The 121,556-nt window shown below is 44.3% G+C and overlaps 4 protein-coding genes and 1 long non-coding RNA gene across 9 annotated transcripts; 2 read left to right on the top strand and 3 right to left on the bottom strand.

The window, feature by feature from the left end:
• Window positions 1-5,575: 5,575 nt before the first annotated feature.
• LOC137603943 (inactive pancreatic lipase-related protein 1-like) lies at window positions 5,576-12,828 on the bottom strand. Its single transcript, XM_068327822.1, has 12 exons — window positions 12,783-12,828; window positions 11,492-11,657; window positions 11,222-11,345; window positions 10,956-11,090; window positions 10,707-10,815; window positions 10,294-10,413; window positions 10,007-10,123; window positions 8,683-8,801; window positions 7,556-7,685; window positions 7,297-7,411; window positions 6,378-6,539; window positions 5,576-5,693 (listed from the first exon to the last, which is right to left on the bottom strand). The coding sequence occupies exons 1-12, from the start codon at window positions 12,826-12,828 to the stop codon at window positions 5,624-5,626; spliced, it is 1,413 nt and encodes a 470-aa protein (XP_068183923.1). The 3' UTR covers window positions 5,576-5,623.
• Window positions 12,829-16,290: 3,462 nt separating this feature from the next.
• On the bottom strand, window positions 16,291-34,275 carry pitx3 (paired-like homeodomain 3). The gene is made up of 4 exons (XM_068328298.1): window positions 34,006-34,275; window positions 28,358-28,475; window positions 24,071-24,276; window positions 16,291-18,913 (listed from the first exon to the last, which is right to left on the bottom strand). Exons 2-4 carry the CDS (start codon window positions 28,464-28,466, stop codon window positions 18,344-18,346), a joined length of 885 nt encoding a protein of 294 aa, XP_068184399.1. The 5' UTR covers window positions 28,467-28,475; window positions 34,006-34,275; the 3' UTR covers window positions 16,291-18,343.
• A 5,213-nt stretch (window positions 34,276-39,488) lies between these two features.
• gbf1 (golgi brefeldin A resistant guanine nucleotide exchange factor 1) lies at window positions 39,489-83,296 on the top strand. Of its 5 annotated transcripts, none has more exons than XM_068327125.1 (40): window positions 39,489-39,748; window positions 41,755-41,854; window positions 43,400-43,466; window positions 61,790-61,921; window positions 66,504-66,622; window positions 66,917-67,025; window positions 67,099-67,159; window positions 68,771-68,825; window positions 70,208-70,355; window positions 70,436-70,671; window positions 70,776-70,944; window positions 71,041-71,252; window positions 71,332-71,430; window positions 71,513-71,707; window positions 71,806-71,998; window positions 72,215-72,352; window positions 72,430-72,518; window positions 72,625-72,827; window positions 72,909-73,032; window positions 73,449-73,574; window positions 74,705-74,787; window positions 75,514-75,750; window positions 75,871-75,964; window positions 76,073-76,249; window positions 76,359-76,423; window positions 76,507-76,630; window positions 76,724-76,795; window positions 76,913-77,007; window positions 77,097-77,250; window positions 77,337-77,562; window positions 77,652-77,809; window positions 77,909-78,146; window positions 79,048-79,265; window positions 80,181-80,331; window positions 80,588-80,718; window positions 80,830-80,931; window positions 81,022-81,135; window positions 81,210-81,387; window positions 81,466-81,654; window positions 81,745-83,296. In XM_068327125.1, exons 2-40 carry the CDS (start codon window positions 41,759-41,761, stop codon window positions 81,996-81,998), a joined length of 5,631 nt encoding a protein of 1,876 aa, XP_068183226.1. In that variant the 5' UTR covers window positions 39,489-39,748; window positions 41,755-41,758; the 3' UTR covers window positions 81,999-83,296. The 5 variants fall into 5 exon arrangements, with proteins under 5 accessions (XP_068183226.1, XP_068183228.1, XP_068183227.1 ...); XM_068327127.1 differs by having other exon boundaries at window positions 41,752-41,854; window positions 79,048-79,253; XM_068327126.1 differs by having other exon boundaries at window positions 41,752-41,854; window positions 81,213-81,387.
• Window positions 83,297-83,418: 122 nt separating this feature from the next.
• macroh2a2 (macroH2A.2 histone) lies at window positions 83,419-86,101 on the bottom strand. Its single transcript, XM_068327400.1, has 8 exons — window positions 85,930-86,101; window positions 85,436-85,542; window positions 85,169-85,366; window positions 84,981-85,079; window positions 84,793-84,892; window positions 84,621-84,710; window positions 84,069-84,243; window positions 83,419-83,990 (listed from the first exon to the last, which is right to left on the bottom strand). Exons 1-8 carry the CDS (start codon window positions 86,099-86,101, stop codon window positions 83,825-83,827), a joined length of 1,107 nt encoding a protein of 368 aa, XP_068183501.1. The 3' UTR covers window positions 83,419-83,824.
• A 2-nt stretch (window positions 86,102-86,103) lies between these two features.
• On the top strand, window positions 86,104-91,033 carry LOC137603699 (uncharacterized). Its single transcript, XR_011037309.1, has 3 exons — window positions 86,104-86,839; window positions 88,492-88,684; window positions 88,815-91,033. It is a non-coding gene; the product is annotated as an uncharacterized lncRNA (long non-coding RNA).
• The last annotated feature ends 30,523 nt before the right edge of the window (window positions 91,034-121,556 follow it).

Raw genomic sequence — 121,556 nt, 5'->3', positions numbered from 1 at the left:
TGACAGGGTGCCCAGAGAGGAACTGTGGTATTGTATGAGGAAGTCTGGAGTGGCAGAGAAGTATGTTAGAACGGTGCAGGACATGTATAAAGACTGTAAGACAGTGGTGAGGTGTGCTGTAGGTGTGACAGAGGAGTTCAAGGTGGAGGTGGGACTGCATCAGGGATCAGCTCTGAGCCCCTTCTTGTTTGCCATGGTGATGGACAGGCTGACAGACGAGGTTAGACAGGAATCTCCATGGACTATGATGTTTGCAGATGACATTGTGATCTGCAGTGAGAGCAGGGAACAGGTGGAGGAGAAGCTAGAGAAGTGGAGGTTTGTCCTGGAAAGGAGAGGAATGAAGGTTAGCCGCAGTAAGACAGAGTACATGTGTGTGAATGAGAGGAACCCAAGTGGAAGAGTGAGGCTAGAGGGAGAAGAGATCAAGAAGGTGGAGGATTTTAAGTACTTAGGCTCAACAGTCCAGAGCAATGGAGAGTGTGGAAAAGAGGTGAAGAAGCGTGTCCAGGCAGGATGGAACGGGTGGAGGAAAGTGTCAGGTGTGATGTGTGATAGAAGAGTTTCAGCTAAAATGAAGGGAAAGGTGTACAAAACTGTGGTGAGACCGGCGATGTTGTTTGGTCTAGAGACAGTGTCACTGAAGAAAAGACAGGAGACAGAGCTAGAGGTAGCAGAGATGAAGATGCTGAGGTTCTCTCTGGGAGTGACCAGGAAGGATAGGATCAGGAATGAGTACATCAGAGGGACAGCACATGTTAGAGGTCTTGGAGATAAAGTCAGAGAGGCCAGACTGAGATGGTTTGGACATGTCCAGAGGAGGGATAGTGAATATATTGGTAAAAGGATGCTGAGTTTTGAACTGCCAGGCAGGAGGCCTAGAGGAAGACCAAAGAGGAGGTTTATGGATGTAATGAAAGAGGACATGAAGGTAGTTGGTGTGAGAGAAGAGGATTCAAAGGACAGGGCTAGATGGAGGAAATTGATTCGCTGTGGCGACCCCTGAAGGGAAAAGCCGAAAGGAAAAGAAGAAGATATATATATATATATATATATATATATATATATATATATATATTCTATTCTGCCTGGTGTTTTTATGTTCAAACCGCAATTTTGTTGATTTATACACAAGACTGACCACAACAAACCTAATTTACACTTTTCTTATCTAATGTCACTAAGTGCTTCTCTAAAAGAAGCAAAGCAAGGCAGATGAAAAGGAGATGAGGACAAAGAAATGGACGTATGTATTACTGGATGGTGGACTGTAGGATGTACGTGTGAGACAACACTGCCACAAAGTGGATTGGAAGGGGACCGATTCTTAAAAGCATTCCAGAGAGTAAAAATAATAAACTGAATTGTCCTGTGGAGGTTCTGACCAACAGATGAACAAACAGCTGAAACAACACAACCTCATGAGCATAACTGGTTAATCCTGGGTGGACTGTCGTAGCCCACTATGAACCCTTACTACAGATGATCGATGAAGTGTGTGTGCATAGGGAGTCATAATGCATCATACATCCGTCAGTTGAGAAGTAGCCCAGGTTATCCATTATACACTTGAACTTAGACGTGATTGTAAGCCTCAACGATGATGTTTGGAGACGTTACGCGTGTTTATGAGTGCTTTATAAATTGCTATGAATGCTCTATGACGCTCTATGGAAGGCGTCTTGTCGTTTCCCCTTAAAGTTTTCATTTAGTCCCAGTGGAACATGACACTAAACACAGGAACATGTTCAGTAACCAGAATACATTTACACAGAGTGTATTATTCTTACCAAAGTGGTGGTGGAGAGTCACTCAACCCTTTACTAAAAGGTTGTGTTTAGCTGGTGTGTGTGTGTGCGTGTGTGTGTGTGTGTGTGTGTGTGTGTGTGTGCGTGTGCGTGTGTGTGTGTTGGGGGAAGGGGGGGATTGTGGAGACCGGGTAAGAGGGTTGGATAGGTGTGGCTGATTTCCCTCAAATAGCTATGATGTAGAGTAGTTGCCACGGCAATCTGGAGGGACCCAAACACTCCAAGTGGCCCTTCAGTCGCCGGCTCAGCTGCCCTCCCACATGCCCGCCCTCTTTTCGTTAATGGCAGGGTTCAGAGCTGCAGGACGGACCAATGAAATTGGGGGATGATAACAGGGGGCTTGACACACTTTGTGGTTATTAAAGCTTCACTCGGCTGAAAACAGACAGAATGGAAGTTCATTTAGAAGATGTTTGTTTGAATTGAATATTTGTGTAACCTTCTTAAGTGTTTCGGTGTAAAGGTACGCTTGGGCACTTAACATGCACACATCACCCGCCCGCCCACACAAAAAACACACTCATGCAGGAGCTGACTGACTGCATGATGATGCATTATGTGACAAACGCTCACTACGACGGCATGTTGAACGGTGCTCGTTCTCTCCAGTGATACTTGCTGGTCACAAAAATACTAAATGAGGATGAAACTGTACTGAACAGGCACAGATGGGTTTTAAAAACTGGAAAAACAAATTTCGTTCGTAAGTGTTCCAGGCCTGAACAACCTCCTAAGTCCTGTTGGGATCCCAGAAATCAAGTCCAATGCTAGTTTAGAAACTAACATTCCCTTAACATTAGCCATCAATTATCCACCTTAAGCTCAACATCAGCAAATCTTCTATTCACACAAATAGAAAGAAATACATTTAAAATGTTAGAATTTGTTGATAATGACAAACTTGCTGTTCAGTGGATTGTACCAGTGCGCCCCCTAGTGGCTGTTACCTTCAAGACACATCACAGTGTTCGCAAACCTGTATGCATGTAGAGCCTCTTCCGGATACAGGTGATGCATGATGTATCTTCCTGATACATCATTCTCCACTCATGATGTCATGCAGAAAGAGATGACATCATGAGTGCACCTCCCTAAAGGAAGCCACGAAAGGTAGAGGTGTCACGAAAGACCTCCAGGAATTATCTAGGGGTATTTCATATTCCATCTGACCCGGGGGAGGCCTCCGGATGTCGGGAATACCCGGCATTAACCCGCTCCCACAAACAGTTGTTGACCATCTGTTGCGTTTAGAGCTTTACGGTACAACATGTAACATCTTGGAGAGATGTTCTCCGTAGGTACAGCCTTGTACGTTTGTTGAAATGGTACATAGGACTTGAATGTGAGCAGTCACTATGGTGATACAGAAGATCTGGCAGCAATGATTGGGCAAAATATATCACAAAGTAGAGCACAACAATTACCTGGTGAAACCATGGCGTACTCGTGCAAAACATTCGCTTTAAAAAAGACTATGCTGACCCGTCTGACCCGTATGCAACTTCCATCCAACTCGCAGTAATAGAGTCTTTTGTGTGGTCTCATGTCTCTGCCAGAATCTTTTCATTATAAAGGTAAAAAATATACAAAACATTTCGGTGGAGGTCAAACCAACTCACCTTTCCTCCATGCGATGGATTCAGGAAGGCGCTGGACAATGGAAGTCCTTAGAAGCCTTCATTGGTTCCTCCTTCTAGCATTGTCTGTCAAGGCACCGTGCTGTGTTACGTCCTTGTTGTTGGACACACTGCGATAAGTATGTGGAATCTATACATCGGTGCACATGCAAGTTGTTCGTACACAATATAGCTAACGGCCAGGGGTTAAGTTTGTTGTGCAAGCATTCCCCAGGGGAGCTATTATTCTCTTACCGCCTACATCTATACCTCACTGATTCATGACCTGTCTGTAAACGCTTTGTTGCTAACAATGCCACCCCCGAAGCAACTGGCTCGAAGATCAGAAAAAGAAGCGCTGTCATCTGCATATTTCCTGTGACAAACACACATAATTACAGGAATTAGCCCGCTATTTTGTCATTAGCCTTCACTTTCAATGAGCCAATAATCAAAAGAGAAACAAGAGTCGGAGACAAAGACGGATGTCTTTAGAAGATTTCAAGACACTTTCTCCCCCCACACATTCAATTTGCTGTTTTATTAATATTATTAATGTAGTCAGCTTGAAGCTTTGAGGCTGATTCTGATTGGTATTGTGTTGAGCGCCGATGGCTCAGCTCAGGGGAAGTCAGAGTGATTTCAAATGCACTTTGTTGGTGCCATGATGAAAATGGCAGCTCGCCTTTTCAAAGCTTGTAGATTTGCCAACGTGATTACAGGGTGTGCATTCAAATAAATGAAGCCAAAACAATGACACACAATCAGGACTTCATAAGCCAGCAAAAAGGCCACGGACAGATTAATGAGTGCTTTGCAGACGTGCGCACAAGAGCGTGCATGCTCCTTTTGGAATTACAGATATATGTGACACATTAGACAAGATTTCCCTGGTGACCATTCTGTACCCAAATGAGCAGGAGAAAGCAGTGATCTCACCATGTAATTTACTGTTGATTTGTGTTTGTACAAATGGAGCCTGATGTCGTTCAGCAATAATAAGGGTAATATTTACCCTCTCCTCCTTGTCCTGACAGGCGATGAGGGACAGCTAAGACTGCGAAGAGCGAGAAAGACGATGGACGCCAGCAATTGGACGTGAAGCGTCCCTCAGACACACTGCTCTTAACAACGCTGCAGTAATGGACTGTAAATAGTAATAAAGTTGGGACGGTTTAATGTGTGTTCTCAGTCTGGAGACATAAATAATGGATGGAGGATGGTTGTAAAGTTACAGTCAAAGATTTACTGTGGGTTTTGGAGACTTGACAGTGTCTGGAAATTGAAGAGATAGCTTTCAGTGAGGGAGAGATAATGCCTGAGATGTCCATTATCAGGAATTAAAAAAGTCTCTTTGTAGTGGTTGTGTATTTATTTAGAGTGGTTTCACATCTCTTGACGAGGTTTTCTGATGCCTCTTTGTAGTACTTTGCCTCAATTTAAGTTATTTTCTGTCTTTTCTTAGTGTTTTTTCTATAGTTGGGTGAGGTTTAATGGTATTATTGCATTCTTTGGGTCAGTTTATCTATCTTTAAATGGTTTTATTTCTGTAGGTGAGTTGTTTTTTACATTCCCATGTGATGTTTTTGCATTTGTTAGGGCTATTTTTCATCATTTTAGCTATTTACCGTCTCCCGGTGGTTTGTTTTTGCGTCATTGTACTTCCTTTCTTGACTTTTTTTTGCGTCATTATACGGTTTTCTATCATTTCGGTTTTTCTCTTTATCTTTGCGGTCATTTACATCTTTATTACAGTGATTTATTATACTTGTTTTCTGTGTATGTGGGGTTTTCATTTTAGTCTTTCTAGTATTTTTGCATCATTTTGCTAAATTCATTAAGTCTCTTTGTTTTGATGTCTGGTTTTGTGTTTCTTTGTAGTCACTTTCAAAACCACACAATTTATCTAATGCTATTTGCCGACGCTACACACAGTAATTTCAAAGTCATTATTAAATATCTCACCTGGTTTTATTTAATCAACATAGTTAATTTATTCTTTACATGCATGAATTTGTTACCAGATGTGTCCAGTTAGAGATGTCCAGTTCTGAGTGGATCAATAACATCCTGTCTCTGATCTATCAATGTGATAATTGATGCTACTTCTTCCTCAAAGGGAAGAGCAATGAATTGAGAGCTGATGAGAGGTGGCTGTTAAATCTTTATTGAAACATCTACTGTGCTGCTTGTGGCTGGTCACATGGGGCATGGAAGCACAGACTGGACGGCGTTCTCCACTACGTTCCCTGTTCCACAGAAGAACATTCTGCAGAGGAAGAAAGGATGGAAACTGTATTAAACTGGTTTAGAGTATGAGATATTTATGACAGTGTCAGTAAATACCACAGAAACAAATCCCATACCCCACTGGGGCAGGCCTACACTGTCCTCTGGTGGCCATCATCATGAATGAGTATAGAGAGCAGCTGGGTTGGGTTTGTGAATGCAACGTCAGGAGGAGGTGTCAGTGTTATATTTCAGTCGATGAAAATTAATAACTATCAAATTAATAATGATACTGTGATTCTAGAAGGGGCAGGAGTCACGTGACGAGGGTCAGCCTATCACGTGTCCGCTGGTTTTACCTGACAGAATGGGGAAACCACCTTCATCAAGGTTTGTGCTGCAAGTTTCATAATTGTTAATCAGTCTCCATAGACGTCAGTGATGTACAAAATGAAGTAAAGATGTCCTATAAATAAAGTTTAATTGAATTGAACCATTCAGATGTAGAAGAGGTAGAGTAAGGAGACCTAGTCACATGTCTACTTCAGCAAAAGTATGAGTAGTACGACAGTATCTGTCACAGTTTGGGGTTTCAGTTTTGTCACTTTTTTGTTTTATGGTCAATCTTTTACTTTAAATTTCCAGATTTTCCACCTCTGTAACATTTTTTTTTGTCCTGGTTGAAAATTTATCTCTCATGCACGCTCATATTTTCCAAACGTACGTCGTATCTCTTCCTATCAGCTCCACCCTGGATGCACCATACTTGGGTCTCAAGGGATTGAAGATATGGTTGTTCCATCTAAAGTTCACTGCCTTCACGTCACCGACGTCCTCCTTGGCGTCAATCACAAGCTCGTAGGTCTTTCCAGGTATCAGCACGCCCCTGAAGAAACGTCACATCAGAACACACTCCGAACAAATGTCGTGAAATGCACCGATAGTTACATCTGAGCACCATTGCTGGTATATGCAGCGACATTATAAGAATAGTTGTTTTAATGCACACATCAGTCGTGACATGAAGTCTTTTACTATTTAGAGAAAATGTACCTTCTTATTTTTGTTTCCATGGTCACAAAGTTTAAACAAATCCCATAAATGAGCGGGTTTTTTGTAAAATGAAGATTTTGGTGGAGTAAAAACATGAAAACGTGTTCAATTTATCTTCAAAATGTTTCCTAAGCCTTTTTAAAAAAAGTTTCTTTTGTTCAAATATAGAAAACAAAAACTGCAACTGGACGGGGAAGACTTCTTTATTTAAGTTAGCTTTCTATAATCCTTTAGAAGGGATAGTCTGTGCTTGTATTCTAGTAGGATCTAATTTTTTCATACTATAATACTTCATTAAAAGTACTATTTCTAGTACTAGTAGGTCACTTTCTGCAGGAGGGTCCAGCCACATGGGATCATAGCAGTGATCTTGAGGATTTCATGACTGACACATGTTGAGAGTTGTTCAACAAACTGAGAATAAAGGCTAATTTATGCTCTACGATAGACGTATAAAGAAATGTCCGTTAGTTTTTGCATCTGACCAGATCTGCTGTTTAGTCACATGACCGGATGAGTCAAAACCCTCTGCTAAACACCATGACAATGGCGGTGTTGTGTCCAACAGAACAGTGTTGTAACGTCCTTACATATGAAGCTGGAACTCCTTGGTCTCGCCACGTGATCCAGTCAGGGCCACGAACATAAGACCTAGGTTGGGCCAGCTGGGACCATCCAAGCTAAGCACAATGCTGTAACTGTAACCTAGAAATGGTAAGCATTTATATTAGCATTACAGCATTACACACTCTACCTGCTAACTTCATATGGGCAGCAGGTAGAGTACCTAAAAGTGGGTTCTCACAATATGTTTTATTTTGGACAGGGCAGGAGGATTGGGATGCTTACGGCCGAAAGGTTTCGAACTGCCCGTGTTGAGGAAGTACTTGGTCTTTGAAACTCCATCAATCACGGCGAACTTGTCAGCGGAGTGGCCCATCAAAGGACACTGGTTGTCTGCACAAAAGAAACACTTTCCCTGGGAGGAAGAGGCCACAGTGAGGTGAGACCAACAAGCTGGAAAAGACTCTTTAAAACACTGCAGATTGCCACCTCCTAAATTTGAAGGTGCAGAATGGTGTTCGTTACACGGTAAGTTACTGTGAAGCGGCCGACTTTGCTTTCGCTGCAGGAGTAACACCAGGCAGCGTTTATGAGGTGAGCGACAAGGAGGTGCTGTCATGCATCGACGAGGACAAAGTCATATGAGGTCACGCTCGGCTTCCTTTGATCGGGGACATGTGTCCAAAGCGGGGATAAACTGTCATTAACGCCAACAGCTGCAGACACAAGTACCCACCCACCCCACCCACGGAAAACATGAGGGAAGCCCATCTACACCCCGTGTTGCTATAAAAACCTCAATCTAACTCAATCCACTTCTGAAAGCAAAGAAATTGTTCACAGCCGTATCGCTGACACGCAGCAACAGGTGGGAGTCCGATTCCCATGCTGGGTCTCTGGAATCTGGGCCTGTTTGACTTTAAATTGAGGATGTAAGATGCCTTCAGTATCCCACATATGTGGCCCCCACCGCTAACAGCTCCACTGAATGGTTTTAAGTCAGTCATGACGAAACATTTGCTTCAATTACCTCCCTCAAATACACAGTATGGAGCTTCTGCCACTAGGGGTCTCTGCAGGGTCAGAGGTACAAACACGATGACCCTCCTACAACTCTTACACAACTTGCATGAGGGAAAGCAGCTGTACCTTTACTTTATTTATTCAATATAACATAAATAAAAGGATTTCAAACATCGTAAATGAATGAAGTTGAAGGGAGATGCAAAAGAGAAACCAACCAAAAAATAATTCCCCCCATAATAAAAGTTAATCCTTCTTCTCTTCTTTGATGAGGACGTCAACCCAAGAATCTAAATCTTCTTGTTACATTTAGGTTATTTAGCCTCAGCTAATGATGACTTTAATTTCTGTGAAAAAGAACTGCTTTTTTAGACAAGCTAAAGACTTACAGCGGCAAAGCTGTCCTTGTCAGAGCAGGGGAATCCCATGAAGCCTTGGGGTTTGGTAATGCTCTCAGTGTAGTACTGGTATGCCCGCACATGGTTGCAGGGATCAAACTTCTTGGTACCTGGTAAAACATTTGAAGAGATCACAAGGTACCAAGACTTTTTCACTGCATCACAGACGTTCCCCGTCTCACACCGGTTTCGGTTTAAACCCACTTTGTGGGCAATCTCGTCTTGCTTTTATTGGATTTTTAGATGTGGATAAAGGTACAAATAGTTTAAACTTTTCGAGGCAGGAGTCGTAACTCTTTTCTACGACTCATATTTCATTGCCTGCTTGCTCACAAGACCATGTCCCCTGACAGGCTAGAGGCAGCATCTTCAGAGATGAGTCGTCTTGTTGTGGTTGGAGTCTTATTACATCAAGTTTATGAAACCACGACCAAAATAATCACTCAGTCAGTCACTGTGCTATTTATGGATGGAATTGTAATGAAAGTCCACCGGTCCCTTTTTAAAATTAGGAGGCAGTTTTAAAAGGTGGCGCCAGTTCGACAATAATGACAGTCTTAGGGTAAGAATGTTAGACGTTGACAGGGATGGATGAACATAGAAAAATGTCATGGCTGCTGTTGTTTTCTCAAGGCAGACATCAGACGCTCCAAGACCTCCAGCTATGCAGTGCTGGCTCCTCTCCCTGTCTTATCTATACCATTGGTAGATTCAGCTGTGCCAGCTCCCAGTCTCCGCCCTGCAGACCCGGGCATGGCACCAACGCCGTCACTTGAGCCTTGCTGCTAAGCGGCGCATTTCAAAAGGAGGCATCCATATTTTTAAAAAAATTGTTTGCTCAGATCGGTCCAGCAGGAATACTTTGTTTACGATTGTTTCACTGGGACAATTCCAGTATTCCACAGAGACTGTGCATTAAAAGTGTTTAGTATGTACAGGTATATATAGGGCGTATGAGTCATTGAGTTATGTATGGAAGCACGCCTCTGAAGACTTGAACACTGAATGTATAGTTTTCAGAGCTGTCCAAGGTCGCCAATGACAACACACAGGGATTCTGACCAATCAGAGAACAGACATAAACACACAATGCTTCCCAGCCATGAACCATTATAAATGTGATTATAATGATTTTAATGTCTTATGAATAAATTAGTTTTGATGATCAACATTAACAACTGGAGACAACAGAAACAAAATACTTGACATGAAAGAGTGTGAAGGAGTCTGATCTACGATTTAATAGCAGCAAAGATGTCAAATCATTTTGTGGTCATTGAATTACCACAAAAATATGTTTGTGTGTGTGTCTTACCCTCCCAGATGGCATCCAGGTCATCAGGTTTACCTCTGTTGGTGGAGCAGCCGGGCATCAGCTCTCCTCCGTTGGGGTAGAAGTCGATGTGGCCCATAGACTGCGACATCCCCAGACCTGACAGGAAGGACTCCCTTTAGCTATAGTCATGGGTTTTTTCAAAGCACTGACTGCGATCACTTTTACTAATTACAGATATTTGGAGTACAGGTTTAGAAAAAACATCAAAAACACTGAGTAAAAACCTCACGTTCATCTGTTTCACACAGGTCCACAGCGATGCGTACCGAGTTTGGTGTTGAAAGGAAGTCCATCGGTATGAATGACATCCACAAAGGCGGCGTCGCTGGTGTCCAAACGCACAGAGACATCTGTGTCCTGGAAGTAAGGTTCAGTCGGGTCCAGTCCTGACATAGAAACATTTCTGTTTGATGGTGTTGCCGTAGCTACGTTCATACAAATACTCAAAAGTTAAAAATGAGGAAAACGGAAGCAAATACAGCGGTCATTTTCACACTTTATTGAAGGACCTCTAATGGTGGTGAATGTCTTAAAAAAAAGTACGGCCAGGTGAACCAGTGTTCACTACCATCAGCTCTGACATCATTGTCTATAACTAGAGCTCTCTGACTCCTCTGGGTGGACATTTCAAACATTCCGAACCATTTCACTGTATGAACCAATGTAGTATTAGTACTACCAGAGATTCGTGCGAGGCCTTGGATTCTGGAGCCAACATCTCCGGCGGCATGAGCTCCAATGCTGTGTCCAATGACATGGAACCTAGTAGTCACCTGGTTGAAGGTGCCCTGGAACATGTACGTTCAAGTTAAACCAATGACTGATAGGAAATATTTTTCCACGAGCTTCAACTTGTCTGAACTGAACTGTGTTTGTAGTTGTCAGCTATGATTAGCGAGTCTGACAGTTAATGAAATGGCATCATTACCATGAGGAACGTGATCATGGACGCCACCTGGGCCGCCACCACCCTGGCGTTATTGGCTGCCTGGGCATAATGAGTCTTCACACCTTTCTTCCACTCCACAGCAACGCAATTCACGCCAAACTTCTTCACCAGAGCCTAGGTAACGTTATAAAGTTAAGAACGAGTGAAAAAACTGCTGGTACTTTTATTTTTAGCTCCAAGGTGCTCCATCTGTGTAGAAGATCTACCCCCGCAGAGAACATCCATGAAGTAATCTGCTTTCTTACTTTACACATATTCTGTGGCCAGTCCTCGTCTCCCGTCTCCAGGTAACCAGGAATGATGAATTTAGTGGCTCTCAATCTGTTGTAGTTGGACACATGGATGGTTTCATCAGCTTTGATCTCCTGTGGGCGTCAATAGACGAACAACCAAGAATTTAAAGTGAAGATTAAGACTTTTATGTAATCCTTCAAACATGTAAATACAAATCTCGAAATACAAAAGATATTAAGAAAACATATTCCTGGATCCCTGGTACCAAGCAAAATAAAATAAAACCTCTTCTTGCCTGGTAGTAGCTGTTCTTATGTGTGAAGAGGAGGAAGCGGGTGCCGATGTGCTCGTAGTGCCAGGGCAGGATGGTGGCCGGTCGCTGGGGGGTGCCCCCCCAGGGAGGAAGATCATTAAAGCAGCCCAGTTCATCGTAACAGACCTCAGCCGCTGTGAATATGGGGCATGCACTGATCGTCACAATGATACCCAGTTTTAAAGGTAAAATACCGTTGAGATGTTTCTATTTGTTAACCTTAAATTTACAATCATAATTACAATGACCTTCAACGCAATTCCATGTTTTTGGGGCATTCATTCTCACCTTCAAACAGGTTAAATCTTGGAACACATCTGGATCCAGGGGCTGGTGCACAATTTTCTTTCATTTCAACATTTGGTCTTCTATATTTCCATTCTCAAGGAAGACTTCAGATTGATCGGAAATAACACAAAGATATTTGGGAGCTGCTAATCTAATCTAATCTAATCTAATCTAATCTAATCTAATATAATATAATATAATATAATATAATATAATATAATATAATATAATATAATATAATATAATATAATATAATCTTGTCTGTATTTTAAACTAAAAGTTGGCGTGGCTTTCAACAGACCGCCTAGGTTACAGACTTTATTGTCATGCTATTTCATTTCTCCGCCTGTAGGTGGCGATAAATTCCATTAGAATTGAATGGTAGAACGTTCCAGTACGTAGTTTATAAATGTATGCATACACATGTCGATGTATTCAACTATTTACAGGTTAGTAGGAACACATACTTTCCTGAATCATCACAAAAACTCATGTTAACTGTGGTACAACTGGATTAAAACTAGATAGAATGTGCTTTAAAAAAGTTTAATGACTTCACCTATCTGCTGGTAATGTCTGATGACATTTTTCATTCAACTTGAAATTCTGGGAAATGTTCGCGCTGTTTTTTTTAAATGTTGATTGTGATTTTATGAATCTTTAGTTACCTGAAACTAATTAAGACTAATAGTTAAAGTTACTTCTGTTTTACAGAGTGTTTAATTGTTGAAAATTGCTCTAAGGTTGCTCTTTGAGTTTAAAGCTAAGAACTCACTAGCTAGCATGTTCTGGTTAGCAGCTGTTTTACAACTTCATGAACTGCAAACTGATTTCTGAGTGTATTTAGATACTTTAAGTCATTTAAGGCAGAAACATGTTGGTTTGAGGACTTAAACAAAGCATTTTTACAGTCTTTGCGAACACAATCTGCCACACAGGAACCTCACCAGGGACCAGAAACACCAACTTACCAAACGACGCGCCGATGACGCAGCAGATCAGACCCAAACTCCACATCGGTGCCATCTGATGGAGACAGTCCAGGGTCAGGTTTTACCTCTTGATGGGTCAAACGAAGATGTGAACGGGATGGTGCGCTGTACTCACCTCCAGTCCGGAAAAGAAGGTCAGTGGCCTGTCCCTGCATACCTTTAAATACTCTGGGCAGGTATCTTTGTGCCCACGTATGCGTGGGAAACACACAGGTGACACACGGAATGATAAGGAGGAGTGTGGACCCAAGCAGTTTGTGCTTTATACTCAGTCTAACACACTTGGTGACAGTAAAAACAACTGAAAATACTGTAATTGAATGTCATGTGCAGGCTGTGTTTTTTGATAGCTTTCCACACTCCAACCAATCAGGACTGAGTACCGATAGCTTAAAGCTGTCCAACATGCAGGGATGCATTAATAAAAAAGGAATTTTGCTAACAGCCAGATAGCAAGAGACTGAATCAAGGCCCCTAACCACTGATATTGATGACTTGATACTTGGATAGACTGTAGATCGGTTGACCTGTTTAGGGAGTACAGGTCTAGGTGGTTGGAGGGGTCTTACAGTTCCTCCAGTGGCCACAGGGGGGCAACAGAAGGCAATATTTCCTGGGTTACTACCGCTACTACTATAACATGATCTACAGTTATACACACAGTTCACCAGACCCACAGGGTTGGACTTACAGGTGATTTCTGTCAAAGGTAAAAGGAAAATACCTTTGACAAAACTGGGATAGTAATTTGATGCTATCATGGCTCTTATTGCGTGCTAAGCAAACGAGAGAACAACCTGGGGGAATACTTCCTGATGTTCTGTGAGACCAGGCATTGTTTTGGATCCCAGGAGACCCCACAAAACTGATGAAGACCCCTCTGAACAAGCAAAACAGGAATGAGTTGCACAACTGTGATGACCGTGGTAGCAAAAGGCACTGATTGTGTGACGCCATCAGCCTCAAATTGAACGTGCCGTGATGTTGTGACCACCCAGAACTTGATTTTGGAACTGAAAATCAAAAGATCATTAGAACATCATTGGTCTTTCAGCCCAGAAGACTCCACTGGTTTCATGAGGTTGAGGATGATGACCTTAAAACATTATCAAGAGGGGAAGTGGACCAGAGAGTTTAACCTTTAATAAATGGAGACAACCAAAGAGTTGACAGCTGTGTTGGATGATAAAGGACTGGAGCATCAACATATTGAATGCACCTTGGAGTTCCTGACTGAGCCAAATGCACCTTAGTCTCCTCAGATGTTTAATTCACCCCACCATAATTGTCCATCTTTCTCAGCTGATGTTTAACCACTTGTTGCTGACCCAAAAATTTTTTTATTATACTTATAGAAATATATTTATTCCATTTGATTTGAAAAAGAACATTTTTAAACCACATGGGAAAAAAATCACATCTTAACCAGGCACAGTTGCTGGTTTCCTTTTTTTTTAATGATTTTTTTTAGATACAGATTAATACAAACGTTATGTTTTAATTTTTCATGCCTTATGACAACATGCCAACAATTAAAATGAGCATCATCAAGTAACATGTAAGAAATTCAAAAATAAGTAACAAAAATTTACTGTGAATCTTATATTTTTGGGTTGTTGTTAGCCTTAAAATCTAATGAAAACAACGAGAAATGTTAAATTTAAATTTAGTATTCACATCTTGTGCATTTCTTATTCCCGGCAGTAGACTCAAACTTCCCTCTTTGTGCGTGACATGCATGTTGGAGTCCGTTATGAGGATGGTGGGGGAGTTCTAAGGCAAACAGGAAATTACATGCAAGACAGCACAGGCTGGAGGGGTTGCAGAAGAGGACAGAAAAGCTCGCTAGGTTGGGTTTGTGCTGCAGCGGCTTACTGCAGGAATGTTAATCCTTCTAATGTATTACAGTTGGAGGAAGAGCAGGACCACAGGCTGAACCAGGGCTTCAGGGCACGAGGAGGAGAGGAAAACTAAAAGGGGAAAAGCAAAGTGTTGGAAGGAGCAGGAGTGAAGTAGAACGATGGAGAAAAGAGATGGAGAAAGAGGGCATTGGCAGTGATTTTCCAACACCTGCCATAGGAACAATACATTTCCCCAATCCCACAAAGAAGCGTCTTTTGAAAGACTTCAGGTCGTGTTTCGCTTAAGTCTAAATTAAGAGTATTGAATGTTGTTAACTAGTAAAGCGTGATGGTGGATGACATTTTGTAATTTTGACATTGAAACACAAGATTATTTTTCTCATTCAACCTTCGATTTGGAAATATTGTTTTTCTGATTTAAATAAAGGGCTTTGTTTGGGGGAAAAACCCTAACAAGGTGTGCTCCTCACCTCCAGACAGGTGTGCTATTAGCAGCTGTTAGCTGCAGGGAAGAGCTCATTGTGGAGTGACTCACACCTGCTGTGAGGTGAAGGCCATTGTGTGACTTATGGTTAGACTGATATAAAGAGAGAAACCTTGTTCAGCTAAAGTCTCTGAAATGTCTTTTAGTCATTGTTGCTTCAGTTCTGGAAACAAATGATGAACTTACCAAGTTAAACGTTGATATATTACATAGCCTAGCTGTAATTACAGGTTAGGGCTGTGTACACGATCAGAATAATTAGCATCATCATCAGTAGTAGTCAATATAAATACTACAAATTGTCATTTTTATATAATAATATCTGATTTATCTTTCTTGTTCACCCCAACCAGTCAAAGTAGAGTGCCGTTTACCTTGAATTTGGATCTGCTTGAGGTTTCTGCCTGTTAAATATGACTGAAAATAATTTGGATTTTAATGAGAAGGATTTCAATTCTGACTATGAAGGACAACCTTCCATTGATAGTTTACAGTAGTTCAGAAAAGAATAATTTGTTTGTTGCAGACCAGTCCGACTTTGCTCCATTACCCCGATTGGGGTCGTTGCTGCTGGCCTGAGATGGAGGCTGAGTCAGTTGAGGTAGAACCATGGGACACGTGGAACACCGTGTCCTCGCTGATTTGTACGCCGTGTCGGTGAAGGTGTTAAGTCATGTTAGTCATGCATCCTCCCTTGCAGAAAATAAGTTTGGCAAAGGTGTTTATTTGTGCTGACCTGGCGTTTTCCAGGACAACGTAAAGCCACACATTTGAGCGCTGCTTGTTTTGTAAACGACTGAAGCTGAACTGATGGATAAGCAGAATCGAAATGAAAGCTTTTCTTTGGAATCCAAATTTTGGAATCACTTCTTGATGCCCCCACCCTTGCCAAAAGACAGTTTTTCCTGCTCATAGGGATTTGTCAGGTCTCTAGAACAAAGAATAGCTACTTTCTGTGGACCACGATCAGTTATATATTTAAGATCATATCTGAAACACTATGCAGGGTTATGAATACTTTATTACTTCAGACAAACCTGCAGCAAACACAAAGGTTTCTGCTAATATTTGATGTTTCAGGTCCACAATGGACGATTCGGTTGCTTATTTTCCCAAACCTGTGCCTGTAAAATCTGCAAGAGTTTCCCTATTCGTCATTGCTATGGTAGATTAATGTCTCGCAGAAGGTGGACTAAATGAAAGTGATAAATATAATTAGGACTCGAGCAGATAATGCCTTCATGGCAATTACTGGCGAAAAAGTGAAAAGTAATTCAGCAGACTCGTCTTTCTGTCTGTTCCTCGTAGGGGATTAGAAAAAATTAGAACTGGCTTACAGCGGCTTTTCAAAGTTATTAACTAAACAAAGTGAATACTTTTTATGAGCTGTTTGCTCAACGTATTTAAAGGGGGATAAATCTCAGGATTTAATTGCAAGCGCTGGAAGTTGGAAGTTTCACAGTTGTGGAGATGAGCCGAACAAATTCATTGGATGTTTATTCCAGGTGTTTTTGGTGACTGCAGTGAAGAAAACATCACGTTAAATGTGACGGGTTGAACAACACACACACACACACACACAAGCACACACACACGTTGTGTGTGTGCAATTAAATCAGGATTTAATTGCAAGTGCTGGAAGTTGGAAGTTTCATAGTTGTGGAGATGAGCCGAACAAATTCATTGGCTGTTTATTCCAGGTGTTTTGGGTGACTGCGGTGAAGAAAATGTCACGTTAAATGTGACGGGTTGAACAACACACACACACACGCACACACACACACACACACACCATCTGCCATAAACATCTCAATCGTGATTGGTCAGACTGAATAATGGATCAGTCATGAGATGTAGATACTGAATGTCAGAGTGGAGCGGTTCACTGTTCACGCATCTTCAACCTCAAGACAAAGTTGACTTAAAATTTGACTAGAGTTGTTCCAGAAATAAGCGTTTTAAAAACAGGAAATGTCCAAGACGTGATCACTGGCAGGGGTCGACGGGGCTCCTTGAGGCTGTTGCGTACTCCTGGCGCCGCTTCAGCGTCAGCCTCTTTGAATTCCTGCTGTGTTAGGGGATAGCTTGCGGTTGCTGGTCACCCTGTAGGTCAAACATATCAGTGAGCAGCCAGCGGGAACATCTATATCTCCCAACACCTCTCCTCTTCCAGGTGCTACTAACTTTCAGCAAGTGTTTCTGTGGAAGTGGGTTTCCATCAGTTTCAGCTCGTCGTCTTGCGAAACAGTGAGTTAAAGATTCGAGATGTGGATGGATACACACTTTTTCGCTGGATTCCATTTGTAGTTCATAAAAACTGATCCTTTAATTGGTTCTTTAATGAGATAAAGCAGGTTACACCGGGGAAAAAAAAGCTTGTTTTTTTTGTAATGACAACTGCACTCTTACATACATTTTTTTTACAGTCATGGACTCCCTTTGTATAACACCACACAAATCTATATACTGAATGGCTTTTTAGTGTTTTGCTTGAAGAATCTTGCTGATATTCTCGTATATGTGTGAGTAAATTGTTGAATTTGTGTTTGACATTGTGCTCACTTTACAAGACTTCCCCCCCTTCTGCCAAAAGCTGACCTTTGACCCACGACCTTCCAAGGTAAGAAGAATTCACAACAAAGGATAAAGTTCCTAAAGGATCTGCTTACAGTACATCAACCTTGGGTCTGCTTTTGAAGAACATGCTTTTCTCATCTTTAAAGTACTATATCATATTTTTTTCTCACATACAAAACAGAAAAAAGTCCATTATATACATCTCTATTTCTCCCGCACTGCAAGCACAGGTCCTTTTCCCTGCGATAAAGCGAAGATCGCATTCGATGAATTTTTTTTAGGCCAAGATGTTGACCACCAGTCCAGTTGAAGCTTCCACAGTTTATTTACCCTTGGTTTCTACATTTACTCTAATCATGCAGTTCAAAAGAAGGAAAAAATGATAATGGATAATAATCTGGAGAAATCCTTTTTAAACGCAAGTGGCGGCAAAGAATTCCTTTGAAACGCCGTGGTCCATCTGGGCATGTCTGCTGAGGATTTTTCTTGAGTACCATCGAGACGATCCGCGGCACATTTGGCAGCTCTGAGAAGGAACTGAGGAGATGTGAAGTGAGGGGGGGGGGGGGGGAATTGTGGGCTTTAATGGGTCAGGGGTCGTCATCTGAGTTTTGTCTTCATACCGGTCGATCCACGGCGTATTGGCAGGGGCTCAGGTTGGACACGGGGTTCTGCACCGCTGGATAAGCGAAGTTGGCGTGCTGCTTGGCCTTGAGCCGCAGGCTGGCCAGACTGGAGTTACAGGTGTCTCTGTACATGTAGGGGCTGGCAGTGGTGGCGTACGGGCAGGTGGCCGCGGTCACCGCTACCGTGTTGAGCGCCGTGGGGCTGTTGAGGTTGTTGAGGTTGCCTAGGTTGTTGAGCCCCGTGGTAGGAACACCGGCCACCGCTGAGGGCACCATGCTAGATGCCATGTTCATAGAGGGGATGGAACTCGGGGGGGAGAACATCGGCTGGGAGGACAGGGGACTTACATTCATTGAGTTAAAGAACGGGAAGCTCTTGGCGGAGAGCGGGCTGCTAGCTAAGCTCTTGGTGGCCCAGTTGTTGTAGGAGTAGCCCGTGTACATGTCATCGTAGGGCTGCATGAGTCCATTGAATTGAGCACCGAAACCATTTTTGCACAACTCTGCTTGTTGGTTCCTTTCCCGCTTTCTCCACTTGGCGCGCCGATTCTTGAACCACACCTGAGGAGGGCAAAAGAAGAAAAGTAATTGAAGTGTGCAGCTGATCCTCTCTGAACTCTTTGTTTTGTGTAGTCTTGGTGTCTAGTGACCTACACTAGATGTTAGATCTTGTCGGTTTGTTGGTTTATTGACTATTTTCTACAAAAACTACAGATTTCCATGAAACTTTGTAAGAGAATGGATCTCATCCCAGAATGAATCCCATAAAAAAATTTCTGTGGATCTCTTTAAAGGGGCAAAATCATTTTTTTATTTCACATTTTTCTTTAACATCGTAAGATTAGGCATTATTGACACTTTCTCAGCTGATAATTTTTATGAATAAAGTTATAAATTCAGACACATCTGTTCAAAATGTAAATTATATTAGGACTTACATGAAGCAGCTGGTTATTGTTTCTCCTGCTTTGTATTCCTGCTTGCAATTTCATGAGAAAATTTATATTCAGAAAACATTTGTTACTCAAAATGTCGATGACAGACAGCAACTAAAGCACAAGATGTTTTTAAACCTATTTTATTTTAATATTTTTCCTCACAGAACCAAAATTAAAAAGCATGAGGAAGCTGTTTCTAAATGACTTTTTCCCTCTCATAAAGTTTCAGGAGTTAATCAAGTCTAATTCTAAACCATGAAGTCAGACTATTCTAACCCAACTCAAATATTTTCAGTAATATTATGCGCATATGTATCCAGAATTTTTGAAAGACGTAATGATCCCAGAGAGTGACTTGAAGTGTATCATCAAACAGTCATATTAGGCAAAGCTTATTAAAACTAATTATTGACTTATTTGAATAGTGAGATCTCAAAGAAAGAAATGTCAGGGAAGAGCAATCTTCACATTTGTCGTTTTATGGTCCTATATTTGGAGGATATGAATTGGATTAGAGCTTTAGTGGAAAATCAAAATTACGATGTTTAAAATTTAAATGCGACTCCAAGTTCATAGGAGTTTAAAGTTGCCAGTAAAGTTTCGCCAGACAAAAATCTTTCCTTCGCAGATATCGAAAGGAAAATGCAGTATGTGACTGACGCCCGGTCGTCTGTTAACGCACGTGTATTTGTTTTACATTAAAATAATTTGGCATCGAGTGTTTTATCTCTTTAATCCTCGTAAAACTTTTACAGGCCTTTCCTGTGTTGATACTCAACCGGCTCTCTGCTGCCCTGGCATGCATGCTGTGTATCATCCAATCCTCTGTTATTATAGTAACAGAATGCTGTTGACCATTAATATGTTGAGTACAAAGTGCATGACTGAGTTTTCCACCCCACTCAGTGACAGCAGGGGAAGCCCCGCGTCCGGGAACAGAAGCTATCCAATCTTTTCTGTGACTCGGAGGCAATGCTGTTTGTGGAAAAGGCTGAATGTCAAGGTTATCAGTGGCTCATCTGCATCCATATTCATACGTCTTCTGTAAAATGATCAAATGAGCGCATGAAGGGAGATCAAAATACTGCCTTGAAAAAATCTTGATGTAAATTTGATGCAAGATTAGACTGTCAGCAGTGTGTCTGTTTGCCCTCATCCTTCTGCAAAGTGTCACGGACATTGAAGCATCTTCAGGAAAATTGAAAAAGCCAGTTTCGAATGAAGTCTCAGAGTTCTTGGATCCACATGAAAATTTAATGGTTTCTTTCTCACGTCTCACCCCAACACAATACGTATGGGAATGTATGGAAAACTCTCAAAATGTTAAATAGAATGAGAAAAATCGCGACATCCGCCTTATTGTCCTGGAGTGGACAAAATTCTGTACGTTATTTCCTGGACTTTGGTTCCACCAATTGTTGTGGAGATCCATCCAGACGATTTTGTGTAATCCGTCACAAACGTGGGTGAAAGTAGACGTACTTGAGAGAAACAATTGAACATTATGTTTTGCAGTAGATCACTGGGCCGTAAATCACTATGATGAAGAAAGTAAAAAGAGATTCCATATCTTCATTTGGACCCAAATATGCCTCAGAGTTTAATTAACATTTATTGCCACAATTTTCACCCTGTCCCCAAAATACATTCATGGCTTTTTGACTATTCCCACTAACAGAAAAACCAAGGCAGACGAAAACCTTAGTGCACTTTTAACCGTATCAGCTAATTACACCCGTAGAATTATACCATGCTTGACTTCTTCTTGCCTAAATCTTTACTACCCATCATGTATTGATTTAAACTAAAATACACTTGTGTTCTGGTTAGCTGTCACTAATTTAAATCTACTTGTGCAATGTAAAGTTCAATAACTCATTGCTGAAAGTGCAGCACCAGTCAAAAGGCTCCCATTCAAGTGGACAGGACAGTGACGGTACTGTACATTCCATTTCCATTAGCCAGTTCTGATGGCGACGCTCCAGGGACAGTCTGTTTGGTGCGAGCTTGAATGTGTAGCCTACATATATAAGCCCACTCTTTGTTTGAACCACACCCTCCACCTTGTTCTAGCAAATGGCACCGAAATTGAATTCCTTTTTGCTGGACCACATGCTATGAGGCAAACATTCCTACGCTAGCTGTGTATGTGATTGTGCTGTAGCTAAATATAGGAAGTGATTCCATCGAGATTTAATTCAAAGCCATCTCTCAATATAACAGAGGACTCCGATGCTAACTTTAGCCCCTTCTAAATTGATCATCAGGCTGATAGTGCTGCAGGCTCAATGCTAATGACGTTAGACTCCATTGCCCCTCTGAAGACCAAGACTATAAAGCACAGATTAGCTCCATGGTATGACCCTCAAAGTAAAGAAAACAACGTAAAAACTGGAACTTAATCTCAAATAATCTCATTTAGTCTATCTTGAAATAATGAGCAAGGTCTTCCGCCTGCTATTCTTCATCAGTAGAGGAAATAAAGATGAGCCAGGCTCACCTTGTTTACCTGAAATGACTCCTAAGAGTCCATCTACAGTCAGCTAACACTGTTCAGGCTGGTAAAACCAACAAAATGTGAACCTTCACATCAGAAACATTGAACTCGAGTTTGGTTTTCTGATGATGACGTAGGAGGATAATGGCTGAAACTGTCCAATCGGGAGGTTACCTGTCAATTCGAATGACTTCCTGTTTAAAGCAGGAAGAGGACAAGAACTAAAAAAAAAAAATTGTAAAATCTAGATTTTTCCTGTTCATACAGGATACAATACCAAAACTAACATTATGAATGATGCATTAACAGCTTTTTATTATACAACCAAGAGATTTAAAGTGCAGCTCCTAGCAGTTAGCGGCTAACTCAGTGAAGTACCAGGTCCGTGATACTGAACAAACACCGCCCTCTATCCCCCCCCCCCCTGTTGAATGTTAATATGTTCATGCTGGAACTTTGATGATTAACAACAGCTCTCTGACAAATCGCATGAATCAAGCTGACAGGTGAAGTATTTTTGGCATGTACCAATCTGCCTGCGCGGAGGCTTTAGAAAGGCCACCGATCGGCATTAAGGACGTGACAATATGTAGTCTGTTGTACTTTCAAAATAACAACCAAGAATGCGCGCTATGTGACCTTTCAACCAGCCAACATTAATTTGATCCATTACTTGTCAGGCAGGCCGGTGATTGTATTGTTGTCCATCAGAATGTGTGTCCTCTTGCTCCATATAGCTGCCATGACCAAACCACTGGGTATGGGTACACTCCACTGGACCTTTGACATTTAGCTTCAGTGGCTCATCTGAAGCTCCATTAGACCAAAATAAAATACACAATTCATGAAATCATCAACGTGAATTCCAACATCAATGGGTGATTGATTACCATTAATTGCATGTTTAATATATTTGTATTTACTAGAACTTTTAGGAGATGTTCGAACAAATGTACTACAAATTGTTTGATTGGATTTCAGTCGTTTTTACTTTCTAAAACCTCAACATCCGTAACAAATTGCAGAATTAATTAGACAACCCTCAAAAAGAAGACTTGTTGGCTGATACCGGAACGTAAGCAGTTTGTCACTCAATTTTCCTGCTGTTCCTCTGTTGCTATGACGAGAAGATCTAGGTAAGACCTTGATGCACCTGGTATTTAAAAATGTTAGCCAGCCTTCAGTTCAATGCGATTTTATTTGCCCCCTTTGCCGCCACATTCTGTTTTTGTGAAAATAAATTTATCATTCAACACAACAAAGGACGTCTCCTCAGTCATTATGTTTCCTGCATTTGCCACAGATGTGTAATTTGCAACAAACAAAAATAACCAAATGAATGAGTCCAGATGAATCCTGATTCTTCATGCGATTGCATCGAAAGAACCCGTTTAAGAATTTAGACGTATTTTTATAATTAAAAATTTATTTAGATAATCTGTAAAAAGGCCTCAAACTTAGTTCGCACAGTATGAGTCAGATTTTAATGTTAGTTTTGCTAAGCTCACTGTTAGCTTAGCTCTTGAAGCCCCAGAAACTCGAACGTTTTTCCACCTGCATGGATATTTTACTTTCTAGAGACCCGTTCTTCTGATATTACACTGATTTTAATGAATTTAGATCCAAAACTTCATGATTGAACAATTCTAAAAAGGCTTGTTTAGCTTGTCTTCCGCATGTGCTAACATGTATTTAGAGAAAACATGGGAACATCCTGCAATATTCCAACCCATTATCCAACTCCGCACCAAAATTTAATGATCTCCTTTCTGGCCTGGGGGAAAGTTTGTGGGAATCTGTATCGTACTTTGTGTAACAAATGTGCAAACTGACAGAAGTGAGCAGTTGTACACATGTGAAAGCCGAGGTATCTGTTGAGGAACATGTGCTCCATACATTTCGTGTCAGTCCCTGCAGTGTTCTTGTTGTCTGTCGGATACAACTGGAAAATTTGTCCCCATGATGGAGCTAGAGGGACGGAAATAAAGCTCATCTGGAGTCAGGATCTGGGCAATGTCCCAAATGTTATGGCAATCTGGCCAGCAGTTGTCGCGCTGACCCAACGTGCCGACTGACGTGCAACAGACTGACTTAACTTTTTCGAGTTATCTGGACTGGATCAGGCTGTTGTTCTGCGGCCGTTTGTGACCAATGGGGTGAAACTTCACGAATTAACAAACCCTCAACCGCAGAGGAGGACCTCAACACTCACAAGCTGGTGTAACAGAAACATTTGAGGGTTTGCTGGTCCGTTGGGACCTTGGTAGAGTCATGTGTACCCACCCTGACCCGTGCCTCAGTGAGGTTGGTCCACACCGCTATCTCCTCTCTGGTGCTCATGTCGGGGTAGCGGTTCCTCTGGAAGGTGGCCTCCAGCTCCTGGAGCTGCTGGCTGGTGAAGTGAGTCCTCTGCCGCCGCTGCTTCTTCTTCAGCGATCCGTCCTCGGCGCTGGACTCATCCAGCTGGTTCTGGTGGGATTTCTCTGTGTCTGTGGACGCATAGGCAGAAACAACTTCGTGAGAACGGAGGAACGAGCGTGACGACGCGAGAAAACAAAACCGGATCATTCATTCACGTGCTCCTCAGATGGGCCCCGGTTCCCAGGCTGGGAAGTCGATCTTCCGACTTCCATATGTTTGCGAGCTTTCAAGTCGTATTGTGGGAACAACACGGACGCCGTGGTGAAGACGCCTTGAGCAACATGTTGTTTAAATTGCTCAGAGCATTTAAACAACATGTTGATAGCTGGTCTGAAGTTTGAATCTCTATATTCACAGCCATTTGTTCCCATCAGTGGAAGAGAGTCTCAGAGGATGTGACCTTACAACAGTTCATCGAGATTGACTCTGAAGCCAGAGTCCAAAAACTCACATTTAACACCACTAGTTAAAAGTTTCTAACCATCAACCAAACATTTGTTTCCACGTCTTTGTTTCAGTTTGACCACCAAAATGAGATTTAACGAAATCCGTCCACATGAAAACTCGACCACGCCTCATGGTGAGTCCACACCCAACAGGTGACTCCTAAACGAGTCACTGCGCAAACCAAAAAAAGAGCTGCAAATGTTCTAAAGCTGAAAAAATAGACAAACATATACAAAAATCGCAAAGATTCCGTCGAAGAAAGAGCCATAAATGTATTTCGGAAACATCTGAGGCGTTTTATCGTCATACCTGCTTCATGATCAGGAGACACACTGCAAAATCATGTTAGAAATCAATAATTGATTTGAGGAGAAACCAACTCAAAGCCTTCAGGGAACAGGACACTTTGCCCTGGGAGATTTTAACAAAAAGTTGTCACATAATCGCTGTTTTCTTTTTGTACCTCAGTAATAATTAAAGTGTTTCCGCCTCCTAGAAATTAGACTTAACACAACTAATCTGCTAAAGCAAATATGTCTGTAAGAGAATCCCAGGATTGTGTTGACTGAAGAAAACTCAACGTTGGTGTGGAAGGGAGGCGGTTTGAGGGCAGGAGGTGGACGCCGGTCATCCTGGTTGGAGTCCAGAGCCCGGTTTGTGGTTGGGTTTAGGCCCCAGATGTCCTGAAGTTCAGGGTTCGGGTTAGGGAACGCCTCGCAGGAGCGGTTTAAACCTTACTTGAGTGGATTAGATGACAATCTGAGACACAACTGCTTCGTCCAAGCCGGAATTTCTTATTTCAAGCATTTGATCCTTCATCTGAACAGAACTGAACCGCTGGGGTCCATTCCTTTATTTGATTGGCACGTTCCGCGTTTCTCTAAAGCCTGAAGACATTCAGTCCTTCATGCAGGGAGATATCAGGTTCTTGTAGAGGACTGTAAGGACTCTATGATGTCTGTAAGCGATGAATACATTAGCTGCTAATGAAGCTTCATAACACACGCCGTGTTTACGGATCAGACACAACAGAGCTGGACATTTGAACCCCCGATGAGCCGTGTGGATTCAAACACCAGGGTTAAAACAGCACATTATTCTGACACCCTTCACCCCACGTTGCGTCAGCGCCACCCCATCGCTGGAAACCGTCAAATCAAACATCATCTGAAATCCCTCCGTTCTGAAGTCTGGAGAACGACAAGCCAGAAGAAGAGGAGAGCGATTCCAAACACTGCATTAGCTTCAAAGATGTGCAGGAGCACTGAGTGATCGCATTTGGCCCCCAGCGCAGAGATTTTAAAGGACCACACATCCATGTTATGTCTGCCGGGGCTCCCTTTCTGCCAGATCTCACCCCCTTTCCACCCCACCCCCGAATCTGAAGACCTCACAGAAAGAAGTGAAATTAGCTGGCCAGCTAATCCCGCGGATCAGGCTTTTGTGACTGGGGCAAGTTGGGCTCTGTTTGGCGAAGGCTTAGCTCTTGGAGCCGTTGGAAATGATCAGCAGGGTTTAAAAAGAGGCTCCGCAGGGCCACCGGCAAAACCAATAAGAGCCAGGCTGAGGCTGTTATCTGGCAGTAAACTGACACTGGGTAAGCTGTCACTTAAGGCCGGAGTCTATAATACAATACAGACGAAAGGGCAACCCTTTTTAGAGCGACGCGCTGACCAACAATAGCAGCAATCTGACCGATAATGTGCCAACACGACAGGTCGGCCTCTCGGCTCGATTTAATCTGGAAAACAAGCTTTTAGGAAAATCACTTTCCTGGGAAAATATTGAAAACATATTCCCGGAAATAAAAAGGCTGTCTTGTTCCGATAGCAAGAGCAACAAGTCATCGGATACAAAGAGAGAAGAGACGGATGGTTCTGGAGTTTAAGTAAACATGGATGGAAGTATCATGAAAAGATCCCGGCTATAAACTGGATACACGTTTTAATCATTTACCGCTAAACCTCTGCTGGATCACACGGTCCAATAAATCTCTGTTTGGTTTAATGAAATGTGATTTCTGGTAATGATAATCAAGACAAGGATGGGATGTTTATTTTTGTAATAAAATAATACATAAATAATAACGTTTCCTTCTGTGTAGATGTTTGGAGATGACGTGCATCTGTTTATTTAGATATTTATCATTTTCTACCTCGAGTTTCTGGACATAAATCAGTTTAATGACTGAATCTGTTTTTATCTCAGATAAGAAACCTCAGTCTGCCATATCCAGACCAGGACCAGGATCTGGATCTGATAGTTCATATAGTTTTCATGCTGTAAAAGTAAATTGTATAGATTTCGATTGAAGGATCACCGTCATTCAGGAAACGCTTAACAACACAAGGGTTAAAATCCGACTGACTCTGTCTGTAAAATAAAAGGATGGGTGTCATGGCGATGAGATGGATGAGCTTGTCCATACTTGTTTAGTGAGAGGTGAGGTGTGGCAGTCGCATTGAGGCCTGTGTTCATCGAAAGGGAGGAATAAACTGGAAGAAAAGCGGCGATCCAAAGGATCCGTATTTGACTATATGCTGGAGCAATGATTCTCACAGCAGCTAAAACTGAGAGTCACTTTCATTTTAAATTTTATTTTCCCTCATGCCCTGCATCAAAACTCTGCAGGGGACAGTTTTTATTTATTCTCTGCCATTCGCCGCTGAGCTTGTAAATAATTAAAGGAGAGTTTTTTTGTGATGTGGGATTTAAAACGAATGTAGTTTCAAACGGTGAATTGACTGGGATATTTTTTGGCAGCATCATGGTTTACATAGTGGATCACAAACAAATAATATGAAGAATCAGATGTTTTCACAATCAAATTGTGAAAAACATAAATTATAAATTAACAAAAAGAAGAAGAAGAACAATTAGGTTTGTTCTCTCACTGCCAGGATGGGACTATTTGCTGGATTCTCCAACTGATGAAGATGAATCAATCCAGAAATCAAAAATTAAAATCTCTGTAACAGGAAAATTTTTATATAAAATTTATATATAATATAGAGAAGGAAAAAAACAGGGATTAATATTTTCTCCAAAAATAAATGATAACAAATGAATTGTGTAGTTGAGAATTAGTTACACAATAAAAATAAAAATAAGTTTCCAATGCAGTTATCCTGGTTTTACTTCATTTATTCATAATAAGGTATTTATATCATATCTAGTTCTCCTTCTCAGGGTCTCATAAACGCATCAGATCATTAAAGAAACGTTTTACAGGCAGAAGCAGAATTATAATGAAGCAGCAGGAGGCGCAACACCTGCTGACGTTGACATTTTGATGGGAATTAAGGGACAGTTCGGTTTATAGTTAAAGGGATTAGTTAAAGGTGATGGATTTTTAGATCACCTGAGATGTAATCTGAAATCATCCGTCAGCATTTAGAAGAAGGTGGACCTGCAGTCATTCTGTTTCCTTTAAATATATTCCAGATTTATTTTAGACGATTATTACATAAATTACATTTTTGTAATATGCTGAATTAAATCAGAAAAATAGTTAATTTCCATATTCAGAGTGATTTTTCCGGACTCCTCAGGTAATTCCTCGTTATAATCCTGTTTAGTCTTGAAATTCAGAATGATGAAATAACGAGACGACATATTCAAACTAAAAAAAAATTATTAAATCCCAGAATTCATGGTGGGGTTGTGAGGGGGGGGGGGGGCACACGGACGCTCCGCACTAACCGCTGGTGTCCTGGCCCTTGCAGCCCGGGTCGTGCTGCGGGGTCCCGGAGTCGGAGAGCGACAGCGCGGGGCTGCGCGGTTCACTGTCCGTCAGCAGGTTGAAGTCCATAACCAGGCTCTGCAGGCAGACAGACAGGCAGAGAGACAGACAGGTGTCAGGCTTCATCATCATTATCATCAACAGCAGCAGCAGGACCGATGTGACGTCATCACTTTATGCACATTTCATTAGTTGTGACGTAAAGCCTGCAGTCGCCACTAGAATAATGTTAATATTCTAATTTTATTAAAACCAGCTGTCTCCTGGGGCTCCAGTTACACGCACGCACACACACACACAGACACACACACAAACACACACTTTTTTTTTTTTTTGAAAAATTCCGTGGTTGTCTCTTTCTTAATTTATTCCAAATTAAAGGTCATTTAAACACAGATTTATTTATTTTTTAGTTTGTGTGGATCTTCCTCATTGGCTAAAATCTGCATCTGCTTTTGGAGGTTAAAGGAAATAAACAACTAGATAAATAAACAAACCACTGTTTATGAGTTTCTTAATAGTTTAGGTTTTATATTCTACACAAAGAGAATTCATTCTATAATAAAGCTTTTGGTCTTTTGGAAACAAATTTAGCCATCATTTCTGGTTAATGGTTGTTGATTTACTTATCATCGTTACCAAGGAAACACATTTAGAGAATTTCATCTCCATTCTTTTGTCTTTTAGAGGTATTTATCAAATATGACCCCAAAACAGAAAGATTTAAGATTAATATACATTAATGCAAATTCTTTAATTTTAGATATGTATTTTTTTAATATTATTTACATAATTCAATAATAACATAATTAAATGTATATGCATCCATCCGTCCACGCCCCCCCCCCCCCCATTTAGAGCTGTGACGTCAGCAGCCATAACAGGACCTGGCCTGAAACGACTCTATTTTGAGCTGCATGAGGACGGTTTGACAGTTTGATTCTTCTTATTATTAATAATATCATAATGTAGAATAGACTCCTAATATTTGTCTTACACCTCCTGTGTTTGTCGGGTGGGGATGTGTCCTAATCCGTGTTGACAGAGGCGCACAAAGACTCCAACAGCCCAAACTTTGGTCCCATTATAAACGTCACCTTCAGCCGGCGAAGTTCGATTCATGGCAGATAATAAAAGCAGAGCTGAACAAATGTCACATATCAAAACCGTGTATTTACACACACAGGGGTGGGGGGGTGGGGGGTGGTAAAGCGGGTGCAAAGTGACGTCACGGCCTCCCCTCCTTTATCAAGTAAAAACGAGATGAACGTTAGTTCTAAAGGTTTGTCCAGAAGTTTCAAACACCTTCATCCTCCATCCTCCTCCTCCTCCTCCTCCTCCATCCATACCAGTCTTTTCTGTGCCAGTCACGTGACTTCAGCATGAGGACCCAACAACAACAACAACAACAACAACAGCAGCAGCAGCAGCAGCGCATTGTCCGGCCGGGCAGAGACCCTGAAGCTGGACGTGGAGCTGCTGAGAGGCCTTCCCCCCCCTCGGCGCTCTGTGAACATCATCACCGCCTCATGTCAGCGTCTATTCCTGGAGATGACAACTCTTTAACACGTCGAGGGACGGAGGAGGGAAATACTAACGTCACGTATTTTTACTTCTGGCAGACGTGAGCGCCGTTTCTTCTGTTCAATTCCAAAGGACGAGGTTTTGTTTTTATTTATTTATTTTTTTTAATAAAGATGAGATAATGAACCCAAACAGACAGTTTGATGATGTCGATGTTGATTTGTTTGTTTGTTTGTTTTTACTATTACCTACAGATATACCTGAAAACTAATGTTTTTGCGTTGTAATCTTTTAAAACTGAAATTCAAAACGCTTGTTTTTGATCCTGCTTCTAATTTGGACACATGTTACCTTTCATTTTGAGTTTATGCAATAGCTTTTTTAAAAAAAAAAAAAAAAAATTTATATATAGTTTTTATTTATTATTTTATAATAAATAGTTGGGACTCAGGCGCGTTAAAAACGTACTGTTGCGACAATGATTAAAAATTCATCCGCGTTCTGATTCGGTTTCTGATGAAAACGACCTGATTCTGATTTTCTGGACTTTGAATCTGATAAAAATCGAAGGCAGGAGGGTTTTTTAATTATTTTTTATTTTTTTTTAAAGATTTTAAATAATGTTCTACAGACATGTCGCTGGTTTCATTGGTCCGAACCTCCTGACATCCGGTGAGCGCTTAGGACAGGTGAGCCCTCCTCTTCCTCACCTGCGGCCTCCTCATTAGAACCAGCCGACGGACTTCAAAGTCAAACCTCGCATCTGTTTCGCGTTGAGTCTCCGTGAGAACCAATCAGAACAGATTAGGACCGGAAGACGCGCGCCGGCCGGAGGCCTCGGTGTATGATGGGAAAAAAAAAAGAAGAAGAAGAAAAAGATGCAAGACAAGAAAAAGGTCACATCTCCCAGCGGAGAGATTACCTCGGTAAGCACCCCCCCCCGTGTTGTGGCTGTGGATTAATGAGACTCTGATTCGGATTTGGGTGTTAAAGTTCAGCCGCGGGTTAGAAGGATCGGGTTCCTCCTTCAGAACTGGACAAATATTGTTCTTGGTTTTGGAACAGCGGAGGATTTGTGGGTTCGGGTGTGAGGGAAACGGTTCGCGTTGAATCTCACCTGTCCGTGAGAGGGGGGGGGGGTGCAATAATAATAATTAAAAAAAGAAAAAGAAAAGGTATTTGTTGCGGCTAAAATGAGCCTGGAAAAAAAAATAATTACACTTGGTTTTTATTTCCTTTTGCTGCCTCGAATCCCTTTTATTGTGTTTTAAAAGAAACAAAATAAAAGAAATAATAAAGAAATAATAAAGAAATAAAACATCCACGAACCGCCACCAGTGGCCGGACAGACCCACAGCTGTCCCTGGTCTCAGCGGGGTCCGGTATTTCAGTCAGAAATATGAACGTGAGCCAGTCCGGTGGGGGTGAGGGGGTGGGGGGTGAAGTTGGGGTAGGGGGTGGGGTGGGGTGGGGTGACTAAATCCTGCGTGGCAGTGATGGATGGACGGCCGGCCTGGTGCTGAGAGGCCGGCTGGCGTGTGGGTGATGCAAGCCACTTATTTGGTCCAGAACAAGGTGTCACCTCCTCCCCCCTTGCCACCCGTCTCTGCCACCCACGGGAGGGGGGCATCACATGATTATATTTCCAAAATCAAGACCCCCACCCCCCTCTTTGAGCTCAATTTGGCCAACAAGCCATCACTGATAACGAGCGCGCTTGGACCTCTCTTTCTCTCTATCTCTTCCCGGGCAGGGCACCGTCTATTTCCTGGAGTGACTCCACCTGAAACTTCGTTATAGCATGGGCCTGTTTGTTTTAATGCCTCCCCCCCCACCCCACCTTTCCCGCGGGTTGAGATGAGGGTTTGCATAAGATGGGGCGCTTTGCATAAGAGAGCGATCTCATTAAAACACATATATATCTGGAGATGATAATAATAAAACAATAATAAAGGAAGCCCACCCCCCCCTAAAAAAAAAATCCTCTCATTTTTATTTTTTTTCCGGGAGATTGCCGGGTCCATCTGGTGGACGCCTCTCGGCAGACTGCTTCCATTTTCCACGGACTGCGGGGAATTATTCATAAACGCGTCGAGAATTAATTCCCCGGATTAAGAGTTGATTAAGATGTGTGTCACTTTGCTGTCTGAGAACTTATTAAGGGCCTCCTCGAAGAGGCGGCAGATGGAATTTCAGTCCAATGTTTGTAGATGTTAATTTCTGCCCTCCCATAACAGCCATTTGCATATGATTGAGTCCTGCAGCATAATCACTACCTCCTCGCAAAGAGAAGCCGCCAATAATTGGCTGTGCGAGCCGTCAGAAGTCCACAGAGCATTTCTCCATCAACTATTTATTAGGGACAGAAATAGTTCACAACTCTGAGCGCAAAAATCCACTCAAAAAATGTCCCTCTTATTTATGAGGAGTTCTTTAAATTAGTACATTTAGCGGCTTCATGAACAGAGATCATCACCCAGAATGTGAATTTAGGTGCATTCATTGGATTTATTTGATTTTTTAAAATTAAATCCGTTTATTTTTGTGTGATTTTGATTCGTTCTGTCAGATAAGATTAAAGGTGACGTCACAGAACAGGCCTTTTTTTTTTTTTTTTTTTTTTTTTTTAACCAGTTTTATTGAGTTATAGTCGGCGCGTCGGCCTCCAGATCCTCCGACTGGCCTCTGTTGCTGGGCGATAGGCCAACCATTAAAATAAATATTTACATGGCACCCAAGGGCCAAACGTGAACTTCGATTATACAAATCTTATTTTCATACGTCCTGACGCGGCATCAGATGCAAAGGAGGCCACAAACTGAAGGCCTCGGGCATAAAATCAAATCCTGAAAAGAAAATTTGCCTGGTTTTGATTTGTTAGAAGAAAAAACAACAACAACAACAAGCTTCAAAATGTTCAATCAAATAAACGAAACATTGGAAAACGGATAAATCTTTAATGTATTTTAAAAAAAGAAGAATTCCGACTCTTTAATCTACACTCTTTATATTAGTGTTATTGATTTTACACGTAATTAATGGAATAAACTCCTCTGGAGGAGTTTATTCCATTAAACACAAGCTTATGTTTAACAAAATAATTTCGGACCCGAGATGATAATAAAATAATTTAAGGAAATTAATAAATCCATCCGTAGAGGAAAAAAAATAATGATTGTGCCTTAATTTTATATTATTATTATTATTATTATTATTATTATTATTATTATTATTATTATTATTATTATTATTATTATTATTATTATTATTATTATTAGTCTAGTATTTAAATTCATGCGTAACACAACTCGGTAGTCATAACGTTTTGTAACAGAGACGTGTAATAGATATGAGAGTTTATGAAGTGATGGGGTGAGTGTTTGTGTGATGGTTGGAGGTGGTGGTGGTGGTGATGGTGGGGGTGGTGGTGGGGGGTATATAACCACCTGCCAGCTATCAGTTTCTTCCATATCTCCGAATATATTAAACGTCTAAAATATTTTTACGACCGGGGCAAAAGGATTTAATGTGAATACTAAAAAACCCCCCACAAAAACCGAGCTGCACCACCAGAAACGCGTCGGGCTGCAGATGCGCGTCTGGGGCGTGGAAGCGCTGCGTTAACATTTTCTCTCAACCTTTTTTTTTTTTTCACCGCAGGCCTCGATCTGTTTCATCCCAACGCAGAGCTTCATGTTTGGGAATAAAAACCCAGAAAGGTCCGGGTGGACCGGGGCGGGATTTAATCTCTGAATTAAACTCTTGGAATCAACTGTAATCCCGTTCCCTGATGGATCTCCTCTCATCAGCATCACAATCTGCCCTGAGGACGCACGACTGAACGTAAACGTTAAATATCCTTCTTTTCCTGCGTTCTTCAAGTATTTTCCAGTCTATTTTTTATTTTTATTTTTAATATATCGTCGGGACAAATCCCGGACACTAAAACTAAAAACTGAAACTACTCTGTTGTAACCCCGCGGATCACTTCTTGCTTTTTTTAAAAAAACTTTTACGCATGACTAAAAATCCGCTGAAATGGAAAAATAAAAAGTGAGAATAAAGGTCGGATATTTACACTTACATGGAATCCCGGTCTGGTTAAATTAATCCGTGGAAAAGGCAAAGAGCTCTGCTGCAGGCTGATGCGCGTCCTGGACTCAGGTTTACTGGTGACATGGACAAAAGTTCCCCGGAGAGTCAGAAAGTCCTAAAAAAAAAAAGCGTCAGTCGGTCCTTCTTCCTCCCCTTTCTCCTTCACTTCTTCTACTCCTTCTTCTTCTTCTTCTTCTTCTCCTTCCCTCCGTCAGACATGAAGGCTGTGGAGAAGTGAGGCTTGATCCCCACGCAGAGAATAGGGTGGAAGGGAGGCGAGGCAGGGGGAGGGGGGTGACTTCATGCTAAATATTGTGTGTGACAGGTCCAGTGTGGAAAGGACGGCCCCCTCCCCTCTCTCTCTCTCTCTCTCTCTCTCTCTCTCTCTCTCTGCTCCTGTCTTTTTTTTTTTTTTTTTTTTTGCAAACACACACCTCCCTCTGTCTCCCATTGGCTTTTCTTCCTACAAACTCCATCACCTTCCTGCAGCCTCCACATTTACCAGCGCTGGTGTCAGTTGGTTTACAAAGACCTGCTAAACAACAACACTAACAACAACAACAACAGCAACAACAACAACAACAATAATATTTCCTAGAGCAAGTCATGCTTCACAACATGTGTAAACACAAAGCTAACATATCCAGCATGAATAAAAAGAGATCAACCGTCAAACTACGGATGATTAAAAGTTCGAAGATGAGTATAAAAGGTCAGTTCTGAGAAAACTTTTTAAATTAACTTATAATTAAGGAACTGGTTCCGGCCAGAGGGTCTGAGAACGGGTCCCAGAAGGAACAGAACTACTGATTCTGCTCCCAGAAGGCCTTTAAAATTATAAACTCCCTGCTGTGACAAATGATCAGCTGTATGGTGGTTTTAAAAACTGGAAAAATGTGTTTCCTTCTCTGGTTTGCGTCCGAAACGGAGCTGCGTTTTGTACCGTTTAGGGTCTGTTGATTGAACTCAGATTTATAACGACTAAAACAGTTCCAGTAGTGAAGTTAGAAAAGCGTGAATGATACTTTCTCAGCTGGAAGAAACACGACTGGGTGATGGTTTAAGTGTGTTTGTCACTGCTTATCGTAGCATCATAGCAAAATCAAATCATGTGGGGAAGAATGCAGAATAAAAGTAGACCCAGAATGGGACCCCTGGGGTGTGCCATAAATCAATAGGCTCACAAAGTTTATGACACATGGATCAGCTCAGACGTCATTTGAATCCACAGGTTAAAAAAAAAATGGAAAGAATTTGCTTGAAGATGAAAGAAGTCAGGACTGGAGTGGTGCCTTTTGATGTTGAGGAACATTTATCAGTTGTATTTCTTCAGGTTTTGTTGGAATCACTTCGGTTGGTGGTTTCATTTGCAGGACGGTCTCAGTTAGTGTAAATATTCTCGGTCAGCCGGCTTCTTAGAGACGGGGTCTGGCCTGAGGGTTCTGCCTGTTACAGGCAGTTTTTCTCCACATTGTCTCCACACTTTGTTGAGTTTGCTGGACAACCAAGACTTTTGTCGGATCTTCATGATTTCACATGGTTGCTGACAAAATCACATCTTTTATTTACTGAATGTGAAATTTTAAAAACAGCCTATTTCTTGCATTTTTAACGTTTTTTTAAATAGTTTTAACCAAAAACAAAACTCACCTCAGACATTTAGCATCAATCCTGAGTTACACAGATTCAAAGAAGGCCATGAATCATACGTGAATACACATTGTTTAAGCTCTGTGTGCATTGAGATACGACATCGGTGTACACAACATGAACGGTTTCCATCTATCCATGAACTCTGGTTGCGATGCTGAACTCTCAGGTGAAATCACAGGTCGGGTATGAAAATGACCAAAACAGGACTGCAGGTGTATTTGTTCTTCCTAACACCTGGTGTGTGAAGTAAGCCCCTCCCACGCATGCCAGCACTGATAAACTACTTTTTATACTGTTTTCTGCAGGTCAGCGATACCGAACAATACTGTTACTGATGAAGTTCATTAGGAAGCGGTCAAAGAAGTAGAGCAACTGTTTCCATCTGTTTTATTGACATTAAATTAAATATTAAAATTCTGAATAAAGTTCTGAAATTCTATCTATCTATCTATATTTATATATTATTTATATATAAATTCCATATTGCATCAGCTGATGCTGATGAACCCCCTCTCCCTTTTGCTTCCTGGTCCACTAGAAACCTGCAGCCTGTGAGGGTCTGATGGGTTCCATCAAGGATCAGGTGATCCTAGAGGAAAACTTCTCCGTGAGGAAGATGAGGCTTTGGAGATGGTGGACGTTCCAAAAGGTTGTAGATCCTAAGCTGACCTCAGAGTCCACTGAGGCCTGGTTCCAGGAGAAGTCCTGGATCCGTCTGGAGGTCGTCACAGTCATCTGACTGGAATCCATGGAAAACCTCTGGAGGTATTTGAAGGAGGCGGCTACAGCAGGTAATTTTCCCAGAACTGAAGGCCTTTGTCCATGAGGAATGGGTTAAGATTCCTAAGGAACACTGCCAGGATTTGCAGCAGGTCACAGCAGTTAAAGCATCTCCACAAAGACCTGGAGGCGCTGGTCAGTAAAGGTTAGTAGATACTGTTTCAGCAGTAAGCATGGCTGGAAAATCTCTCCAGGAATGCCGGAGGAGCCGGTGATGAACGAGACTCAATTTTTCATCTTCCACATCTTTCAAACAAGAACACGGCGGCCAAATATGACAAAAACATTTTGCAATATTTACATCATCTGAGTTTATGTTTGTGTGTTTCTAAAACGATTCTTTGTCTTCTGACCAGAAAACGGGACGGATTGTAAACTTACACTTCAAGACAGAGAAGCACAATTTGCGTATCCCGTCACCTGGAGCCTCACAGAACAGAAACTACTGAGGTCAATGGAGGTGTATTTCACGAGTTTTTGTGATAAAGCGTCATAAAAATGTGGTTTGAATGTCGTCCCGTCTCTCACAGCGACCTATAGGATGTTCCATCAGTGGGATTTTTTGATTCCATGAATATTTGATTTGAGAAAACAAACCAAATCTGACATTTTAAAAATGTGCTCACACACCATGAAGCTCCAACTTTACCTTTAATATTGGATGAAAGTGGAGAGACAAATACTGTGAACCAAAATATAATGTTGTTTTAGACATTTATTACTTGTTTATTATCTGTTTTATTTGTATATTCCTAAACTAAACATGTTCTGTCTCTAGAGGTTTGAAGACAGAAAAAAAAAAGAAGCTTTTTGGCTGTTCGTGATTTGGGCCAAATTGCTTCTGGAGAAATGGGAACCTTGTATTCCAGAAATCTCAGACTTTGCTTCTTTTTGGTGTAACATTGCATGCACTCACCTTAAAAAGGTAAATTTGAAGATTTATATACAAACAAGGAAACGTCTGCAGACCGCAGAGGACTAAGAAGTTTGGATGAATTAAAAAAATGAAAGGAATTACTGTTCTTTTTCTCGTGTCAGTAATTAATGATGAACAGACCGGCGTCCAAGACACGAGCTTACATAAATATTTTCAGTGAGAATGAAGGAATTGTAATCAAGAAGGATCCAGCTGTTTCATATGCAGATGAACAGCGAAGGGACGGAGATGTCATGGATCAAATGAGGATATGCAGCGTCGCATCGTTGCGACTATCGCTGAGTCTTCATTACGACTGTTTGTGACCACGTTGAGATGCATGCACGACAGAAGCCAACGTTTTCTACACCCTCAGTGGTGCGTACGTATCTGCCACTGTTGGAAACGACATGCTTATATTTGCAGATGAAATGTGACAATTACAAATCCCACAGGTGATCAAACACTTTGCAGAGAGCAAACAGAGGTCTGACACCAGGAGATTTGACGTGCTTTAAACACGGAGCGATACTTTGAGTGGAGGTGTTGAACAAATGGTTGCACCTGACTGCACACAGATAAGAGACAGTAGAGCAAACACGCCACACGTCACTTTGTGATTGATCGCCGGGTCACTGAGTTAGATTGCTGCATTTTTTAAGTCCTTCGGACACTTGGAATATGACAATTATTATTTTATTTGACACATTTGTTGAAGCAATGCACAGAATTGATTGAGGCTACTTCAAATCACAAAGTTGAAATGACTCACTTTTATGTTTTTGGGGCCTAAATGTAACACAGATTTGATTTCTCAGGGTCGTGTGAACTCAAAAAAGCCAATTTTTGATTCCTCGCCATGTGACACGAATAAAAACAGATCGGAATGCATGTATTTTTTCTTTCATTATAAACATTTGCTGGGTGCTGTCCTCATCATCCGGCTTCAACGTCTAACGGAACAATCATAGAGGAGAAATGACAACAATAATGGTCAGCTGTTCGCCATCTGCTTGTGAACTGCCTGATAAAGTGTTCGACGTCCTCCAGAGATGAATGGCACGCATGCATTCATACCAGAGTCTCCATTTCACGAGTGGCCTCAAAAATATTTTTATTGTTGCTGTTGATGCAGAAGACTCCTGAAAAAACATGTCATTGTGTGCAGATCAGACTGATGTGTTCATAATAGAGCTAAATATAAGGTCATGCAATTTAGAACATCATCAAATCTTATTTCTTTGATGATGCTTGTAATGTGGACTGGTGTCTTAACCAATATATAATGCTGGTGAGATGTCCAACCAATAAGAGGTGCCCTAGCTTATCTGTAGTATATGAAATGTCTTATAAATTAGGAAACTCACTCCCATCTAATAATTATTTTTGGGGTTCCAAATCATCTTGCAAAAGGCCAGTTTGGTTTTAGTATGTATTCTGCAACTCTGAAGCAATCATACTCTGAATAGTGCCCAATGGAATGCCATTCCAATTTACTAAATTAGACGAGTAAATTCTGTTGGAGTGTAGTATGTGACATCCTGATACTTTAAACGTTCAGTGATATTCCTCCTGCAAATGATAACCAGGTGGATTTTGTGCATCAATATAATGTTAACTGCATTAAATCAAAGTTGCAAAGGTCAGCCTGAGGGTCAGTGTACATTATGGATTCAATTCACTTCAAAAACATGCATTTAATCAAACACGTAAACAAACTGAAATAACTTTTTAGATGTAATTTGTACATAGTAAAAGAAAAACACAAAAACTGACGTTCTCAAATTGACGTTTTGACAGATACTGCCTTTTGGCTTTGTAGGAATAGACTTCCCACGTCATTGAAATAGCGGGACGTGCTTACGTCATCAACCGGTCTCAACCAACCTCGACGATTTTGTCCCGCCCACAAGATAAATGATATTTTCTTTTCAGAGAGTCTTTATGATGCTGTATGCTTGAAACAAATAACTATTAAAACTTATAGTAATTAAATGCTAAAGTGTGAGGTTGTGCTTTGATATGAAACGTTACGCTCAAAATAAATAGTTTTAATTGTCTTGTCAATCAATACCATGCTATCACTCTAGGTTGAGAGTGCAGAGCTTTTCCACGTCAGTGTGTTTACCAAGACCAGATTGACAGCTGCAGGAAAGTGTTCAATTTATTCACTCATGGAGTCAAACGATAATTAATAAGCGGTGTTTTAAAAATAATACGCTATCGCACACCGGAGTGTCAGAATATTTCAGTTCATCTTTTTGTCGCAGTGAACTGAACTTTGATCTTCATTCAGTGTTGGTTTGCTAGCTTGCTAGCTCAACGAGCTAGACTAGCTTTAGCTGCAGCAGGACTCCATCTTTGAAGTATCAGCCAACCAGAGGTGATATATGTAATATTTTTATAGATAACAAGTATATCGTGTTTACATGTGTGCCTGGAGGATTTTTGTGGAATTTAATGAAGAAAATCAGTCGTTTTTGTATGAGAGTACACGCTGACATGTCCCACCTCTGCCGGTTGACATGCTAAGCTTAGCCTGATTAGCTAGCTAGTTAGCTGCTGGTTTACGGGCGAATTATTGATCGTTTTTGTGCAACAATTGTGTTAACTCGTTTGCAGGCATTGCGCAGACATTAATTATTCATGCTTTCATTGTGTCATTGAGGTTATGATCGTTTCAAGCGCTGTCAACACTTTAGTGTGGCGCAGAGCTAGCATGTTAGCTTTGTCTTGGACACCTTCATACCTAGCTAATCTAGTTAGATACGGAGCTCTGTCCCAGCTCACCTGACAGAAGGTTACCTGGCTTGACTCACCTTTTCATTTATGACTGTATTATCTAACAGTCACATGGGTAAACATGACTACCGGTTCCATGGGTTTTGGATGCTGGAGGCTTTTATATAGTTCACTGTCTGTATTACTGATGGGTGTCAGGTAGAGATGTGGTTTTATTAAATCCATCAGGTTACAGTCATAAAACAACCATTAGTGAACAATATGCAATGTTTTATAACCAGCCTGACCATCAGCATTGATAGAAACACTTACATCACGACATAAGTATGAAAACAGCATGTTTTGAAATAATAATACACTTTAGTCTGGATATCTTCTATCCCAAAGCCCTTTTAATGCATGAGTTTTCATTTTAATGCAGTGGATGTTATTGATCTTTTGTGAAGATGTTTTGAAACACGTTGTTGTACTTTGCTTGACACTATGATACAGTATAAATAAAAGTAATGTGAAAAATTGTCACTAAATAACGTTTAGATTCAGAAATCAAAGGAAAGTGAAGGACATAACTCCCTAATCTAATTTTTTTTTAAACATGTTGAAAGAGTTGAGATTCATTAAAATAAAGAGCAGACAACTTCTCTTTACTCTTGACAGGACCATCCTCCATTAGCTGTTCAGACTCAGTGTGGAAGGAATATGTTCAGGAAAACCCTCCAGAACAAAGTCCGTTGCTATGGCAATGTGACCATCATCCACAACCCTTAAGTGGATGGTTAGGTGTACAGTACTGTGATTTAATGGTTCTAACTGTCGCCTCACACTGATGATGTTCCGAGCTCTGTTGACCCGCTCCCGCTGAGGGTTTCCTGTCGGACATGTTGGCTTGTGAGCTCACTTCAGACTCATTCCCATGAATTTCAGGTTGGCGGTGCCGCTTCGCTGCTTTGATATTGCTGTGTTAACTTATGCTACTGTATGCTGAACATGCTCTGGAGCGGATGTTTATGCTCTTAGATATTGAATGAAATCGTCTCAACATAAACTGTTTTTATTTCATGCAGAGCTCTTCAGCTGTCAAACATTTACCTTACACTGACTCACACTTTTTAACGTACCTGCTATGTGCTCAAAATCTTTGATTCGGATTAGAATTGGTTTAAAAAACTAAATCTCTTATGAAGGCTCATTTATATGACGGTCTTACCAGTTATAAGCCTGTTCACCTGTCCTTACATCCTAGCCTCTACCGATGATCCTTGAAAAGGTTTCGTATTGTGAATTCATAAGAAGGTGGCCTCATCCACCCGGTGTCTGCACTCATGAATCTTCCTGTAATGTAAGAGTATTATCTGGTGTGGCTTTCATGACACGAGGAAACAGGTTAATCCGACCATTTTGAGGTATCCTGCTTGTCAAATATGATCAACATATCATCTTATTCTGTTTGGTTTTAGGTTTTATATACTGGTTCTGACATTCTTCAGTCATCTGAGACCTCATACATTGCCTTTTCCAAGAAAAGTGCTCAGACTATTTCGAAAATGTAATGAAAAAATGGATTGCAATCCATTTCAACTCCATATGATAAAAAGGAATTCATATTTTTAAGCCTTAGATCTTATCTATATTTTTCTCTTCAAGAAGCAAAATGGTGGACAAGAAAATCTACATCATCCAGGGTGAAATTAGTGCTGTTGTTGGAGCCATCAAGAGGAACTCCAGATGGAATACTCACACTCCGCTGGTGAGGAGACGGAATAATTTGTTGTTGTCTTTTTGGGATATGCTGTCTTTCGGATGAGTCTCGTACAGTTGAGGTTCATCAGATTTCTTTTTGAGTCACAACAATTTAAATTAAGACAATTTGTGGGCATCTTTATTAGTGTTTGCAGTAATTTAAATAAAATTGACAAAATTAACCCTTAAAATAGAGAACCTAGCTGAAAATGGAAAAAAATGATATGAGTTTATTGTTGGTGCACCAAAATGAAGACGGGGAGCCAGTGCTAGTGTTACCATGGTTACAAATTGATTTTTCAGAGATGTATGTATAGTTTCCTATAAATTGATTTATTTATGGTGGCCTGCCACAATATCAACATTCCCCTCCACTTGCTGTATTAATTTTCTACATTTGGAGCGACTCCTCTTCCCCTCAAAAACATGGAATTTCTTTCCCCACACATTGGCTTTCTTTAGCAGGCTAGCCAGGTGAATTCCGTCATTAACATCAAATCGGAGACAACCGATCGAGAATAGATCGTCTCTCCTTCTGTTGATTTAATCACCATCAAGATTCCATTGTGAGGTTTGACTACAGCCAGTCTGAACTGGAATAACCACACCCAAATCACTGCAATAGACGCAAACGCGTCCTGTGTGAAAGCAGTCTTCTGCTTTTCTACGACTTGAAACTACATTCATTCTGTGGTCATCTGACAAATGTACTCTGTGATTTGAGTTGTTAAATACCTGACTGAATATTGACATAAAAAAACTACACCCTAAATCAGAACAGAACACCTTAGCTAAGCACTGATGATACCCTTACTGGTGGTATCATCTGGTCCGTCACCAAAATTCCTCACTGAGGTGAGGAGAGAGGGAAAGTTCATAGCTTTTCACCACCTAGTGGTAGGTGTTGTTGCAGTGATATGAAATTACATATATCGTCACAGAAGAATGATTTAATGGGGTCTGCCTTGGCCATCCTCCCATGATTCATGGAAATTCATTCCAAGTTTCATGGAAGCCTATTCAGTGGCTTTAAGGTGACCCAGCTAACAAACCATGTAGGTCCTTGGTGGACATAATAATAGCTAGTCTGTCCTCAAAGAGCCCAAAGCTCATATTCTCTGTCATTGTCCATTATTGTCATTATGTGTGGTTTTAACCTCATAATTTGACTCTGGTACCATGAAAAATTGCCTCTATAATCTAGAATTGTTGCTTTCATGATTAGTTTGATAGTTATTCAAGCAACTCAGTCAATCTGAGCACTGCCAAGGCGTCCTTGAGCAAGGCACCGTCCCCCTTACAAGTTGCCCATTTGGGGCGCACCAAGCAGGAGCTGCCCGCCACTCTACCTCCTCTGCATGAGTACAGGCCCCCTGTGTGTGTGTGTGTGTGTGTGTGTGTTCAGGGCCTGTACACACTAACATGCATGTGATTTGATTTGGACTAACTCGAGTGTGCCACTAATTTCCTTCCGGGGATTGCTCGAGTATATAAAATTCAAGAAAAATAAAAAAAATTAAAAAAAAGCTTTTTGATGTTTGTCTTTGCTTAGGATGAAGAACAGGACCCTTTACTCAACAGCTTCGGTTACCTCAAAGAAGTGCTCAACAACATTAAAGGTATGCGACTCTGTGGCGACGACCATGTGTGATCCATGTCTTATTTTCAGTGGCCTTGAATCCTCATCCATCAAATTTTAATGAACCATTCTTCGCCCCTTCACACAGTTCATCAAGATCAGCTTTACTAGACATCTAAACAACCATGGCTGATCAAATGATCTGGTCTATGTCTTGTTGTTAGAGGTAATTAGGAAAAGTTTGATGGCTTCACTCAAATTCAGACTGCACTGAAAGTACATAAATGATCTCAAGAAGCTGTCTTGTCATAATGGGGAAAACTACGACTGAGTATTTTTTTTAATTTTTGGTTAAAATTGTGCAATTGTTTCAGCAAATATTCCGAACATTTCCTGCTTCCATTTCCTCAGTCAAGTGGATTTGCAGCTGTTTTCTGTGCCACATGATGGTAATCAGAAACTCTTTGGGTTCGGGTCCATTGATTGTCCGTTCTGTTCGATTCCAATCACACTATCGATGAACATGGTGACGGATTATTCACGCATCAAATGCATCGGTGCCTGTTTGGACAACACCGACAACTATCCTGCATGCTGTAATTCCTTGACCAAGTACTGACGGCTCCCACAGCTCTGCAGCTCCAGTTGTAGACTTCATAAGCAAAGGGAGAGATGTAACACATGGAGCTGTGGAGTCTGAGCCCCCACCGCTGCCTCCTTCCTCCAGGGAATGGTCCTGCCACAGCGAGATGGACAGGCGCTGCTGGCTGAGGAGGAATCCACCGCTCTGCTTAACCCTCCTCTCTCTCTCTATAACCCTTTCTTCTCAGCCTTCAAATCACCAAAAGCCCATGTTCCTCTGCTACCCTCGCTTAAACTGATTCCATTACAGTTACTCCGTAGAGTTCGAATCCAAAAGTATTTTTTCGGGCATTTGCATTGAGTAATGAGTCCGTATCAAGGATGTTTGAAAGCCTTGTTACACCCTTAAGCCCGAGTCCCCAGTGCCCCCAGTCACTCAAATGCTACATCTACGCCCTGATGAGAGACAAACCGGAGATCAAGTAGCCGCAGTAGAGCTGAATTATGTGTTTGACAGACTGATCAATTTGTTTTGATTTCGCCGCAGCATAACAACCTGAAACATCTCTAGTTCAGAAACACGGCGGTACTTTTTCTACCAAATCTTGCGGGTGGGCCGCTTTGCCGCCGCTTTGAGGTTTGGTGGTGGCTCAGCTGTCTGCTTAATGAAATCCCAGTAATTCCGTTCACTCAGCTGCGTATCTCCGCTCTCTCTAACAACAAAGGCCGACCACGCAGAAGGAAATACGAATTTTAGTTTGTCAACCCCTTTCCCTGGCGCTTTCTGATTCTCATTCCCTCCATCTTTTTTTTTGCTGTTTTCTCCGTCTGGCTCGGGGTTTCTCTCTGCTGGCAGTCCTATTGTAACCGGCGTGATTGACAGGACCATGTGCCATCGAGCTGCAGAGTAGTGCAGCTGGAAGTATATCATCTGCAATTTTAGTTGGGTAAATATAGCAGGGAGTCTTGTCAGGCAGAGAGATAAATTGTTCTGGGAAAGGAAGTGTTGTCTCTCTTTTCTGAAAGACAGAAAAAAAAAGTTTCCTTCAACTCCCGGGAAAATGTGCTCCTCTCTCGGCTCCCGAACAATGAGAGCACAGACGGAGGAGCTGGGCCAACGTGGACCATATGTTGGGATGTCTCAGCTCCACCTTGCTCCGTCAGCCAGGCAAAATCAGTCACAGGAAGCGAGACTCTCCCTCTGATTCAGATGGGATGGTTTGGATTTAGTCTAATATCTCATGCCCCATCCCTAACCTTGTTAGACCCATATCATCGCATGCTTTCGGACTTTAAATGTATGCTGGACTCTTAAGTTTTACATTCTCATAAGGGGTTTGGCCTGTAATTTTTATCATTTCAAGCAAAGTAAGACTGACTTTTATTGATCCAGGAAAGAAGTTCTATCAACACATCTAAACATAACATATTTAGTCTGTTTGTCTCTTTTGATTCTAACTTAAAGACAGTCTCTGGGAACATATAGACTCTAGAAGGTGGACAGACAGTGTTTGTTGCCTTCTTTTAGGCTGCAGATTGAGTCTTTGTGTCTCTCTTGAACAAGACTGTCATCACACAGACAAATCTGTCGCTGTCGCCCGTTGAATAATTCCATAGATGTATTTTTTTTCCGGACTCTACCTCAGAGATTGGAGGACAAGCCTTTCATTCTGACATACATTTGATTTCATCTCTTGCTCACCTTCTTGTTTCACTTAGACCTTCTTTTATGCAGGAGTCACTGAGCCCCAGCTTCTCAAATCTTCAATTCTTTCCTTCCGCTGCCTTCAACCCCCTCCGCTGCGGCGAAGGTCAGATTTTTTGACAAGTCTGTAGAAGAAACAGTCCGCTCCTAAATCCCTTCATTTTTATTCATACAAATACAGGTTTAGAGCCCCTTGCAGCCCCCCAGATACAAAGGCAGAGTGGCCTTTTGACTGACAGCTTTCTCCTCTTCATCCAAACACTAACGAAATTCACAAGCACACCTCTAATTGACTCGAATCACCAACACGGCGCCAGAGGTAGATATCAGGGGGCATGGCGGCGGATTTTACTCTCCAGCTAACCTTTACAATAATTATCCTGGAAAGTAGGGGTAGCTCAGCTCGAAATAATAGAATGAAGATAAGGAAATATTTTTAATCAGTTGGGTTGTGACGCTCATCGAGGTAAACTGAAGGTGCTCAGTGGTGTTGGAGTAAAGACACGAGTGTTTTCAGTTGTTGTCTCTTTGTTAATCCGTTGTGTTAAAGACAACCTCGCTAATTCATCACGTTTTACCGTCTCATCCGTCATCGGGGGGGAATGCTTGCGTCTTTCTCAGCTTTATTTCAAGGTCGAGGCTGAGCGTGTCGCCCCCGTCCCCAGCTGTGGTCAGACTGGCACTGGAGGGGCCCCTTGGGGTCAAAGCCCGAGCACTTGGGAAGTGGTTGTTGGTCTTTTACTCCCCTCCTCCACCCCCCAACCTCTTCCACCCTCTCACCCCTCCCTTCATTTTGCCTGCCACCTGATCTTCTCACATATATCACTCCCAATTGAAGCAGCAGGAGGCAGCTGGCAAATGCCGGAGCAGGAGAACCGTAATTCATGTCGCTCAGCCACTTATGCAAATATGTTTACTCACGAAGGCATTCTGAGAAAGGAGAATCTGCCTCATGCAGATTCTTTACATGTCTGCCACGTGGCCGCGGGTGTCCTGTAGCTTTTAAGCATGAGGTCACGGGTCGCTTTCTTCGCCCCTGCTCCTGTCACTGTTATTTTTATGATGTGATCAAACGACAGCAAACTGAACGGCTGGACATGTTGCTTCAATTAAAGTCTTGCCAGATTGAATTGATCGCCTAATATTTGCATCATTTTCATGGGAAAATAAAAAAAACTAGGCTGTAACAAATCATCTATTGTGTCATTTATTGGTCTGCGTGACTTATTCTGGAGTTATATTTCTGGTTTGTTTGTTGGTGGATTTTTCGCTGGATTAGTCACAGACTAGCAGATGAATTTTAGGTGGTAGAAGGAAGGAACACGGGACATGGCAAGCACAACATGTTGGTCTGGATCCACAAAGTTTTTTGATTATTTTTTCAACAACGTCATATTTTGACACCGTATTTTGACTTAACTTCATTATTCATTGGTTTATTCCCATGTCTCCTAGCACATACAGGTGGAAAGAAGTCATACTTGTTCATGTTAGCTTGTTGGCATCAAATTACTTTTGCTTCACTCGTTTCCAGTCATTTTTGCGTCTCCTAATCCGCAAGACCCGATCAGACTAAATGTCGAAGCGCCACAGAGATGATGCTGTAGATGCTAACGGCTTCCACGAGTCGTTGTGATTGACTGTTAATGGGGGGCACCGTGGATTATGCTAGTGTTATCTAGTGGTAATCCTTTGGCCTAAGGGTTGTAAAAGACCCATCCAAGCAACTATGATTAATGATAGCAGCTCCCCCTCCCCAGACAAGCTGCCACCTAGTGCTGGTTAGTAGCTGTAAATCTGGCCAGTTAACATGGCCCTAACCGGGGACTGACAGGCAGGGCTTAGTCCCAGTGTGAAGCGGGGATGCAACTGTTGTCCTGTTTCAGAGGCTCTCAACAATGTGCTGAGTGGATGTAGAGTCCCAGTAGAGTGCTATTAATCATGCCGACCACGGGTGTCTGTTGGTTTGGGAGGGGGTCTGGCTCAGGCGTAGCCGGAGCTAAGGGTTAGATGGAAGGAGAGGCTTTAGGGTGCTGCAGAGGATCTGGATGTGCTGACAGGAACAGTAGGCAAGATGTGAGCAAAACAAACTAGGCCCCATGAGCCCCCAAACAGAAGAGGAGGTGTGTTGGGGGGGTGGTCTGGGCCAGATCAGCTTTGAGATCATTCTAAAACCTCTGGCATACGTTTTTTTTGAGGAGTCCCCACAAATTCCAGTGTGGTATTTTTAATTCCTCTTCATCATCAGCACGTCTCGTCACCGCCTGAACAAAATCTCAATCCTGATGAATAGAAACTCATTATTTACACAGCTTTGAGCTACCATAACCAAAATGGACTTATCCCAATCTGTACGGTAATAAAAGCCAACTACAGTTGCCCCTATGGGGGTAATTACCTCCTACATGTCTGATTACCTTAGCTTGGTCTTTGTCTCATCTTGTCATAAAGTTTCTTTGAATTCAATTCATGAGTTTTTGACTTTTTGAGGAATGAATGAGAATGAGCACAAATTTTATATTGATGGTTTTGAATGGTATTTTCCTCCGGTGGGGGTCTGAACAACGCTGACCATCATCTTCTCCGGGATTAGCCCCCGAGTCCAGACTGGATCAGTTGAAGTCCAGACCTTCTTTATGCTGTCAGTCGGGGCTGGATGGTGAGGATTTAGTGTTTTCCTCCCACCCCACACTGTGTTTTAATGTTCTGTTAATCACCGTCTTATGAGGTGGTAATTGGGGTTCTTCTCAAGACTGATAGCTCGACACCTCTTGTTAACTCCTGAGCGTGGTGGGGGCTTTGAGTTCCTCCTAGTTTTAACTACTCTGCACTGATCTGGGAGCAGGAATAAATGAAGGTCTGAGCCGTTTCATCACCTTTGAATCTAGTCGGGTCTAAAAACACACTGGTGGTCTTCAGGTGGCGACACGTCGACTGACCCAGTCGGATTCGTAAAGCTTTACCCCCCGAGCCGGTATTGACAATTTCTCAAGCTGTCAGGTGTATTTTTTCGACATGTAAATGAGCGAGTCTCCGAGTTTAGCCGTCGGGTGAGGCGAAAAGTCGGCGTGTGAGTCGTGTTGACGTGACCTGCTGCGCACCGCTTGTGTATTTTTGGTAAGTTTCCATCAACAGTCAATCATTTGTAATTCACATAATGCACAAAGTTCTGTCGTGACCTTGGACGAGAATCCTGCACCCATACCTGCTTTTAAGAGAAGTTCTGTCTTGTGCTTAAATGGCACAATATGTAGATCAATGTGTGAATTGTTAAAATTAAATGCAAATACAAACTTTTAACATGTATGGATTTATTTTCTATTTATTTCTCACCTGTAGTTCTGGTTTGGCTTCCTGATAAGTTTTGAAGCTAAATGTCATTATTTGAAAGTACAAAAAAAAGTAAAAATAGATTTCTCTAATTCTTTTATTTCGATCATTTTACATTTTATTTGGGTACCTTTTCAATATCAATGTTTGCATCTTGATCTTACAATAAACATAATAATTATTGGAAAAAAAAATCAAGAAAAATTACATTTAAAATGTAATTTTTCTTGATTTTTTTTTTCTGCAATATTTTTACCATTCGTTATTATTGGAAAACACAAAGATAAATAAGGATATAAACGCATGCCAGTGTTGTAGCACTGTCGTCTGACTTGACTGTTGTGATGGTGCATAAGTCATCGCTGGTTATCGCCATCGCCACCTCTCTGGTGTCTGCTATGTTGCCATGCCAATGGCTGTAAAATGTGTTTGTGAGAATGTGAGCTAAAATAGGGGCGTTAGAATCTGCTGCACCTTTGGCAGAGCCCTGTAATTCCACATTGACAGTTATATAGGGTGAGGTCTTGTAAACTAGCCCTCACTTTGTGTTATTGATTATCGTAAACGCACAACGTTCTGCAGCGGTGGATTCAGGTTGTTCTTGATAAAATGTTCTTTGTCGGACGTTGGAGTTGTTTGACTCCTACCCGGCCGGCCGCTCGCTCTGGCGCCGGTTTGGAGGTGTCGGGCGTGGAGCGGGGGTGTTGTGGTAGAAAATAAGGGCCTGTATTAGTATTTCAGAGAGGCACCGTCTTGCTGTCTTGCTTGTGTGGTGCTCACATCCTTAAGCCTTTGGTGTCTCAGTGTGAATCCACACCGCCTTGATGGACTGGGTTAATAAACCTCTCAGCAGCCGTCCGTCCACACACACACACACACACACACACACACACACACACACACACGGACACACACACGGACAGACAAACCCAGCACACACACACACACGTCAAGTCTCTTAACACACACAGCTGCTTGTTATTTCATGCTCCATAAGGATGCTGTGACCACGGACATTGTAATACACATATCCAATTAGCTAAGCATTGCATCGTGCGTCGGTCTCAAGCCGGGATTCTCACAGTTTGGTACAAAAATGTGTTTTATTGTTCGTCTCTCACATCAGGTCGACTGTAGAGGAAGTAAACGCATTGTATTTGTTTCAGTTGGTGCAGAAATCAAAAGCTTTGAGGTGAATCAAAGACCGGACAGCGAGCGCACGTCAATGTCAACGTCACAGTTTAACCATGAAACCGGGCTAGTAGCATAATGAAGATAAAATATGCATTAATGTGTGAATAAAACCAGCTGACATAAGGAAAAGGGCTGATTCACCCTGTGTATAAAGTGAGATCACCCCCAGTCGGGGACGGGACGGTGGCACGAGGCCCCTCGCCTCTGGGCGGACACCCTCATTTAAAAAAAGCCGTCCTATTTCTGGGCTGCAGCTGAAGGCATGAAGGAGTGTTTGCTGTAAAGGTGACATGGGTCAAAAATTTATTGTCAGGGGATGATGGGAGGGCAGAGGGGGGGTGGAGGAGGCCAGGCGTGCTGGTGGGCTTGTAAAAAAAACAAAAAAAACTGGCTACATTTCGTAGCACAAATATTGAATCAGAAAGAGGTGACACATGCAGCAGGAGTGCTTTAAACCTGTTGACACACCCCGTCTTAAATAGTGTGGGATCAGCGCCCCCGATAACAAATTTTAACAAAAGTCGCCCCGCTGACAGGGGAGGGAGCCGAGCAGGCCGACACGGCGCTGCGCGGGGGCAGCTGACGGCGAGACATGCTAACAACCTGGGAGAACAAGAAGGTGTTGATTGGCCTGATGGGGAAAATAGACCTGCCGATGCGTTCGACCGCGTTTGCCCCCCCCCCCCCCCCCCCGCACGCTCTCTGACTCAGGACCACAGAGATGGAATGGAAAGACTGGAGCAGCAATTGTTCTCACACACAATTAAAAAAAAAAAGGGTTTTTATTTAAACTAATAAGCTCAAATGAGCCCAAAACAGCAGAGGTTCTATTCTCCAGGTGGAAATTGCCCCGAGTCCTGATCCATTTGTTTTGTGTTTCAGAATCTGCCGTTCTTTGCATCGTTTAAAGTATTGTTTTGTGAACCAACATGAAGTTAACGTGAGGTTTTAAATCAGTCGGTTTAGAATTTACGCCGTGTTTATTCTACTGCTGAACATCTGACCAGGAATGAGTTCTGCTGTAGCAGTGCTGATGTGATGACCTACCAAATTCATACGTTTTGATTGACAAAAGTTTTAAAATGGCAAACTAGAAACATTTTTTGTTCGTGATTACGCTTGACGGTGCGTCTTTAATCTGCAAAGGCCGTTATGCAGGGGGGTCGTCTACCGCTTATAGCCTTTAGCGCTTCATAATCCCTGCTAGAGAGCAGCCACAGTCTCTCCCACCCCCTAATCTGTGCAGCGCCTGCATTCACAGGGCGGCTAGCAGTCATCCTAGCAATGCTGTCATGTTTACGCTGCTTTTAAACTGTAAAAATTCCTGCTGAACTGACAGCAGCTCAGATGATCCTGTGCTGCGTGGTCACGGGTTGTCGTCTGGGCATGTGTGAGGACCTAGAAGACTTGTGGCGGTGGTGGTTGGGGGGGTGGGGGCAGACGCAGAGGTCAGGGGGACTGAACTGAGCTAGTTGGCATCGTCGCTACTCCTGATGTCAAGTATAGTTCAAACTAAACCAGGGCTCAAAGCACAGATTCCCCTCAACTCAGCACCAGTGATGAATTGGTCTGGGCTTTTGTGTGCGCTGGAAAAAAACAAAAAAACAGGCCACACAAATGCAGCACGTCTTACAGGCACGGAGGCGTTTTAAAGATATGTGTGCATGAAATTTAGCTTCATCTGATCTACTTTCAACTCGACATGCAAATCGCTGGAGGCCTAGAAAGTATTCATGATTAGTTTTGTCTGGTATTGATCCGTTAAATTCATAAAGAGGCCCCTGACGCCCTTTTAAGACCGAAAAATCTAAAGTAAATTCATTGATCTCAGGGTTTTTTAGTTGAGAAAAAAATAAACCTTTGTAAAATCCGTGTTTGTGTTGTTAATTTACATGTAAGTGAATATCTGCAAGGTAGCATAAAAATTTGACAAGCATGCTACACAAAGTTGTCTTTACACAGAAAGTGACATTCTGACTGTAGAGCTGCCACACTGGAACTGAGTAGATCACATTATTTGTGATAGATTTGGCAGTTTTGGTGCAGTTTTTTTTAGTGATTCATAAAGAATACAGTCACATATTTAAAGTTGTGAATGTAAAATAGGTATATCTATGCGACACCTTTATCCTACATCCCTTTGTTGCTGTTTAGCCAGACAGCATTTGTCACTTACCCCCACAGACAACCTACCCATGCCATTTTCTTTAAAGGTGACAAAAGGGGTAACCAATTGTTTTTCTGTTTATCAGAGGTGACATGATCAGTGGCGCAAGGGGGCGAGGAGGCCCTGTGTTGCCATAGCTAAATATACATCCCTGACAGCTCCATAATAGGTTCCAGGAAGTTCAGTCGAAAATAAAAACAAAGCAACATTTCTAGCTGATTGGCTTTGAAAGGCCGCTTTTCCTTGCTGAATGGGAAAAATGTGGACTTCAGCATTCCATGGCCGTGATGCCAGTCGGATTGGATAGGCGCAGCCTTGCGTGTGCAGAACGAGCTCGGTGCGAGGGGAGACACGCCGCGCTGCAGAAACCCACTTTATGGGAAAGAATTTGTCTGCATGTTTGGAAGCGTTAATGTTGAAAATAAATAAATGACCCCTCAAGTACGATGATATTTTAAGGCGTGCGCATCTGCCAGGCTTTTACGGGTCATTGATGGAGTTACTGTGCTTTTAACTCAATACTGTGTCATTTTCAGACACTTTTTCACTATTTTTTTTATAGCGTAAAGATGTCGAGGCCGTCCGTTTCGAGGTATGGAAATAATCTTTACGAAGGCCGTTGTGGAAGCTGAAGTAACTGGAAACCACAAACACGTTTTACATAGAATACGCTCACAGTTTGATGCACGGGTTTCAGGATTGCCAGGCCCTCTTTTATTAAGAGGAGGGGTGATATTTGCAAGTCCGACTTGAAAGCGAGAGACGTCTTTTCTGCTCTCCTCTGTACATTTTTGTTCTTCGCGATCTTTGGTGAGAGCAGGAAAAGAGACAGCGTGTTTACAAACACCTACAGCCGCTGTCATTTCTACGACAAAAATGTAGTCATGAATTCATAAAGATAATGCACTCCCTGGATGCCGTCCCATTCGCTCAGCTGTCTGACATTACCCCACAGTATCTTTTGAGCAGCCACTTACTGCAGCGTGGTTTAGAGTTACTGCGCTCTTGGCAAACAACCTCAGTATTAGACTCCAACACCCCTTTTTGTAAATTATATTTGTTTTCCAGTTTTTTACCCCCCCCCCCTTTCGTTTTTACCCTCTCGAGTTTGGTTAAATTATGTGCTGAGAGATGTTTTATGACAAACAGCAAGCCCCAGGGAAGTGCACTTTATACGTCTGTGGAAGCGAACTGCAGCGGCGATGAAGTGGCTCATTTTTCTCTCCTCTTCAACCTCTCAGCCCCCCTCCTCCAGTTGACATGCTAAGAAGGAGGACGCTTATGTAGGCGGAAGACCACGGTGTTCAAAATCTGCTTTTAAAATGATTTATTACTTGTATTATAATCGTTCCTTTATTGTAAATGTATATTAATTCATATAAAGGTGTTATAAATTAAAAAAGCAGTCTGTTAAACCCATGTTTCCTGTGAATTCTGCTGCTTTCTTCGTATATTGGTGAGGATTTGATGCAACAGGCTATCGTAAGCTCTGTGTTACTAGTGTGGCAGACATTCAGGTCCACTGGGGAATAATTTGGGACAGTTGTCGCCTTGGTTTGCTAAGCCGGCCCGGGGCATCCTCAGCCACTCTGAGCGGTGCAGTTCAGCTCTCCTCTGGGGTTAAACTCGATAGGTTTTAATGTTTCCCTGTCATGGAGCCTGCGTGGCATCAGTGGATAGAAATGTCCCTTTTAAGCCTGTGTTCAAAAGTCACCGCGTGTTGCCATGGAGAGGACGGCCTGCTGTATGTGAAAACCTGACGTGATACCGCTGCAGCGTCATGAAGAACCTCTTGGTGTATTGACCCTTTATTGTAAATTGATTTCACAGAAAGATGAATTGATCTGTCCTCAAAGGAACAGTTCAGTCGTCACCTGGTTTGGTCTCCTGAATTCAGACATCGACCCGCTTCGAACGGCTCAGTCCTTCAGAAGTACTCTGCTGCCAAATTAATTTTGGAAGTCCTTTTTCTTTTCTTTTTTTGTTAGAATAAATCTTTGCATTTGACCTCCAAGCTGAAAGCGTCGCGACAGAGCTGTCGGAGGGGGGTGCAGCTTCGTAGGAGGTGAATACTAAGGTAGACGGAGGCTATTCAGTCAATGTTCCTCCTTCCTTCCTTCCTTCCTTCCTTAGCCACGGTGACGTCTCCTCTTCTATTCCTTTTATAATTTCTACCTTTCAGATTCTGCACACCAGCTGTTAGACGGAGGCCGACCTCCATCAGAGATCTCGTCCAGGCTCGGGGTTTTCTTTCTTCGTCTCGTCCCGTAGAGACTGTAGTGTGATGTCCTGGATGTATGGGAAGCTGTTTTAATGTGCAAAGCTAAACAGCATGTCATGCTGGAGATCGATCATCCTCCGGGCTTGTTCTTTGGCAGTGATGAGCGTGAACTAGCCCAGTAATGCACTTTGGCTTCGGTTTAGGGACTTGCGGACTAGCTGCGCCCCCCCCCCCGAAACCACCCATCCCCTTCAGCCTAGGGTAAACTGAAACAGCCAAGATTAGTATTAATCCCTCTTAATGCCGTGGCTCATAATATAGTCATTAGGTGACTTGAGACTAAGCCATCCTACCTAACTGCCGCGATTTATTAAACACACACAGAGGATTTGCTGTCAATGCTGGGTGGGTATAAAGCGAGCATCGCGTCTAAATACGTCGCTATTGGACTATTAATACTGATGGGATGTGATGTGGATGCTTACATTCAAATGAGGGGTTCACACGCTGAGGTGGGATAAAGCTGGATGACTCTCCTCTGAATGCAGCTGTCCTGTGTGTTGCTGGAAAGCATCTACAACCGCATGTAAAATTAATAACCAATCAGCTTCATCTACATATCCAAACATCCTTAGATCGTCCAAGATGTTAGCTCGAGCTAAACTTAGCTTGACAACTAATTGCTTGCGCGATTGTGCAGCTGGTTATTGGTTCTGGATTCAGCTCTGATTGTTAGCATGCTAATGTTAGCCGTGGGTTTTGTTGCTTTTAGTGCACAAATGTGAAATGTTTCTTAATATTTTTAAAGAAAAACAGTTGTTTCAAACATTAAATACATGTCAGGCGTCATCCATTAAAACCCCTCTGTGGTTGGTTTCCGCCAGAGCTGCTTTGACAGTTGTGTTGACGTCCCCGTAGATGCGATAATGAGTGTAATACATCTCTTAAAAGTCACTTAAAAACCCTGTCAGAGCACTGTTTTGTGTTTTCCTGCAACAGCAGCTCCATCAGTTTGTTGTAGACTTGTTGGCCAACGTTTGGAGTCTCATGTGAACACGCTGGAGTCGGCCTGTACAGTGTGTGGTTTCTGGAATCTCTCCTACCCCATGGGAATGCCATTAGTGGAGAGCTGAAGGAGTGCAGCAGGTGAAACAAATAAGGACGATAACTCCCCTCTCCTCCTCCTCCTCCTCCACACATCCACCCTCGCTCCACAGCTTTGTCTCCGTGTTGGCTGCTTTGTCTCTCATGTCTCACATATTTTTGCCGTTTTCCACACGACCACTCGCTTTCCTTGAATTCATTTCCATCTTGTTTGTTCAGACAAAAGCAGCCGATCCAGTATAGATTTTAAACCCAGCATTTGTATTAATATTCATCTCAAAATATCAGCTGTGAATAGATTTACACAACATAAAAACCGTCTTGATTCAGATGTTTTATAAGTTGTGTCTGTAATATATTTACGCTTGAAAAATCCACTTGAATTTCCCTTCGATTTCTTATCAGCTAACAAATGTTCTGTTAGCAATATGTCTACATATTCTGCTTCAGTTAAAAGTTGTAAATTATTTTGACTGCATCCTTCAGTTTTTCTGCACATTGGTGCTCCTCAAATTCAAAAATAAATCTCCCATTCTACTGGAAATCCGTTTCCATCGAGTGGACGGTGAAATCCACTCCGAGCCCCGAGCCTTTCTGCCGCTTTATCCCACCGAATGCATGCCATCTGCAGCTTAACCCTATACTGCACCCAACCTTGAGCCCTCCAAACCTCATTAACTCAACTGTATGCCCCCTCTCTCCTCAATTCCATCCGCATCTCCCCCCTTTCTCTCTCTCCTTCTTTCCCCGCCCAACATCTTAACCAAGACACACACACTGACATTGGCAAGGGTACGTGGTTAAAGAATGGGATGGAAATTGTGCGTCTTGCTCTCCACTGTTTGTTTTTCTGGAAATAGAAGTGATAATACGAGGCTGCCTCATTTGAAGGGCACCTCACCTCACCTCACTACAAGCAAACACTTACCAATGGAAATGGAAATGGAAGGGTTCGGATTACACGGACGCCTTGTTGGCAAGGCGGGTCATTGGGAGAAATGTACGAGGAGTTGATCTTTTGTCAGCTCCGATGAAGGACAAAGATATTTTGTCGTGAGAGATGGAGTCACTGTTTTACTCCGATGATATCCTGATGAATTACTAAACAAGCAGAACCGAAATGTTCATGTGCAGTCCCTTAGGATTGGATTTAGCATCATAAAACATCCGTTATTTGTAAGCACACTGAGCATTAAGTACGTCCATCCATCACGGAGGCGACAGCAGGCTGTGAAACATATTAAGTGGACATTGGGGCCCGGCCAGCTCTCTGCCTGAATAATGTGGCCTCTGTGCAAAGTATGCAGCATAGAAAATACATTTTATGTACAGGATAACAGGTGCAGAGCAAAAGCAGTGGCTGGTGGGCTCCAGCCCAGGCCAGATTCCGTAATGAAGTCATGGGGTTTGAATGCACCTTCTTTATTTTATTGGCTTGGGGTTTGTTTTTTTTTTTTTGAGGCGAAACCCAATTCTGTAAAAAAATAGTCATCTTTGAACCTAAGAAAACATTCAGGTCAAATTTTAATCAGATCTAGGGAAGGTTTTTTTCAGTATTATTATTCCAAGCGTAATGAAACAAAGCAGGCATTCCTCTCATGGACTATAAGCATCAGCTGTTTGATGCACATCCATATCATATTCACAATAAAAAGCAAAAATAAATATATATGATAATTTGACTCTCAGGCGGTGACTGAGAACTCTTACGCCTCAGCAGCGTTGTGTGCAAGCCCCAAAAACCCACACCAACAAAATTACCTTGAAAATGTTGCACCAGAAGCTGAACTTCTCTACTAAGTCTTGAGCCGATGTTGTCTTTGGAAAGTTTTATTATGTCTATCCTGAATGGTAAATGTCATGCGGACTTCCACACTTTGATTTTGTAGTGTCAGCTTCCATGAGAAACGTGTGTCAGTACTTAACCCTGGTTGTGCTCTGATTATTTTGTCACACGGGCTTCTTATAGTGAAGGTGGTGCAGATGAAGCACTTCAGAAACTGTGTCTGTTTAACACCGACACTGACCTCCAAAACAAGGCATTTATTTCTGGTTTGTGTTCTCAGTGATGGGTTTGAGTATCTGGATCATTTGAGGTTAAAGATTTGCTATCAGCCAGTCCAAATTGATCCTGATTCTCCCCTCTCAGTGATCAACATAGAACTCTGGGTCCTGCCAGGAGTTTCTTCCTCAATGAAGTTTTTCCCCATTGCTGTCTTTTATGCTTGTTCTGTTGGGTTCTGTTGGGTTTCTGTCTGTTAAAGTGCTTTGAAATGACTGCTGATGTGATTAAGTGCTTTATAAATAAAAGTTGATTGATTGATTGTCTGTGGTTGATGCTAACATTTTTTTAGATCCGTTCTTCGCCCAATCTGTTCAGAGATCCATCGCTAGCTAGCACGCTACCTTAAAGAGAACATGAATCTTCATCGTGCAACCAACTTTCATGGAAATCCATCCTGTGGTTTTTTTGTACTCGGCTAGCAAAAAAAACACCCGACTAATAATAAAATGATTGCCGTATAACCTTGTAGTCTTGAGGTAAAACAGAAACTGAGATCATGACATTTTTATCACAGACTGTGGAAGTGGGCTCATGTTTCTCCAAGACAACTTAGCACTCTTTTATCGTTGTTTTTCTCTGAGATAAATGAAGAGGCTTTGTTTAGATCTGAGTGAATGAGAAGACCTGTTTTGATTAGTGGTTGATTAGACTTTAAGAACTAATACCTGCCTGGAAGGCCACCGGGACGCCGCTTCTTCCTCCTTGAATAATGCAGCGAGACTGTTGCCGTAGCTACAAATGCAAACTATATTCCGTGTAGGAAACGCTCTCCTGTAGTAACCATTACAGGCATCCTCTCAAGCATTTTCCAAAACTTTTAATTTCTCCAGGGTGTACAAATTGCCTGTTTAGGTTGCACGGAGGCATTGTTCCAAGCATCTATAAAATACCGCTGTGGCCCCGGTGAAATGTCTATACACTGCTCCATAGCATTGTTCCATCCTAATTGCCCCTCGTACTACAAGTGTCAGTTTCATTGAGGAGAATAAAGGGACTGCAGACGGAAAAAAGAAGAATGAATGAAAGAAGGGTGAAAGGGCCGTGTGGCTAAGGAGAGCTGACATTCATCAAACTTCTCCCGACAGATGTGTGAGAATACTGTCGTGCGAGACTTTGTTGAGCAGATGAACAGCAGAATCCTCTCTGGATTTCATTTAGCCTTGCCGGTCTTGTTAAGGCGTCGCCTCCCCTCCTCGGCACGAGGACCCTGACTCTTAATTTTAGCAGCTGAAGAAGTCCAGATCAATAACCATCAGTGTCTGGTTTTGGGCCGCTGCGTCGGTCAAAGGGGGGGAGGATTCATCTGATGCTCTCCCTCCCCTCGCCTGCGTCGCACCTGAGAGAAGGTGTCGTATTGTTTTGCCCATTTTCACCCAATCTTTTTGAGCTGTGCGTCAAAGAAGAGCTCGTTTTATTCAGCAGATATATTCGTTTTTCCCCAAGAACATCTTTATTTATGATTCGCAGACCGCCCGTCTGGATTCGCATGATGCAGTCGACTGGGTACAAGTTGGAGTTTGTTCTTGTTTCCTGTCGGTGTAGCTGCACATGCTTAGAATCTCAGCTGAATTTGCTTAACATCAGAATAGAAACGGAAAAAACAAGCCTAGTGGTGACACTCTGGGTCAACATCAACTTCACCATGAATACAGACATCAAGCTGACACCAGTCTCTAATCCATCGTCATTCAGCCCAAAGAAAAAGATTGAAACACCCGTTTATTTGGATCAGAGATGTGAATAAAAGTGTTTTTCTACCTGGCTGATGAATAAATAACTAGTTCCCTGCCTAAATATTCAGAGTGACAGCCCTGTAGAGCCTCTGCTTTATCTCCCTGTTATATTTCACGTCTTCGAGCTTTGCGGCGTTCTTGAACCGTTGGGTCAGAATCCGCTGTGATCTTTGTTTAATTTGCTTCTGCGAGACAAAGAGGCCTCTCAACGTCGATGCCAGCGCCATGAGAGTGTAATCCTCCCTTTTTTTTTCTTTTTTTGATGTATCCAACATTAAAAGCACTTGATATTTTGCTTCCAGTGCTCAGCTCGTCTACGCTGGGATTCTTTGGAGGACAGGCCTGTTTGCATAACTCTTTACTGTGCTTAGAGAGCCTTGCAAACATCTTCGGAGACTCCACATTGAAATATTTGTATGTTTTCGGTCGCGAACGCCTGGGCGTCGATATTGTTTGTCTTTCATTTCTTCATCCTTGCAGTTTTTTCTTCTTCTTGTTGTCAGGACAATAAGGTTCGTCTGCAGCTCAGATTTATGTCCCGTTGTTGCTTCTCGGTTCTAAGCCTTTTCTGCTCCAGTGCCAATAGATGTGCATGTGTTAAAGACGGCTTACATTCTGCTGTGAGCCGACCTCATCCCGAGGTGTTCTCCTGGGGGGGCAAAGGTTCACCCCCTCCGCCTCCACCCCCCCTTTCACTCTGTCTTTGCTGCGGTCATTTGGAGAGGTAATCCACACATGGCTGGATACTCTCAACTCCGGCTCGGAGCAGAGAGAAGGAGCTCCGGCTTGGTGGAGGTAGATAGGATTAGGCTCATGGTGAATCGTAATGGGCTCATTCCACCCTCCTGTTTTTTAGCCAATTAAGCAGAACTCAAGTTGGACTTGTACGTACTTTTAAATCAGGACTCGCACGCGGGCCAGCTCAGCCCTTATATGGCGACAAGCACGCTTGGGTGAGCCACTTAAATCCTTTTTTTTTTTATTTTTTATTATTATTATTTTGGTCAATGTCAGCCAGAGGTTAACCTGGTTCCAGAATGATTGCCTCACCACGGCTGCAGCCGTCGCTAATTTATTTCACTCGACTCCACAAGCCCCCTGGAGATTGAGTCGGAGTACGGCGTCTGTATTTAGACTTTATATATAAGAAGATTGGTGGTGGCCACCAACAGACGGCTGCAGTCAGGCCCCCCCCCCCGTGTTCACTGATGGCCAGCAAGATCAATACAACACAATTGACTTTTCCAATCTGTGGTCTTTGGGAACGCAGCCACGGCACTTACAGGGTGATCGCATCTGATGAAGTCTTCATCAGGGTCTATTGACAGATTCATTTGAGCCCCCCCACCCCCTTTCCACCTCTTACAACACTGTAAAGTAACAGGACAGAAAAAGCCCTCTGAAAAGTTTTTCCCGCGGCCGATGGATCGCACAAACAAACATCTTCGTTTTCTGCATAGTTTGTGAGTTTATGTTTTTATTTAATATCTTTCGTGGGAACAATTGCTTATTTTTTTTTGCGCGGTTGTTTCTAAATTTACACTCTGCGTCACCCTTTCAACCAAAAAGTGCTTTAAGCTTCCAGATTTAACTTAAATAAAACCCCCAGATGAAAAAATATTCAATAAAGCAGAAAGCAAAAGATTTGCTTTTGAAACTGAGGCCTGTAAGTGACCTGGCGGCTGATAAAGGGTCTGCGTAAAGTTCCAAAATATTTCATATTTTATTTCTAAACAAGCCGCAGGGGTATTGGATATCACACGCTAATTCATGGCGGTCACATGTGCACTTTTGGAAATTGGTTGGACGCTGCTCGGCGCTTTTGATATCCAAGTTGTTTTTTCTCCTCTGGAGAGAAGCTGCTCTTAGAGCCGTAATCCTCACGTTATTACTGTGGCAAGAACTCGCCTCGCACAAGATTTCGCAGCGGCGTTCGTGACTGCACTAATTTTCTCTGTTGTTTTTTTTACCTGTTTTGTGTTTCTTGCTCTTCATTTCTGTCCCCTTTTTTTCCTCGGAAAACTATTGATGTCGGAATGGATTGGCTAAAGGAGGTTTTCCCAGAGTTTCTTTATGATTTTTTTTTTTTTCGTGGGAATTTTAGGCATCAAAACACAAACGCACAGGCACACACAGATCCATACCTCCGTATCCCCTTCAGGACAATGTCCAGAGGTAGCATCCATCTGGAAATAAATATCTATAAACTACAGTTGATTGTGGGTTTACATGACTGATTTTTGTGAATGTGTGTCTCCTCAGAGCTCTCTGACGTCGAGCCCAACATTTTCCTGAGGCCCTTCCTGGAAGTGGTCCGCTCCGAGGACACCACTGGACCAATCACAGGCCTCGCTCTCACCTCTGTCAACAAGTTCCTTTCCTACGGCCTCATAGGTAAAAAGAAAACCCCTTAGCTTTGTGTCTGCATGTATTTTTATTATTGTGGGGTCAGAACACATGACCCCTCATGTTGTGTTGGTGGACTACCTGTACGGATAACTGTCCATCATTTTCCTGTCAATGTTGCTTATGGTTTGCAGTTAGCGTCGGCTAACAGACATTTTAGCTATCAGTAAAGCCATGTTGTTGTTGCTGCAAATCTGAGAGCGTTCACACAGGGCAGTCCGAGGACGTCGAAGCGTAAAGCAAGGTGTCATCAGCAAACAAGGATTATTGATGGTAGATGTCCAGGTATTGGTTGGATTTGGACTTCCTGGTCTGTTTTCCAAAGGAGAACATAACCAGAAACAACAATGACTATATAAAAATACAGAGGCACAGAGGTTATGTTGATATATATATATATATATATATATATATATAATATTTTTAAGTGTTGGTGCGATACGACCGTCTGAGCTCATCCCGACGCTCCTTGTTCTCGGAGCTCCATCGGGACGCAGCGTTTTCCCATTTCTGCTGCTTCCGGTCGTTGTGATTGCAGGAATTCCCAGGAACAGTCTCTTCTCATCAGCGATGCAGAAGCTGACTTGCGCTGGCGTCCAGTCAGGACCGCCTGTCCTCATTAGCTTCATCATGGAAAAGGAACCGTCTACCCGTTGTTTTATTAAGTGTGAAATGAGTCGGCATCAGCAGATGTTGGTCTAAATCACGGGGGTTGAGTCAGGGTTACATGGCTGTCAAAACAGCTGCAGTCACTGCTAAACTAAATAAGAACGGCTGCGTGCCGTTAAGAGGCTACCAGCGACTCAGACTTTAAACACGGCAGCTCTGGGATCTGGCTAAATGTTGGAGTTGCTCTAAACGCCCAGTTTGGGATCGTTGGTCGTTATCGTCCTCCGGCTCGCTCTCATCCACGCGTGGTTTCTGTTCTACGATGATGTCACAAGTCAGATGTCACTCCAGACGCGACACCAGCTCCATAACCCCCCCCCCCTCCCCACTGTCTCCCCCCTCCCAACCTAACGCCATGTCACGACAACCAGAATGTCATCAACACTCTCCAAGAACTTGATCGGCCCGACGTCATCTCTGTTTGACTTTTAGGTCTCCAGCAGCACTTGAACACACTTGAGTCTCCTCTTGTTTTACTTAGACATGTATCTGCTTTTTTTTTTCTTTTTTCTGAAGGTGGGGGGGTTGTGGGGCTGAAGGCACTGTGAGCATGTGATACCGAATGCCGGTTCAAAGAGTATTGAAACTGGATCTGAAGAATGCGTCAGAAGCTCCCAGAGGAGAGCAAAGACACATTTTTCCAGAGTGTCTGTTTGAGATGGAGATTTTTCAGGAAGCAAACATTCATTTTAAGGAGCTTCTGATTCCAGTTAATATTTCTTTTGGTTGTTTTTAAGGTTTAAAAAAATCTGTCCTGTCCACATCATGATTAATTTTTGTAAATTTAACCCATTTACCACTAATAATACATCCTTTACCACAAACCTGAGTTAAAATATTATTTGAATATATTTTTAGTTCCCCTTATAATCCATTAAAAATTACCTTCGCATGAGTTGAAGGCAGATCTTTGTGCTTCAAGGGAATGAGGACTTTCCCAGTTTGCACCATTAATTTAAGTTCATGGATAGGGTTAGAGTCCAGTAATGTTGGTCTTGTGAAGTACTGCCATCTTCTGGCTCTGCAGAAGCTGAGAATCTGACCTCTGATGAACGCTTCCTGGATATTTCTTCTGGGTTCAGGTGCTTTGAAACGGCGCCAGCGGCGTCTTTGAACGGGATGCCTCGCTCTCGGATCAATTTGTTTAAATCGCCTGCGCCAGGGGGGCAGCTGTGCTTCTGAGGATAAGGGGGTCACTTTGGGTTAGCATAAACATTACACCATCATCCCTCTGCCAGCAGGCAGTTGTGTTCCTCTTTATCCCGTGTGTTACGTTTAATATGATCCCTCCAGTGTGTGTGACTGCGAACATTTATCTCCTTGTCCGCCATCATGTCCATCTCTCCTGCATTTTTTTTTCTTTTTGCTTGGCTAGGGCTAAAAAAGAAAGGGAAAGGTAATCATCTCCCACACACATGCACTCATTTCCCACCCCTTTCATTTAGCGTGAGGTAATTCCTCTCAATCTGTGGCCTGAGGTCTGCTGGCATGGAGGGAGCGGAGAGCTAAGCCTCGGCGCTGACAGATCTCCACATATCTGCTCCATCTTTTCTTTTCCCAGCCCTCCGCTCTCCTCTCCTCCCGGTTCATTTTTTCTCCCTGTGGTTTCTGCCGCCCAGCCGAGTCAGCAAAGCCCGACGCTGCCGCTAGCAGCTGCGTGGTCGCCGGCCCACGAGGGCTCACGGCGAGGCTCAGCCCCCGGCTTAAGCTGCAGCCGCCGCCAGAAGAAACGGGCTTAGACCTCAGCTGCAGCCTGCCTCCGGTTTCAGGCGTGTGGAACTGGTTGTTATTGATTGCTAAGGTTGTTAGAATTCAATAAAGAGGTAAATAAGTAGCAGCTTTACGTGCAATTCACTCATAATTTACAAAAAACAACAAGGTAGGACTTCTGTCCCCGAAACAATTATTGTTATTAAATGAAATTTGGTACGTTGGTCATTAAAGAAGGAAAAATGTCTTCATGTAAAGAGAGAAAGAAATAGAAATGGGGAAAAAATGGCCTTAAAAGATGAAATTAAAGAGGAAGAGAAAATGAGAAATTAAAAAAAACAAAAACTGTTTTAGTTGGAATTGAAAAGCTAAGACAAAATCATCCCATCGAAAGGAGAAAACAAGTCTTAGAAAAGAGATAAAAATAAGATTATCTTTGCTTTTTTGAAACAAAATCTCATTCAGATCATTCATGATTTTTTTTTTTTCCCTAAAGGCTTTCTGCAGTTTTTAACTTTAAATTTCCATATAAGAGAAAAACAAAAGCTGATGAAAGTCCAGCGGCGATGGGATGAGGTCAGAACCACTTCTCCGTCTACAACTCAACAGATTTGTACTTTGCTTTATAAGTTGTGAATAAAGTCACAAAACTGTTTTCCTGGATGTATTTTAATGAACTCAATCACATCCCGGAGATTTTTCTTTGTGTGTTTTAGAAAAAAGCAACAACAACAACAACAACACTATAAAAACAAACAAACAAACAAACAATAAATCCCGCCGGGAGCGGGGCGGCCGGGTTGAAAGGTGATCTTGATGCTATTCAGGATTCGAACAGGTGAACAAACTCATTTTCTTTTCTGACCAGGGGGGTGGGGGGGTGGGGGTGGGAAAAACAACGGCGCTGCCTTTTTGTCAGATTTCTAAAGATGGCGTTCGCTAAGAGGGAAGCGCCACCGCCATTTTTTACATTTTTTTTGTGTCTGCGCGCACTTAAAAGCCCCACGCTGCCCTTCAGCCTCGCCGCTGCTCACGCCACATCTTTGATTCCTGTCACCAGAAGTTTGATTCTGCTTAAACTGCTTTTATGCGGCAGCTGGTTCAACCCCCCCCCATTGACTTTGCCCACATACCCTCAGGCACACACACACACACACACACACACACACACACACACACACACACACACACACATAGAGAGCCTCTCCTTTCCTCAGTGTTATTTTAACAATGCCCCCCCCCCTCCCCTCCCTCCTGCCCCTCCAACCCGTCCTTTGGACACAGCTTGTATAGACTCGGTGCCAGGAGAAGGATTAGTGTTTTATATCACTTCTGACATCCTGCCGGATCCCCCTGTGGCTCCAGTTTCTGTCTGGACGTTGGGTGTTTTCAGCACAACTCGCATGCTTGTTGTCACCCTTCCCTCTGGAGGGATGTCGGCATTGCTTTGTCTCAACAGCCTTCGCCACGCATAAACCCGTCCTCATCCGCCGCCTGGCTTCTGACTGATATACCGTCTGCGCTCCCGATTGTCATCGTTAAAACGTCCCCCCCCCCCCCATAACTCCCAACTTTTAGCTGGTAACCTCGTCTGCCGGTAATGGAACGCTGTCTCAGAAATGTTCGGCGTCCATTTTTTGTTTCCCTCCACGTCGGTCCTGGCGTTGACAGGCGGCATCGGAGTTCTACTTGGAAAACCTCCCTTTCTCCATCCCTGTGTCCAACCCCCCCCACCCCCCCACCTCAGCTTATTAGCTAATGAATTGCCGCTCCTGGGGGCGATGGGAAAGGAAAACAGGCTGGCTCCAGGCAGATAGCTGACCGGCCCGCTCGGGTTTCCAAAACACCGGCTCCTGTTGCTCCGACTGGCAATTTGTCCCAGACTACCTCCAACAAAAGGCCACATCTGGTCATTAGAGCTGGGGGAGGAAGGACAATGTGGACGAACCGCGCTAGATTAGTCCGGTTTTGCTGATGTGTTGAGCTTTTAGAGCTGTGTTAACAATAATCCCCCCCCCCCGCCCCGTTAAATACATTTTCATTACTCTGGAATCTCCAGAATGACGCATCCAGATGGTTTTTTTCACCAATCTGGATGGTTTTAACTCCCTTTAAGCAAAATATCAGCAAGTCCGCATCGATCCAATCAGATGTGCTTTTATTTATTTAATGCTTTCTGTTCTGCGTGCAGATGCGAACCATGAAGCCGCAGCGGAGGCCATCGAGAACATGGCGGACGCCGTCACACATGCGCGATTTGTGGGAACGGATCCGGCCAGCGATGAAGTGGTCCTGATGAAGATTCTGCAGGTACGACGCGTCCAGCAGGAGAAACTGGAATCAGCTCTTTACAACGCAAACAGCCACTTTAATACATATATACACCTTCATATATGAACTATATATAAATGGTATTGACATAAGATTTACAGGTTGAGTAAATCAAGTCATTTCGTCTTAAATCTTCCGCGTAACTCCCAGGTTTTGTCTCCCAAGGCCAGATTTTCTTGATGTTGCCGGCACACGTCTGATTATCTGTCAGTGATCTTGTCTTTACCTCCTCGATGGGCTTTGTGTTACCGTGGTGATGCTCTTTGCCTTCAGGTGCTGAGGACTCTGCTGCTGACCCCCGTCGGCGCCCACCTGACCAACGAGTCCGTCTGTGAGATCATGCAGTCCTGCTTCAGGATCTGCTTCGAGATGCGTCTCAGCGGTGAGTGACTTCAGATGTCTGATTCAAAATCCAGTGTTTTACTGCAGGTTCTAACGTGCGTTTGTCTTCTCAGAGCTCCTGAGGAAATCGGCTGAACACACACTGGTCGACATGGTGCAGCTGCTGTTCTCCAGGTGGGCTAACAGGACGGCGGCGTTCACACGTTAGCTCCACGGTTTGATTCGGTTCGGGGTGCCGATTCCTTTGTCATTCTGGGATGTGTGGAGAGTCAGAATGAAGACCAGACCTCCTCTGGAGGTTTTTGGGTCGTTCTTGTGAACGTGACAGAATGTTGCTTTAAAAGAAGAAGAGCAGAAGAAGAGGCCGTACTCTCCTCCATCAACGCCGGATTACAGAGTGATGCTTTCTGCATACATCAGCCTCTCTGGCCTCATTTTATACCCCTGGAGGCTCATGAATTTCATTTTGTACTGTGAACAGGGTCAATGGGCCAGTAGTCACTAATGCCATAACATGATTTCTCCTTTGGCATTTATCATTAGAATTCCTTTCTTCCCATCAACCCCCCCACCCCACCCCGTCCAGATGCATCAGCGTGCCGGTCACATTCAGTCACAGACAAGTGGATGAGCCGCTTGAGCTTCCCGTCTCATGATCTGCATATAAATGAAGCTGGTCTCTGCTTCAGCAGCTCCATAAATACTAAGAAGCACAAAGCTAGAATCAAACACACACAGGCGCTCATACAGAATGAGCCACGCCAGCGATTTTTATATAGGGGGGGGGGCAGTCCGGAGAATCTCTCTCCGCACATCTGAATGTGAAGCAGCGTTGGAGGAGAACAAACAGCTCTAAATAAAGTTACTGTTTCCCACTTCCTGTTTGGAGACAATATCCGATGCAGGCTTTGCCGCTAAGCGTCGGGTCCGGTGTTGGTTTTCGCCTCAATTCACTGAATTTGACTGTTTGGGCGCAGAAATAGAAAAGCACATCAAAAGAAACAAGACAAGGAATTAAAATTACATTTAGACAGGATGCACTGGAATATAAAATATTAAAATAAGTGATACTTCCAATACTGAATACTTCAATAAAACGGTCGTAAGTCAGCTGGTTTTAAGACGTGTATGTTTGGTGGTGAGAATTATCGCCGGCCCTTTTACTCCACATCCTTCTAATTCTGCTCGTACACATGCCCCGCATCTCATTTTGCTTATGTTGAACTCCCAGCCCCCCTCCCCTCCCCAGTTGTTCACAGACCCTGGATAATAGAGATGTGAGAGCTGCCACCCCCCACATCCCACCCTCACAGAGAATAATGAGCAGCCACTCTCCTCAGCTCCTCAGAAGGAGCCTTAGATTGCCTGCTGAAAGTATTAGGCATGTTAATCTGTTGGACCCACAGATCATCCAATAATCATGCTCGCAAGACAACACTCCATTAATGCCGAGTTAATGTCAGGAGGGGGCTGCCGGGCCTCTGTGTGTGTGTGTGTGTGTGTGTGTGTGTGTGTGTGTGTGGGACGGATGGTGACATCTCATTTTCCGGCAAAGCTTTAGCGTCTACAAAAACCTGGAGGCTCGCACACAAACACACGGCGCCGCTCATCTGATGTGAACTTCTGCTGGCTCTGGTTTAAACGTGGAGAAGTTCCCACAATGCTTAGGACGCATTCTAGGTTCTCATTACGCTCGGCTGACCTCGCATTTGTTATTCAAAGAGTCCACACTCCTTTTCTTCTCAAAGAACGACTGAAATCAAAATGTCTTTATTTTCTTTTCAGGCTGCCACAGTTCAAGGAAGAGGCCAAGAGTTACGTGGGCGCCAACATGAAGAAGGTAACGGAGACGACGTGCGTTTGACCTTTTGAGCGCCGTGGTGTGTTTTAACATCAGATCGTCATGTGTGAACTAGCGAGACTAGCCTGTGTGTTCCGTTCTGCAGAACCCCTCTCGATACTACCTCAGGTGATTCTTTAAAACAGGGGTGTCAGTCAGGGGCCACATCAGCATAACGTCTGTCCTCAAAGGGCCAGATGTAACTCATAAATGTAACTAAATGTAACTCAATGTAATGTAAAATAATGTTAAATAACTAAATTTATTACTTAAAATCTTTGTTTCTCTGTTATAACATAGTTTTTTTGATTTGTCAGGTTATTAAACCCACAATCAACAATCAAACTATTCAAATAAATCAATGTTTTCCACTCACGCCGTCTCACCCGTCAGCTGGCTGCTCCCCCACTCCCACCCGTGACACCCCCCCCCCCTTCCCCACAGCCATCCCACGCCGCTTTAACTTGTCTGCTCCAGAGTGTGTTGTTGGTCCCGCTGCTGACATGTAACCCACCACTAATGACGGGCACACGCCCGCTCCCCCCCTTCTCTTCTGAGGCTTACAATATCTTGTGGAAAAACAAACGAGTCCAGGTAAGGACGATGACTTTGAGTATTTAGGGTGTAGAAACTCCTTCGTATCCTCCGTGACCCCCCCCCCCCCTCCCCGTCCAGTTTAAGACCCCCGTTTACCCCCAACAAGACTAATTAACATGCTGTTAAACAGCTGATAACTGACTTCCTGTCACGTGTCTGTGCTACTCGTAGTGTCCGTGTTCCGACGAGCCATCCTTTGGGTTCCGGCTCTAATGCATGTCTCAGCTGCTCGATGTCATGCTGCCCATTTGCTTCCTCAGCTGTTGCAGGATGGAGCATGTTTCAGTGTTGCTTCTCAACAGAGAGTGTCCGAAACCCAGAATCATTTAAATAAATACGATATCATAATATAATAATACCTCTAGATTCATTTAAAACATCACAGCAGCCGCTATTGAAGTGATAGAAGCGGCAGTGACTCTTCTTATTGTAGAGGTTTTGTGTGCATGAACATTCTGTGCTGTGTCTGTCTCCTGATTGGTCGATAGCTGGTGCTCCTTTACGCTCTGATCAGATGGGACGTTGCAAAACGTTTGTCCGTTCAGATTTGTTTTATTCTCCTACTTTTATTCTAGAGATGTCTGCTTTCTCTAGAAAATAATGGAGCTAGGTGGTTTAGTTTTGTTGCGTGAAAGAGAAAATAGACACAAACTCGCTCTTGAACGATCAAGACGGGTCGATGTTTGGGGTGAACTGTCCCTGTGAGCGTCCAATCTGATCACGGCGTCCATCGATGGTGGTCGTTCAGCGGCGCAGGATGTTTTCATCCGCTCTGTTTCCTCTAGTTGAAGATGCGCGCCGGCGGAATGAGCGAGTCGTCCAAATGGAAAAAACAGAAGCGATCGCCCAGAGCGCCTCGCCACATGGTCCGAAGTCCCTCCGGTCAGATGGATCCGGCCCAGTCCAGCCCCCTCAGCAACAACAGCATTTCAGGTAGAGATAGAAGTCCTCTTCTGGTGCTTCCCAGAAGCTGAACCCCTCAAATAACCGTCACCTCGCCCCCCCCCCGTTAGGTGGCGTTCCGTTTATCGAACAGGGCTCGTCCAGCTCGGGACTGCCGGCGTCAGACAGCGTCGGTTCTTCCATCTCCAGCCCTTCAACCACAGACAGCGGGCTGGACACCTGCTCCAAAGCCACCTCCAGGGAGGACCTGACCGACCTGGAACAAAGCGGCTCCTCTGCCACCTCCCCCGCCACCGGGAACGGGAACGCCGTCCCCGGGACGGAGCCTGGTTCTCCAGACGCACAAGTAACTCTCATTTCTTCCTCACCTCCGCGTTGACGACGCTTCTCTCTCTCCTGTTGAGCTGATTCGTGACGTCATGGCGACTGACGATGCTGTTTTTCGTCCAGTGTGACGGCAGGCGTGTGGACCAGGTTCAGTCGGCCTCAGTGGAGTCCATCCCCGAGGTCCTGGAGGACAAAGACTCCGTCACGGAGCAGTCGGACGGCGCTTCGGTGCACGACATGGACTACGTCAACCCGCGAGGCGTCCGCTTCACCCAGTCCACGCAGAGAGACGGTGAGGACGCCCCTCGTTTCTCTCTCTCTGGCTGCCGGCTGCTGGCGGTGCTGCTGTTTTTCTTCATCCTCTTTTTTTTTCCTCTTCTTCCTGCAGGAGCCGCCCTCATCCCTTACGGCCTGCCGTGTCTAAGAGAGCTGTTCCGCTTCCTGATCTCGCTGACCAACCCCCACGACCGCCACAACACCGAGTCCATGATGTACATGGGCCTGCAGCTCCTGACCGTGGCGCTGGAGTCGGGACAGATCGCGAACTACCAGTCTTTGCTGGGACTGGTCAAAGACGAGCTGTGCAGGCATCTCTTCCAGGTGAGGGAGAAGTTTGCCTTTAATTCTATATCGTTTTAAGAGCAAACAACCATAAACTCTGGAATTCTCTGTGTTGTAGCTGCTGAGCATGGAGCGTATGAACCTCTACGCCTCCTCCATACGAGTCTGCTTCCTGCTTTTCGAAAGCATGCGACTACATCTGAAGTTCCAGCTCGAGGTAGTTTCTTTGTCTTCTTCTTTACCCTCCGTTTCCTGATCCTGAAAGTGTGAAACCTCACTCTCTGCGCCCCCGTGTGCAGATGTACCTGAAGAAACTGATGGACATCATCACGTCGGAGAACGTGAAGATGCCGTACGAGATGAAGGAGATGGCTCTGGAGGCTCTGGTCCAGCTGTGGAGGATCCCCAGCTTCGTCACGGAGCTCTACATCAACTACGACTGCGACTTCTACTGCTCCAGCCTGTTCGAGGACCTCACCAAGCTGCTGTCCAAGGTGTGCCCGTAAAAAACACAATCTGATGTCTGAGGACTCGACTCCGGAGGCGTCACAGCGTCATTTAACAACTTTTGTTTGTAACCCCCTTTTTGCAGAATGCGTTCCCGGTGTCGGGGCAGCTCTACACCACCCACCTCCTCTCTCTGGAGGCTCTGCTCACCGTGATCGACAGCACCGAGTTTCACTGCCAGGCCAAGGTGGTGAGCGGCGCCGCCCAGCAGGACCAATCAGAAACGCTGCTGCCAGACGGAGACGAAACCGCCAGAAATGGATCGGACGCTTCATCCGGTACTCATCTGACAGTTTGTGCTTTTCCAAAAACTCCTTGTTAAGACGGCGTAGTTAAACTTATTCTGTTAAAGGTGAAGGATGACTTTCATTAAGTTAACTGGTTCTCCTCTGGAGTGCTAATAGTGAGTGCTAACGTTAGCGTTACTCTCTTCAGACGAGTCTTGAGCTCGAGGTTTAAGTTAAAGGAGCGGCTGCTGGTTCCCTGTTTTTCAGACCTAAATAGATTGGGTAGCACCAACGGTTTAAGTCCTCCACCAGCTGGGGATGCACCAGTGTCCCCCCCCACCAGCGGGCATCAGATGGCAGAGAAGATGCGGCTGGGAAGACAGGATCAAGGAGACAATGACCCCGGTGAGACTTTGACTCCACACACTTTATAAAGTCATCAGAGTCAAATCCAGTGAAGGAATTTTATTTGTTTGTCGCAGCTGAGAAGAGACTCCCGAAAAAGCCCCAACGTTTCTCTTCCTGTTTACCGGAGTCCCAGGAGCTGATGGAGATAAGAACGAAGAAAAAGGTGACTGGATTCGATTGGTCCAGCTTTGTTTTACTGTTAGACGCCAACAAACCAATGATGACGCTTTTCCACCCCCCACCCCCCCACCCCCCATTCTTGTTCCCAGCTGCTGATAACCGGCACCGAGCAGTTCAACCAGAAGCCCAAGAAGGGGATCCAGTTCCTGCAGGAGAAAGGCCTCCTGAGTAACCCCATGGACAACAACCAGGTGGCTCAGTGGCTCCGGGAAAACCCCCGCCTGGACAAGAAGATGATCGGGGAGTACATCAGCGACAGGAAGAACATGGAGCTCCTGGACAGCTTCGTCAAGTAGGTGGAGTCCACTCGTCTGGTCTGAGAGAGTGAAGAAATAGAAGGTTATTCTAATCATGTGTTTTATTTCCTCCGCAGCACGTTTGCCTTCCAGGGGCTTCGCATCGACGAGGCGCTGCGGCTCTACCTGGAGACCTTCAGACTCCCCGGAGAGGCTCCGGTCATCCAGAGGCTCCTGGAAACCTTCACAGACAACTGGCAGGTGGGGGGCGCGTTCCCTCAGGGACTCTGTGAGCTATGGGATTAAACCAGAGAACTTCTTTGTTTTAAATGTCGTTAAAGCTGCATTAAAACAAGATCACACACACACACATCGGCGATGAAGGACAGAATCCACATGGGGGGTTATTTCACCTCTCAAAATAGCAGGAGGAGCCATGTGACCTGGAAACTATTCCTAGTAATGTCCTTTTCTTAGGCCGACACACAAATAGTAGCCTTGAAAGTGTCGACGAGTAATTTTAGTCGCTGACTCCCGACGCGTTTTCCACTCCCTGAGGTCGCCGCAATGTCGGCGGGGAAGATGCGCAAAGGTGAGGATCAGACCCGGCTGTTCTCATGTAAAAATCTGTGTGTGTGTGTGTGTGTGTGTGTGTGTGTGTGTGTGTGTGTGTTTAGAAGGTGAACGGATCTCCTTTCTTAACCAACGACGCCGGCTTCGCCCTGGCCTACGCCGTCATCATGCTCAACACCGACCAGCACAACCACAACGTCCGCAAGCAGAACATCCCCATGACTGTAGAGGTGAGTGGACACCCCCCCCACCACCACCACCACCCCCAGTTGTTCAAATTTAACCCCGTAGTTCGCTGTGAAACGCTGTTTGGGTCTGACATTCCCCCGAGGGCTCTAGCATTTGCACCGCCGCAGTTTGGCGGCTCGGAAAAGCCAACAGCTGTAGCCAGTGGTGGTCCGTGTCGGCGTTGGGGGGAGGGGAGGTGGGGGGGGGGGCACTGTGTGTTTTTCCTGCGTGTGATTGACAGCTGATGAAGACTAAACAGCGCCTGTGGGTGGGCCCACTCTCACTGACAAACAACAGCGACGACTCGCTTTCTCTTTTTCACGCCGCCGCGGCTTTTGGGGAAGGCGTCTTCACCCTCGAGTCGACGCCGTCACCTCGTCACACAGCTGCTCTGTTCTAAACGACTCCCTGCCCCCCCCCCCCCCCCCCCACACACACACAAGCATTCCCCAAAGGTCGGCTGCGGTTTGATGACGACGCTCGTTGACCTCCGGGCTCAGACAACAGGCAGAGGCGTCCACACAATAGCTCGGAGAGGGGGCCAATAAAAGTGGCGCCGAGCAGCTCGCAATGCGTAGTATTTGCTGTAGCATGTGTTGGTGTTGGGGGGGTTGGTTTGGAGGGGGGGTATTTTTGCACACTCTCACCATGGTATAAATAAAGACCCCATTGTCACGGATCTGAATCCGGCTCAGGTGAGGTCAGGGATGGATCGGGTTCTACCTGTGTTTTATTAGCGGTAGCTTTCTGTTTCTCTATACCGCTGTTTATTTTTCTGTCCCTGCAGAGCCCCCCCTGTCACCCCCACCCCCCCCCCCATTTCACCTTACCTGCTGACTCGAGTCAAAGCCGAGCCTTGAAGCCGTCCGTCATCACGCGGACGGTTCTGTTTATTTACAGGAGGCTCTCGACTCTAATCCTTGTTTTCCTGACCCTTGCAGCTAAAGCCTATTAAGTAACGCATACCGAGTGTTTCTGCACAAGCCTTTTAATTGTCGGTGGGATGAACGCTTAACGAAGCCCCCCCCGAATGCCAGAGGCTCGTGAGTCTGAGCTCAGCTTGACGGGATGAGTGGAGAAACGACCGTCATCAACAGTTTGAATAAAGTTTTTATGTGATTTTTTTCAACAGCAATTCAAGAAAAACCTGAAGGGAGTGAACGGGAACAAAGACTTCGACCAGGATATGTTGGAGGACATCTACGCCGCCATCAAGTAAGACGCCGTCACGAGGTTACCAACCTGGAGTGTTTTTATAATGATCATTCAAGGCCTTGAAAAAGAAAAGCTGTAAAAAGTTGAAATCAAGAAGCGATTGGTGGATTGAATCCACCGCTCAAACCAGAATAAAGTCAGAAGGATAAACCTGCAGAGGAGGGTTGGGGTTAGAGGACGCCGCCGCCTCAGGGCGTAATTATGAGTCCTTTAATCACAGGAAATGTTCAACAAGTCGGGACAGATGCAACAAAAAGAACAGGGAAAGACGTGGAGCGCTGCAGAAGCACCTGTTCACAACCGGGTGCAGATAAAAGCGCTTTATTGGAACAGCTGATGGCGCCGTCGCTCACGGTCGGGCCGGTCCCAGCGCCGCAGGGCCTCTTTGACCACATTGTTGCTCTGATGTTCTAGTTCGTGTAACATCAGAGCGCCATTATTCCCAACTTCCTGTTTAGATTTCAAAATTAAACAAATTCGGACAGACGCTCTTCATTTCTCAGCTTTTATTGTGAAACCTCTGCAGCTGTTAATGAGCAGGTTTTTTTTTTTGGAAGCAAGTTAACAGCGACACCTAGTGGTGAGATAAGAAACCAGCAGATTTTTACTTTCACGTTTGGTTTTAAATTTTGCTGCTTACGTTTGGCTGAATTTATTCCATATAAAACCAAAAACCCTGGTCGTATTCCTGAGCCCTAAAAACACGAGGTGTTTCCTCGTCTGCAGGAACGAGGAGATCGTGATGCCCGACGAGCAGACGGGTTTGGTGAAGGAGAACTACGTGTGGAGCGTGTTGCTGCACCGCGGCGCCACGCCCGAAGGCGTCTTCCTCCACCTGCCGCCGGGGAGTTACGATCACGACTTGTTCACCATGACCTGGGGCCCCACCATCGCCGCCCTGTCTTACGTGTTTGACAAGAGCCTGGACGATAACATCATCCAGAAGGCCATCACCGGCTTCAGGTGAGGAGATGGAGAACTCCACCTGTTGCTGATGATGTTAATTTAAATCGAGGCGTCGTTTTACGTTTCTGGATGTGATCTGAGGTTTGAAGTTGTCCGAACCGTTTCTGTCTTTTGTAGGAAATGCGCGATGATCGCAGCTCACTACGGCTTCAGCGACGTTTTTGACAATTTGATCATCTCCCTCTGCAAGTTCACCACCCTGAGCAGTGAGGTGAGGCCTTCAGTCGACACGGAACGTTTAGAGAATAATCCACAATCCACTTCAGACTCTAATCCGTCACTTAATCCACCTTTGTGTGTTCTTTGTCTCCTCCTGCAGTCAGTGGAAAACCTTCCCACAGTGTTTGGCAGCAACAGTAAGGCTCAGACGGCAGCCAAGACCATGTTTGACCTCGCTCATCGCCACGGCAACATCCTGAGGGAGGGCTGGAAGAACATCATGGACTCCATGCTGCAGCTGTTCAGAGCCGAGCTGCTGCCCAAAGCCATGGTGGAGGTCAGCCCCCCCCCCAAACACCGTTTTCCATTCTGTCAGCGATGTGATTGGACGGCAGTCTGCTGCCCCCTGCTGTTCAAGTCCCCAAACTGTCTGCTGGTCTCCGCAGGTGGAGGATTTTGTGGAGCCGAACGGGAAAATTTCTCTTCAGAGAGAGGAGACGCCTTCCAATCGGTACGAACACACCTCGTCTGGCGGTCGTAGGACCGACGGAAAAGAGGAGCAAAAGTAAAACTGAATTTTTCTCGTCTTGCCAGCGGTGAATCCGCCGTGTTGAGTTTTGTCAACTGGTTGACGCTGAGCGGCGCCGAACAGTCGGGACTCCGAGGGCCGTCCACGGAAAACCAGGAGGCCAAGCAGGCCGCCATCCTCTGCATCAAGGTGACGGAAATAATCTGTTAAATCGTACTGGAATTACTAACTTCACAGATTTCTTTGTTGTGTATTTTAAACTGACTATTCGTCTCTTTCCAGCAATGTGACCCTGAAAAGCTGATCACCGAGAGTAAATTCCTGCAGCTGGAGTCTCTGCAGGAGCTGATGAAGGTGCGTTCGTCACACGTCTCCCTTCTCTGTAGGAGTAGCAACATCTTTGCACTCCCAGAATGCAACGGTGTCGCCACCAACAAAGCAAACGTAACACGAGATGATTCCCTTCCGAAGGCGCTGATATCCGTCACGCCGGACGAGGAGACGTACGACGAGGAGGACGCCGCCTTCTGCTTGGAGATGTTGCTCCGTATCGTCATGGAGAACCGGTGGGAAGAAGAAGCAGTCGGCGATGATGTCACGCGTGACGTCCTCAGGTGGAACTAATGGATGGTTTCTGTTTGCGTCCCGTGTGCAGCGACCGCGTGTCGTGTGTGTGGCAGACGGTGCGCGACCACCTCTACCAGCTGTGCGTCCACGCCATCGAGAGCTGCTTCCTGGTGGAGCGCGCCGTGGTGGGACTCCTCCGCCTCGCCATCCGCCTGCTGCGGCGAGAAGACATCAGCTCTCAGGTAACGAACGCACCGCTAACGGATAACCGTGTCATCTGGGATCCCGACAGCTGATGCCCCCCCCCCCCCATCCTTTGCGTCCACAGGTTCTCCTCTCGCTGCGTCTCCTGCTGATGATGAAGCCTCACGTCTTGTCGCGGGTCAGCAGGGAGGTGGCGTTCGGCCTCCACGAGCTGCTGAAGACGAACGCCGCCAACATCCACTGCACAGACGACTGGTACACGCTGTTCTCCCTGCTGGAGTGCATCGGAGCCGGGGTCAAACCCCCCGCCTCCTTCCGACTGGCCCCCTCCACCGCTGAAAACGACACAGGTTGGCGTCTCTCTGGGTTCTTTACTGACATTACGGAGGTTTGAGGAGTGATGCGACAGCTCCGCTGAACGTTTCCTGGTCGTCTCCAGGAGCCCAGTCGGACAGCGACCTGCCTCCCCATCACCCCAACGAGGTGAGCGTGGACCGCGGGTACACGTCGGACACGGAGGTCTACACCGAACACAGCAAGACCAGGATCCCTCGCTCCATCACGGACGTGGACGTAGCCAGCAGCGGGTGGCTCGTGGTCAGAACACACACACACACACACACACACTTCATCACCGTCATCGAAGAACATTTACACTCACGTCTGTTGCTCTCTTGTGATTTCTGATCCGTCCAGGTTGGAAAAGAAGATCTGGAGGTGAGTAAACCCCCCAAAGGGCCGCTGCACCACCCGCTGGTCAACCAGTACAGCCTGACCCTGGGTCAGGATCTGGGGCAACACGACACCAAGTCGCTCATCAAGTGCGTGGAAACGCTGTCGTTCATCGTGCGCGACGCCGCCCACGTCACCCCCGACAACTTCGAGCTGTGCGTCCGAGCCATACGGGTGTTCGTGGAGGCCAGTCTGAACGGAGGTAACGTCTGTCGCTAGGCTAGGGATCACGGCTCCATTACAGATTGTTGTTTAGAAAGGACAGCATGTGTTTTTGTGCGATTTCAGGATGGAATGACTGAAATGTGGGTGCAGCGCGTCAAACAGGGACGAATCTCGTGTTTCATCCTGACAGGTTCTCCATAGCAACCATACGTTGCTTCGTTTGTTTGTTTCCATGCCGCCGCCCCGCCCTCCTCTCTTCCACCTCTTCCCCTTGTCGGGTCTTTGTCCTCCTTGTCATCCGCCCGTCAGACCTCTCCTTTTTTCCATCCCTCCCTCCTTCTGCCGTGTGAAGATCTGGGATTAAGGTCGAGGAATCATCAGCGGTGCGAGTTGTGCGTCGGCACCGCTGATGATGAAGCTATTCATTTCCTCCCGCCGCTCCGGGCCGTTGGATACACGCCTGTCAACGGAGCTTAGCAACGACGCACAAAAGCGGCGTGTCGGATCAAAGCGGCCGGCTGGTGGATGGCGCTCATCAGGACGAGACACTAAAGCCCCCCAAAAAACTGAACTTTTTGCGGTCTGACCTCATCTGTTGTTGTTAAATTGAGGTTTTAGGATGAAGGGAGCGTTCTGGAAAGAGGCCACAGAGGATCAGACCACCTCCGGTGTAATTAGTAGATGATAGCAGCCCACAGTGAAATCTGGTACACGTTGCTGTACGACACGTCAAGTTTCTGCTAAAAACCCTGAGTTGTGACTGCAGGCTTGGATTTTAATTCACAATTTTTTATCTTTCCAGGTTTGCAATTTGTGTTTTGATTGTTTTTTCAGATTAGACGTTTCGTAGATGTTGTGTTTACCGCCGATCCGACAGCCTTTAAATCTTATTTCTACGTCTGAATGAGAAGATTTTCCTTCTTTGATCACGTGATCAGGTTACCGCAACCACGACAAGAAGAAAAGCCACAAGTACGAGTCCAAGTCCCGCCTGAGGAAGAAGGCGGGGGGACGAGAGAAGGAGGGCGGAGCCGGCGCCAGGCGAGGCGGCGGCCGGGCGGCCAACCAGCGTCTGTCACGTTCCCATAGCGACGACGAGGAAGACGAGGGCGTGCCGGCTAGCTACCACACGGTGTCTTTACAGGTTAGTCAGGATGTAAGTACAACAGCACTCTTTACCCTTCTACCTTTGATTTGAGTCCAGACTCCCCCCAAAAACATCCGGGAGGCTCCTCCTTCCTCCTCTGATTGGCACAGGGGGAGGAGAGGAGGCGGAGTCTGGATGTTTTTGGGGAACCGTGACTCGAGATCTTAAAGTCTTTAAGGGACGTTTAGGACGGGTGTAACTCCTGACGCCTGTGAGGAGGAGCTCACGGGTCAGAACGTTCCACCCCCCCTCACGTCTCTGATGAGGTGTTACTCTGACTGTCAGGTGAAAAAGGATAAAACCAGTGATCAGAGCTGAGCAGATAAATAACCACAAACGATAAGAACGCTGGTGTTATCATTTCATCTGTGACGCGCCGTGAATCTTTGTGTTTTCCCTTTAAATGTTTTATCTGATCGATCCTTCCACCAATGAGAACTGTCTCCCCTGAAGACCCTCCTACTGTTTAAACTGACAGATATAACATGAAATCATAACCTTGGGAGTGAAATCATGACTGAATGGGAATCGTTTGAATCGGTCGTCTCTTTTATTCCAAGTCCTTTAACATCTGAAAAGAAGGCTATTGACTCTATTATTATTATTATTATTATTATCATATTATCATTATTATTATTATCATATTATCATTATTATCATTATTATTATTATTATTATCATATTATCATTATTATTATTATTATTATTATAATTAATATTATAATTATTATAGTTAGTGTCGTATCCCCAGCATTCACTTTCTGTACATCCTTGGACATCTTTGTGTTAACTGTGTGTGTGTGTTTGTTTGTGTGTGTGTGTGTGTGTGTGTGTGTGTGTGTGTGTGTGTGTGTGTGTGTGTGTGTGTGTGTGTGTGTGTGTGTGTGTGTGTGTGTGTGTGTGTGTGTGTGTGTGTGTGTGTAGCTGTTGGACCTGATGCACACCCTTCACACTCGGGCCGCCGCCATCTACAGCTCGTGGGCGGAGGAGCAGCGCCACCTGGAGGCTGCAGGCAGGAAGATCGAGGCCGACTCCCAGACGCTGTGGACCAGCTGCTGGTGCCCCCTGCTGCAAGGTGAGGGTACGACGCTGTCCAGGACCAGATGCGTCAAGTGAAGCGAGAGACTTTGGTTTCCGTGGTAACAAGGTCAGCTGAGGATCACGGTTTCGTTTCACGGCGTAGATGGTAAATAAATGTTCTGTGTTTGTCGAGAGTTTCATCAGCCGTCATCGCCAGGGCCACAAAAACAGGAGCAGATCGTGAACACGCTTACGAGGGGGGGGGGGTTAGAACACTTCCATGTCATGTGACTCACATTTGCCCTCCACAGGTATCGCCTGGCTGTGCTGCGACGCCCGACGACAGGTGCGCACGCAGGCGCTCACCTACCTGCAGAGGGCGCTGCTGGTCCACGATCTGCAGACGCTCGACGCCACGGAGTGGGAGTCCTGCTTCAACAAGGTGAGATCGCCCACGGGTGATCTGTCCGCTCCTACCGGTAAGCAGCATGGATACCCACACCGTGTGTGTGTGTGTGTGTGTGTGTGTGTGTGTGTGTGTGTGTGTGTGCAGGTGTTTTTCCCCCTGCTGACTAAGCTGCTAGAAAACATCAGCCCTGCAGACGTGGGCGGGATGGAGGAGACCAGAACGAGAGCCTGCACGCTGCTGTCAAAGGTAACAAAGAACAACTACAACATCCTTTCATGGGGGGGTGGGGGGGGCTGAAGATACAGACATTTAAAGGTCCATCCTTCATCTGTCCAGGTGTTCCTCCAGCACCTCTACCCACTGCTGTCCCTCCCCACCTTCGCTGCCCTCTGGCTCACCATCCTGGACTTCATGGATAAATACATGCACGCAGGATTCAGCGACTTACTGGTGAGCAGTGATACCGACACAGGAAGTAGAACACCCCCCCCCCATCCAAACTTAAACGTGTCTGCCTCGTGCAGCAGGAGGCCATCCCTGAGTGTCTGAAGAACATGCTGCTGGTGATGCACACCACGGGGATCTTCCACTGCGCCGACTCCAGGACGGGCTTCTCCGACCTGTGGGAGATCACCTGGGAGCGAATCGTCTGCTTCCTGCCCCACCTGAGGGAGGAGCTCTTCAAGCAGACCGTGATTCCAGGTGGGAGGCGGGGACACACGCGTGTGAAAACCAATCGCCGAGCTCGTCTGAACGACTTCCTGTCACGTGTGCTTTCAGATCCAGTCCCCAGTCCTCCTGCGGAACCCGTGCAGCCGGCGCCCCCTGCAGGCCGGCCGTCGTCCCCTCAGGAGCCTCCACCCCCCGCACGGCTGCCCTCCCCAGGCCCGGTCCAGACCCCCCCTGTGGAGATGCAGACTTCCAGCAGGCCGTCGTCTCCGCAGGAGTCCCAGCCAATCGGTGCCAACGGTAAACGCACTTCCTGTCACCTGACTGTCAGTCTGTTGTTTATCCTTTCATTTGTTGTTTACTGTAAACAACTGTTGTTGTGTTTTCCAGGGTCCGATCGCTCGTCTCCAGTCCCACTCCCTAACTCCCCCATGCCGGTGCCTTTGACGGCAGCCCCCACCCAGACTGCTCCCCCCATGAGCCAATCGCCTCTCATCCTGCAGCCCCTCGCCTCTCCTCTGCAGGTGGGGGTCCCGCCCATGTCCCTGCCAATCATCCTGAACCCCGCCCTCATCGAGGCCACGTCCCCCGTCCCGCTGCTCCCCAGTCCCAGACCCACCAGCCCCTCCGACGAGGTCAAGTAAGAGAACTGGAGCCGCCCTGCATCCTCACCGAGACGCCGCCCCTTTAAGAACCGGACCCGCCCACCAAAACCGAGATCCGGTTTTGAGACGATGTGGAAATGAGGGCGACGTCCCTGAAAGTGTAAAATACCTCGACGTGCCGTTTCTGTGTTTAGCATAATCTTATCCAATCAGGACAAAGCTTCAGTGAATCCAAGGGGAGGAGTCAAACGAGGAAGATTAAAAGTTAAGAAACGTAACAGAAACTGTCAGAATCATGCTGTCAACATTTTACGCGCTGATTTCAGCTGATTTTAAACTATATGAATTATGTAAGTATATTTTAAACCGATGGCGTAAACTAAAAATTATTGTTTCCACACCAGTTTTATGCTTGGGAGATAAATCAGGTGTTAAGCTCCGCCCATTTCCCCCTCTATAAGACGTAACCTTTCAAAAAAGCTAAAATTTAGTTTAATGAAGTCATCTAAACCAGCCGTAAACTTAACCGACACGAGGGTGTGACGTATTTGTCAGGGACTACTTTCGGCGGCGGATTAAACTCTTTGATGGCCTTTTAGGCTTGACGTCACAGAACGACAAAATAAAAGGCGGTATCAAAGATCGGAACGTCTGTTGGGAATCAGTTTGTCATCTGCGGATTTTTTTTATTTTTTTTTTTAAACTGGACCTCAAGGCTTCCTCAGTCCGACTGGAGATCTACAACATTCCGAAAGATTCAACCGTAACGGTTCTTCGTCCGATTTGTAACAGCAGGCGACGCTAATGGAAGCTAATGCTAGCACTGAGCTAATGTCGCGTTTAGAGTCGACTGACTTTATGGCGTTAAAAGTATTTTATTTTGAAAACCATCAAGGTGAACTCAGGTGACCCCCTAGTTTGGATATCACAGACGATTACTGACCACTCCCTCACAGCGCTGCAGTACAAGCCCCGCCCTGACACCTTTCCTGCCCCGCCCCCTTAGCATTTGAGTACAGCTTCCAAAGCGTCTGACCTTGTTGCATGCTGTTTGTGCCTTGTGTGCGACGACACAAACCCCCACCCACTGTCTAATTAACCATTTAGATGCCAAATACGTGACGCGGAGCAGAGAGTAGCCTCCAGCGGGTCGTGGGGTCGAATCCCCCGGCGGTGTTAAATGTTATTTATTGCTAATGAACGGGAGGAGCTGACGTAGACCTCTGTAGGGTCGCGTTCATTCGTCGCGCCGTGTCAGAAACGACCAGAGTATGATGTGTATATAGAAATGAAAGGTGAAGTACTTTTTACGATGTAATAAATATATAAAGTATTGATTCCTGCGTGTGGATTCGTCTTTTGATTGACGTTTCTGAGCCAGAACGGTCAGGTTTTTAGTATTTTATTTGAGTATTTTAGGACTTTTTTTTTTTTAAAAACTCAGAAAAACAAAAATGCGTTGTTGTGTAAAACATGGGATTTTATTTCAAAGCAGGATGAACCACAGTTTCTTGAGTAAACTAAGTGTTTTTAGAAATGACAGGTCGGGGGGAAAAAGAAAAGAAAAACCGATATATCTGTTTATGGAATGTAAAAACACTGAAACAAGCAACCTTTAAATTATCTAAGCTAGAAAGAATCCAAACCGTTGAAGGGACAGCGGAACAGAAATGAACAGCACTCCACTCACAGACATTTGTTTTGTGTTTTTTTTTTGTGTGTTTTTTTTAAACCAAGACAGATTCCACATTAAAAAGGCTAATTCCGTTAAGACGTATTTACACCACCTGCGACAAAACAGTTGAAATAACAAAACAAAAAAAAACAAAAAAAACGTCAAACCAAACCCCTCGGAGCCGGGATCCTCACTTGGCGTCCAGCTTGGCCATTTCCTGAAGATAGATCCCGATGCTCTCGCTGTCGAACAGGACAAAGTAAATGTTTTTCAGAGAGGAGCTGGTGCCCGACACAAAATGATTGGAGATGGCCTTGAGGATGAGCTGGGCGGCGGTTTGCTTTGGGAATCCGTTCCTGTGAGAGAACCTCTTTCAGCGTTAGCGCGAATCGGCTGACGCGCTATGTAACGTCGTAGCGCCGCTGGTGACTCACCGTCCGGCAGGAAGTGAAGGGAACGCCACCGACTTGAGCTTCTTCTCCTCCGCCGCCGACAGGCAGTTCTTCACCGTCTTCTCCAGCTGGTCCTCGCACTTCTCCGACCCCCACTGAGGGACGTTACAGTGGATGATGAAGCGGGCCGCCATCCCGTTGGCCTGGCTCACTGCCACTGCAGGGGGGGGGGGGGACACAAACAGGTTCTACATCATCTACATCATGTGTCAAACTCGTGGCCCGCAAGAATATAAGGGGTCAGAGTATCTAAAAGTAAATACTGTAGGTCAAAAGTGTGCTTTGAGCAAAAACTACATTTCCCACAATGCTTAGTAATTAAACCCGTTTTAACTTGGACAAAAACATTTTGAACAAAGTTAATGTTTTAACTCGTGTTTGATGTTATTTTCTTTATTCTTTGGATAGTTTGATCCTTGATTGATGGATTTCTGTGGGTTTAACAACCTGATAAATTAAAAGTATTTATGTTAGAACAGAGAAAGTGTAACCTGAATAATAAATTCAGTTATTTAACATGTGAAGATTGCCTACCTGAAGCCACCTCCAGAGGCCCTTGTGCTTTCCGAAGCTCCTTGACTCCCTCCAGGAATTCCCGGCCTCCGGCTTTCTCCAGGGCGTTTCCTGAAAACACACCCAGCAGGTGAGCAGAACATCGGACGGAAAGTCGTAAATACACAAACCCCCACGACCTCCGGCTCCTCACCCACGCCGTCTTTCAGGTCCATCTCTGCGTTCGTCGGGTTGATGATCCCCTCCACCTTTATTGTTCCGATTTTGCTGAGTTCACTCTCTGTTAGTGAAAGCTGTGGAACCACAACAGGAAGTCGGTGAGCCAACGGACACCGCCGCCGCCGCCGCCGTCCTCCACGGGTTCCACAGCTTCCTGCTTACCTTCTGCCCCAGGAACAGGCTCTTCGCCGACAGGATGGTGAAGCCGTCTCCCGGCCCGTCTTCCACTGTGGAGTTTGGTAAGGACTCTGTGTCTGTGCTCTTCACCGGTGGAGGGAAGGGGGGGGGGGCGTCATAATTAAAGCACGTTTCACTCATAGCAGCATACAAACAAAGGAACCAGACCTGACCTTTGGCTTGCGGCCTCGTTTGCCTTTAACCTTCTTGAACGTTTTGACGGGCTTCTTGCTCTTGGAGCGTTCCGTCTGTTTTTCGGGGACCGACGCCTGGCTGTCAGCTTTCACCCGCGCCCCCCTCTTCTTGGACAGCAGCTCCGGGTGGATCCGAGGCAGAACCCCCCCGTTGGATATGGTCACCCCCCGTAGGAGCTGGGTGCAGAATCAAGAGGCACATGAAACACACAACAACACAGGTGGAGGTTTGTGTTGTCGTATTACCTGGTTGAGCTCCTCGTCGTTCGCCACGGCCAGCTTGATGTGCCGGGGGGTTATTCTTCCTTTCTTGTTGTCTCGAGCGGCGTTTCCCGCCAACTCCAGGATTTCAGCTTCGAGGAGAGAAAAGACGATGAGCGAAACATGAAGCGACGTTCAGACTAAAGAGGAAACTCGGTTTTTTGTACGTCTGCTGCTGCTCTGACGATCACTCAGACCTTCACTATCTCAAAAACACATCACATGACAAGTGGGCGTGTCTTACAAAAATGTTGTTTTTAAAAAAAAAAATCGTGTTTCTGAAATTACTTCCTGCAAACCAGAACAGTCTTAAAAAAAATGTTTATAATCTGCATTTTTGATCTGAATCCTCTATAAAATTGGAATAGTCCTTCTTTTCTGGGTTGTTTGGAACAAAACAACTTATTTATAGTTACCATAGTAACTAAAAGTAAAAAACAAACACACAAAAATGTGCTTCTCTGGAAGCTTGACTCTACCTGCCAAGTACTCGATGACCGCTGCCATGTAGACCGGCGCCCCCATGCCGATGCGATACTTGTGTGTGCCGGTGCGCAGGTACCTCATCATCCTCCCAACGGGGAAGATGACCCCCGCCCGGGCCGAACGGGACAGCTTGGTGACCTTCTTCTTTCCTCCTCTGGCAGACATGGTGCTCTGAATGCAGAGAGCAGAAATAACACGGGACAAAAAAACGCCATCTGTGAGCCCAGGTAGGGGTTTTTACATGCGGAACATTTTAGACATTCTCAGGAAGGATCTTGAGGTGATGAAGCGCTTTACAAATAAAACTTGATTGATTGATCTTATTGGTTTTTCTTTTGGAGAATCTTCACTTATGCAGACCCAAAGGTCAAGGTCAAGTCCATATAGACCCCCCCCAATAAAAAAATTTATTATATAAATATAAAACTTATATTTTGTGGATTTTACTTTATTTTTTATTTTATTTATTAATACTGAAGAGGGAAAAAGTGATCCTGAACGCATCCCTTCCTAACTTTACTTATGTGGTAATTATGACGTAAATATGCAAGATATATTCGGTCAATGTTTACTTTTCACGCCAGAAAAAAAAACGACTCAACGTGTTTACTTGGTTTAAATGAAAACAACCTACGTCACGTCCACCGCTGCTCTAATGGAGGCCGGCCGCTTCCGATCGTCCGCTGACCGGGATGTGACAGCGGAGCGGCGGCCGCTCCCCCCCCTTAACCCCAACCCTCCCCCGCGGACTCACGCGGCCTGTGGGAGCCACGCGTGACGTTCATGTGTAGTCAAAAAGAGGGGCGCGAGCCCAGCGCGAGGTGGAGGGATACGTCACTGTGTGTAGCGGTCAAGGCGCGCGAGCTTCACGGGGGAAAAAAAAGAAAGAAAGAATGCCACCATGTAAGCTAGCGCTACTGTACCGAAGCTAGCCGTAGTGTGGCTCCGCGTCCACGTAACTGCGCAGACGTTCAACTTTTTTTAAATTATTTGAATCGTGGGGAACCTCGCGAGCTCACGCTGATTTGTCTGCGCGTGTTTATTTAATTCCACGGAAAAAAAAAACACACAAAAAAACGTCAAAGCGTGAAGGTTAACTTGTGTTAGCTAGGTGGGTGAACGTTAGCCAAACATTCATTTTAGGCTGTAGCGGTACACATCCGCGACACACTCCGGGGGTTTTCACGTACAATAGAGCCGTGTTGGCTCGACTACCTCCCCCGCCCACTCTCTTCTCTTTTCATGTCTTCTTTCATGCGTGGAATCACACCAGACACGCGAAGCACGGCCTCCGCGTCCATCCGGATGTGCGCGGAGGCACAAAAAAACCCCCCCCCCACACACACACACTCATAAGTTAGTACCTGTTTAGTCCTCGACGCGAGACAGCGCGGCCCAGGAGAAGCTCGTGCTCGGGAAGTCAAAAGACGAATCCTCACGCGCTTTGTTTTGGTTCTGTTTATTTACCGCCCGCGTGCGTAAATGCTGCTCCCCCCCCGAACCTCGGTTTAAAAAAAAAAATTCGCACAGAGCCGAGCAGGAGCAGCGTCGTCGGATCGGAGGCTGGCTCTGTGCTACTGATGCTGCTAAGGGGAAAAATTCAGCGGAGGGAAAAATCCGTGAAAACGCCCCCCCCAACCCCCCACACCCGCCCCCCCGAACGTGGATCCAAGCGGGGCGACGCGCTGAGAGGTGCAGCAGAGCAAATACAAATAACCCGGAAAATTGATTCCTTCCTCAAGGAGCGCCTGTTTATTTAACGTCATGCCCATATAAGGCCTGGTGTTTACATCTGAAGTCTCTAAATCCAGATTGATGAGGTTTATTGGCGTAATATACGTTTATAAAATCATTATAGTCAACTGTATTTGCTGCAAGTTCAACTGATCTTGCAATTATAGGAAAATATTATGCTGGTGTTTATCAGGCGCTTGCAATAAAAAAAAAAAAAAAAGTTTTTTTTCTTCAAAATATGATGCACACTTTAAGATATGCTTGGCATTGTTGTCTTTTTTTAATTTCCAACAATGCCAAAGCTTTCAAATGTAACCAAAAAAATACTCATAATTTGTTAACGTGGACCACATGTGTCAAACCCAAGGCCCCGCGGGCCACATGTGGCCCTCCACATCATTTTTATGTGCCCCGCGAGAGCATAAAAGGTCAGAGTGTCTAAAAAATAAATATATACATATTTTTTCTGTGCAAATGTAATGTTTGTGACTTAGATTACATTGAGTTACATTTAGTTACATAAGTTACATCTGGCCCTGTGAGGACAAATGTTGCTGTGGCCCTCAGGGAGAATGAGTTTGACACCCCCGATGTAGACCTTTATTAAAAAGCTTTGGACTCAACTTCTATGAAAGTTGGTTTAAAATTTTAATTTCTCAGTAAAAAAAGTAGCGTTTCTGTGATTATCGCAAATTGCTGCTTGTAGATTTACCCAAACCCTTATAAAATGGGCATTGAATAGATTTCCTTCCACCTGTATATACATGTATGTGTAAATCATGTGAGTGTGAATCAAACCTAAATTCTTCCACTCCTAATAGAGAGAACTGCGGATTCCAGCAGACTGGCAGGATATTGATCGACCGAGACGAGAGCCGTAGTAACTGCTCCACCTGACAGGTGGATGTGAAATCTCACCATCAGAAACAGAAGACAGCGTTTATGAAGACGAGAGAGGGCAGCTTTCAGCAAATCTGAAGACATGACAACAAACAAAGGCCAGAAGAAGAGTCAGTAAGTAAAACAGTCCATGGTGAAGAACCCGAACAAATGTAAATTCAACCAAAACACGAAAAAACACAGGTACGATGATGACACCAGTTTTATATTGTTGATTTATTTGTTTGGTGTTTCATATATTCAGATCCGGCTCATTTCAGCAGTACAGGTTTGTATTATCTCCCCCTGCTGCTGTATTCCAGTTTAACCAGTAGAGTTCAGTGCAGGACTGACGGAATGGTCTCCACAACACCGCTTATGTCCCAAACCAGGTTGGATCGGCTGACAAGACTATTGAGGAAATGTTCATTTAACATCACTATTCTTTGAGGGAGGATCCAGAAGCATCTTCAGCTGGTTTCGTCCAACCAGGAAGTCCATCTTCGGGCAGCATTAATGTGAATCATGTGCTTTAAGAACAGGCTGAAACCTTCATCCCCAACAATCAATTGTTGGGCTCTCCTCTGTCAGTCTGGATCTTGTTTTGGCCGCAGGGCAGTAAAGTTCTGTCTGGAGGACACACAATAAGACTGTAGTCTTTTAAAGGAGGTGCCGTATAAATCGTGGGCCTGTTTGGAAACTTGGCGGCATAAGAATAATTACCGACAATGTGAGAGGAAAGAGGAAATAATCCAACGCAGGAGACACTAACAGCTGAACAATAACTCTACTTTTAGTCTGAAGTTAATTTACTCATCAGGGTTAAAAGGGGAAAATTCACCTGTATGTTTCTGCTGAATGTTTCCACTCCTTCATTTTCAGTTAGTAAATCCATCAGTGACTGAATCAAACTGCATCTGCGTAAAGATAATTCAGAGAATGATGGTAAGGGAGCCCAGGGTGGATGGACTGGTCAGACTCTGTGAGTCTGTTGGTGGTTTTCCATGTTGGAACACCTAAGATTCTGCCGAAGAGAATCCAGGTTATCGTCACCACGACAGCGAGGTTCCCTCACACTAAGCCAATCCAAATCTTTTCCCAACTCGGAACCAAATTACAGTAAACCAAAATTCCCGGAAGCCACCTGAAGACCTCTTGTTATCGGGGCAAACATGAGGAAAACCGACTACAAAGTTCCAGATCTGTGGAATCTCAATGTCCAGATGTGTTTTGTATCAGGGTGAGTAGGTAGCACAGGTCCAGTCACTGGAGGGGGGGGGGGGGGGTCGTGAAGGATGCTGGATCCACATTAGTGACACTCACCTACAGGATGTGATCGGTGTGGTCAGCGAGACCCGCTGGTCTTACTACTGTAGCAGATGCTGCCTGCCTCAGCATCTTCCTCTAGAGGGGGGGGGGTGCAGATGGCTTCCCCAGCCCCGATGCTGCTTCAGGGAGGGAGGAGGCCCCAGAGGCCCCTCGGCAAAGGATGCCCTTAGTCAGCATCCACCGTGGATGGAGAAAACACCTGGATTCAAAGGGAGTCTACCTGCAGCTGGAAAGACAGGAGGAAGAGGAGGAAGAGGAGGAGGAAAAGGAGGAAAACGCTCCAAAAAAACGAGTAAAGGATCGTGGAAAATGTACGACGTACACCGAGACCAGCTTGTTTTCCTTGGTTTACACGAGGTTTCTAGTTCCCAGTGGAGGGAAATACTTTCAGATTTGTTTTTCCATTTAGAAAATCTCAAGTCTCGGGTATCAATTCTTGTAACGGAGCAAATGAAAAGGAGTTTATTTCCAAACACAACTGGCTGACATCCTGATTGTATCCCACCCAAACACGAGCTCAGGAACTAGAGGCAGGCGGCAGCATGTGGTCCTTTACCACATGTTGGTGGGTGGATACATCAGCTGAGACCGGATCTCGTTCTTTCCCGTGTGTTGGTGGATGGCTACAACATCAGTGAGACCGTATCTCGTTCTTTCCCATGAGTTGGTGGATGGACACAACATCAGTGAGACCGTAACTCGTTCTTTCCCAGGAGTTGGTGGATGGATACATCAGCTGAGACTGGATCTCGTTGGTGGAGTAAAGACATAGCTCGTGTGTTCTTGTGACTTTTGCGTTTTTTGTTTTTTTTCCCATTTCTTTATCTTTATTTACGTAACTTATATATTATTAGTTATACACAGGTAATGTCTGTGTGTCTATTGGTTGATAAAAATATGTTTGTTTTTTATATTCGAGGGATTTGGTTTATTTTGTTATAAAGCTGTAACGGATTAAAATAATTTTAGTTATTATATAGAGAAATATTTGACTTATGAGTTCAGTCACAGAATGGATTAAACTCGTATCTTGAGGTTTCGTATTTCTGCATTTCTGTAACAGAATGGCTTTTCCTGCACATTGAATATTTTACACTTGTAAAATTCAATTTTTTTTTCTCCAAGTCTCTGCACCTGCTAGTTAGCTGCATTGCTCTCGGCCTTGATTTTGTGTTGCTCGTCCTCATGCTTTGCTAGCATCACTCTGCCTCTGGTTGACATCCAGATCTGTGAGATTAACTTTCATTGAAGCGAGGCCACTGAATAAAAAGACATCTTGGTGACGTCGACTTTACCTCACGGTGCTCTCCCGGCACTTCATCTTGCTGAATGGGAACAAATTCTTCTTCTTCTTCTACATCCCTGCAGCCAGACTCCAGACATCTGGAGGAAAGGCTGCCCGTCGATGACGGTGTGGCGGGGATGATGCTTTCAATGTAACGGACATGTCGTGTACTTTTCTGTGGGAAACGCTATGAATTATTCCAAAAAGATTAAAACGGGTTGTCGTCTTCAAAGGGGAACCACAGGATGGAAAAACAAAGCGTGTGCTTAATATGTGTAGCATGTTCCAGTGCCTCAGACACCGATACCCCGGCTGCCCTGAATGCATCCATTATGATGCTGCCAAGATGTTTGTGCTCATGGTCCTGAAGCTTCAGAGGATAGAACACAACGAGCCTACAGTCTGTCTGCAGCTTTATCTACTGCCAGGCTCAGGGGATGCTCCATGTTATCCAATGAGCGTCTGGCTAATCGATTAGCATGACCATAAAGTCTTCCTGATGTTGGTTTTTACCATGTAACCCGGCAACGGACGGACACAGGATTGTTTATCGATGTAGCAGCCAGGTTGTCTCGTCCCGGTCGCGGCCGATCGGATTAATACATGAGGCGTTAAACAGCTCATGTCAATATGTGATATTTACTTAATCCAGGTGGTGCTAATCTACATGCCAATGTTAGCCTAACCTCTTAGCACAGACAAAACAAGCTGAAGGTGAAGTAATGACTTCGGCAGGAGAGAGAAAATTCAAAGTTGCAGCAGTTACACCATCCTTCATATTGAGATAAATACACATAAAACTCCACAAAGAACAGAACACTGGAAAAACAAAAGCAAATTTCAAAATAAAATAATGAAATTATTATTATTCAAATGGTCATTTAAAGATCTGGACGTCTATGGCACACTTAAGCTTATCTCTTATGTATGAAAACAGTGCAGAGACTGTATTATTAACAGAGTACTTTTTATTTTTTAATTCATCGCTGCTCTTATTGAATTCTTTTGTTAATATCACCCTGGGAACGTGACCCTGCTGCTCGGCCGGGTGGGACTTCCTACCATCCTTTTCCCAAAGCGGCGCGTCGCGAACACTCCAGTGACACAAGAGGGAAACCCCGCCTTTCCTGTCCCGGCTCCTTCTGGACAAATATGGTGACAGGTTTAGTAATGGCTGTGTTTATTTCAGGGCCTTTATACTTAGCTGTGTGAGGGTCAGGGCGAACGTGATGGCGCGTCAGGGCCCATCTTTGAGGTTTTGTAATTGGAGGATTTCAACACTTTGTAGAACAAAGACCACTTAGCCCAGATCGGACTGCTGAGCGGTGACATATGACCGCTTGATGCTTGTTATTTCCTGCTGTGGTTGAAGTTCATTTGTTGCTAACCCTCGCCTCTTGGGTTCATGACTGGTTTTCCTTTCTTTTGGTGTGCGTTGCCCATTTTCTGCCCCGCAAAATCCAGTTGTGTTGTTCTTATGCCACAATCTGGCCAGGAGATTAACTTCAGGTGCAGACTGCTGCATTTTTTTGGTAGTTGGACTAAATTTGCTTCAACCACCGTCTTTAAATCCCAACGGAGATGTCCCATGGATCAACCTTTAAAACGATCCAGGACTTGGGATCACAGTCCTTCTGGAACGTCCAGTGATGCCTGAGCCTCGTCTTCCTCACTGATGGAGATGTTTTTTTCTAGGGTTTGCTGATCCTTGATGGAATCCATCAGACCATCCCCCGGGTTGTGGACCGGTACCAGTCCGTTGGGTCAGTCAGTACCGGGTCACACAGAAAGAATCCAGAACTTCCATTATTTCTGTTTTATTTCTGATCTGATTTTGAATGATGTTTTATTTTAAATGAGTGGATTCTCTTCTCCACATCTGTCTATGAGTCACTCTCGACGCTTGCTGAGATGCTTGCCTCGGTCACATGACTACCTTCTGAAGGGGACCGCTCCAGCCGCTAACACAGAATACATTGCAGCTAACCTGAAACTCCAAAGGTAGCCGAACCAACAAAAAACAAACGTTGGTGCGACGTTACGAGGACGCTGCTAAGAAAGTTGATTGACATTGGATTCACGTCTATTGTTATATTTAGAAAAAACAGTTTTCCTTCTGGTTGTATGGTTTTATTTTGCTGATTTTTTGCTGCCACATCTTAAAGGTCAGTCTGTGAAAATACTGTTTGACATTAAACCTGGTTGTGGTGCAAAAAACGTAGGGGACCGCTGCTCCACAGGGTTTCATTTCATTCCAGTTTGGTTTCATGGCTCCACAGAACAGAACCCCAGAATTTCGGGGTCTGCTCTGGGTGGTTCTGAACTGCTGGAACCTCTTTTCTGGGAGTTCAGACATAAATTTAGGCCTCAACAGAAAAGACCTTTGGGACTGTGCTGCTGAAGTCAGTCCATGAGGGATGCCTCAGTGTTTTAACATGTGATCTGCAAATGTGTCTCTGATGAGGGACGACATTGAGGAGTTGAATCGGTTCGACTGCAGCGGTTGGTTGAGTTTGAAAAAGAATTTCAAAATCTGTTTCACTGATTGATTTAATCTGTCCTGTTCACTGTAAAAAGCTGATAGATTGACGATCGAATTTGGAGCTGATGACATCAACAGTCAGATCCACGATGATGAATAAGTAATGATTTATTGATGTAAAGAACTTCCACTTTGATTCCTTCACCGGCGGTTCCAGTTCTACCTCTAACGTGACTACATGCTGACGTTTGAGTGTGTCAGCACTCCCTAAGCCAATTCAGAGTATTTGATCCACCTCGCATCCTGTGGTTTCATGATATTTACGATAATTAAAGTCAGATGCGCTCCGTCCGGGTTGGTTTAAACCCGGGCCTGTGTGACAAACCCATCAGGAGCAGCATGTGGGACCGTCTCAGGGCCGTTTCCCAGCAGAGCAGCCCCTTGAAAAGTCGAAACCGCACTCAGGTGGCACCGTTAAGAGGCAGCTGGGAAAGACATCTGACTGTTTACCTTCTGTCTGTTTGGCCCGTTTTTCCCATGCATTCATGACTCATGTTAGGTAATGATTAAACCTTATTTTGGATTAACCTCCAAGAGTTATCAAAGAAGCTTTTCAGCCTGAGGTCAAAACATGTCTGAAGAGTTTTTACTATCATTTAGCCAACAGCTAAGTTTCCTTTTCAACAGTCTTGCCCATCCAGACTGAAAAACTTTCAGTTTTATCCACCCAGTTGCTTCAGCGGTGTCCACCACCCATAAATGACGTCTATTCATTGACCGCTGCCATTCCAGACCAACAGATGGCAGTAATGAAGCTTAACAACTGCATAAAGACTATCCCTTTACTTTTTTCTATTGTTCATCTTTCTAGTCTGTCCTGATTGAATTGCAAACTGCATCTGTGCAACATGGCAACACACAAAATTCCCGTCAGGCATGATTTACCTCTGTTCTAACGCAGCCATTGAAAGAGATGGGCGGCGTTCGCAAAGCGATTCATCTACGATGACTTCATGCCAGCAAACGGAGGCCGTCGTGCAGAACGAGACGAACTCTGGCACAAAGATCGACAACAACAATAAGAAGTTGGTAAGTGTTATTGCAGCCTGTACTGATTTATTTTTGGCACCTGTCTCGGGTGTTATGGGTACTACACAATGTGTCAAACCTCAGTCTGGGTACACAATAGAGCAATGAAGTGGTGGGAAACCGTTGGTTCCAAGTTTCACCAAGGACTTGGCGGAAAAAAGAATTTCCAGATGTCTATGGATGCTTTTCTGTACCTCTGCCATCGCTTGCAACCAAAACCTGAGAAATGTGACGCAAGCGACAGCTAAATTATGAACCGAGTCAAACATGAATCACCGGTGAGCTGTGGAAACCTGCAACGGAGTCACATCTGTTGCATTTAATCCATCAGGTTGTGGCGTACGACTAGAAGCCTCAGAAAGGTCTTTTCATATTTCAATTAGACGTTGAAGACTGATTTCAGGAAGGCTTTGTCTTACCCTGCTAACAGATTCAGAGACCGACATTCACCGATGGATCCGATTGATTGAACTAAGACGGTAAGAAAAGCTTGATAAAAATAAATTTAAAAAACCGTCTGTTGTGGTCGGTGTCAGTTGAATTCAGAGATCTGCTGAACATAAATCAGTCCTGATGGTTCTGGGTTGCAGAAATGAATGTTTACATGACAGCAGACCTGAGACCGCCGGACATTTGTGGATTTTGTTGGGTGTTGAGGGTCGCTGATATATGACTCATTATTTAGCTGTAAGTGAGAAATGGTCCAGAAATGGAACGCAGGCCACAAGATGCCATTCATTGCACCGCAAGCAACATAATCCATAAACTGTGAGTCCATTTATTATCTACAGAGTGAAATTACAACTTGGCCGATGTGTGTGTGCGCCCAGCAAGCCCGTCTAGGGTGCAAAGTTTACCATAGGTTCTCTGGATTCCAGCCGCCATATAATGGTTTCACCAATGACATTTGTGTCTGGAGAAATAAATGAAAGAATCACAGCTTCCTGTATACTCAGCATTTATTTGACAGGCGGCAGAAGATTAATTATGTCGCAGCAATGAATGGAAAACAGATGCATTTGTACATGTGGTTAACGGTGAAGATAACTGTCAACCAGCAGTCAGTCCTAATAATAATAATAATAATGTCAATAAGGACATTATAAAAATATATGGGAAACATAGTGAACAAAACAAAGTACACACCAGTTAAACACTATACCACCTTCATTTGATAAGTTTATGTGTGTGTCCTGTCTCCAATTTTAGGTTAAGCTGCTATGATCTTAATATTTGGCCAATATCTCATTTTTGAGCCTGAAATTTGTTTGAATCTGTTGGTTTATGGGATTAAATCCTGTAGTGATGCATGAATCCCGTAGAGGTAACACACTACAAATGAAAGGGGACCCAAAATAAACCCCTGTGGGATCCCACAGAGCAGAAACACGAGACATGCATGCATCTTTAAGCACCTGTCTGTCTGCGACATGCATGCTTCCTCTTTACATTGTGCTTCCTTTCAGACTTGCGTGCATTGTAAATCAAATGTACCTTTATATTTAGATCCCATCCAGACTCTGAAGGCCTCAGAATCCCTCGGGAAGAACTGGGAAGACTGATGTTTCTCCTTCCTTACATCAGAGTTGAAGATGAGAGTTTGTGTTGGGTATCTGTACGTGTTATCTCAATACGTATTTTATATATTTATAGCCGCCAGACGGCCGAGCAAACAAATAAATAAAAGCATTTCAGAAGACTCTCCCCAAGCACCCCAGGAATAGCACCTCCAAATCCCCCTCTCATCTGTTCCCAGATCCCCTGAAAGTATCCCCTGAAAACTCTGCCACAACAAAATAGAAGATTAGAGCGGAGCTTGAACCAAGGAGCCGGCTTCAGGTTTCGGTCTGACTGCCCTCTCGTGTCAAAATAGGCCCTGAGTGTGGCGCCAAAGCCCAGGCCACCGACCTGCCCCCACTGCCAAGTCCTGCATTCCAGCCGGGTATTTTTAGTGCTGGCATTTCAACCAGGCAACACATTACATACCCATACCATCTGCACTATTTCCTGTTCCTGTGAAGGATGGGGTGTTTGGAGGCACACATAACCACCATTATAAAAGGCACGGCTAAAAATGTAGACGTGTGCGCTCAGTAAAACCGATTTTACTTCGCAAATATTGAATCCGACTGATGCGTCAATTAAAACGTCAATGGAAAGTTCTATTGGACAAACTGAGATTCATATGCCATCATAGAACTGCCTGAATGAGAAATGCAAAATATTCTTAGATAAATTATTAAAAACATGTACGAATGTAGGTGACAAAAACAGCTAATGTTACAATCTCGAAATAATAAGAGATGAAGGTGTTTTTCTTGGTTTGTTGCTAGAAATTTTTTACAATTTCTTTGATCAGTTTTTCTGGCTTTGTGTTTTGACTCAGGTCTGTCAAGGTATTGTTTTTAAGGTTGTGTTGATTTTTTTCTTAATTCGCTTGAGTTTTCCTATGTTACAGTGTCTTGGCCCCTCTCAGCTGCCGTATGATGCCAATGTGGTTTTGAATAGTTTTGAACGTTTTACAGTGAAACACACCTGCTGGTCACCTTGGAATCTCAAAAGCGATGTTTCTGCATTGTTCTACTCCCTCTGTGTCCATATTAGAGGTCTGATGTGACCCCAGTGCGTGAAAAATTGTGACCTGCATCGATTACATCCGTGTTTGTTGCAGATACTTCTGGTTTTTGCTACTCCTTCAACAGTCTTGGATCAGGATTTATGAGATGTTCAGGAAGTGAGTCGAAGCTTCCTTCCAGAGAATGCCAATGAAAATATGAGTATCACTCCAGGCACCATGGTAACGTGCAGCATTCCCACATTTGTAATTCCATCAGTAAGGACATAATTTAAGTTTTGAAGTCTTCGATTGGGAATTTCCTTCTAGAAATTGCAGATTAAACATAAATTATGTCTCTACTGACATTTCATGTCTGAATTTTGTGATACGCTCTGCACTGCATCTGCTAGAGGTTCGATGGTCGCTGTTATTTATGCTCCTGCAACATGGAAGCGGAATGCAGCGACACCCAAATGAACGGGCACCACGATATGTCAGCCATGTCACAAATGTAACCTGACTCTGGCTTATGTGACTCCGAGGAGACCGGACGGTCCTGCTCTAGCCTCTGGGAAGGCGACCACAAATGTCTCCTCGCTCCGGACTCAGGAAACTGGTCTGACCGAGTCCCGGCTCTCATCCCCACTGCAGCACTTAAGCAGGGAGGAAAGCCTTTGTTGCTATTTTGCACTCGTTGGCCAAGCAGTGCATCGTATAAACAGTGATGGGTGGAGGGACAGCTGGCACCGAAAGTGAGGAAAAGTAAAACAGTTTATGAATCAGGAGCCTCTGATGGGTGCAAAGCCTCCACGTTAACATCTTTTTCTAAACAGTTTATGGTTTCAACCACTAAAGGATGTAGGGTTTTTTTGCCTTCTTTACATTTGAAACCATAAATTATCCATCTATCATCCAGAAACAAAAATGTTTGTGCAGCGGATTATCATCTACGTAATCCTTTCTCCATCCGTGGTGAAAAGGCACAGCTTTTGCAGTGGTTGTGACGGCTGATCAATGGTCTGGATGTAGCTGCAGAGGGCACCATCATCATGGAGGACGAAGTGTCGACTCTCCTTAGGCAGCCAGCAGACCCAAAGAAACACAACCAAAAAGTTTTGTTTTTCCAAAATTGGACAAAAAGTTTGGAAAAACCAAAGTGTCTGGATAAAGGGGCAGATCCGGAATTTTTTATTCCCTTTCCCAACTATTATGCATAAACTACTAGACAGATTTTGATGAAACCTGGTTGGAAGTTTGAGCAGCAAGGAGGAAGTCATTATATTTTGAAATGGTGTTGGAAAAAAAGGGAATATTTTTTTTACCATTAAAAGTGGGTTTTATCTCAGATTCTGGAATGGTTAAACTCTACAATGGCTGCCGCCGTGTCACCTGACTTATCGCGTCCACATTTCTACTGACGGGATTGACTCTCCGCAAACTCCGATAATCCTCTGGAGGCACATAAATTGGATTTGGACTCACAGGACGATGCTGTGGAGTTTCCACCCTTCTCCCCGTGTGGATCTGTGGCGAGCCCATTCAGGCACAGCGGGACTGTTGTGTTTCCATCCCGGTCCCTAAACCGAGGATATGTTGTGTTCACACCACCATGTCTTCAAAGCGCTAATTCGGGACTGGAGCAGACTTCAGAGCAGCTTGGAAAGACAAACCGCCGGCCGGCATGTAAAATGAATTAATGATGAGAGCGTCCCACCTGTGAACTACAGTCTCTGAGTGTCACAAATTTTTGAATAAGGGCCTGATTTTCTGGCTGTCAGGAGGCCCTTGAGTCGCTGACAGCCTGTTTCCTAAAGACTGTGTTTTCCATGACACTGAATAATTAGTGATGATAGGCTCAACGGCGTAATGGCACGGCCTCGTTTTTAGTTTACGAGCTGACCCTCTTTCCTGCCGGCGCTTTCTTCTGCAAAACGCGGCGTTACATTCATTCTCGTAAAAGCGAAGCGTAAAAAATAAGTTGTAAATTTCCCTGAGAGAGTTTACAAATGTGCTTTTCAGCATACGGCGGGGGTTAAAAGCACATTATCCTTTTATTTAGAGCTGTTTTCAACCTGTGTCTGCAGGTGTCATTCGTTAAATTTACCGCTAAGCTAATGAAAAAGGAATGCTAACTTACAATACGAAGCAGCTGCGATATATCAGAATGCAATACGGTTACTTTTTTTGCAGCATGTGTGATTTACCTGTCTCTAATCCTCGCGTATTGAAATATCTCTACTCCCTCGACCATCTGCTTCTTGTGAAACCCGACGACATCAAACGCCTCCAACCCTCCAGAAGGAGTCGCCGCTGAAAGTTATCGAGTGACCCGCTGCTCCTCGGTCCGGGAGGGCAAAACGCACATGTGAACACACACGCAGTCGGACTCGAGGAGTGGTTTTGTACCTGTTCCAACTAATCTGAGTTGCGTCCAGATCTGCAGCAGGTAAGATTCTGCACGAGTCAACCATCCATCTGGAAAAGGAGTCGCACTCGTAAATCATAACGTGCAACGCCACGGGTTGGCAAAGCACCACGGTGAATGTGCAAGTGGAAAAAAAACCAAAAGAAGAGAATTTACTGCTGCAACACACAGAATTGCCCTCAGACAAATACAGATGTTTGCTGGTGAGCCAGAGCTCCGTGTTCCCAGCAGCAGAGAAAAAGGCTGCGAAAGCGCTTAAAGCGACGTTAGCTAATTAACCGCCGCCGTGCGCCGCACGGCACGTCAAAAAGAATTAAAGCCTGGGTGGTTTATTTCTCATCTCGTTTACCTCCGAAGACGGTAATCACTTGCGATCACCTGACAAATTTTCATTAAACTGAATGGGACAGGGCAGATTTGCCAAAAAAGGGGAGGAGCTTAGATTTATTTCATTTATTTGATCAATTTTGTTATTTAATATTTTTTAAATTTCAAAACTGATTTCCCCCAAACTGTATGGAAACGTGAAGGTTTGTGATCCTAATCAGGAAATGCTTTCGCTGCTGCCTACTTTGACAAACATCTCACCCTGATAGAGAAAATGGATTGGATCCATTTGGATCTATTCTGACCAAAGAGACACCCTCCCACCGGGTTTCAGCCGATCTGTTCGGTGGTACTTTATTTAAACCCGCTGACAACCCAGCAAACAAACAGACACGGGTGAAAACACAACTTTCTCGGCGGGGGCGATGAGATAAAATCATGTTTAGGTATCTAAATAGTAGTTTGTGAATGGCCAACATGTGTTCCTGACTGCCCTCACAGTCTCCTCCCATATCTGAGGCTGAAATATGCAGGGATTGAAACCAGATGCAGTGAATTTATCCCCGAGCTACGAAGTGACTTAATGTGTTGACTCTGAATGTCTTCTTCCTTGCAAGAGTGGCTGCAGCGAGCTAAAGTTCGTCCTCGTACTCGCCCCTGCTCGGGGGCGTTTGGACCCCGATGAGTCGGTATGATGGACAGTTGCCCCAACAACATCACATAACAGCGTTGGGTTTCAAAGGCCCGGCCGCATGCTTCGCTCTTATGTGGGCATCCCTTTGAAGCCCATATCTGGTGGACTGGATAGCAAAACAGAACCAGGTAAATATAGAGGTTGCAGTGCGGCTCGTTTAAGTCCTTCTTCACGGCAAGAAGTCAGCCTGAAAAACAAGAAGAGAGCAGGATGAATGTTAAACGAGTGGAGTCAGGAAGAACCGTCATTGTCCTGCATTCACATTTATACCGTAATGCATGTAAATCATGAAGGACAAAATATAAAGATAGTAAAAAGTCATTACGTGACGGAAATAAAGTCACATGGTAGGCAGTTCTCCCCCTTTGTATGTGGATCTGTCTTCAACACACACATATTTTAATCCCACCTTCACCACCCATACACACAAATTCTGCATTATTTGGAATATGACTTTTTTTCCCTTGCAAAATTAGTTCATAGTATGACTTTTCTTCAAGAACTTTCACTTTTTCTTTTAAAATTACATATCACAAGATTTAGAAATATTGTGATTATATTAATTTGAAATATGAGATTTTTTTATTTAAGACCATTTTAAATATCTTGATTTTAAATCTTTGAATTTGTTTTGAAATCCTGTAATCTTGTAAACAGTATTACTTTGAAAAATTATGAATTTTTAATCTCATACAATTTTGACTTCATTCTAAAATATTATAACTTCTTTCTAAAATTGTGACTTCAAATTTTTCAATTTTTGATCGGAATAAAAAATAAATGTAAAGCCATTGAATGGCAGATGTGCACTTGCAGACAAATAAAACTATTCAAAATGTAAGTGCATATTAAATGTTCTTAATCTGTGATGAGAGGAAAAGGATTAAATCCCTGCAATAATAAATTCGGACTTTGACAGTGTTTGAACATTCTTTTTGAAACTCCAGCATTTTGAAAGGCAAACGTCAGAGAAAACTTCCTGGTCTTGAAGGAAACCCGGCTGGCTGGAGCTCAGGATTCTGTCGTTTCTGTACTGTAACACTGACTGGTTTGTAGCAGAAACAGTGGACGCCCCGTCGCGCCTGTCTGTTGTTATACCTTTGAAAATGGGAGGTGCTTGTGGATGAGGGTCCACCTGGGTCAGCTGCAGGGGGGCCACGGGTTCGTAAGAGCGTCTGTGGTCAAACACAAGTCCAAAGGCTCCTTTATGCTGCATGACAACGCTGGTTTTCATCACCTGTCAAACTGACATTAGTCACGTTGGGCTGCTCTGAACATCTGGTTTGAGATGTACATTCTGGGTCCAGTAGCTTAAGGCCTCGTTGGTTTGTAGACGCGGGTCATCGCAGCAACAACGGCGAGAATTTTGTCTTAAAATTCAGACGTTCCAAATGTAAACCCTGATTTTGTTCCGGGTGGATGACCAAACATCAAGATGTGAATTTATGTCCAAACATACTAGAGCGTTGAGTTGACGCCAACTCTACACTTGGATGAAACACGATCCTGGTCCTTGACCAGGAAAGGAAGTAAGGATTGACCCTTGAGTCAGCTGGGTCACGATCAGCTGATCGTTTTTTTCCCCAGTTTTTTTCTAAAAAACAAATCGAGCGTGTTTTCCACAAACGCCAGCGCTTCCAGCAACAAATCCGATGCGGCAACAACAATAGTTCAGCCACAACGCAGCGCCATGGCAATTCGGGACATTGATGAAATGCTTGGCGTGAGCACAGATTAAAAGAAAAAAAAGGGCTGACACGGAGGAGAGGGTGGGGTGGCGGCAGCGGTGGTGGTTGGTGGTGGTGGTGGGGGTTCTGCTTGCTTCTCCCTGTCCCCAACGCGATCATGTTCCCTCTCTTCCAGGACTGTGATGAAGTGCCGGTATTGCGGTTTTGCATAACGTGGCGTGACACGTCATATGCTGCAATCCATACTCTTAAGCCCCAGCCTTAGAGAGGTTCACCCTTTGGTGTTGCTCTATAAACAGCCCCCCTACCTCACTTGTGGTCGCTTGGGGCCTTAGTAGCCCTTGATTTATGGATACAGCTGTGTGCCGGTGATAAAGACACCTGTCCCTTCCTCCATCAGCACTTCCTTCCCACACTGAAGAGCCCTTGTGCTAACCTGGGCTGGAATGTCACCTTGGCAACCTCTGGGTCAAGAGGCCACGTTGCTATGGCAAGCCCCCCCCCCCCCTCCTAAGCACGGTTGACTTGGTTGACGCTGTCCTCTCAAACCTGTGACAGTGTTGAGCGTGTCAAGTGACCACATAGGACAGTGAATACTGATGTAGATGAACATGTTTCATTGGTGGTGGTGGGGTGTCAGGGTGGGTCTCTTAGGTGTTAGCATCATTGGTTACAACCAGAACTAGAAACCTCTGCGGCAGTTTTCCCGACAGACTTTTCTTTAAAAAAATGTTCTTTTAAAAATGTTCTTCGTTACCACGGATTAAACATTGGAGACCGCTGCAGTGTGTATGCCGGGGCAGTAGATGGCGCTGTGTTGAGGAACTTCATGAGTTTACAGCACAAACACAACCAGGGACTCTGAGACCGTTTTGTTCGAAATGTTACGAGACAGCAGTCCCAAATAAAACTACTTGATGGACTTTTATGAAACCTGGAGGAAGGACGAGTTAATCCTCTTTTCGTATTCGTAAAAATCGCATTTGGTTTCACGCTTCACTTGAAACGACTCATTCCTCCTACAGCATTGGATGTGTTCCAGAGTCCTGCTTGAAGTTGTGAACTTTACAATCAGGATTTTTTTTTTAAAAAAAAAAGCATCCTGATGGATTCAACTTGGTGGTTGTAATTGGCCGTCTGAGCCGTCGATCTGGGTAACATTTAACTTTTGTGTGGTCTTCTTTGGGTTATTTTGCGTCTTCGTACAAAGATGACTCCACCAGATCCCGCCTGCTATTAGGAAGACAGCTCAGAGTTCGGAGGGATTTTGGATGATTGCTTGCAGATGACTAATTTGTGCCACTGTTTTCAAGAATACTGGAGAGTTTTTCTGCAGACCCTCGGGTTTTCATCATCCCTTCCAAATGACCTTTTCTAGCGGCTTCCACCCGGACCACCTGATACCCTCAGAGACTGCTGAAGCCTGGGCTTTTTGGTTTCCACGAGTTAATGTCCTGGATATGACTTAGAATTATATCAAGAAATGCTGAGTTTGATCTATTTACTGTTTCAGAGGGTTTAGGGCATTTTAAAGACTATTTTGACATGTTTTATAGACAAATAAAGATATTTTAGACGAATCAAATTTGACCTGTTTTTAGTATGAACTGAGTATGAAGTTAGTATCTCAACTTAAATATAGCTGATATTATGTGTAATATTTTCAATGCTCATGAGTTTTTATTCACAAACAAGCAACTCAGCGTTCATTTGACTGCCACAATACGGAAAGCACAGAGGGACAAACCAAATCAAACCAATCTCCAATGTATTTGATTGGTTCAGACGGTCTCCTCCTTCCTGCTCCACCTGTCTGTCATTATCTCATCAATCTATTTAGTCTCTCTGATTCTTCCTGTTCCTGTTTGGTCACCTTTTCCTTGTGCTTTTCCCGACGCTTGAGGCTCGGGATTTTGGGTTTTTCTTTGTAAGTTAAATTTCTCGTGGGTTCAGTTCATCCTTGTATGTCAATCATGTAGGTTGTGTTTGGAGCAACATGCTAACAACGTGTTTAAGTCACTTTCATCCATGAGGAGTAAAATAAGTTTAAGCAGACACACATTATACATCCCATAATACCACAATAGGGATACATCACATCTCCATTTATGCATTTCAGCCAGCATCACGCGCACATGTGCTAGTTGTTTTAGCTTAAATTGAAGGTTAGATCTTGAAAAAGTTCATCAGTCCATCCATCTCCATCTCCTCCAGGTGTTTAGGGGACGCCGTGATGCTCCAGTTAATCCGACGAGGAAGATTCATCCGACCTTCCGTCAGCATCGGGGTGAGCAGATTTTTTCTTAAGAGGTGAAAAAGCCTGATTTAAGACCATGATTCCCTCTCGTGTATCTGATACTTGTGTGACGGACTTCCTGGCTCTGGTTTTGTGGGAATGGATGTCAGACATTTAAATAATTCCTGAGGAGCAAAACTAAAGGGATCCTTCAAAAGTCTCATGGGAAACTCATCCAAAGGATTTTGTGTTACGTCATTGACCCAACGACACGACCAGAACATGATGTCTGCCATCATCACCGTTTTAGTATCCATCCAAAACGGTGTCATAAAGACGGGATATGTCACAACCACAGTCGTCCTCCTTCTCCGGGCTGCGACAGACGGAACCAGTCCGGTGAGGAGGACCCAAAGGATGCTGGGAAAAGGCATCAAATAAGGGATTATCTCACTGCAGTAGCAGATGTGACAACAGCAATGGATCATGGGAATGACTTCTGCTCCGTGTACATGAAAGGCAGAGACGGAGAGGACCACGCATGCAGGCCCAGTTTTGCATTAGCTTCCAATCAAACCATTAGTTTTTATGTTTGAAAAGTCCTTCTGTGAATACAATATTTTCCCGGGATTGACTTAGAACTAAAACTGTCATCGGATCGGTGGGAAATCCAAATTCTTCCTAAGTGCTTTTTATGGCATTTTTACGACAGCTCCCATCTGTTTTTTTGTGACCTTACTTTAGTGATGCAAAGAAGATGATGTTACCATTTAATAAAAAAAAAACCCTAAATACACCCTAAAGAAAATAAATCCTAAATGAAATATTGACGATTCAACCTGGAGCGAAGAAAAAAAAAAGATGCTTGATGTTCGACCTTCCTGGAGATTTATCCGGCATTTGTTGCATGCTGGGAGGCAATTATGTGGCTTTTGACAAATGGGTTTAAACAATTTGGGTATTTTTTCAGAGCAGGATAATTAAAGTTCATTAGCTGAACTTGACCGGCGGTTCGTTGTGGGGGGGGGGGGGGGGCGAAGAGGCTTGTGGATAAAAAGGCGACGCATCATGAGCGGTTTGGCAGATGTCCTTGAGTTACTTCGCAGACTTGTCTTGAGCGAGGAGATGGGATGGATGGGCAGATGGTGCCTGTGTTAGCCTGCGGAGGACAATGTGCTCAGTATGTGACGTAAATCACGGCGTACGTTTGATGGGATTGATGTAAATTTGATTCAATTTAGACTCCGTTGACTTCCAGACGTTTGAGGCGCTAGACTTCCTCCGTCTGAAACGCTTCCAGGTCAGGCGCCGCCCTCCTATTTTTTGATTCATTATAAAAGGGTGAGGCAGGCAGGGCGTGATTACAGGCCAACGTAACGGACAGCCGTCACCCGGCGCTGAGATTTTAAATTGCGACAAATATAAAACGTCCTTTTAGACATGAAATTTCTCATAAAGCCAAAAAGGATTTTCAAAATACACCAAGTTCTTGAATTTCAATGTGTGGACTTGGGCAGTTATTTCAGTTCAAACCAAAGAATAGAGGTGGATGAAGAGCGCTGCAGGCAAAAGGAGGAATATGCGGTTTTGACTTTGGGGTAAATTGTCCCTTTAAAGCCACCGTCTTAAACTCCAACACGTTTCTCAGCATCGCCGTTAAACGGGGGGGATTGTCATGTCTTCCCACTTTATGTGACAGTGAGGATGGAGCGAAGACATCAAACCTGAGCAGGTCAGATAAATCATGTGATTGTATGTCAGCAGGTTTAGAGGGTATGTCTAAGTAGCTGCAGTAAAACTGTCCAAAGACCCTCCTGACCACCTGCTGCTTCAGCGCTATCTCAGAACCCTCCCCCCTTCCCAATATATGTCCCTGAGTTACCCCAAGTCATCATCATCACCTCTTCTCATCATCACTTTCATTTCCCTCCGTAAAGACTGCGGATCGAAGTCAGGGTGCCAATCAAGTTGTTGGGATTCATTGTTTGGGGATCCGGTCAGGTCATTTTGAGATATATCTAAAAGGACAACTAATTTAGTACTTAACAATATATATTCCACTTATGCTAATGTGCTAACAAGGCTTTAAAAGAGCAGCATTAGCCTCCGTGATTTCAAATGATCCGAGCGCCGGTACCTCACAACCGCTGCATCTCAATGTTAGCAAGTTTTATAGCGCAATCCTTTCATCCCAAATGTCACGCATCCTCTCTTTCCTGTGGTCAAGACTTCCAACCTCTGGTCCAATGGGAGCTGGAGGTTTTCTCCATGCATAGCCGATATAAATATGTAACACACTAAAACAAAAACAAAAAAACCTCCTAAATATAGCTACCAACATTTCCACCACCAGTTTGCAGAATTTCTGATGTCATCCATAAATGGCCTGTCGCCTCAAATGGAACAGGAAGAGGAACCAAGCCCCATAACGTTTTAGCTCTCCGCTGCGGAGGGATGACAGATGAGGCAGACAGCCGTCTTGGATCTTCTGAGTGAGGCAGGCTTCCAGGCCCGGGTCATCCAGAGTGCTTCCACCCAAAGGGCTAGCTCTACCTTCCTCCGGTCTGGTCTCCTTTTAAGACCATGAAGGCCGAGAGGAAGAGCGGCGCAACATGTTTATGTCCTCAGGTTTTGGTGTATTTGTGTGTGTGTGTGGGAGCGTCTTTTCATCCTCTGGATTCTTGGAAATTTACTTTATTTTGTCGGATAAGGATCTTTTGTCTTTTTGGAACATCCGATGATGACCAAGCTTCGTCTTCCTCACAGATTCCTCGAGGATTCCCTGATGCCATTCTTCATCTCACCCTCCATGTTTTCCAAAGCCGTCTAATTCCCAGTTTGTTTGCTGTCATTCTGATCCAACAACCGCCATCATTTCCTGTCTGTCTAATCAGAGCAATGAAGTCTGATGGCTTGCAGCACCTTCTCATAAAAACGGCTTTTATACCAAATATTCCCGTCTCGTAAAAGTCATCCGCGTCCGACTCCGACATCTGGCGGCCATGTGAGCGAGAAGAGGCGCGCTTGTTTCAGGTGGCGTTCGGCGTAAACATGTGAATGGTGTAACATTAGAGTCGGCTGCAGGTGGAGGAGGCGGCTGGTTGCACGGAAGGTCGAAGGAACTACTTTTACGACGCGGCTCGCACTTTTGCAAAGTCACGCACAGCTTTCTGGGACAGGCTTTCATTTGTTCTTTCCGAACACAACGGTCTTTTCTTAGCTTGTTAATGATCTTTAAAGGTGAAACGCCTCTCCTGCATTGTCCAGGACTCGGAAGCAGCCGTCTATATATATACCCCGCCAATCACCACTCACCTCTACGGACACCTTTTACATTCACACGTGGTAAGCGCCACAGTTAGCTCTGATGCTACTGAAGTAGCACAGCAATGCAATACAGGTGCAGGAGCTTGAATGCTATAGATCGGTTGATTATTGGTTCTAAACCCCCCTGCAGGAACTCACGACTTCAACTTGAGCCCCTTTAAATTGACTTGAGATATTTGTTTCTGATAATTACAAGACCGGCATCTTTTAATTATGGGTGTCGTCACGATCATTACCTGGTTTTTATCTACCTGACCATCAGGCGGCTTCAGACTCTCCTGTGTTTACCTGCTGTTACTCCCATTTGCCCTTCAATTACCTCATTCTCACCTGAGGTTCCCGCCCTTCGCTTCACCTGCGCCTCATTTTCTCTGCAGCGCAGACCTTTCTCTCAGTCGCTTACCGTCATGTTTCTCTGTTGTAATTGTTGTTTTTTAAATGCAAAGATTTAGCCGATTTCTTCCACAAGCTGTTTTCAGTGCCCCTGGGAAGTCAGCGTTATGTTCTGAAGTTTTGATATATTCTGGAAAATAGACGCTTACGAGTCGTTACTCTTTCCTAGTAAGAGGCCGGCATCGTTTTCCTTCCAGGACACCAAGCAGCTTACGTTAGCATCCGACCGCTGAGGCTTGTGGGTCGTCCCACAGCTGATACCCATCATAACAACGCAGCATGAGCGCCGATGTTTACTCTACAGTCACTGATTGGTGCCTCTCGCTTATTCTAACAGAGCTGGCCCTCATCAAACACGGCGCTCTCTGTGAGGCAGCGCCAGCGGCCGAACCCACAATTAGCCAGCAGTCCGCTAACATGGGCTGCATGAGGAACGGATTAGTCCACAGTGTATTTAAAAACAGGTGCATGTTCAAATGGGCTTCACATGGACACAAGTACCACTTATGTAAGTGTGAGCCTGCAGTAATGGATTCCAGGGACTTATTTTAGTGTCTTTCTTGTAACCTTTAATGGTTGCATGGCTGCAGATAATGATTATTTTTATTATTTCTGTACGAACCAGAATGAGTGCCCCCCACTAGAGTAGAACGAAGCCCCCCCACCACCACACACACACACACACACCCTCCCTTCGTACAATGTGGAGGAAATCTCTACAGATCTTAGTGGATGACTTGGGATGTGGGTCAGGCTGGGTAAACAAACGCATGTAGGTTTGTTTGGTCTTAGCAGAGGTCTGTGGTCTATTTGGGTCCATTAAAGGTTTTTTTTTAAGTAGGACTATCCAAAAAAAAAAAGAAAAAACCACGGAGCAATTGCTTCTCAACCTTGGTGGAAGGATGACGCCCGATGTGGGTCTGGGAATGTTTTACGATGCAGGTTAAGGACATTTAGCGTCAACCTTTTCCCTAATTAGACTGAACGGTTTTGTGGAGGGGCGTTGCAGGAACTGATTCCACTCTTCTCGTTTATATTACGTGATGTCACTTCCGCTTCCACTTCCTCAGAAGGGTGCAGCAGAAGGTGATGCGACAGAAAAGATGAGAGGCGTGGGTTCCCACGCTGAGGTGGTACTCGGTCGGTTTGAATGTCTCGTTCCTGAAGTCTTTCTTGTTCCTTTTAACTGTTCCCAGATTGGACATATGGTAGTTTTAGGGATAAATGAACGACTTTAGTAAATATCAGTCTATAAAACGCACAGGAAGTCATCTCTTGGAGAGCGTTTGAGTGTTCCTGGGTAACCACCTCCACCTCTCCTTCCCTTTCTAGTGACTTCCCGGCAGGTCAGATTAGATTCCCTGCTTGGAGCAGCTGTCTCTCTTTTGTTCAGGTGGATTATTTTTCAGTGGCGGGGTATTTGGCTTCTATCCTCTCAGGTCCTGATGGACTTTGCAGGTTGGGAGACGGTCGCAGGTGGGAGACAGCGAGAGGAAGTGACAGGAAAGGAAATCGGAGTGGTCGCCGATGCCGCAACTGGGAATCTTATCAAATGTCTTGATGGAAGTTTTAATGGACACATTGGCTTAACTTTGTGTTTCCTTTCATGACACAGTCCATTACTTAAACTCCAGCTCTCTCTGTTAATCTGTGGTTGTTCATCTCTGTCACTCGTCTTTACGTTGCTCAAGTGTCCATGTCAGAGGAAGTTCACACGATCCTGCTGGTTCCCATAAGTACTGACAGAAGGTGCCGCAAGATTGATGACCTCTTTCTGTAGACCTACCGCGTGTTTTAACAAAGTCCTACCAAAGGTTTGAAGCTCAGCGGGAACTTCAACAGCCTGATCCAGCAGCAGGACATCATCACGCCTCTTTGGATCTGCTCTGATGATGGCCGCCAGGATGAAACGTTAGCATTTTGTAGACACAGAATAAAGTGGTGAAATTGAGATTATCCTAAAGAAGTACTTTTACCTTTTGTCTTTTTAACCTTGGAATTACCTACTACCAATCAAAAAAAATAAATTTCCAGCCAAGAAATCTTCAGGGATGGCCTGGAAAACAAATAAATATAATAGGGATAAATGCAAAAAAGGTAATACTTCAGAGTTTCAGACAACAGAAGCAAATGACCTCAGTGAATTTAAACAATATCTAGAGTGTAAAGAAGATTTCTGCCTTCCAGAAACATTTCTGACCCTTTCCTGACCCTCTTCGCTCCCGTCTTTAGTTCCACTGTGTTTAAACTGATTGATGCTCTTCACTGTATCCTGTTACTATTCTAGAACAATGCCGTTTGTCCACAGGGATCAGGCTAATCTAAATCTGTGAGGTGTACCATGATTGTTGGTCTGCAGAGCCGATGTAGGCAGCCTACCGAGCGGTGGGTATGGTTCATGTCATCCATACCGGAGGAAGTGTATCGTCCTGTCGGTTCAAGAGATGAATAAAGCTGTCAGGAATCACCGGGTGATGATGAAGCATCCTGATGAGGTGATGAGTGAGACTCACTGCTATCCTCCCACCTGCACCAGTATGTACTGGTGCTGCACTGGATGGATGGATTGGGAACACATGGTCTGTGAGATAGATTGAGAGGTTATGCAATCATCTAAGATGAAGATCTCAATCAGACATGGGTCCCAATCCCAATCGTTCTCCTGATGCTATCATTTTCACATCGATGTGCACAAATCGAGCGTCCCTAAAGGAATGACCAAACCTCCCCTAAAGCAAAGACCGACCTTCTACCTCTGGGATTCCGTATCTGTCGTTCCAGTGGCGTTGAGGTACTTGTGGCTTGTTTACTCCACGTTTGACCGCTCGTGCATCGTTAATGGTTCACGCCCCATTACAACCACATGCTCTCTGACTGCCAAACATTTCAAAATGGTCTTTGTTGTGTCTTGTGTCACATTGCACCGATTATCCGTCCACGCAGCCGGCCTCCGACAGCGGCGACCTGCTTCCTTTGTTACGCTCTTCGGAGAGGTCAGAGGCGGACAGGTGGATGGAAGGAAAGGGGTAATTGGTCAATGACGTGGGTTTTTTTCCCCCTCATTCTTCCTCTGTGGGGTTGAATTCCACCCCCTGAGGGTGCAGGACTCTCTGACCTTTAAATCCAGATTCCTGTCCCTGAACTTGAGTTTTTTTTAATTTCTGTAGTTGTATGGATAATGGACAAAGCACCTTTTAATTTTTTCTGATGGCTGCCAGATGATGAAGCTGGCCCGGAGGCCCCTTTTGACTGATAGACTGATAGACCTGCTGTACTTAGAGGGGATAGGAAGTAAGTTGGGGGGAAGGTGGGGGTCTCTAAAGAGGAATTTCCAGCATTTCTTTTGTCGTGTGCTGTAGGATCTCTGGTATCCTTGACAGTTAACTTTCCTCCTCATTCATTTCAGGTAGTAATATTTTCTCTAAATTCAGACCGAACTTGATTTTTTATTTCTTTTGCGGCGATATTGTGGGAATAGAACAGATACCCAGCAAGACTGCACTCTAAAGGTTAATACCCGGCTTCTTTTTGCATTACTGCCTCTCTCCGTAAGAAACTTTTCTATCCTCCTCATGCCGTCGTCGACTCTCCTGAGGTCACAGATAAAAAGCATAAAATTACACGTATGTGATTTTTCCCATGACCGATTGCTCGTCCTGCAGACCCCGCGTCAGTGATGTTCATGTGAACTGTGACCGTGACCAGGAAGCAATTTGTTAAGTGTAAAAAGTCCTGCTCAAAAGAGGAGGCCCTCGGGTCAGCAGAACATATTTCCACTTGGTTCTATCTGAGGGGTGAAGGCCTGAAACTCCTTTCAAGTAACAAGAAGACCCCCCCTGTTCCCTTTAAAGAGTGTAGGCGCTATCTTTTACTGCACCAGTGAAGGCAACACTCTTTCTGGACTGATATGGGAGGTTACAAGCTCCTGAACCGCCAACAGTCCAAGTTATAGTCTGGTGTTCCTCATCAGGTTGGGGTCTTGTGTTCACAGTGTTGCATAAGTCCAGATTATTCAAAACTGCAAACAGTGAAAAAGCAAAGTTGGCTGTTTTAAATCACAAAAGGCAAGATGGAACAAAGACACCACATTTGAAATAATTTTTACCTCTTCGTCTTTGGTCTGCGAGCATTTATTGATCTATTTCTGCTTTCTTGCATGAGGGATTGGGGCCGTTAAAGGTCCACCAGGAAGTTGAAACAGGCGTTGACACTGACTTGATTTGTCTGATCTAAATCACACCCATGTATGAACCTCTTAACCAAAAGTTAGGTCTTTGCCTTTTCCCATGAGACTAAAACTTGACGTTCTTGACAACAGCGAGCGATTTGCATGTCGCCCTAACGAATCGTGTCGTTCGGAGATACAATCCAGACGCCATCCGTACGACAGAGACTGGTGGACTTGAGTTGCAAAGACCGTTAAATGCTTAAAGCAAACACGACACCTCACTGAGGAATTACCATAAATTCAACAGTGATCACAAAGTGGTCTACAGCAGAGGATGTGAAATAATATTTGAAGAGTCAGCTCCAGATTGCTTACTTTAGAGATTTTGGCCATCCTGCAGCTGCTTTATAACACCCTGGATGTTCAGCGGCATCAGCTGATTTATTCTTTCCTCGAGGTGCTACATTCATTAAAAGGTTTTATATACTGTAAGACAGAAATGTTTGAATTTATGGGAACAGTCTTCCCATCCCCAAGATTTATTTTAACCCGAAAGAGTTGTGTTCAGCTCTGAGAAGGTTCTCCCCAGGTGTGAAGATCTTCCTGTTTGCTATATGCTGAAGCAATTATCATAGAGAATATTACAGGAGCAGCAAGGGAAGATCTGTTTACTGAGATTCAGCCTGAGATTTAGTGTTTCATTTATTAATTTCAGCTGATCAAAGTTCAGGTCCTGCTATATATTTACAACAATTTACTTAAAAGTCAAAGAGAATGTCAATCAGCTCTCATGTTGTCGACAATCCCGATGACAGGTGAATAAAACGACTAATATCTAGATTCATCCTTCGGGAAGGTAAAATATCAGTGGTGGATTTTGAACTTCGGCTAATTTATCAAGGAATATTTCGGCCTCGAGGAATCATGAAACAAAATTAATGACAGTTTGACATCAGCAGGTGCTGCAGGGACGACAAAGTCAGTAACAGATGCGTTCGATACACGTTGTAGAACTCTTCCAACGACCATGTGCTTTATGAGTGCTGGCCAAGAGGCTCTCAGAGGAACTCGAGCAGTCTCAGACCATTTGACGGCAGGAACTTGGAGCTCTTGGAAAGCTCTCACCCTCTTGGATAAGACAAACCTAAACACAGGCACACTGGGGACGCATCGCAGGTTTGAGACTCTCCAGTCATACTACCAGTATTTTTCTTAGCCGAGGAATTTCCAGCAAAACATGCAGACTGAAAACAGCTAATAAGACTTTGACAGAGACGTTACACTTTCCCACAAAGGTATCGATACTGAGTGTAACACATGGCTCAGGCTAGAGTAGTCGTATATTTTGTATGGATGTCTAGCTAGTGCTGTTGTTTTTAAAAAAATTATACTTTAAAAAAAAAATTGTAGCTTTTCAATATATTTTGCTGCGGGAAGTTGTTTTCTACGTGGCTTCACTTCCTTTTCTTAGCAAACTTATAATGGAACTCACCTCCACATGTCAGACAGAAGTACAGGTGGATCTCTTCATCCATCTCCCTGATGGACACTAACTTTTTTTAAAAAATTCTTCCAAAGCTGAATTGTAGACAGAAGCTGAATGTATTTAAAGTCAATCAAACCATTAGAATTTTTTCATTCTGAAATGTTTGCAGCAGACGTTTCTCTCAAAGTCTCAATGATGCCGTTTTACTGATGGACAGAGGCAGCTGGAGAGGAACTCTTTCTCCAAGGATTCTCTGGCTGCAGACCTGGTCCAGGTGCTGCTCAGCAGGTGGTTCCGTGGCGGACGGGGTGGCCTGGTTCTGGTCTTATGGCGCAGAAAAGTCGCACAAATCACATCCCTCCTGTCTTCTTTATTACACCTGAGCCTCTTTTCTGTAAATGTGCATGAAAGGTTTTTGGAACAGTCTGTTGTTCTCATGCAAAATGAAGGCCAAAGTCAAAGTTCATTGAGTTCCACAGGTCTGTTGAGCGACAGGCATGCCTACAGTACTTTTGATGTGGAACTTCTACGACCGTTGATGATTACACAGGAAGTAGAGATGCCTTGAATGTTAGAGATTTCCAGAAATAGGAGCACTATAGAGTCATTAGAGAGTGCATTTAGGGCTAATGCTTTCCCCATGTGCTCAACACTGAGATACATGGGAAACAATTGGGAGTTTACCTTGATGTTAATGCAGTGAGCTATCATCGCCACAGACCGGTCCCCCATCGGGTCGTAGTCGCTCTTCTTTACACTTTTCCACCTGCAAACATGTCCAGTTTGTGTTAGTACGCTACAGAAAGGGCATTTCAGAAACAAAAAGGGAGCGGCGGTCAAATCTGTCAGGTATAAATTAATACTTTAGTTTTCCTTAGTGATATAGAAGCATCCTAAAATAGCCCTGGAGTGAAAGGTGCTCATGGTATGTATATCTGCAGGATTTCCCCATTATCAACACAAGCAAAGAGGAAATCCAGTGTTTGTACGCTGCTTTTGTCATTCCAAGGATTTTATTGTCTTCCTGCGTCACATGTCGTTCTTCACGGATTCTTACGTGTCACTGAGTTATCAGCTTCACTCTGTCGCTGGGGTTGTGACAATCTGGAGACACGAGGCACAAAAGGCGGCAGTTTTTTATTCTGTTTGAGGACAATAAGATGATTCTTTTAAATGTTTTTTGCACATTCATTTCAAGGACACTGGTATAGGCGTGGGTTTCCTCCTTCACCTCCGGCATTTTACGTCTGTACTCGGAGTCCAGTGGGCTGTTCATGAACTGCATTGATTATTTTTTTAAAATTTCATTATTTGCATCCTTGCTAGCGATGATGGCTCACTGACAGGAAGCTAGAGTCACAATGAGAATGCATTCTGTCTAAAATGGATAATTAGAATTAAAATTTATAAAATAGTCAAGTTTGTCAATTCTACATCAACGACTTGACAGACGATCGGTTTTTCCGTCAGTTTTAAAAACTACACACATCATCTGTTGCTCTGAACGTGCTCCCAATCAAAAAGAGACATATACGGGATTTTATTTTTAAATAATGGCTAAATCAATATCCTTACCAGTGTTAAAATGATTCAGTCATTTGTCTGTGTAGGTTCTCAGTTATCCAGGTCCAGAGCTGTTTAAATCAATCCATTGGACTTTAAGAATGTTTCACCTCTCATCCAAGTGGCTTCTTCAGTTCTCATGGTGGCTGGTCTTGTCCCAACTTATTAACCCTGTGGGGTGTGGCCAGTGCTATTCCGTCATTTAAATCGACTTGTTATATTTTCAGTATCTGCTTGATTTTAAAGTCCCCACAGTGAACAAACTTATCTTGGAAATAAAGCAAGCTAACACGCTAGCTTTTTATTAATTTGTTAACAAGGAGCATTTACGTGACAGCGGCTGTGCTGCACAAGGATCTTCAGATTATTCTAACATTGTGTGCTTTGGCTCGGTCCGCCCAGCTCCACCATATTTCCTCAGACTGATGGTAACATCGTTTACTTGGCCCATCAGGGACTGGCCGTTCAATTGTCACCCCTCTTTGGGAACTGCTGCCATTTCAAACAACATGATGGCGCCTGATCAGGTTTGACTCACGCTAGAATGAATTAACTTGACCTGCCTGGAGGCACGAGTGGAAGAAATGATGAACCTGTCCTAGATGTGGACTTGGTCTGTTTCCCAGGACTTCTTAAAATGCTGCAGGGAAGAGGTCAGGAGACAAATGTTCCCGCTAAAACAAGCCATTCACACCAATCAAGGCACCATTTGTATTCAGTTCGCAAAGGCCAGTGGAAGACGGTGGAAAACCCCCAATGAGCCCTTTTGTTTTATACAGTATTCATCATCTGATTTGGATTCCATCCATATACTTTAACTTTAAAAGAGACGTATCCGTCAGAGATGCACTTAAGCTGTCATTCATGCTGACTAATGAATCAACCAGCCGCTGCCAGAATTGCCACCCACAAACTGCTGCAGCGCTCATTAAAAAGATGAAGAGCACCTGAGTCAACAGAGCTGCTGCTCGGACGTAATGAGAGGCTTTTCTGAGTGTAGTGGATGTAGTTACTCTGCATGGACGTCAAGTTAACGCAGCGGTGAACGACTTCATTCAGCTGCGATCCATAAAAAATGTTTGTTCGCGTCCAAAAACGAGTCGGCTACCAAATTAAATGACTCAGCATGGCTCATAACCACATTTACCGTGAGGTGACACATGGTAAGCAGTTTGATTCATGTAATATTCTCTGACATGCTTCCTTAAATTCCCGGCCCATCAGCTGTCCGTACCCGATGGTCGGATCCAAAGAGTATCCATTTCAGTCTGGGCAGCTCTGACCCGTTTCATTCGGGACAGTCATCCAGGATTCAAGCCTCATATCATCTGTCCCCGGGTTGGTGGGGGGCAATCAGACAGTTTGTGGGCAGAGGTGACTCTACCTGGAAGCTGCTCAGAAAAATGCAATGGATTTATGGGGAAAGATGAAAGTTTCATCCCATCTTTTTTATATTAAATGGAAGGACTCTCCCGAAGAATATTATCCCATCTTTTCCAATCAAAGAACTCACCTAGAAGAACATTATCCCATTTTTTCCAATTGAAGGACTCTGGAGAGGAACATTATCCTATCTTTTCCAACGGAAGGACTCTAGAAGAACATTATTTAGACTTTACCAATAGGAAGACTCTCTAGAAGAATTTTATCCCGTCTTTTCCAATGTAAGGACCCTTCAGAAGAATATTATCCCATCTTGCCCAATGGAAGGACTCTAGAAGAACATTATCCCATCTTTTCCAATGGACTCTAACATGGCGACAGCTTCCTGTCATTCCCAACAACATCTCAGCGATTGTTCCTGGGGGGGCAGTTAACTTTAACCCTGTGTGTGTGTCTGCCTCTTTACCCCATGCTGGGTGTCTGTCATGTCAACCCCCCCCCCCCCCCCCCCCCCAACACACACACACACACACACACACCTCTGTCCCATCTCACGGCGGTGCAAAACATCAGAACAGCTGTGTCCATCAAAGCTTCATCAGTCAACCTGTCACATTAACTCGAGATGATGCAAACCTGGTGCTTTCATTATCTCATCATCATTATCATCATCATCATCATCATCATCATCATCATCATCATCATCATCATCATCATCATCAGCCCATCAATAGTTTGATTTTTACAGAATGCTCAGTTAAGGATGAATTTGGGTGACTGCTACATCTTCTGGTAACGTCCACGCTTAACTTGGAGGCTATAAAATGTGATGGAAAAGGATTTATCTCGTACGTTGTGTCCTGCCCACAGTGAACTTTGTCTCTGTGACGCATTAATTGTGGACGTCATTTCTCTGGTAAGATAGTCTCTTTGTTTGAGGACCATCGTCACGTCCTTGCTAATCAAAAACACCTTCTTGGAAAGGAAAGCAGAAGATAAGTCAAAGAACAAAGGTCAAGGAAAAAACAAGCTGGAAGGGGAGCGTTAGGTTCCTCAATCTGCTTCCCATCCCAAACTGACCAATGACGGTACAGAGAGTAGGCAGCAGGATGAAGGAGCGCTCCTGTTCATCACACTTCCTGCAGACATTTCATAAGAAGAAGTATGAAATGATTCTTCATCCCAAAGGGCTAACAAATCTTCCTGGGAGTTTATTTTTAAGGTTAAATTAAAATTAAAGAAATGTTGTGGGAAAATGGATCCACTTCAAAATGTGATTCCCAGTCTTCCCAACATCTTGAGAATCCATCAACTGGTGTTTGTGTAATCCCACCGACTAACAAACAAACTGGTGAGAAAACCAGCAGGTGTTGGTGAAACAGGCAAGTTTCCAGTGCTGATATCACCGTGAAGACACTGGGACCACCGCTGATCAGTCAAATCAGATTAATTTTTATGCTGAAAAGGACAGCAAAGGATCATGGGAGTTGTTTTAGTGTTAAACGGCCGTCACAACAACAAATATTTACGGATGATGTCATGTTTTATTTTTCAGTTGCATTCTTTTAATTGGCTCTTCGCTCTCTCTCTCTTCAATATAATAAATAATAATTTTGTATTGCATTAATGTATTTAACAAAAATGTGAAAATCAAAAAAAATTTTTTGCATTGTTACTACATTTTTTTTTTTAAAAATTTGATTTGCTTCTTGATGTATAAACCCCCCCCCCCGATGCTGGGCTAACATCTTCAGTCACTATGACAACCAGCTGACAGATGGGGATTAGGAGCTATCATGCTAATTCACGGGTTCAGACGCTACGGGACACAAGAACACAAAAAGGGGGCGTGGGGGTGTGGGGGGGGGGTCCCGTCCGTGATGCATACCTGCACAGGCAAAAATATGGGCTGAACCATAAAACAGCCCAGCAGCTTGGGTTTCACCGTAAACCGACACCAGAGCTCCATCTTTCTGCCTGCAGCACTAAATATAAACACGGACAGCTGAGGAGGGCAGGACTCGATTCTTCCTGGGGTTGAACTTGTGATTTATGCCAAAGAAACACCAGAAAAGCCTTTAATTGAGGGTCACAGTTGGCACTGGGATTTTATGGAGAAACCGTTCCCGGACCAGCCTTATAAAACACGGACGCAGCTCATTCTGGATCTTTATACTACGGCTCGTCTTATATTTTTATTGGGTGGCATTTCAGATTGTTGTCATTGCTGGTGTAATATCTGGAAATGTTCCCTAACATATTATCAGTTGGTTTTTTTCCCCTCATAAATATATAGATTGAAAACTGAAAATATTTTTTATTCTTCTGTGCAACAGGTGCTTTGTGTTTTACCACTATTACTAGTTCGACGAGTTTATTTAGAGACTGTGTGGTCGACCAAAAATGACTCACGTCTCTAAACCCCTGATATAAAGTGGTTTCATTGAATTTTAAACCCTAAATCTACTTTGCACGAATAAACAACCTCGCAATTTGGAAACATCTGAGCTCTCCCTCGTCAGACTCTATTTAATCATACACCTTTATTAAAACACACATAATGTAGATTTTGAATGTCTTATTGAAATGAAAAATTTACTTCCTGAACCTTTTGACCAACATTGTGATTTAGTGTTAATTTAATATCCGTAGAACAGTAGAACTGGAGCTAACGGTGAGCTAAAAGCCTAATATATCTTCTGTTGTTTGGCAGCGCCGGCAGCTGGTCTGGGATTTCTCAGTGGTTCTCGCCATCTTGTTTGGACAGTACTGACGTAATCATCCAGATAATGACAGCTAAATATCAAACATGTATGGAAAATTATACTTATCATATTAGCATGCTAATGCTAGCATCTGGCTTAAGTTCCGTGTAAATCCACATGAAATGGACTTTTTTTTTAATGTCATCTTGAACAGAGTTAGTTTTCCTGTGATGACAGAAAATTCACTGTTCAATATAAAACCCAATCCTGGAATTTGAGTGTGGTTATAAAAGGCGATGATGGAGGAAGTGCGGGATGTGAAGTGACGGCATAGATGGGGAAAGTGAGGCAGAGCAGGGGCCAGTATTTCACTGATCCTGGTCTCTCTTGGGGGGCTGTTGAGGGGGGACTGATTAGCTGCTCAATTGCAGGGATTAGAAGATCTGCTTTTAAGTTTTTCAGCTGACATTTAGCTGCAGGCTGTCATTTGGACCGGTTTGTGGTTTAATAGCTAACGTGTTTGCTGGCGTATAGAAGGGCTGAAAAGAGCTGAGCTCAGGGAGGAAAAATGTTAATGAGCTCCTCGTATGTTAATGAAGGTTATATGCGAGCATCAAGTCACTTCAAGTCGCCCTGAATCAATCGCGATGAAGCTCCACCTCTAGCTTTTGTGGCCTTGCAGACACAACAGCAGCTCCTGGAGCCTAAAGACAGACGGGGAGGGGTTAATCTAAAGCCAGCTTAGAACCAATGTCACCACTCTGCAGAGATACAAAAGCCAGGGACGTCTCAAAGGACGCCGAATATTGTAAGAGTGAAACTACAAATCTCCTCTTCATCTATGTTCATGAAAACCTCCCCAGGTCCAGGAGTCATTAAAGGCTCAGACATGTTTCCATGTCTGAACATGTACCTTGGATGGATGTGGGGGGGCGGGGGAGTCAGTATTAGATAAACCCCCTGTGACAAATCCTTCTTGGTCCAAAACTGGATTAAAAAACAAACAAAAGTTTAAATCAGTTTCGATCTGTTAGATGAACCTCTCCACTTTGAGGGTGGGTGTTTGAATGGAAGCTTGGGGGGGCCAGAGGCCAGACCCATCTGTTCCAGGATGGGTCGATCAGCCCCCTTGACCCTGTTTTTTCAAACAAGCTTCACCTGCAAAGAGATTCAAGGAAGTAGGTGTTTATGCATTGATGAGTAATTGATGGCGGGTTAACGACTTTGTGTTTACGCTCGTATTTCGCCATCAGTGCCGAGCACTTCATTCGTCTTGGTGGGACAACCCTCCGATACAACAACTGGACGGCGCTGATGGAAACAATCCTTTCAATTCCGCTGTCGCGAAAACAGGAAGCAGTTTCAGGTGGAGCACATGCCCCCACTGTGGTGCCTTCAAGGTTCACGTTAAGTAAAAGTAAAAGATACAAACTATGGAGCGACAACTTTATCAAGATATAGTCAGAACGGCAATGCTTCCTGGTGTGGAACATCGATCGGCTCAAACACTTTTGATCCGGGTATGGCCAGGAATGACCTTCTGCCCCTTCCCACGGTGGCGTGTCTCTTTTTGCACCAAACATTAGATTGTCATGAAGACTTGATTTACCCATTTACACCGCCAGTACCTAACCATGGACTCAGGACGCATTTTAGGTGCTCGAAAACTTCAACCATCAGTCAAATTTACTGCCGTAGCTCTTGGTTTTGAAAGAGAGCCCAATGCTTGTCAGGGAGGTCTGACATAAACCCTGAAAGTTCCTGATACAAGTAGATGTGCTTAATATCAAGAAAGATTCTTCACAAAGATATGAATAGATAGCTAGGAAATAAGGATGGGGTCTTCAGGCATCTCAGAGTTGGTGAGATA

The sequence above is a fragment of the Antennarius striatus genome, chromosome 11 (genome assembly GCF_040054535.1).
Source record: "Antennarius striatus isolate MH-2024 chromosome 11, ASM4005453v1, whole genome shotgun sequence".
In the NCBI taxonomy this organism is placed as follows: domain Eukaryota; kingdom Metazoa; phylum Chordata; class Actinopteri; order Lophiiformes; family Antennariidae; genus Antennarius; species Antennarius striatus.
This window is presented reverse-complemented; position numbering and strand designations above follow the sequence as displayed.

Coding starts and splice junctions, on each gene's coding strand:
- macroh2a2 (XM_068327400.1), bottom strand. CDS start 86,101: ATGTCTGCCAGAGGAGGAAAGAAGAAGGTCACCAAGCTGTCCCGTTCG. Junction 85,367..85,435: donor ACGACGAGGAGCTCAACCAG/GTAATACGACAA, acceptor TTCTGCACCCAG/CTCCTACGGGGGGTGACCAT. Junction 84,711..84,792: donor GGACCTGAAAGACGGCGTGG/GTGAGGAGCCGG, acceptor GTGTGTTTTCAG/GAAACGCCCTGGAGAAAGCC.
- gbf1 (XM_068327125.1), top strand. CDS start 41,759: ATGGTGGACAAGAAAATCTACATCATCCAGGGTGAAATTAGTGCTGTT. Junction 73,033..73,448: donor CCTTCACAGACAACTGGCAG/GTGGGGGGCGCG, acceptor GTGTGTGTTTAG/AAGGTGAACGGATCTCCTTT. Junction 77,251..77,336: donor GAGAAGACATCAGCTCTCAG/GTAACGAACGCA, acceptor TTGCGTCCACAG/GTTCTCCTCTCGCTGCGTCT.
- pitx3 (XM_068328298.1), bottom strand. CDS start 28,466: ATGGACTTCAACCTGCTGACGGACAGTGAACCGCGCAGCCCCGCGCTG. Junction 24,277..28,357: donor CAAGGGCCAGGACACCAGCG/GTTAGTGCGGAG, acceptor ATGCGTCCACAG/ACACAGAGAAATCCCACCAG. Junction 18,914..24,070: donor TCACTGAGGCACGGGTCAGG/GTGGGTACACAT, acceptor TGCCCTCCTCAG/GTGTGGTTCAAGAATCGGCG.
- LOC137603943 (XM_068327822.1), bottom strand. CDS start 12,828: ATGTGGAGTTTGGGTCTGATCTGCTGCGTCATCGGCGCGTCGTTTG. Junction 10,414..10,706: donor AGGCCTCGCACGAATCTCTG/GTAGTACTAATA, acceptor TTTCTATGTCAG/GACTGGACCCGACTGAACCT. Junction 6,540..7,296: donor AAGGAGTTCCAGCTTCATAT/GTAAGGACGTTA, acceptor ACGTTTCTTCAG/GGGCGTGCTGATACCTGGAA.